At 39.6% G+C, this 144,179-nt stretch overlaps 5 protein-coding genes, 1 long non-coding RNA gene and 1 pseudogene across 6 annotated transcripts in view; 4 read left to right on the forward strand and 3 right to left on the reverse strand.

Moving 5' to 3' along the window:
* The window catches only part of LOC148876369 (receptor protein-tyrosine kinase CEPR1-like), a 3,365-nt gene extending 1,368 nt beyond the window's left edge, over positions 1-1,997 (forward strand). The window contains exons 1-2 of the mRNA XM_088951962.1: positions 1-1,257; positions 1,399-1,997. The exon at positions 1-1,257 is cut by the window's left edge and continues 1,368 nt beyond it. Of these exons, the coding sequence (XP_088808088.1) occupies positions 1-1,257; positions 1,399-1,772 (1,631 nt within the window). The 3' untranslated portion in view covers positions 1,773-1,997. The remainder of the gene's footprint in view (positions 1,258-1,398) is intronic.
* A 28,510-nt stretch (positions 1,998-30,507) lies between these two features.
* On the reverse strand, positions 30,508-34,490 carry LOC148876370 (uncharacterized). Its single transcript, XR_016101221.1, has 2 exons — positions 34,352-34,490; positions 30,508-30,946 (listed from the first exon to the last, which is right to left on the reverse strand). It is a non-coding gene; the product is annotated as an uncharacterized LOC148876370 (long non-coding RNA).
* On the forward strand, positions 30,974-34,913 carry HSL2 (HAESA-like 2). Its single transcript, XM_088951762.1, has 2 exons — positions 30,974-34,279; positions 34,394-34,913. The coding sequence occupies exons 1-2, from the start codon at positions 31,660-31,662 to the stop codon at positions 34,762-34,764; spliced, it is 2,991 nt and encodes a 996-aa protein (XP_088807888.1). The 5' UTR covers positions 30,974-31,659; the 3' UTR covers positions 34,765-34,913.
* Positions 34,914-59,445: 24,532 nt separating this feature from the next.
* Positions 59,446-68,357, forward strand: LOC148876372 (uncharacterized; annotated as a pseudogene).
* A 12,379-nt stretch (positions 68,358-80,736) lies between these two features.
* On the reverse strand, positions 80,737-83,405 carry LOC148876373 (thaumatin-like protein 1). Its single transcript, XM_088966690.1, has 3 exons — positions 82,972-83,405; positions 82,176-82,875; positions 80,737-81,502 (listed from the first exon to the last, which is right to left on the reverse strand). Exons 1-3 carry the CDS (start codon positions 83,030-83,032, stop codon positions 81,301-81,303), a joined length of 963 nt encoding a protein of 320 aa, XP_088822816.1. The 5' UTR covers positions 83,033-83,405; the 3' UTR covers positions 80,737-81,300.
* An 18,779-nt stretch (positions 83,406-102,184) lies between these two features.
* Positions 102,185-121,275, reverse strand: LOC148876374 (kinesin-like protein). Its single transcript, XM_088966691.1, has 6 exons — positions 120,773-121,275; positions 120,626-120,674; positions 120,428-120,479; positions 104,392-104,555; positions 103,942-104,055; positions 102,185-102,441 (listed from the first exon to the last, which is right to left on the reverse strand). The coding sequence occupies exons 1-6, from the start codon at positions 121,135-121,137 to the stop codon at positions 102,289-102,291; spliced, it is 897 nt and encodes a 298-aa protein (XP_088822817.1). The 5' UTR covers positions 121,138-121,275; the 3' UTR covers positions 102,185-102,288.
* Positions 121,276-136,637: 15,362 nt separating this feature from the next.
* Positions 136,638-140,840, forward strand: LOC148876375 (auxin transporter-like protein 2). Its single transcript, XM_088981828.1, has 7 exons — positions 136,638-137,093; positions 137,215-137,400; positions 137,506-137,618; positions 137,795-137,978; positions 138,080-138,177; positions 138,553-139,018; positions 140,172-140,840. Exons 1-7 carry the CDS (start codon positions 136,938-136,940, stop codon positions 140,457-140,459), a joined length of 1,491 nt encoding a protein of 496 aa, XP_088837954.1. The 5' UTR covers positions 136,638-136,937; the 3' UTR covers positions 140,460-140,840.
* The last annotated feature ends 3,339 nt before the right edge of the window (positions 140,841-144,179 follow it).

The following is a 144,179-nucleotide window of genomic DNA, read 5'->3' on the forward strand; positions in this document are numbered from 1 at the left end:
TTTCGATACTTGACCTGGGTTTTAATTGTTTCAGTGGTGCAATTGCGAAAACAATTGGAAATGCTAAGAACTTATCGGAGTTGTTCATACAGAATAACAGGATTTCAGGTGTCATCCCACCTCAAATCTCTCAAGCTAGTAACCTGGTAAAGATTGATCTTAGCAATAATCTCCTTTCTGGTGCCATCCCCCAAGAAATTGGCAACCTCTGGAAGTTGAACCTATTGCTCCTGCAAGGTAATAAACTCAGGTCATCCATTCCCAAATCACTTTCTTCTTTGAAATCTCTAAATCTTCTTGATCTGTCCAACAACCTCTTGACGGGGAGTATCCCAGAAAGCATCTGTGGATTGCTCCCCAATTCAATCAACTTTTCAAACAACCATCTCTCGGGTCCGGTTCCTCCCTCGTTGATAAAAGGAGGTTTGGTAGAAAGCCTTTCAGGAAACCCCGGACTTTGTCTCTCAGTATATCTTAATTCATCTGATTCGAAATTCCCTCTCTGTCCACAAATTTATACCCGAAAGAAGCTTAACTATTACTGGGTTATTGGGACGTCGGGGATAGTGGTAATTGTTGGGACAGTATTGTTCCTCAAACGTTTACTTAGCAAGGAGAGAGAATTGATGGAACAGGATGAGCTGTCGCGTTTGTCCTTCTCCCATGTCCAGAACTTCCATATAATCAGCTTTGACGAACGCGAGATCGTTGAATCCTTAGTTGACAAGAACATTGTGGGACACGGAGGATCGGGCACTGTGTACAGGATTGAGTTGAGCAGCGGAGAGACAGTTGCAGTGAAGAAACTATGGAGTCGAAAAACCAAGGATCCAACATCAGAGGATCAGTTGATCCAAGATAAGGAGCTTAAGACCGAAGTTGAGACACTTGGGAGTATCAGGCACAAGAACATCGTCAAATTGTACTGCTACTTGTCGAGCTCAAATTTAAATTTATTGGTCTATGAATACATGCCGAAAGGAAACCTGTGGGAAGCACTCCACAGAGGACGAAGCCTTTTGGATTGGCCCACTCGGCACCGGATAGCGCTCGAAGTCGCACAGGGACTGGCCTACCTCCACCATGATCTATTGCCGCCAATTGTTCACAGAGATATCAAGTCAACAAACATTCTACTAAACGCAGATTTCCAGCCTAAGGTAGCTGACTTCGGGGTTGCCAAGGTGCTGCAAGCAAGAGGAAGCAAGGATTCCTCAACCACTGTTATTGCAGGAACTTATGGGTACATGGCCCCAGGTAATAAATTTCTGAATCTACTCGATTTGATTTCAGTTACAGAGGATAACTCAAATATATAATCAGGTCAGGTGTCTTATTAATTTATAGTACTATTTAACCTATCAATCTGGATGCATGTTTGATTTTGATGGACGGCAGAGTATGCATATTCATCCAAGGCAACAGTCAAGTGTGATGTCTATAGCTTCGGTGTAGTACTCATGGAACTGGTAACTGGGAAGCAACCGATAGAAGCAGAGTTCGGAGAGAACAAGAACATCATTTACTGGGTGTCAAGCAAAGTGGAGACCAAGCAAGGAGCAGTGGAGGTCTTAGACAAGCGACTACTGGGGCTATTCAAGGAGGAGATGATACAAGTTCTTCGGATTGCCATCCGTTGTACCTGTAAGGCCCCGTCTCTCCGTCCCACCATGAACGAGGTTGTTCAATTGCTTGTTGAGGCAGATCCTTGCAGGTCATCAAACAAGATAAAACAATCATCATATCTCATTAAAATTAAGAACGATGCATGATAGGGTTTGAGTAATTAAAAGCGACGTCGCAAGATTTGTAGAACAGTATATATCCATCCCTTTTTCTTTATTGAATTATTGAGTCTCTCAGAAGAAAATGTAGTACGTACGTAAGACGGAGGTTTTGTGATTTGTATAATTGTATTCTCTTCTTTTTCTTTTCTGGGTTTATTTGTTTTGTTTTATATGAGGAGTCGATAGAATCGTAGAATTTCTGCATTATTATATCTACTTCAATTTATGGTGAGGCACAGGATCTACACAAGGAAAAAAAAAAAAAAAAAGGAAAAAGAAGAGAAGCCATTCTCTTGCTTTTTTTTTTTTTAGAAATTCCGGTTTTAACTTTTTATTTTCTCTTTATTTCATGAGAGTTATCCAAAAGAGACGCAAAAGAAGGGTTGAAACACTGTGGTCTGTGGAGGACGGGATGTGGGGAAAATTTAGATTTGCAATTGGTTCTTTTGCATCAAGTTGATTCTTTTACTTTTTTTTAATTAATTAAGATTAAGAAGTTAGGTAAGATTGGTTGTAGAGGGCCTACTGAAAATTAGCTATGATCCGTTGGTAGAGGTGGGAAGAGTTCTTGGGCAGGAGATTCGGAGTCATATTTCAGCAGGAGATCCCCTGTTCTCTGATCCCTTTAGGGGGTGTTAGACAACAACATGTTGATGTTGATGTGGCAATTGTGTTTGTTTTGGTTTTATTTTAATTTTTAAAAACTAAAACAGCAATTGTTGAACACCCCTCTTAAATTTGGAACGGGATCTGCTCCCCACTCTGGATTGCCTCACAGGCACATCCACCGTGCATTGAAAATATTTCCCATAAATAATAATTTATAAATACGGGAGATATTCTCGATGCATGATAAGATGTGCATGTGAGGAACAGACCCGGTCTGCTTAAATTCCTTAATATCATCCTACAGTCCTTAATTGATACACCTATCACTGTCATTGAGGACTGCGTTGTAATTTCACATTATTTGCGTAGATTGGGCTTTGCGTTTTTGAGCCTCCGACTAGGCCCAGAGAAAGTTAGGCCTGACTCCATATGGTGGTAAACCAACTTCACCACCATGATACAGTGGTAAAAAGTTTACCTCACTAACCAACCCAGGCTAGATCAATCTCCTCACAAGTCACACCTGAGCTGGCCAAAAAGGTTTTAGGTTTTAGCACAGCCTGTGTTTGCATATTGGCAGCACAGTAAGCTCCGGCTTTGCCTCAGGTTGGGCCAAGCCCGCAATTGAGGTGCCAAATTTTAAATAGCATAAGAAAATGGCTTGATGGTGGAAAATTAATACAAAGGTTATAAAAGTTTTCCTACTTTTCTCTTTCTTTCCTTACATTTTCCTTCCAACCAAACATAGCCTTAAGGTTAGAAATTTAGTATGAGAAATATTATAATGGATTGGAATTAATACTCTATAGAACTTATATAATAATTAGATTCGGGGTCAAATCGGTCAGGTAGTCAACTCTTACCCAAATCAATTAGTAAACTGGGCTCATGAATCCCAACCCAACCCAACCTGACATTTCTGGGTTGGTTATGTTATCCTGGCCCAAGTAGAACCCCTATGAAATAGTGGGAACATATATAGTGGTTCTAGGTTTTCAAAACGTTCATTACTAGTTTGTGATTTGTTAGCAATTCTAGTATCCATGGTAGCATCAGAGTAAGTATTTAGCGCTGTTGGAAGGGTTCGATTCTCTTTGCTTCTAGAGACAACTGAGGCTTTAATATGCTCTCAAGATTGGCTAACTGCACCAAAATCGCCAAGTGAGTTATATAATACTTTTCTTTAGATATTTGTTTTCTTATGTTTCATTTATACTAACATTAAATTTTACGTTGATATTGAATAATCAATGGGCAGTTTTGGTTGCTGGCCAGATTAGCTTGGATCAGTGGCTCTCTTTGGTTGGGTTGGGGTTAATGGCATTTCCTCCTAAAGTCATCTCAACCAATGTGATCCATATAAATACAGTTTTGGAAGGGTATATTAAGCTGAATATAGATGGTGCATCTAAGGGAAACCTGGGTCTCTCTGGTGGCAAGGGGATTATTAAATTAAAGATTGCCGGAATGGTTTCATTGGAGATAGACTTGATATGGTGAAACCTGTGGGCATTGGAAAGGTGATTGTTGAAATAGACTCTTTAATTCTTTAAGGGTCTAACATCTCTTCCTTGGAAACGGTATTGGCACAGGAAAGTAATAGATATTGATTTGCTTCTAATACATATTTATAGGGAGGCAAACCGTGTGATGGCAGTGTCATTACTTACTATAATAGCATGGATGATTTGCCACAACAAACAAAAATTTTATTACATGATGATGGATCAGGTAAGGGTGTCAACGGACCGGTTTTGGATTGGGCTCCATCTAATCCAAAATCAATTTGGATGGATTGTACGGACAATCAAGACATTGGATTGGACTAATCCGGTCCAAAATATTTATTAGATTAGAATGAATCTGGTCGGTTCGTAACAAATTTATATTGGATTGGGTTAGATTAAGCTAAGGTCCATTGATATAAGATAAGAATATATGTGTCAATGACTGGATTTAGATTGAAACCAATCTAAATCAAAATGAATTTGAACAAATTGGATGGTCCAGACATTGAATTGGACCAGTCCAAATTGATCCAAAACATTCATTGGATTGGATTAGACCTGGTCCATTTATAATAGACTCACATTGGGCTGGATAGGATTGGACCAAATTCACTCCAATTGACACCCCAAGAATCAGATATATATCCATTTCTGTGACCCTGATCCAGAAGGTAACGTATCTGGGTCTGAACTCTGAAACACATCTAAAGGGTGAGTGGGGACAGAGTCAGCTGTGTGAGTGAACTTTTGTCGGGCTACTTGTTACCCATTCTAACATGAAATTGAATCATCTGAGATTCTAGAAAAGGGTCGGGCTGTCGCTTTTAGGAGTTTGATTGGAGCTTGTGCATTTGGTGGGTCTTCTTGGCACAAGCACAAGCTGCACAACAATGCATGCTTCCTTGTTAGTGAGGATTTTCTTTCTCAATTATTATTTTTTTACTGTCATGTTTTAGACCAAAATTAATTGAACATATGTAGATCTGTTTACGGACTAGTCGGGGCCCACTAATATCTAGGCGCGAACCCGAGCCCAAAAATATGTTCAAGCCCGATAAAAGATAGGCCAAACCAGGCAAACCCACCGGGCAACCTGGCGGTGAACAAGTCTATATTGTAGGTATGTGTATATGTGTGCTCAGTAAACAAAGGGAGGGAGTGCCTCCAAAAACAAGTCTGGAGTTTTGACATTGAGATTATATGTGATAATCACGTAAGAAGCGTCCTTGATCGCCAAGAGGATTTATACTCACTTTGCATTCAAGGGAGTGTAATTTCTTTCATCTTGAGGAGCTCGGGAATACTAATTCGGTTTTCCTCCTCGAACTGGCTCATCCTTCTTTCTCTTGTTGTCCCCTCTAGTTGAGGTCTCACCTTCTCTTTTCCTCTTCTCTGGTGGATTCTCACTCTTCTGGTTCATATCTTCTTCTATTCTGATGAACTGGTCAGTGAGCTTGAGAAACTCTATGACATCTTTTGGTTTGTTAGCGACCACGTTCCATTTGAATTCTTTGTGGGCGATTCCTCTCTTTATAATTGTAAGTCTCACAGCGGGGCCTAGATCAGGAATCTGCAAGTACGCCTCGTTAAAATGCTTGATGTAACTCGGATGGATTCTCCCTCTTTTTGGACTATTCCAAGCAGGTTTTCCTGGGACCTCGAGCACCTCTTACTAGTAGTGAAATGTGAGGTGAAGATCTGTACGAACTGCACCCAACTCTTGATTGTCCCAGGTGCAAGGTTTCTATACCATGTGTGAGCTGCCCCCTTAAAAGTTGTGGAGAAAGCAACGCACATGCTAGATTCATCTACTCCGGCCAAGTGCATTTGAGATTGAAATGAATCTATATGGTCGTTTGGACCGAACGACCCATCATAGATGTCTAAGGGAGGTACCTTGAAATCCTTTGACACTGGGGTTGCCAAGAGTTTGGGAGATAGAGGAAAAGGCACAAACAGGAGTGGAGTGGTCTTCACAGTCCTCGAGCTCACCTCTTCTTTTCCCTTAGGCAGTTCGGGGGAGGTCTGGACTGCTGCTCGGCGAGCTCTACGGCGTTGCCTCTGTTGCCTCTTTACCGGTTTCGCGTTAGTGCTACTAGCCTCAGTATTGTCAGATTCCATTCTCACTAGAAATTGCTCGGACTACTGACGACGACTGCTGTGGACTAAAGGGCCTTGTCAGGAATCCGTGGCCAGAGCCCCAAACTGGTTCTCCATGAATGGGACGTCGAATTACGAAGGTTGAGGTGAAGCGGGCCTGGTGGGCCGGGTGTCTCCCGACATATCTACTTGTTGTGAGGTGGGAGGAGTAATCTGTCTCTCCCTCCTACCATGAGACGATGCTTGACTCCCCAGAAGATTCCGGATTTGGGAGGTCTCTCCCTGGTGAGGAGGGTGTTCGCTATGGTGGTGAGGCTTGGTTTGCTACGTAGCTGGATGCCGAGGTGGAACAGGTTGTTGAGTTTGCTGATTCTGTGGCAGTGGGGGAAACTACTGATGATAGACACGGTGGAGGACTTGTTGCTGGTACAACTGGAATTGCTGGACCTGCTACATTTGGACCTATATAGCCCGCATGCAGTGCACCAGGTCGTCAAGATGATTCTGTCCGACCACTGGGGGAATGACAAAGGGTTTTGCGAAGATCGTAACTACTACAGAAGGGAATGGTGCGTTCATCGGTGCAACGACTTGAGGCACGCCCAGTGTAGGGACCCCGTCTACAAAGAGGGGTACTGTGAATTATCCAATGCACACGGTTGGGAGTTGAAATTGGCCCCCAGAGATGTTTATGTCAGTGTTGCGTCCGATGTTACTGGAAGATGCCATGGAAACTGGGTACGAAATGCTTTGTGGAAAAGAGCTTTTTGAAGCGGTTCCCACAGACAGTGCCAATTGATGCTGCACAATCTGGCTGCTCCTAGTTGGTGGTGGCTTAGCTTCCAGTAGATGACAGATGTGGAGAATCTACACAGAAAGAATCAGAGAACCTGGGGTGCTTACTCGGCGAGGTCGCTCCGATGCTTAAGTCAATATGTGCGAGTTGAGAATAATTAGAAAGCAAGAGAGCTAGTAAGTAGTAAAATGTGCATACCTTGGGCCTTGGGAAGGAGGCCTTTATATAATGAAGTCCTCGCGAGCTTTACGGAGTAGTTACGAGATCTTTGCCATGATAGAACTTGTTTCCACGTTATCTATAGATAACGTCATCAGTTGATAAGGCTAATCCCTTTCGCCAGGATTGGACGGGGAGATAATGCTTAGCTGTTACGAGGCATGATTCCTTAGAATTTGGGGATCGTTGGAGTGACTTTCGGGATTGTATCGAGGGTATATCGGTATACTCGAGCTGGTTTCTATCTCGAACTGATGTTCTCGAGCTAAGGCTCGTACACCTCGAACTGAACTATGTACTGGTGTCGCGACCTGGTACCGAGGTGCCCTTAGCTTGGGGTGATCTTAGCTCGAAGAATTTTAGTTTGGGGTAGTGGAGTATGGCTATACTAAGCTATCACCTATGTCGAGTCACGTCCACGCATCCCCTTATTATGAGGTTGGGCCAAATCACCCTCCATTAGAATTAATTGTTTGGCTTTTGATCGGAATCTCGTTTTGTTGGATACCTTGTTTTTATCAACAATACCATAGTGCATTCAAACTTCACGGCCCTTGAGACCTTGAAGCAATAATAAAAGGGAGGAAAGTCAGGGTCTGTTTGGTTAATTAGTGAGAATAGCTGTCTGGAAATGGAATCAGAATATACCATTCTGATTTCAACTATTTGGTGGGACGAATTGGAATCTCATTCTCATTCTTAATGGAATGGCATTCTCTTATTTGAGTGAATGGTCATTCCCTCCACATCCCTTGGGAGTGAAATTCCACTCTAGTTGATTTTAATTACCAGTCTAATTCTTATATATGAACCAAACAGACTATAGGAATAGACCATTCTGATTCCAATTCTGAATATAAACAAAATAGACCCTAAATTAGCTTAAATTGTTAATCCATTAGTATCATAGATTTCAAAATAATCTAAAAAAATATATAGGGGAGGGGGCTGGGGAGAGCAATGGATGGGTGGGTAGTTATTGTTGGAAGAAGACCAGACAGGAACACTTTATTGGGCTCTCCGATTTCTGAGTTCAACTATTCTGAAAACTACTCATGCCAAGGGAGAATGGAGCCAAGCAGTGGGAATTCTGTTGGGAGAAAAGACAGGATGAGATATCATGTCAAACTAGTCATGATTAGGAGTGTCAATTGGACTAGATTTGATCCAATCCAATCAAATCCGATATTCGTCCATTTAAAAAATGGATTGAACCTAATCCAGTCCAAACCCAAACAAACCAAGTCCAATCCAGTCCAAATGAAATGCAAATGGATCGGATTGGGTCCAATCCAATCTAAATTGAATTAAACACCAAAATAGCATGAAAAATCTAAAAAAAAATATATAAAAAACTACTACACTTACTGCAATCCAATCCAATCCAATTAAAATGCAAATTGATTGGATTGGGTCCAATCTGATCCAAATTGAATCAAACATCAAAGTAATCTAGTCCAATTAAAATGCAAATGGATCAAATTTGGACCAATCTAGTCCAATTAAAATGCAAACAGATTGGATTGGGTCCAATCCAATCCAAAGTGAATGAATCACCAAAATTACATGAAAATTCCAAAAAATATATAAAAAGGTACAACACCTGCTGCAATCCAATCCAGTCCTAATAAAATGCAAATGGACCAGATTGGGTCCAATGCAATCCAAAGTGAATGAAATGCCAATGTAACATAAGAAATCTAGAAAATATATAAAAAAGTACAACATCTACTACAATCCAATCCAAACCAATTAACATGAAAATAAACCAAATTGGATCCAATCCAATCCAAAGTGAATGAAACATCCAAATTACATGAAAAAAAATCAGAAAATATTAAAAAAATACAAAACATCTACTATAATTCAATCCAATCCAACATAGGTCCATTTACAAATTGACTGGACCAAATCCAGTCAAAATCCATACAAACCAAATCCAACCTAGTCCAATTTAAATGCAACTTGACTAGATTGGACTCAATCCGATCCAAACTGAATGAAACTTCAAAAATACAAGAAAAGCCAAAAAAATAAATAAATTTGCAAAAATATATTATTAAAAAAGTTCAAAAAACATAAAAAAAATTTGTAGAAATAAAGGCTACATTAAAATTGTATCAAGAATTATACAATTGCTATATATGTGAGTATATTATACAGTTACATCAAGCACCAAAGCTTGCATCCTTTGACACCAACCAAACCACAACAATTTCATAAAGAAAATTGAGTTAGATGGGCAATGCTGAGCTAGCTGAACTGAATCAATTATTGAAGTATCAGACAAATCCCTGGCCCCTGTTTCATGAGTGGTGGCATCAATTGAGAATTTGAGATGTTCCCACTTTCATTTTGGGATTATAGAGAAGTTGCAGATTCACTAATGCTGAATTGAGTGTAATAATGTCCTGTTTGATAAATTGGAGATCTACTTCTGCTGAATTGGATCATCAAACACCATCGAATCATCAATGTTAAATCACACTATTAAAAAAATCAAATGCATTTTTTCACCAACAAATTGATATTAAGCATCCTTTCGATTTCACAAAAAGAAGTCAACTCCGCTTAAGTAGAACCTTGAGATATTCTGCAATAACCAGCACATGTAGCAAATAAAAAACTTTGCTCAATTTTAATAACAAATCCATAAGACAAACTTACCATCTTTTATGTCACCATTGCAACTGATCTTAAGGAGGCGTCTATTCTATCAATGAAATATGCCATCCTATCACACAGATTCAGGTTGAGCATGAGTAAATGGATTAGCTAAAAAAGAATTGAAGACACTCACTCAACACCCTGTGAAGAACCCATTCAACAGGTTTACATCTACCATTATATATTCAACATAGGCAATCAAACATAATGAAAGACAAGTACTAACCAACCAAGAATTCAAGCTACCTATGAGCATGAGGAAAACCACCTAACAGATTTTTAATTACATAAACTTCTTCATGACCCTAGTACTGAACGCAAATTCCCCAAGGTAACAAAAAAAGAATTGTCTTAGCATGGGGGCATTGATTCCCTAGGGTCATGATGACATTGATTAAAAAACTGTAAATCAATTAAAAAAACTGTTAACAATAGTAAACTCATGACATTGATTCCCAATGAATTAAAAAACTGTTAACAATTACAAATTTTTAACACAAAAAGTAAACTTTGTTAAATTAAAAAAACTCTTTTATAGAGTTACAAATCTCCAACAAACCTTCCACATAAAAAAATTATAGGGAAAAGTACGAACAGGCCCATTACAGAAACCTGAACAGCAGGCCAGCCCATACAGAATTTATAATAACAATCAAATTCAACTTTTGAAATTATATGACAGATTCCCACGCCAACTAAGCATCATACTTTTCCTTATGCTTTTCCTGTGAGGTGACAATTCAGCTTGGGTTCCATGTCATAATAACATTTATTTAAATTTTTATTTTGAAATTTAACCTTGAGTTGCAAAGACTAAAATGGCCCTGCTAGGGCCCACGGTCATTACTCTTACCCGCCCTCCCTCTTCTCTCTCTTTTGCTGTCTCTCACACTCTCAATTCTCTTCTCTTAAATTGTTTCTTCCTGCAACTTTTACCTTGACCTTTCGCTGAACTTCTTCCTTACTTTTCCCTTGATCTTTCCTACTCTCCCTCCTCTCTCACTCTCCTTTTTCATTCTGCCATTCTCAACTCCCTTCCTATGCAACTTTCTTCCTCCTAGAACTCATCTCTATCCTCATTCTCTCCTCCCTCCTCTCCACTCTCACTCCCTCTATCTCGCTTTCCCTCCCCCCTCCTTCAATGGTTTTACCCAATGCGTTGAAGACAATCCTTATTGAAGAAGCATACTAATAGGTATTTGACAATTTCTTTGTACGTAGTTCATTTTGTTTTAGTTTATGAAGATGTCCATTCAAATACATTTGTTTGTTGATTCTCCTTGCATGCCTGTTGTACTAAATGGATGGTTGTTTCTAATTCACTTTCTAACATTGGTTAGTTGGCATGGAATTCCCAAATCTGAAATGGGTCAAATTCCCAAATATAACATTTCCGTTAAGTTAAGTATGTGTGAGGATGCATGACAATGATATGAGCTAACCTATATCAGTACTCATTTAACAGTTTAGAGAAGTAGAAGATATTTACTCAATTTCTAACATTGGTCAAGGTTTGAATGCCCAAATTGCCAAGCAAGTAAATATTTACAAAGTTAGATATGAGATATTGGCAAGTCCATTTCACTCTCATTTTAATTTCTTTTTGTAACATGAACTTTGAGCGTCCAAAAACAGATCACTCTGCCACATGGGGTAGAAATAGAGTCGCCACCCATCAGATTAGGAAATAAAGATGATGGGATCCCCAAGAATGATATCAAAGTTGTTTTGGTTCAATAGTGACTACAGTAGCCCAAGGCATCGGTTAAACCAGTCTAGGTAAGTCTCGGATGGGAGAGGGAAGGAGTTAAAGCACCCCTCTCCCGAGTCTAATAGGTGGGGCCCACATGGTGATCCCAAGCAAGTACAAATACAAAAACTATTATATGGGCTAAAGGAATAATAAAAAAAGAGTAAGGAATAAAACATTATAAAAAGTTTCATAACAGGAACAACTTTCAATATCAAGAGATAATAAAGCCATAAAGAATAGACAGAACAAGAGATATTGCATAGGATGGTCTACCGGTATTCAACTAAGCATTTTTCCTATGTTTATGAGGTGTTAATCCAACCTGGATTCCATGTCGCATTTCCATACCAGCTAAATTAATTATGGAAACCTGGGGCAGATTCCTTGCATCCCTCTCTCTCTCTCTCTCTTTGCTTAAGAAAAGAAAGGGTCCATGTATCATTATTACCTACACATTTTTTTTCTCTTATCTTGTGGTACACACATGTATTGAATCAAGTGTTCTCTCATGTTCACTTCATTTCTCTCTTATTCTTGAACCAAGTGGGTGTAATATTTCTATCAATAAAGAAAAGTGGGTGCATTGAAGACTTGAAGAGGGTAAGGTAATGTTCTTTAAGATAACATTAAAATAATTTTTGTAATTTAAATAATCAAATTCAAGTAGGCATTTAAACCAAATTATATATTAAAGAAATGAAGGGAATGATGATAAGTTTTTTTCTTTTCCAATTTATAAATTATCTACCTTATAAATCATATTTGAAGAGAATGCAAATGCTGAAATGCAGAGTATGTGATATTTTTTTATGCAACTCTTTTTTTTATTAAATTATAGTTCAAGTATATATATATATATATATATAAGATCAATGATTCACATCTCTACAACCATAATCACGTTGTCTAATAGATGTTTGAGCATCATAATTAACACATTTTATAGTGTACTATGAAATATGTATAGAGGAGAAGGATGGGATAAAAGTGTTCTCTCATGTTCACTTCATTTCTCTCTTATTCTTGAACCAAGTGGGTGCAATATTTCTATCAATAAAGAAAAGTGAGTGCATTGAAGACTTGAAGAGGGTAAGGTAATGTTCTTTAAGATAACATTAAAAGCATTTTTTTAATTTAAATAAGCAAATTCAAGTAGGAATTTAAACCAAATTATGTATTAAATAAATGAAGGGAAGAATGATAAGGTTTTTTCTTTTCCAATTTATAAATTATCTACCTTATAAATCATATTTGAAGAGAATGCAAATGTTGAAATGCAGAGTATGTGATATTTTTTTATGCAACTCTTTTTTTTATTAAATTATAGTTCAAGTATATATATATATATAAAGGATCAATGATTCACATCTCTACAACCATAATCACATTGTCTAATAGATGTTTGATCATCATAATTAACACAATTTATAGTGTACTATGAAATATGTATAGAGGAAAAGGATGGGATAAAAGACCAATATGGATTGATAAAATTAGATCAATGAATTTTGATATTTATAATATCGCATAGCCTCTATATTCTAATTTATGACAAGGTTTTTATATTGTTTATTGTGTAGAAATGGCAACAACTCCACACAAGGTCTCATTATGTTATTGCACTTTTGTGGATACTATAGTTGGGGTTTATGTTAACAACCAAACAGATTTTAAAGAATTTGTTGATGAAGTGTGTGGTGGTTTGAAGGTTGATGCTAATAGTGTGAACTTAAATTATACAATACATCTCAACAAAACATGCTTCTTGCCACTAAATGGGCCACATGACCTTTCAAATCTATTAAAGTTTAATAATGAATGTGCAAAGGTGCATGTGTTTTGGAAGGGCATAGAGCAAATTAATGTTGAAACTCAATCAAGCCCTCATGCAAACTGTACACGATTCAGCAACATCTTCTAGACAACCAACAACTAAGCTTAACATCATCAATTATGCCAATTTATTACTAGTTTGCGAGAATGAGATAGTTTGAGTGGGGCAAACATTTGACAGTTGGAGTGTAGCATGAGATAGTTCGAAATGTATTAAATAAATTTTCTATTGCTGGAAGATTTGCATATAAGTTTCTAAAGAGTGATAGAGAATACATACAATGTAGATGTGTTGTCAACACTTGTGATGGGAAATCCAAGAAAGTGCAGTTAGTGGTGGACCAACATACAGGGTGTATAAATATAATCATGTACATACACATTCAGCTGGTGATGAATCAAGTTGTTAGTTTCGTATATCAAATAAATGCATATGTGTTGTTTTGTTGGAAAATCTTCATGATTCTCCTAAGTATCTTCTATCAAATATAACAAAGGATTTTAGTCATGATCATGCCATCTCATTGACTTATAAACAAGCATGGTGAGGGAAAGAGAGAGCTAAAGAGTTGCTTAATGGCTCTGCAAATGATTCGTATAAACTTATTCTTTGGTTATGCAAAAAATTGGTTGAGACTAATCTAGGAACAGTTGCTACTTTTACCATTGATGATTTAGGTAGATTTAATTAATTATTTGTTTTTTTCCACTCATCCTTACATGGCTTTTGAGTTGGCTGTCGGCCAATGATATTCATTGATGCAGCCCATTTAAAGGGTAACTATCAAGGACAATTATTAGCTACCAATGCATATGATGCAAATAATCAAATGTTTCCAGTTGTGTTTGTAATTGTTTCATCCAAGTCAATTCCATATTGGACTTGGTTTTAGAGAATTTGAAAATTGCATCGAATGATGATCGGAAGCTAGTAATTGTTTTTGACCGTAATACTAGCATTCGCCATGTAGTAGAAATTGTGTTTGACTTTGAATATCATGCTTTTTGTTCAAAACATTTGATGGAGAACCTTAAGGAAAACATGCACCGTCTATGCTTATTAAAGGCTGAAAAAGAGGTAATCGAGGATTATGTGAATCAATTAATTTATACAAGGGATACCGTGAAGTTTGATCTCTATCTCAATAAAATACATCATTAGAATTTAGATATCTATGATTGGATAATGGATAGTGATCTACCACATTGGGCAAATTATTTATTCAAGGGTAGACGTATGATAAGTTTACATCTAATCATGTAGAGTCATTTAATGCATGAGTGTTAGAAGCACGAGAACAACCTATCATGTCCTTAGTTAACACAATTCACTTAAAAATGATAGACTTGATATTTAGGAAGCAATGTGAAGCTAAGGGATAAACAACCAGTGGGCCCTAATATAGATGATTTTCTTAAGTTTAACATATCAGAGTTCATAAATTTAGGGTACACACAATGTGGGGCTAATGGATTTGAAATTCGCTATAACAGAAAATAGGAAATAGTGTACTTGATTTCTAGAATTTGTTCATGTAAGGCATGGCAAGTGGTTGGATTATCATGTGTGCATGCATGCCGTGCCATTGGTCTATTGGGCCTAAACATTTATGATTTTGTTGAATAATGCTATTTGAAAGAAACTCAACAAGCAATCTACTTAAAGCACATAGATTCGATGCCTAATTCAAATATGCTTGATTTCAATAATGAGACAATTTCTTTTATGAGCAGTGGTGTTAATCATAATGTTGTAAACTTTTTGCCACCAAAGCAAAAACATCAACCTAGTTGACCTAAGACTAAGAGAATTGAATAACAACCAATTAAAAGTAGGGAAGTGCATTGTAGTTGGTGTGGAGAAAGTGGTCATTAGCAATGCACTTATTGAGATGCAATCGATTAGTTTGATGCATTCTCAAGTATTATAAGAATAGGTATAGGTTTTTGTCTTGTCTTTTGGTAATGTTCATGTCTTACACTTTTGAATTTTTTGAGTAATAATTGTATTTTTTATAAGTAATGGTATAATATTTTGCAATTTGTGCCAAAAAATTTAGATACCTTGCTAATGACTGTATTTTCTAGCAATAGTAGTGTAATATTTTGCAAGATGTGCAAAATGTCTATTTTTCTGTAAGTAGTGGTGTACTATTTTGCAAGTTGTGCAAAAACATATTCTAATAATTTGGACAATGTCTATCTATGTACTTGTTTATGGGGAGATTAATGTTAGATGTTTGGTGTATACCTCTTAACTTAGTAATAGTTAGCATAAATATGTTCAAACAGTTAATGAGAATACCATATCACTTGTTGTAATAATTCTTTTGCTAATAAGAGGATATCCAAAATACAACACCACCATACTTAGTATATCTTTCTTTTGGGGCTTAATAGCTCAAGAAGCCACATGTTTCTTTATATGGATTGAGGAAGACCAAAAAAAAAGATAAATTTCAAATACAACCATTGTCAATATTAGCCTCATACTCCATATACCTATCCATATTTTCAACCAAACTTATCCTTATATTTCAAAGGCTATGCAACCTTTTCAAGTTTTTCCTCCCACATTCCCATTCACATCTACTTTCCTATCAATATTGTATTCAAGTTTTAGCTCTTTCCTTGTCTTATAACTGATTTCCCCTGGGTTTTAGAAATCTAATGTTTCCACAATAAATCATTAGTTGTAGTTTTTTAGTGTTGGTTTTGCTTCAATAAACAAACATCTATTGAAAAAGAACAAGCATTCAAATTAAGCTTATTCAATGAGATTTTGTTGGAACTGACACTTGTGGGTGCTAATTTCACATGGACAAATATTCAGGATTCTCCCATGTTCATTAGATTGAACAGATTTTTGGTTTCATATGATTGGGATTAGTTGTTTCCCTCTTTTAAGCAAGTTGCTCTTCTTAGATTTGTTTATGATCATAGCCCAATTCAATTAATCTATGGTTCATTTGAGAAGTTCAATATCATGTTCAAATTTGAAAATGTTTGGTTTGAGGAAGATGGTTTCCTGTCTTGGTTGGACAAAATCTTGGATGATCGTGAAGTGAATGGTTCTAGCTCCAATATTCTAGGTAAAAAGCTGGGGATAATAAAGATTAACCAGAATTTGGAATTTAGATAATAGTATGTCACTAGAAATTAAAAAAAAAAAGGGAATGTCTTAGTGTGATTGAAGAGGTGGATAAAGCTGAAGTTGGTCGAATTTCCCAATATCAAAGGCTTAAAAGGTATCAAGCCAATGTGACTTTTGATAAGCTATTGAAATTAGATGGATATACTTGCTTAAGGTGGGGAATAAGAATGGTGGCTTCTTTTATAAAATGGCCAATGCTCAAAGAGTTAAGGAGATCAACAAACTAGCGTTGGTGAATCGGTTGTTGGAATTAAATCCTTGGCTTCTTCTTTTTATAACAATTGCAGCAGGTCCAACAACTGGTCACACCCACTTCAATAGGCTCTCTGATGAGCATAAAGCTTATTTAGAAAGACATTTCACTGAGATGGAAGTTAAAGAATCAATTGATATGATGGACAAAAAGAAGTCCCCCGTGCCATATGGTTTGACAAATCTTTTCTATGTCAAGTGTTGGGAGTTCATCAAGCAAGATGTGCGGAATGTGTTCCAGCCTTTTCATAGTAGTGCTTCCTTGCAAAGAAGTGTAAATGCCACATTTATTTCCCTCATTCGCAAAGAGTTTGGGGATGTTAACATCAAGGACTTTAGACCTATTAACCGTCTCAAAAGTTTTTATAAAAGTTTGGCTAATGTTCTGGCTGGTGTGATATATAAAAAGGAAAGTACCTTTGTTCTCAGGAGACAGATATTGGACAGTGATTTGCAAATTGGACATTGAGAAAGCTTATGACCATGTGAACTGTAGATGTCTGGACTTTGTTCTTATAAGAATGAACTTTAGGCGAATATGGAGGAAATGGATGAAAGATTGTGTTACTTCCCCTAAGTTTTCTGTATTGGTCAATGGACAAGTCACAAGCTTCTTTTAGAGTTCAAGGGGTAATCAAGTTGATCCTCTCTCCCCCTTACTCTTTATATGTCATACGGAGGTGCTCTTTCAATTTAGTAAGGTGGGTGTTTTTGATGGTTAGTGGGAGGGTTTTGAGATCACTCTAGGGGGGAGAAGGTGCACATACTACAATTTTCATATGATACTTTGTGTTTTATTGATGCTTCTCAATATCAGTTGAAAAATATGCATGAGATCCTCTATTGGTTTGAAGTGGTTTCTAGGCTAAAGGTGAATTTTGGGAAGAGTGTTCTATTTATGGTGGGCCAAGTCAACTGTTTGGATGATTTGGTTGAGGTTCTCACCTGCAAAGTGGATAATCTCCTAGGGGAATACTTAATTTTCTCTATTGGAGCTAAATGCACCTCAAGTGTAATTTAGGAGCTAGTGGTAGAAAGGATGGAAAGAAAACTAGCCTCTTGGAAAGCAAAATATCTGTCCTCAGGGGGTAGTACTACTCTCTAAGAAAGTACTCTTTCAAACCTACCCACCTACTTCTTACCTCTCTTTCCCCATCCCTTCAAAAATACCAAAGAAGCATGGAGTCACTTCTAAGAAATTTTCTATGGAGAGGTTGGGATGGAGAAAGAAAAATCCACCTTGTTAAGTGGGATTAGTTTTACATTCGTGTGGAGGTTTGGTGTTGCGAGGAATGCTTAGTGGAGGACCCTAATTGCATCTAAGTATGGGGTGAACTGGGGTAATTGGAAATCTTTGAATCTTTTTCAGATCTGAGGGTGCTTCATTTTGAAAGGGATTATGAAAGCCTTTCTAGTCTTCTCTGATGCCTAATGTTTATAGATTGGTAGGGGAGACAAGGTAAAGTTTTGGAGGGACTATTGGTGTTTGGAAGTCTCCCTGGCCAAAGCTTTTCTTCTTCCCTTTCAATGTGCCCTTAGTCCTGAGGCTTCAGTTGTTGACTCTTATGAGGTGATTGGAGACTCAATCTCTTGATGCCCCCTCTTCAGATTAAATCTTTTTGTTTGAGAAATGGACCAGTTGTTGGACCTGCTACAGTAGTTATAGAGGCAACCTTTTTATGCTAATTTGAAGGATGAATGAAGGTGGAGAAGGAGTGGTGATGAAATTTTTACTGTTGAATCATTGGCCTCAAAACTGAGTATAACTATTTATGATTTCACAAATAAACATGTGTAGAATTCTGTTAGCCCATCTAAGTGCTTAAGGCTAACTTGACTAGGAGAGGGTTGACCACCTTGTCATTAATTGTGTGGAATTCTGTCATTTATGATTTCCCAGAGACAGTTGACCACCTTGTCATCCATTGTTTAAGAGTTTGGGAACACTTTTTGAAGGGGGCAGGGGTATGCTAGCTCATGTCCAAGCCTGTTAAGGACCTTTTGTTCCGCTGGAAATTACCTAGGCTAAAGAAAACAGGTAATATGCTTCAAAGAACAATTCTTTTGGTTGTTTTAGTACTATGTACTGAAAGACTCAACGTAATCCTCTACAACAAAGTGAGAAACCCGAATGACTTAATTCATACAGTTGTGTCTAAACTTGCTCCTTGTATGTCCATTACCTCTGAGTTTAAGTCTTAGAACCTATTCCAATTGCTTTATACTTAGTCTATTTGGAGTCTATAACAGATCCTATGTCTAATCTTGCTTCCTGGCTCTCTATGTATGAAGATGCCGTGTCATTTTGCAATCCCATCATTAAATTTTTTACCTTACAAGAAAAAAAATTGTAGGCCAGACTACCTTTTCCTCTTCTCTTTCAATGTGCCCTCAGTCCTAAGGCCTCAATTGTTGACTCCTATGAGGTGATTGGGGACTAAATCTCCCGATGCCCCCTCTTCAGATGAAATCTTTTTGTTTGAGAAATGGACCAGTTGTTGGACCTGCTACAGGTGTTACAGAGGTAACCTTTTTATGATAATTTGAAGGATGAATGAAGGTGGAGATGGAGTGGTGATGAAGATTTTATTATTGATCATTGGCCTCAAAACTGAGTATAACAACTATTTCTAAATTCCCAAATAAACATGTATGGAATGTTGTTAGCCCATCTAAGTGCTTAAGGCTAGACTAGGAGAGGGGTTCAGATATCAAACATTAACTATGGCCAGGCTGGAGAAAATGGGTAATTTGCTCTGGAGAACAATTCCTTAGGTTGTTTTAGTGACTATGTACTTAATTTAGACTGTTGTGTCTAAACTTAATCATCATTGTTGTAGCCATTTTGATTTGATGCATCATGTTTAATGACTCAACTATTGCCTGAGTTGTGGCAAACTAGCAATTGTCATGGACAGTTGATCTTACCCGTACATGTTTGTATCTCTTGTTGTTGTACTGTATGAATGATCAATAAACACTCAAATTTAGCAAACATGGTCCCTTTATGTAACATTTGTAGATTTCCTCAAGATCATTTGGCCACTCTTTATGGTATGTAGTTGTATAATCTAGAATTAGAATCCGATTTTTTCTCATTATATAACCAAGCATTTTGCACTCATAGATCAGCCTGAAAAGCTAGCAAGCTAAAGGAATTAATGAAAAAGATATTATTACTTAACAGCCAAAACTAACAACTCTTAGAGATGGTTGGGTTCTTTGTTATGGCATGTCAGGCTCTGTCGAGGTTTTACTATCAGTAATCACAATTCAGAAGGTGCATTCAATTTCCAACCAACGAAGCCGTTGCAACATGTGTAAAACTAAAATTGAAATCTAAAATCCTTTTCTACAAAAAATATGAAAGCTGAATGAGCAGGCTTGAGTTGATTCATAGAATGTTGGCTTTTTATTAACCTCAACAAGTAAAAGAATAAATAAATGGTAGGTTTCAACTGAAACCAATAGCAATTTTCAATGTGATGCATCAAAATAGACTATTGTGTCTAAACTTGCTTCTTGTATGTCCATTACCTCTGATTTTAAGTCCCATAACCTATTCCAATTGCTTTGTACTCAGTCTATTTGGAGTCTATAACAAATCCTATGTCTAATCTTGCTTCTTGGCTCTCTATGTATGAAGATGCCATGTCATTTTCCTTTCCCATCATTAATTTTTAAACCTTACAAGAAAAAAAAAATCGTAGGCCAGGCGACCTTTTCCTCTTCTTTTCCAATGTGCCCTCAGTCCCGAGGCTTCAATTGTTGACTCCTATGAGGTGATTGGGAACTCAATCTCCTAATGCCCCCTCTTTAGATGAAATCTTTTTATTTGAGAAATGGACTAGTTGTTGGACCTACCACAACTGTTACAGAGGCAACATTTTTATGCTAATTTGAAGGATAAATGAGGAGATGGAGATTTTACTATTGAACCATTGTCCTCAAAACTGAGAATAACAACTATTTTTTATTTCCCAAATAAACATGTGGAATGTTGTCAGCCCATCTAAGTGCTTAAGGCTAATTTGACTAGGAGAGTGGTTCAGATGTCAGACATTAACTGTGGCCTCGTGTCAAAGATAGTTGACCACCTTGTCATCCATTGTTTGATCTCTTCAAGAGTTTGAGAACACTTTCTTGAGGGAGCAAGGGTATGTTGGGTCATGTCTAGGTCTTTTAAGGACCTTTTATTCTGTTGGAAATTACCTAGGTTGGAGAAAATGGGTAATATGCTCGGGAGAACAATTCCTTTGGTTGTTTTAGTGACTATGTACTTAATTTAGACTGTTGAGTCTAAACTTACTTAATCATCATTGTTATAGTCATTTTGAGTTGATACATCAGGTTTAACAACTCAACTATTGCTTGAGTTGTGGCGAACTGGCGACTGTCATGGAAAGTTGTTCTTACCCATCTATGTTTGTTTCTCTTGTTGTTGTACTGCATGAATGATCAAAAGCACCCCAATTTAGCAGACAATGTCTCTTTATGTAACATTTGCAGATTTCCTCAAGATCATTTGGCCACTCTTTATGGTATGTAGCTATATAATCTAGAATTAGAATTCAATTCTTTCTCATTATATAAGCAAGCATTTTGCATTGATAGATCAACCTAAAAAGCTAGCAAGCTAAAGGAATTAATGAAAAAGATATGGTTACTTAACAACCAAAGCTAACATCTCTTAGAAATGGCTGGGTTCTTTGTTATGGCATGTCAGTCTCTACCGAGGTTTTACTATCAGTAATCACAATTTAGAAGGTGCATTCAATTTTCAACCAACTAAGTCGTTGCAAAATGTGTAGAATTGAATGCAATGACTGTAAGTTGTTACAAAAGCCCAAGTATCATTGTCCTATAAGGCCTAAATTTCCAAGTCTATTGCAGCTTTCCAATGCCCAATTATTGCAGCCTGTCGGTAAGACTTAAGGATATCTGTGGAAGATAAAGTAGTAGAAGGAAACTATGGATAGCAGAATATTCACAGCGGTCAGGAGGAAAAATAACTTTGGAAGAGCACCATAAAGGAGTGGGAGTAGGAGGTGAAGGATCACTTACATGAGAAGTAGATGTGGTTGGTATAGGGTCTGAGGATGTTAGAGGAGCAGGCACTGGGATCGATGAAGGAGGAGGCATAGGCATTGGTGCAGCTAGATACTTCCTTTAACAGACTTGAAGGGGCAAGATTGAATCACCTACAAGAGTAAAGTTATGTAGAATAGAGAATGATGGTGCTAGTAATTTAGCAACATACTCAAAAAAGGACAAATTCTAAAGAAATATAACATTTCGAGATATACGAAGACGACAAACTTTAGGATCATAATAGAGAAATCCTTTATGTTCTAAACTATACTCCATAAAGGCACACATTGATTGAGTAGTAAGCTTAGTGTGCTCATGGGGGGGGAAGATGTACAAGGCAAATGCAACCGAAAACATGAAGTGTAGATTAGTTTGGAGAATGATGAAAAAGACAACAGAAAGGTGATTGACTACCAAGAACTGAAGATGGAAAGATGTTTGTGAGATACACAATAATGCTAGATGCCTCTACTAAAAAGGTAATGGGAGTCAAGCAAAAGGGATCTCACCATACTCAAGATGTGTAGGTTCTTACGTTCAGCAACTCCATTTTTTTGAGGAGTTCCTAGACAAGATCTTTGGGATAGAATACCATGTTTCTTTAAATAGGTATGAAATTTTCCATTTTCCCCATCAAAATATTCTCCTCCTGAGTCAGAATGTAGAATATGAATGGCAGCATTGTGTTGGGTCATTATCATGGTGTGAAAGTTCTAAAAGGTGGGAAGTACTTCTAATTTCTTATAGAGGAAATAAATCCAAGTATATCTAGTGCAATCGTCAATAAAAAAAATATTTGTATCCAAGTCTAGATATAACAGGAGATGACTAAACATCACTATGTATTACTTGGAAAGGAATAGTGGCATGCACAGATGAAGATGGAAATGGTAAAATATGATTTTTACTAAGACCACAAGTTATGCAAGATTTATTAATTTTATTAGAAACAAAATTAACAGTAGTTAAACAAACAGAAGATAATAGATGATCCAAGTTCTTAGCATGTGTGTGGCCTAAATGTCTAAGCCATAAATTCCACACATTATTACAACGAGAATGTAACACATCACTAGTAGTAGAAAGAAAACAAGCTGAGGATGATAGTCTCTTCTCAAACTCAAGAGCAAATAACCTCCCAAGCCTACTCCCCTTCCCCTTCACCTCCCCAGTGTGCTAATCCTGTATGACACAACCATCATGAGAAAATAGAACCAAGTTACCATCATCAACAAGCTGACCGACAAAAATAAGATTTGTTGTTAACTAAGGAATAAATAAGGTTTTTGGGAGATGAAAGGAAGATGATTGAGAGGTGAAAAAAAATAAATCATCACAACCAACAATCTTTAATGACTCACCACTAGTAGTAATAATCTAGTCATTAAAGGGGTAGGGTTTAGGAGTCTGACCAAAGGATGCCCCAATCATATGATTTGAGGCTCCAGAATCTATAATCCACATGTCTAGGAGAGGAGTAGGTGGTAAAAGACTTACCAGATAGGGCGATAGCAGAGAAGGTAGATGAAATAGTTGAAGACACAAGTTGTCGTATTTTATCCTTAGTAGAGTACTAGAAGGCTCCCCCTTTGAGTTTGAGTTAAAGGACACAATAATATCATATGAAGGCTCTGTAACTATCTGAAGTGCCTTGTATTAACCCTTCTTGGGAGGTCGGGTAAGGCATTTAGTAATGATGTGACTCTGTTGTTTGTAGAAGGTATAGAAATTCCTCTTCTTACAGTGAGAGGCCACATGTCCAAACTCCTTGCACTCATAGCATTGCATATTGGAGAAGTCCTTTTTTCCCTTTGGCTTGGTAGCTAGTAAAACTGTATCATGTCCATATTCTTTCTTGATATCAAGGGAGGACTGAGTGTATAGTCTAGTCTCCTCCCTTAATAGTTCACCCAACATGGTGTTCAGGTCAGGCACATTTTCCCTATTGAGTAAACTAAATCTTATCAACTCATAGTCAAGTCTAAGGTGCATAAGAAAGTCTGTGATCTTCCTTTGATCGAAGTGCCTTTTCATAGTTGTCACACAATAACTAGTCATTGTGGCCCCAAGATGAACAAGTTCATATTTTGTCCATAGATTAACAGAACCAGTATAATATTCCAATATTCTTCTCTCCCCCTGGGTGTACGAGAATATGTCCATTTCAATTTGATATTGTTTGGACATATTTGACTACCGATACACCTTCTCAAGGTAGTCATACATCTCCTTAGCAGTTTTCAGGCCCCTCACAGGGATATCTACATCAACAGTGACTAAACTTAATATCCAGGAAACTATTTGGGTGTTTGCTGGAACACATCAGCCGAAGAAGAAGAAGAAGAAGAAGAAGAAGAAGTTTTGAGAAAGGTGGCATACTCACTTTAGTTGGCCCTACAATCTTATATAGATAATTATAAAATAATGTTACATGAATGGACTAGAATGCCCTTGATTAGTGATGGGACACCTAGACAAGTAAAACAAATAAAACATTAAACAAGTTTAGGCCCAATAACTAAGAACTTAAGACACAAATATGACCAACATAAACACTAAAAATAGTCAAACTAACACTCCCCCTCAAGCTAAGCATGGATGTCAGTCATGTTTAGCTTGCCAAGTAAGTCTGAGAACTTCGTTGAATTTAGTTCTTTAGTTAACACATCTACAATCTGCATCTCTGAAGGAGTATAAAGAATGCAGAGTTCTCTTGAAACAATTCTTTCTCTAACGAAGTGTCGGTCAATCTCAATGTGCTTCGTCCTATCATGTTGCACTAGATTATTTGCAATGTTGATGGCAGCCTTGTTGTCATAGTACAACCTGAGTAGACACTCGACCTTTACCCCAAGCTCAACAAGAAGGGTCCTAAGCCATAGTAGTTCAGTAACACCATGAGCCATAGCTCGATATTCAGCATCTACACTTGATCTAGCAATCACATTCTGCTTTTTACTTTGCCATGTAATCAGATTTCCTCCAACAAACATGCAATACCCAGAAGTAGACTTCTTGCCGCCAACAGAGCCAGCCCAATCTGCATCAGTATACGCTTCAATTTCAATTTTATTGTGTTTTTTAAACACAATTCATTTTCTTGGGCAAGTCTTCAAGTACCTAAGAATTCTTTCCACTACTCTCATATGAGGAATCTTTGGAGAGTGCATGAACTAACTGACAATGTGTACAGCATAAGCAATATCTGGTCATGTGAGAGACAGGTATATTAACTTTCATACCAGTTTTTGGTATCTTACTTTATCAAGGTAGTCCTCTGCAACTGCTGTAGACATTGGTTCTATTCTATTGGAGTATCTGCTGGTCTACACCCCATCATACCTATCTCCCCTAGAAGGTCAAGGACATACTTCCGCTAACATATATAGATGCCCTCTTGTGACCTAGCAACTTCAATTCCAAGGAAGTATCTCAAATGGCCCAAGTCTTTGATCTCAAACTCAGAAGCCAAAAACTCCTTTAATCTTTTTATCTCTTCCAGATCATTCCCCTTCCCCTGTAATCACCATATCATCCACATAGACGATGAGTACCATAAGTCGGCTATTCTGTTTCTTTATGAACAAAGTATGATCTGCACCACTTTGAGTGTATCCCACTCTCTTCATGGCCTCACAAAGTTTCTCAAACCAAGCCCGAGGAGATTGCTTAAGGCCATATAATGCTTTCCCCAGTTTACATACCTTCCCATCAAAGCCATAACCTAGTGGAAGATCCATGAATACCTCTTCATGTAGATCACCATTTAGAAAAGCATTATTCACATCCAATTGATGTAGCTCCCATGAGAAATTTGCAGCTAATGACAATAAGACCCGGATTGTGTTGAGCTTTGCGACTGGAGCAAATGTCTCTTTGTAGTCAATCCCTTCCTCTTGAGTAAACCCCTGTGCCACAAGTCTGGCCTTATATCTTTCAATGGACCCGTCCTCCCTATGCTTTATAGTGAACACCCACTTGCATCCCACAGTGCTCTTCCCTTTTGGTAGATCCACTAATTCCCAAGTCCTTGCTTTCATTAAGGCTTTCATTTCTTCATTCATAGCCTCTTTCCATCTTGGATCAGACACTGCCTCTGAGTACCTAGTAGGAACATACACGAAGGAGAAAGTAGATGTTAGACAGTGTATTCCCTTAGCTCCAATCAGATTGATGTACATTATGACATTTATTGTATATGAATAAAGTACATATTTGATTCATGTTATAGTGGTGTGTTTCTGTGTAATTCCCTTAAACTGGACACTTATGAAACTCATGTTAGTTTAGAATATTCACAGTCGTTGGATAAGTCTGGTGAGATTTATCCTACTAAGGCTGGCATTTAGGCCCAATAAATATTAAGTGCTCAACATGCTTCCAAACTACTGGCCAGTTGGGCTTCTTTGTATGGCGTGGGACCCAAGCATTGATCTACACATCAACCACATGGGTTCGGCCCAGCCTTTGTTACAAGGCCTAGCCGAATTCACTGGAGAGCCCAGTGAACCCCTCGAAACCATTACATGGACTCTATGGGCCCAACACTTACACTAAGTGGTCCCTGGGCCAAGACATCTTATAAAAGCCCAGGAACTGTGGGCAGATGCAAGATTAGCCCATCAAGTGTAACCCTAAATGGCCTTACACTTAACCTCTCAGCCCATAATGATCAAATACTGCCCGACAAAAGATGATCTCTCCCTCGGCTGCAAGGAACAGTGTTGCACTCTCTACACACATGGATCCTGGGATTTAAAACCATTTGCAAACATTTTGAATCCATGCATATCTATATATCTTATATATAAATTTTGCAAAACAAAATTCCAACGATTGAAATCAACTGCCAGCAGTTTGGTTTCCATCAGAGAGAATGCATACCCGATCATTACCTTTGTCCGACAAAGGGGCTGATCCTGTCACTATGATCACCCACTCAAATGAATTCTCAGACTGTCTCAACATACCCAAGTTTCGACCCCCGCTAAGGATCTCACTGATTGGCATATCAAAAATAGCCCAATCTGGCACCTAGTGCGGTATCATAATCGAGTCTAAGGGTCAGGTGTAACTTTCCAGTTTTGCCCATCAATCTCCAAGGTCCAGGGCAATACTGGAAATCTAGTCCGGTTCAAAGATTCAAGTAATCCTGCACTGTATGTGCTTTGGGTCTCACCCTAGCAACTGAGACAGGCCACCCCAACACTTGGCAGCACACCAGTGTCAGCCTTGGTAGGATAAATCTTCCCAGACTTATCCAACGGCTATGAACATTCTAAACTAACACGAGTCTCATTAAGTGTCCAGTTTAAGGGTTTTACATAGAAACATACCACACTACATGAATCAAACATGCACTTTCTTCATTTACACTAAATGTCAAAAGTACATCAAAACTAATTGGAGCTAAGGGCATACAAAACTGTCTAACAATTACAACTAGTTTTTTTGGGGTATTTTGGGCAATTGAATTATGTTCAATTTGGCAATTCTTATAAAGAGCCATATCCTCCACCATTCTCATCACACCAATTCAACAATCAACATTCAACAATTCTCTTATTAAGTTATTCTCTTAATCTCTTCAGTCATTCCTTCCTCAGTCTCTCATACATTCTCTACAATCTGAGTGAACTATGATCGTCTCATAGTTTGATTGGTTGATTGTTTGATTCTCCAAGTTAGCAATTTGGAAGGCTTGGAGCCTTGGACGTTGTCACGTTGAAAGGCTTTAATCGTTGAAGTCAAATTGGGATTCTGAACCAGTAATCCGGGGTAAGTCCAACTAAATTAATATTTTTTTAGAATTTGAAAAGAAAATGGCCAGTTCTTCCCAAAACCCTAAGTTTAGTAGCCTGATTTGGAGAATATTTAAAATAGAGGATGTTGAGGGAAAGGGGAAAGAGCAGTTTGCCAAAAATGTAGAAAAGTTTTTAGCTATTGTAGCAAGGGTGGTACTAGCCATTTGACCAGACATTTTCTCACACATGAGAAGGAAGAAGAAATAACCCACAATTTAAATGATTTTTTTTTTGAAATAATGGAAAATAAAATTTAAAAGTATTGGAAGAAGTTGGAGTCTCGAAGAACATTTCTCACTGCCAATATCGCCATGGCACGTGACATGATCTACTATAACCCTTTCGATGTCTACAGGCTATAGTTCCATTGTTGTCTTGTTTAGTTGTTTTAGTGCAGGACCTACAGGTACCACACTACCATTGTACCAGAGTTGGCTAGATGCAGTCATGAATCATGATGCAGAATATAGATTACAACTTTACAATTACAAGACAAAGGAGGGCATGATACTACTACATACACTGGATATTTCATTTTTCACCTGAAGCTAATGATGAAAGTGTGTAAATGCTTTCATCATAATGTACATGTAAATTTTAACAAATAGCTCACAATTTTTTATTTTTTCAAATTATTGTAAATTTTGTTTTAATTAATTTAATTTATTTTCTATTAACGTAATTTTGTATTTTCAATTTGTAACTATATAGTCTATATAGTCTATAATTCTATATTGTATTTTTATGATTTATTAATTTATTCTATTTTCATATTTCATTCATCCAAGTATGAAGTTTATGAAGTATCCAACCATTGTATATTTCATAATTTCAATATTTATATAATTGTATGCTTTGTAATTTGTATCATTGTTCATTCAAATTTAAATGAAATAAAATTCTTAAATTCTTATTTGAATTGTTATTATTTATACTTTTATTTATTTATTCTTTGGGTAATCATAAATTCGTTATTATTCGTATCCTGTCCTGATATCCATAATCCAGTCAATGAGTCTAGCCCGGTTCAGCTCAGGCCCAAGGCTCGCCTATGGCCCAACCCAACACAGCCCAAGCCCACGGCATGGCCTGCAGCCTGGTCTAGCCCAGGCCCACAACACAGCATGGCACGATACGACATGACCCACTTTACACGCTCAAACCTAGTCAAACTTTTGAATTTCTAGATCACGAATCTACCATATTTGCGTCATTAATGAGTTTCACGCCATATTTGGGAGTGCTTAATTAAAAATAAGTAATTAAAATAAGTGTTTATTTGAATAAATAATTATATGTATTTGATATTCAACTTTTTCAAATGTTTATTTTAAAAAATAAACACTTATTTTATATTAGGTATTTGGTAATCTTTAAAATCCTCTTCGGCATGGGTCCTCTCTTACTTATCACATATAATGGGTCTTTTGTAAGAAGCAATTTTGGAGACCTAGAAAAAGAGGGAAGCAGGAATTTGAATGGGGCCCAGCAAATTTCAGAGTTCAGACTAAAACCGTTGCCACATGGGAAAACAAGTCATGTTCAAAATAAATCAATGAGTAATTACTAATTTGCCCACTCTCATGCTAAGGTGCCTAACCCAGAAACGCTCTCAACAGTAATGGCTGTTGGTTCCCAACAGCCAAAGTTTTTAGGATATCTTTCATTGGTAAACGGCAACACAACATGAACCTAGATTTCCTACTCACTTTCACCACTGCAGCCGCACATTTCACAACACAGGGCGTTGTGTGGCTGCAATTCAAGGCGGGCTAGAGTGTGGGTAGAGAGAAGTGGGCAGGAAATCCAATTTGATACAACATGGTGTCATGTGCTGATGTGGACTATAACTGAATTTGGCCAGTCCAGAATATACCCTCTCTGGTAAATGGTTTAGACTCTCTCTCTCTCTCACACACACAATACACTCAGTTGGTTCTACATAAGGGTGTCAATGGACTGATTTTGGACCCCGTCCAGTCCAAAATCAATTTGGATGGATTGGATGGACCAACAAGACATATTGGATTGGACCAATCCATTCCAAAATATTTATTAGATTGGACTGGAGCTGGTCCATCCATAATAAGTTTATATTAGATTGGGTTGAAATCAATCTATTTGAAAAGATTGATTGGTCCGGACATTGAACTGGACCAATCTAAAATGGTCCAAAATATTCATTGGATTGGATTGGACCCAGTCCATTTGTAATGGACTCACATTGGACTGGATCAGATTGAAACAAATCCAGTCCAATTGACACCCCTAAAACTTCTATATGAAGGGTAAAAGTAAAACTGAATTGAATAATTTGTAGATCTGGACGTCATGTAAGTAAATGGATAAAAGGGCTGGGGATAAGTTCACATCTTCACCCGCAACACCCCACAGCACATCCCTGCCATGTATTTCGAACATCTCCCATGATGATATCATCAATTCTAGTATCATATCTCCCGATGTGCTGTGGGGCGTTGTAAAGCGGTCCCTTGTGGGGCGGAGATGTGATCTCGGCCGGGGACGGGGACTGACTAGGCCCTGACACGAATGCTCAAAATCAGAACGAGATATGATAATTGAGTGGGCCTAAAGGTGGTTTCATAATGTGGCTGACGGTATAGAATAGAATAGAAGCATCGCGGGCTGGGCCTTTATTTTTTCAAGCCAATCGTGGGCTGGGCCTTGATGTGTGTGCTAAGGAATTAATTAGAGGCTCCATGCTTGAAAAAGGGGAAAATGTTAATATTTACGTTATGGGTATTCAGTGTGAACGCCACTACCCATCTTATGGTTGGGATTGGAAACGTGAGTTTCAATAAATGGCCGAGGGAGAAAAGCTGTTTCTCGTGATACTCACTCCTTTTAAGTGATCTCCTTTGGGACTTGTTCGAAGCTTGAAATCTTTACCATAAGAGACAGAAAGAGAGAGAATGTTCAGAAAAGAAGGAAACTTATGCTAAGCATATCCAATTATCCATAGCCAAAAATACAAAGTTATGCGTTTTAATGACAAAAATATTTAAAGTTTATAACACATCAATGTATAGAGAGGAGCATGAGAGTACCCAAGCAGTTTGACTTGGATTTGCAGTGCAGTCAGATTCGGATCACGTTACACATAACACATCCATCCAGGTAGCATGCATGTTTTGTTGCTGTTTCCTCTGCCTCTGTAGTCTCTCTTCTCTGAATACTCAATATAAAAAATCAGCTTACTGTGACTTCACGCAACGTTGTTGCTGGTGCTTTTCCCTCAGGTGAATCCCTTGCGGCCCTGCGCCTCTCTCTTCGGTGACCCACAGCCCCAGCGACGAAACCCCCCCGACCCCCGATAACAGCTGGAGTGCTCGTGTCTCTTACCCACCTTGGCCTGAAAAAACAAAACAAACCGATTTTGTTCTTTTTTTAGTAATAATACCTTGTTATTCTACTAAAATCTGATTTTGTTCTTTTAAATTAAATATTAATTTTTATACAGCTTTGACGTAATTTGCTCCCACTGACCCCTGCCAAATATTCAAATAAATACTAATAAAAAAAAGGAAAATCAGAATTCAGAAACAAGGCAGATAGTTCTGACTTCTGCCCTATGAGCATAAATTCCTCCGTGATTCTCCCACCCTTTAACTGAAACCATTCTTTTCTCGTGCTTTTCTTTGTTCAGTGACTTCTGCTCTCATTCTCATTCACTCAGACCTTTTCTTTGTTCAGAGACAAAAACAGAGCATCCGCTTTCTACTCTTGTTACATTCCGAATACAAATAAGAACCTAACCCAATTACGGATGTATCAAATTATCAATTATCATGCACCTCTAATTCCTCATGTAATCCAAAATGGATTTTCTTCGAAATCCCCCACGCAACTATTCTCTTTTATCAAGCCCTCCCCCCTCCACCCAAAGCCTGACACTGCATTCCCACCCCAGTAGCATAAGCCGAAAGCCGGCTATTGTTTTATCATTAATTGCCCCTTTCGAAGATTTCCCGTTTCCTGAACCTATACGTCTCTCTCTCTCTCTCTCTTCCAGAAACTAAACCCATTTAAATTAAACCCCTTGAAGGATTTCTCTTCTCCTAAAAAATGACACATCATCGCACGATTCGCTCCCTGTTAGTTCTTTTCTCTGTTTTGCTCCTCTTCCTCCTCCCTTGTTTTCCGGCCACCTCTCTTACAGAAGACGCTATCTTCTTACACCGAGTTAAGAATTCTCATCTCGATGATCCCACCGGTAGCCTCAACGATTGGAATCTAACCCCGCAAGTCGCTAACATTACTCCCTGTAATTGGACTGGCATTGTCTGCGGTCCTCTTTCCCTCTCCATTATCTCTATCGACCTCTCAGGACTCCACATCTACGGCTATTTTCCTGCTGATTTCTGCCGCATTCCCACCCTTCAGAACCTCTCCCTCGCTGATAATTTCTTCAACGGTTCCCTTACTTCTGCTTCCATTTCTTCCTGCTCCCACCTTCACCATTTGAATCTCTCCCTCAACTTGTTCGTCGGTAACTTACTCGACATCACTCCCGATTTTGTCAACTTGCGCTCCTTGGATCTCTCGTTTAACAACTTCTCCGGCCACATCCCCCCGAGCTTCGGCCGTTTTCCCAACCTCACTATCCTCTGTCTACAAGAAAACCTGCTCAATGGTATCATCCCCGCCTTCCTTACCAATCTCACCCAGCTCACTAGATTAGAACTGGCTTACAACCCTTTCACCCCAGGTCCCTTGCCATTGCATATTGGAAACCTCACCATGCTAGAAAATCTATGGCTTCCTAAATGTAATCTCGTCGGAGAGATTCCAGAGTCTTTAGGAAATCTTGTTTCGCTCAGAAATCTCGATCTTTCCGACAACTATCTTTCCCACAAGATACCGGAAAGCATTGGAGGATTGAAGAGCGTACAGCAGATTGAGCTCTTCAATAATCTCTTCTACGGTGAATTGCCGGACAGTCTCGGGAATCTCACTGCGCTAAAATGGTTTGATGCATCTCAGAACAATCTTACAGGAAGATTGCCCGGTAAATTAGCTGGTCTACATTTGGTTTCCCTAGCTCTAAACGACAATAACTTGGAAGGCGAGATTCCGGAGATTTTATCTTCGAACCCTGGGCTTGTACAACTGAAGCTCTTCAACAACAGTTTTTCCGGCACTCTACCTTTGGATTTAGGCAGGAATTCAAATCTCGAAGACTTCGATGTTTCCAGTAACAGTCTCGTAGGAAAGCTGCCCCCATGTCTGTGCTACCGTGGGAAGCTTCAACGCCTGGTCGCTTTCAACAATCGGTTTTCTGGAGAACTCCCGGAACAATACAGTGACTGCAAAAGTCTCACGTACGTGAGGATCTTCGATAACGAACTTGAAGGAAAGGTACCGGATGGAATTTGGAGCCTTCCCAGGCTATATTTACTTGAAATGTCCAACAACGGTTTCGAAGGATCGGTTTCTCCTGCAATTTCCGGCGCTCAGAATCTCACGAAATTATTGATCTCTGGTAACAATTTCTCTGGCGAGATTCCAGCGGAGATTTGTGGTTTGCAAACGCTTCAAGTTATCGACGGAAGCAGAAATAGATTCTCCAGTGAGCTTCCGTCATGTATAACCGGAATTAGGCGATTAAATAAGTTGGACCTCCAAGAGAACTTGCTCTCGGGAGAGATTCCGGACAAATTAAGTTCTTGGAATGATTTAGTGGAGCTCAATCTATCGAACAACAAATTCTCTGGCAAAATTCCAAGCGAGCTTGGTATGTTACCGGTCCTAACGTACCTAGATCTATCTAGAAACCTACTTTCCGGGGCAATCCCGGCGGAACTAACCAAGCTGAACCTCAACAAATTCAATCTCTCGGACAACAAGCTGAGCGGCAAAATTCCTAGTGGTTTTGCTTACAATGTATACGCGGATAGCTTGGACGGGAATCCTAATCTCTGCAGTGTGGAATCAGTAAAACCATTCCCTCGGTGCCCGAAAGTAAAATCCGCCACCGCCTGGTTTCTAGTTGCAGTTTTCGCTACCTTGGCTTTGTTACTTGTGTTGGTTATTTTCTGGTTGTATAAGAGCAGGGTGGAGGAAATTGGCGGGGAAACAAAATCGCTATGGAAGCTGACATCATTCCACCGGCTGAGTTTCAAGGAGGAGGAGGTGTTTTCTTCACTAACAGAGGAAAACCTGATCGGAACGGGAGGATCAGGTCAGGTGTATAGGGCGAAGCTGAAATCCGGACAGATGGTGGCGGTGAAGAAGCTGTGGGAAGGTAGCGGGAGACCGGAGACAGACGGAGCGTTCCGGTCGGAGGTGGAGACGTTGGGGAGAATCAGGCACGGCAACATCGTGAAACTGTTGTTCAGTTGCACTAGCGAGGGCGACGACTGTAGGGTGTTGGTGTACGACTACATGGAAAAGGGGAGTTTGGGAGAGCTTCTGCATGGGGAAAAGGGTGGGATCCAGCTGGACTGGCCCAAGAGGTTCAAAATAGCGGTGGGGGCGGCACAGGCGTTGGCGTATCTCCACCACGACTGTGTGCCGGCCATCGTCCACCGGGATGTTAAGTCCAACAACATTTTATTGGACAATGAATTCAATCCCTATGTGGCTGATTTTGGGCTGGCGAGGACGTTGCAGCGGGAGGTCTGCGACGGCGATGGTGAACTCGTTACGTCTCGGGTAGCGGGTTCTTATGGCTACATTGCCTCGGGTGAGTAGACAGTTGAATTGGTTTCCCATTTATGATTTCTTATTCTTATTCTTCTGTTTTATGTTTGATTACCGTTAATGATTAATTGATGAAACGGGCTTCCTCAAAATGTAGAGTATGCGTACACTTTCAAGGTGACGGAGAAGAGCGACGTTTACAGCTTCGGAGTCGTGTTAATGGAGCTGGTGACGGGTAAGAGGCCGACAGACCCGTCGTTTGGGGAGAACAAGGACATGGTGAAGTGGGTAACGGAGGCTGCAGTCGCCGCCTGTAAGGAAGACACAGAATTATTGGTTAAGAAGGTTATAGATGCAAGGATGAATGTGGATAGTTGCGATTACCAGGAAATAAACAAGGTATTGAACGTGGCTCTTCTGTGTACTTCAACCTATCCTCTGAGCCGGCCTACCATGAGAAGGGTGGTTGAGTTGCTCAAGGATCACACATCTGTTGGTTATTCTGGCCTACCGCCTTGTATCAAATGATCATCTCTTTCTTTGATTTCTTGTCCTATCCTTTGTTTTTTTTTTGTCGATGCATGGAGCAAAAGCAATTCCTTTAGACGTGTACAGATATACAACTGTATCTTCCAGATACGAATACATAGAAATCAACAAGATCCCGTTAATGTCGATATATAAAGCCTGTTGTTTGCTATTTCATGAACTGGTTGTGTGCCATTTCATTCATTAAATCAACACCAGAGATGTGAGACCCGGGGGGGGGGGGGGTGGAATTGATTTCGGCATAACCCTTCTTTATCATATTTACCACTGACATTTGAAATCAAACTGACTTCTTCCAAACAACATCATCTGGAATGCAACTTACATCAATGAGATACAAAAACTGTGAGCCCTCACCCTCAGGATGCATAGCTGTCTGGGTCGAATGCAGGCATCAACTTGGGGAGAATCCCGGTTCGATGGCAGAGTTGCTGATCCATTTTAAGATGCAAATCTGTTGCAAAGTTATAGGGTGTCCCCAATCGCCAATCCCCATGGGTTCTCTCATCCTCCGTGCTTCCGTTTCCAAGAATTGCGTACAATGTCATCACACTAAAGTGACCCCAACAAATCCAAATGCCCAATGAGAAAATCACTAAATATGTTTCTAAAAGAGACATGATACAGATTTTCCACTTTGAATACAGTAGCTCCAAACTGAATTACATGGTAGGGAAGCAGAAGGGATCCTTATCCTAGATAAGAGGGCAGAGCATAGATTAAGGCAGAACACTCAAATCTAGGGGTATTTAATTTTAGCAGTCTAGGGGGTGGAAATTCTGGATTGAACGAACAATAAACCATTTAGCAAATTCTTGCCAGGTGTAATTCAAATTCTGAATGAATAATGCTCCATAGCGAAGGATCAGGATGGTAAGAGAGATGTCATTGTGAAAATGACTATACTGTAGCCCCAGTACCATATGTATGACTAACGCAGACCAGTAATTTGGCAGCATCTGCTTCATTTCATTTTTGCATTTTCGCAAAGCCAGACAGCCTCTCAAGTCTCAAGTCAAACTTTGGAAGACATGGAATGGAGGCACATGGCATGATGGCAAAGTTTGAATTCTGGCCTGGACTGAAGTACAATAATGCTCTCGTTCATACAGGTCAGGCCAAGCTACATAATGATGCCACTGCTCTGTGGAGATTTGAAGTTTATCGTAAGTTTTGAAGACTTTTCGGCACAATTTCTTTTGTTTTCTTTCCTCCTTTGTCCTAACATTAAATGATTTATCGGGTTAGGATTTGGAAGGCATCGATCATGTCACAGGCAAACGAAGGAAGTCAAATTCTCCAGAGACCTCCTAGCTTGTCCTCTTCACCTACCAAGAGTTCGTTAATTATTATTATTATTATTATTTTTTTCCTTCGTTTGGCGCCAAGTATGGAATGGAAGAGACCAAGGTTATTCCTTTCATTCGTAGTCCTGATCATAGACCATACACCTTCAAAGAAGAATAATTAACGGACACCCATTGATTTATAGCAGTAACAGTTAGAGCAAAACTAACAGGAAACTTAGAAGAGGTTATGCAGTGTTCACCATATCTCTTGATTAATTCCTCGGCTAAAAACATGAATCTCAATAATTCACCAGAAAAATAGGCTCGCCTTTTTTTTTGTCTTAGAAGTTAGAACTGTAATCCAAAGGGATATAGATTCTAAAAAAAACGATCGATCTTGACGTTCGTTTCGGATGAACCGGTGAATATTCGTAGCTAGTAGAATTCCATTGCTTTTACCTTTACTAACTGGATCAGTTATAAAAAGCAGTTAACTGCCGTAGATATCATCTGATTTTGTTCCCAGAAACTTGAACTTGTAGCAGGTGATGATGGTTCATAAGATATATAGCGTACAACAGAAACCTAATGGAAAGTGGAAACTCACCAGAGGAAACCGCCGGCGTATCTGACAAAGGAGAAGCTCGTGCGACTGGAAGATGTGGAAACTGGCGGAGGAGAGTTGCCGTAGAAAGCATTTTGTTTTAAAAGTTTAAAAGGTGGCATAGAGAAGAGAGGGAAGGGGCACTAGAAGTAGAAACTAAACTGAAGAGACTGATGGAGGGCAAGAGAGAGAGCGAGCGAGCGAGCGAGCGAGAGAGAGAGAGAGAGAGAGAGAGGGAGAGAGAGAGAGAGAGAGAATAGATCCTCACCTGACAGAGAGGTGAGGAGAGTTGCATGGAATCTTCTTATATAGGAGATGGGGGAGGGCACATTGTCCTTTTCCCTTCAGTTTAGCCATATCCTTTGTCAATTGTTATCTTCTCCGCGGATTGTCTTTTGATGGTGTGATTTCCTTGTGTAATCCACTTTTTCTCTTCTTCATTGGGCTGTATATCCATCACAGGATTCTTCGTTCTACTCTAACCGCAGATGAGGACCATTTTAACAACTGCTAAGGCTCCGTTTTGAAAGAATGCAAATACTCTTCTGTCAACTTCTAAGGACCTCTCTTCTTCATTGGAATGCCTCAATTATCTCGATATTCGGTGTCGACCGGCGGAACTCGAAAGAGTTAATCTCCGGTGGGTAACCGAAGGGGGTGTCAAGGGTTTGAAACGGCGTCAGGGGTTCTCACTCCGACGGGTTTTAGATCTGAGAATGTTAGAAAACGAATGAGAAAAAAAAAAAAAGAAATGAGAAAAACTTACAGAATACTTATCTCCTGTCGGTATGACCGTCGGCTTCGGCCGGCGGAACTCGAAAGGGTTAATCTCCGGTGGGTGGGTTACGAAAGGGGGCGCCAAGAATTTCAATTTGACAGTAGATGGGAGAAGAATACGCAGAAACCTTTTGGGCGGGAAGGAATTAACGGACGTGTTTAAAACGGCGTGAAATGGAGTCCGCACGCGTCAAGCCTAATGCGCGTGTGTCATGACACGCGTCGCGCTAGGTTTCGTGGAACGTTTTTGGGGGCAGATGCGAACCCTCTAAATACTGTCATCCTCTACCTCCTTTTAAGATTCCTTTTTTTCTTTGTATTTTTTCCTCAATCATTCTGGGGTGGTGTTGGCCAACATATATCATCTGACTCGTTTTCAACACAAAACCCAATTCCACATCAGCAAAATCAATATTATTTTGCTAATGTCGTGGCAGTTGTAACTTAATTAACCCTTTGAGGTAGCTCAGTGTGAATTTCATTTGCACTACCATGTAAATGCTACAAGGAATTGCAAATGGGTTGAGTTCGAATTTTGCGTTTTGTCATGTTTTGTTTGTGAGAGATAATGGTAACTAAGGTTGGACTATGACGCCGGAAAACGGGAAACCTTATAACCCATAAACCTGCATTCATATATAAAAGTGGTAATGAATCAGGTGGGTTTTCATCAAAATTCACTCGCGGTGTTTGATTAGTCAGATAAAATGCATATATGTGTCGAATAGAAGCACAACATTAGACAGAAAAAGAACGGTTATGGAATGCTTAGAGTTGTTTGGGCCACCAATAAATTCCATCTACTGCATATTCACACAATTCGGACCTCCAATCTAGCTAAACCTATCACAAGAGGGTTTTCCCCTCAAACATGTGGCTAAGCCTCATGTGAAAAAGGGTCAAAATAATGGAGACCCTATCTATATCTATATTCTAAAATGCAGTTATTCACGTCAAATTTCTCATAATGCTTCCAAACCTCTTTAGAATATTATGTTTTTTTTTTTTTAATTTTTAAAATAAAAAATAAATAAATATGGGGTTCTTTAAACTCACCGACAACCTATTCAGTTAAGAAATTGAATGTAACATGGGCTTCATCTTAATACCAATCCGTGCATGGCACAGATCTGTTTTAGTATAAAAGGTGCCAACCATTTGGTTGGTAAGGTCTCTTGTTGGTCGTAGCGGAGATTTGAATTGAATCCCGCTTGCACCTGGGTTGGGGGTTGGGGGATGGGGGATGAGTACTCCCGTTGTGTAGCGGTTCAAAAGATATCAAAAAAGAAAAAGAAAAAAAAAAGAAAAGATCTGTTCTAGTATTCGATTAAAAAAAATGCATTGTTAACTTTAGAAATGGAATTTAATTACCAAAAAATATCGAATCCAATATAGCTTCCTATGTCTAATTAAAAAACCAGCTCAAAGTTTAAACTGACCATGCCAATAATAGGCCCTTAATTTATGGGTGTTTGACAACATGCCAATAATACAGGACACCTGTAGTGTTCTGTATATGCATATTATCATGCACGGGGAGATGTTCCCCACAAGAACCCTACTCAATTTAGTCTCCTACCCACAAGAATCCTATCCATAGCTATCCACATGACACTACAGGTGTACATTGGGAACATCTCCCCATGAATGATAATATGCAAATACAACTTGTGGGTTGCAGATCCTGAGTTCTAGTTTACAAACTATTGTTGGGATAATCTTTTATGTCGTCATATTTGTATTCCATAGCCCATAGATATAGTCGGAAATCGGAATAAAGCTTACTTGAGTTTGGTTGGAAGGTTTGCCTTGTCGAGTTTGATCCGATTGGGTCCTAAGGCTTGCATCCCTGATTAGTAGATTGGGTGTTCTTCAACCCCTTTCCAACCCAACCCATAATTAGCCCGAGTAGCCCAAGTCCACCCATCGGTCACCGGTTCATCACATCAATATGTAGTTTTTGCATGTATTTCTTATTTTTATTTTTCTTATCTGGACAGCACAACCCAAAGAAAATACAGCAACGAAACAATGCAAGGAAAGCTCATCAAACTCTACTAACCTTTCCAGGCCCAAGTACGGCCCAAACTGTGGTTGGTTTTAATTCAGAATGGGCTTGGATTCACCCAAATTAAATTACATGAGCTTGGACTGAGCTCCACATTTGTGGTAAACTCAGAGTTCGCCCTTTTCTCCTCTTATTATGACGGACACCGCCCGTGATGCTAATGACTAAGCATTTCTGTTGGTTACATCAAGCTATTAGCTAAAGAGGACCTGTTTTATTAGAGTGAGCAACATTCTGGCTTCTATTGAATGATAATTTCATTTTTATGAAAGCCCTTTCATTTCAGTTTTATTTTCCCAAAATATATTCAGAAAATACCCAATTCTTTTGTGGAATGGTGGTACTACAACTTATAGAGCCCAGACCCAAGAATGTCCCAGCAAAAGCATGTAAGAGAGCATTGAAGCTTTAGCGCTGAACATGAAAATAGTTTGTGGGAACCTTAGAGTTTCTTTGGATAAATTCTTGGGCCCAGACCCAAACTGTTCCAATTCTTTTGCATAGCTTATCAACTTGTATTTTGCTCAAATTCACCATGGGATTCTTAATTTCTTACTGCTCATTATTTTAATCTTCCCAATTCGTCTAGGTATATGGGCCCACAGTACATGGGTCGTTCGAGCGGGCTTCAAACAATAGATCGACAGGACAACCTTGTATTTTTGGGCCTCCAACGGACTATATGGCCCTATTTGCCTCTGAAACTTGAATATTCAATTTGTGGACCTCCAACTGGACGTTCTAGCCGGGGCAAACCTAGTCCATTCTATTTTTGGGCCTCCAACTAGACATACATCATTGGTGAGTGCCGACTATTATCGAATTAGGTCGCCTCCCTATGCAGGGTAAAGAATGGGAATATCCGGCCTAGCCCAACTTACTATCGTTGGTCCATAAACACTTTGGATGTTGGACGGTTGGACCTGTAAAGATCGTTAGGTCCTCTTACAGATAGACCGGTGACTTGTTGCCACCTAAGCTTGGGTATTTATTTGGTCTAGTATTTTATTTTTATTGATTTTTTTATAGATCAAATCAATTAAGTTCTTTATTTTCTTCTAAATTGTTGGGTGACTATAAAACTAATATCAATTATATCATATGTTTCCTTTCTTCTAAATTGATCATTTGAATAATTTGACAATTTTGCGCGCTTTAAACCTTTGATAATCCCCAAAGCTTGTAGTTCATAAACTTCTATTTTATAGATATTTGTACGTTCTATCATTCTAAATTATTATGTTATATGTTATTTTTATTATTTATAAACTTTTAATTGATTTTTTCTTAACTTTTAAGCATTACAGTGCCTTGAGACTGACACCTCACCTTTTGAGGTAATCACACTTCAACTACACCATTGATCCATGACTCATTGCTCATTAGTTAAATTGAAAATGGCAAGCTCAACCAGAAAATCACAAGGCAAAGCAATTTGGATAGGTGAGGTGGGTTCTAAATCAAATTTTTGCATTGGCATGTTCAAGCGAGTGGAGCAAAATTCTTCAGCGGATTGCTCAGGATACAAGCAACTTGGTTGGGCCCAATTTATGATTTTGCAATATTTAGTTCGGAGCTGACGGAAAAAACTTTGGCTGTTGGCCCTCAACAGCCCAAGTTGTTGAGAATGTCACTGAATGAATTGGCGTTTCATGGGCCCAAAAGCGTACCCTAACAGCCAAAGTTTTTTTTTTTCAGTTGATGTATGAAATTGAAATTTTTATTAATGGAAAGAAATCTATGGTGCAAGAAGGACATGATAATGGAAAAGGATTTGACCAATCGAAAGCCCTTTGATGAAATCCACTATAATTGGTTTTATGATGCTGTAACCTTTTTTTTATTAATTAAGATGATCCTGATATATAGTGATTACAAGCATATTTATATGGAATAGAGATTCTCCTCTTCCAAATTGTCTTTCTCCAATTAGTTAACATATTGTTGAAAGATGATATCCTGGTTTGGTTTGGAGGCACAATTGGACGAAAGAAACGTACATTTCTAACACTCACTAAATATAATAGAGTTTTTTTTTTTTTTTTTTGTTTTATTTCAATAACTTTCAAGGTTGTAGAAGCAAACTTTAATCTTGTGAATGATTAGTGATTCAATAAAGATTGCATTTATCTGAGCCATTTTCAAATATGATATGTCTCGTTTCAATGACTGGACCGAAAGTAGCCTCCAAATGGATTCTTGACATTTTCACTTTTTGACCCCCTTTGCTCTCCAACCTTTATTTTTCTCTTGTTCCTGGCGACCTGTCCCTACTCGTACGTTTAGGAGGAAGGATTAGAAAGTCTGGCCTGAATAGAGGGAAGCACCCTTTGGCTAATAATCTAAAGCATTCATTCAATAACTGTCTCTCTAGCCACAACGTCCAAAACCATAATCAAGTAATGGAGTTTTTCTAATAGAAGCCATCTAAATTTCCAGTTTCTATGGCCTTGGTATCCGTTTGGTTTGCAGTTGCAATTGCAGTCAAAATCAAAATTCCTAGGAATTGGTAGCAGAACGGTCCATTCCCCCACCTGTAGTTATTTCATTAAAAATAGGAATGAAATTCTAATTCCGCTCAATCAATTAATTGGAACCGGAATAGTCTAATTCCAAACCCCTGTTATCCCTATTCAAGTTTCCATTCGCTCGGGCTGGGGTTTGGACTAGTCAACTCAGACTAGCTATATCACTGTAACTAAAGTGGATCTGGGCTTCTGGAGTTGGGTTTGCATTTTGGACCTAAATCCAACTGGCCGGACCACCCAAGATGCACCGTCCTAGCATGAACGATGCCAATCGAATAAATGATGATTGATGTCGTCTACTGGAGAACAATGATGACCAAGTATGAAGATATGACGGGTGTAGTATAAATACGTAGTTAATTGAGTGGAGACAAGGAGTTTGCCTGTTGCCACCCCACATTGTCTTTTTTTTTTTTTTTCTATCTAATTATTATTATTTTTTTCAATATATTAAATATTTTTGTTACATTACTAGCTGACGATGGAGCTTTAATTTTTGATGATGACGATGTTTTAGAAAAGTGTAGGTAGCAGAATATTTTTTCTGAAATAAAGATGAGAATTAGAGAGAATATATAGTGGGTGTGCGTTTGTATCCGGCGTGATGGATGACTGGATGTGACCTCATGTCATGTCTCACCATATCTACATATACATTGACAAGCATGGGGCATAGAAATAGTAATGGTTTTAATGGTTGAGTGACCGACCATTCACATAACCAGCAACAAACAACAAGTAAAAGGCCAAATTGCATAAAGTATGACATGATGCCACTCCATTGGGACCGGCGCTCTTTCAATGGAGTTCCTTTGTAATATTCTTTAGGATAAAATCTACTATTTAAAAATTATATTATAAATCAGAAATGTGAATGAGCGATCAAGTAAGAGTTATAAATGATATTATAGAGGCTGTGTACAAATTAAATATTATTTTAATATGATCTATAAATAAATATATATTGTAAAACATAGGCCTTAATGAAAAATAAATAAATATTATTTTGTAGGTCTTAATACAAAGCGAAGCTTCGTGTTAGATTTGAAAACCTGATGTTGGTTTCGACTATTATATGTCTCATTAGTTTTATATTTATGTCTGATTCTTAAATTTTTAAGGCATTTTCTTTTTGTGAATTATTAAGACATTCAGGCTGTGTTTGGTTTTAAGGTCCTTCCCCTACCTTTTCCTTCAAACCAAACATAGCCTCAAAATCATCAAATCACTATCCTCATCAAATTATTAAGGCTTTTTCTTTTTTGTCCGAGTAGCTCACACTTCATATAGGCTTTAAAATTCCTACATATATATATATATATATATATATATATATGGGTTTTAAAATATGTGCTTCTTGTGTATTTATACCTTATTTATAGTAATTAGATCATTAGATTTATTTAAGTAATTTATAATTTATACGAGTTTTTTCCAAAATATCAATGTGTATCTCATTTTTTCCACCTTATCTATATGTATTCAAAGTGTATTTCAATACATTTTTTAAAATTGTATTAGCAATACCTTTTGTGATATAAACAAAATACAAAATTCAAAACTAACCTAAAGGTTAGATTTTTTTTCCTATTTAGTGGTAGATCGATTCAACATTTCAAGTCAAATGTGTCAACTTGTGAAGTTATGACTAAATAATAAAATTTTAAAAAGATAAAAACGTAAATTATACAAAAAATATATAAATTATATAGAAAACATTTGGGTATATTTTTATATCAATGAACCATAATAAGTGTAACAAATAAGAGTAATTTCTATAGACATGGAAATATAAAAAGAATTGTAAAAAAAATTGGAAACATATTATATATTATCATCATCATCATCACGAAATTTGTTGCAAGCAAAGCACGTACACACATAGTTATACTAAAAATGACTTGATATTATATTATATAACCATACTACTATTAAAAGTCTAACTGAATTTAGTTCCTATCTAATTATGAGGATAGAACATATACTTTGAATTTCTACTCTTATCTTATTCAATTTCATCTCATTAAATATTATATTTGAGATATTAACATCCTTTCTCTCTTATTAAATCCTATATTTAAGGTTTTTTCTCATTAATAAATTCTATCAATTAGAAAACCAACCCATAAATAAAGCTATTCTTCTTTCTAGGTGGTGGGTAAAATTTTTTAAATATAAATAAATACAAAAAACTATACTATAGAAAAATTTGGACACATCTTGGATATTATATATTGACATATTAAATAAAAAATTAAAAAAAAAAATTAGAAATATTTACACATACAAAAAATATAAAAAGTTTTGAATACATTGTTACCACTATAATTTTCATTATCATCTAAAATGAGACATGAAAACACATTCACATTTTCTGGTAATAAATAATAAAACAAAAAAAAAAAATTTGAATCATGCGAAACATCTTTCCCATCTTAAGTTGCGTTGTAACTTTTATACTTATGATCTAATAACCAATCAAAGTGTCATTTAATTACGTTGTTATATTCCACACCAAGTCATTGTTTTGTCCGATACGTTTTCCCCTTCTTCCCACTGTTTAACAATCAGAGGATGATTTTTCAATTGTATGGTTCATGGTGGGTCCAATCCAAACTAACGAAATTTCTTAAACTGTCATACCAGGAAATGTTCTGCAATTAGGTTAGAGTAGCTGGTGCACCCAGCATATAATATTAATATTGGTCATATATAAGTTCAGTACGCCAGAATTAGGGATGAAAATGGATGAGAACAGAAATAGGGGGTAAAAAATCTCCGATAGATAAATAAAGCAAGTATAGCAAAATTAGGTTGGAAAATCATAACATGGGTACAGGTGATCAAGGAAAAAATATTTGAAAAATAAAAGTATATGGGAAGTCCAAATTGGAAAAAATAGCTCGAGGGCATTGAGAGGAATTCTTAAGCAAAGAGATTTGCTAAAGAAAGGTCTCAAGTGGTAATTGAAGAGAAACTCGATTCTAGAAAGACAAATGGGCTGGTGATCAGCCAATTGGTGACACTGTAACTCCCCCTCGAGGGGAAGAGGATTTGAGGGTAAATCATTATATTAATAAATCCAAACAAGTCAGGGATGAAGAAAGTATTGTTCAAAAAGCCCCAAGGGAATGGTGAAACATTATAAGAGCCATTCCGGTATCAACGAATATGGAAGAGGATTGATTTTTGGGAGCTAGAACGTAAAGGGAAAATTTTCCATTTAATCTACTTATAACAATCTAAGTGGGGAAGAAAGAGTTATACATCTAGTTGTTAGGCAATGTATGCCTTTAGGTTCAATCGGATTAATGTACAGATACATTTATTGTAAATAAATAATTGTACATTATTGTTTCATATTGACATTGGTATGTTTCTATGAAATTACCTCTTAAACTAGACACTTATAAGACTCGTGCTAGTTTAGAATGTTTTCAGCCATTGGATAGACTTGTGGAGTTTATCCTGCCAAGAATATCATTGATGTGCTACCAAAGAAGTTGGGGCAGCTTGTCTCAACTACTAGGATTAGACCCGAAGCACATGCAGTGTGTGTTTGGTTGAAACACTAAACACTAATCATTTTCCAGTTATGCCCTGGACCTTAAATATTGATGGGCAAAACTGAAAAGTTATACATAACCCTTAGACTTGATTATGATACTGCATTAGGTGTTGGATTGGGCTATCTTTGATCTGCTAATCAGTGAGATCCATTATGAGTCAAAACCTAAGTATGTTGGGGTAATCTGAGAATTCACTTTAGTGGATGATCATAGTGATAGGATCAGCTCTTTTGTCGAACAAAGTGAATAATCAATACTACACTCTCTCTGATGGAAATCAAAATTATCGACAGTGGATATCAATCGTGTTTGAGATTTGGTTTTGCAATATATATAATGTTAAAAAAAAATGTTTGCAAAATGTTTTAATTCCTGGGATCCATCCGAGTAGAGAGTGTGACATTGCACCTTGCAATCAGGGGAGATGTCCTTCCCTATCGGATAGTGTTTGATCATTGAGGACTGACAAATTAAGTGTAAGAGACCATTAAGGGCTAATTACCTAATGTGCTATATTTTACTTAAGTTCATTGTCATTGGGCATTCATAGGATAGTTAGATTCAATGATCATTTAACTATAAATGTTGGACCCATTTTGAGCTCATAGTGATGAGCTTAGGGGTTCATTGCATTTGGTAGTGAATTCGGCCAAGCCTTTTCACAAAGGTTGGGCTGAATCCATGTGTATGAAACACCCATTCTTTTAAGATGATAAAACCTATTTTATGATAGAGTCCATATCCAAATAAATATTTGGACAAAACCTCCTAATTCGATTAGGAGAACTGCTCCTTAAAGGTTAAAAGGAGAGATCGAACTGCTCCAGATAACTCTGATTTCAACTCTCTTTCTTCTCCTCTTGCCGCCCAAGAAACCCTAGTTCATTCTCAGCTTTTGGGACTGATCTTGATCAGTTCTCTCTCTGATTTTTGAAAGAAAAATGTAGAGAAAAATCATGTTCACCTCCCCAATTCGATCCAAGGTATTGGATTGTAGTTTTGCTTAAAACTACATTACTGAATTGGCTTCAACTTTAAGTTGTGCCATCTTCAATAGAAGCTAATTTTGGGATTTGATTTGGGCGTGAACTACCACCTTGAGAGCTACATTTGTGCAATACATATTAGGTATACATCTTCCTCTTGTTTGGTTTCAAATCTGATATAGTTTCAATGCAAGATCGATTATAGAAAAATGCAATTTTTCTAAAATTAGAAATACGATTCCTGGAAGGTTAAAAGAAATTTTTTGAAATTTCACCTAGGCATCTAGCATGGTTCAGCCACTCATATGATGGATTGTCTACTTTTGTGGTGAAATAAGAACCATTGACCATATTTTTTGTGTAGTGTACTATGGCAAAGCAATGTTGGAAATTATTGGAAAAAAACAATTCCCAATCCTAATAATGGAGAAAGAATTATTGATTGGTGGCAGAGATTGAGAAGGCAGAACAAGAAGGCCTGGAGTATGGTGCTATATATGGAATCATTGGAAAAATTGCAATAACAAATTCTTCAATAACAACTCCCCTCCCCATTTTCTAGTTGAGAAAGCAAGATGGTGTTGGGTTAGAGTTTCATCATGCAAGGAGGTCAAGCTATTCGACACAAACAAGAGAAGCGAGATTTGTGCAAGTCCAGTGGTGAATGCATATCATCAATCAAAATCAATTTCAACTCATACAAAAGTTCTAATGGCTATTGTACAATTGGTGTGGTCGCTCATGATTATAATGGAACTGTTCTTTACGTTGCATGTAGAAGTATAGGAAGTTGCTCCATCAACCTATCATCAATCTAAAAATTGCAACAAAATTTCATAATTAATTATCAAATCTATATATAATAGAAAGATAAGGAAAGAAGGGAGGTGAGAGTTCCTCTCACCGCAGAGTTTACACATGTGTATATTTACTTTTAAATTAAATTATTTAAATACAAGTCAAAATTAAAACCCTCATGCATCTTCATTGCTTTTGTATAAAATCTATATTTATTCTCTAATAAGATCATTATTAAATCTCCCTCTCCCTCTCTCTCTTTCTCCTCTCAATAGTCAATGTTTGTAACATCTCCCCTCCTCCATTATATCCATTTTTTCTCTTAAATCTCTCCTAATGTCTCTCTCTAATAAAGTAAGGGTATAAATTAAATGGATTGGGTGAGGTTAGGAGACATCTGGCCCAACTCTAAATTTGAACCCAAATTAATGCCAAAACCCAAAATTTCCTATCCAGTACATTGAAAGAGCCAATCTTCTTCTGTAAAAATCTAAAGAAATCATTGCTCCTTTTTATGGGTTATCAAGTTTTTCTCTTTTTTTTCTTATTAATTTAATGTAGATTTTGACATGAATTGTTTTGCTTCGATAATAAAATGCAATAAAAACATTAAACGTGAGCCTTTGGTTATCTTTTAAAATTTAGTTATTCATGTCATGGTAAGTACATTTTTTTGGCTTTATAGGACCACACTATGGGAGTAGCCCATCCCTCAACCCTGATGGTAGCAGGAGTTGATCCCAGGTCTTCCCTATACTACCAACTGAGCCACCATTGGTTGGTTATTATGTTTAGCTGTTGATTTCTATACTTATCCTCATAATATATAAATTATATAAGTAGGAAAAAGAAAATTATTTTTTTTTACTATTTTATATAAAATATATATATATATATATATAATGTTACTTTGTTTTTTTAAATACATTTTTTAAGAGCAGCACGGGGTCACCCCTAGTTAATATTGAAAATGACTCCGAACTCGTATTGGACAGATTACGTGGATGTAAATCCATTGTTGGGGAGTGCTTCAACATATGTAGGAACTTAAGTTGACAACCTCTTTTGCGTATGTGTATAGAGAAGCCAATTTTGCGGCAAATTGGTTACCTAACTTAGGGCACTCCACTGATGAGATCCAGAGTGATTTGCTCCAAGTGACTTTTTGCTTGTTTGCTTCCATGATGCATGGTGGTTTGGAAATATACTTATCCACTTCTGTTCTGTTGGTGATTTTAATTCATCCTGCTTTGGTTGCAAAAGTTCTTTCGATTCTTCTTCATCCATTTTTTATTTTGTTCTTCTTGAGATATTATCTTTGAATTTTATTTGACCTTGTTGGTATCTTTTTGAATCAATCTTTTGAATGAATGAAATATGTTTTATGCCCTAAGAAAAATATAATTTGTATTGTATCTCTTAAATCGACATCACATGCCCTATATCGGGCATATCGTATCGGTGACCTCGTTGAAATGGTTTTATAAAGGTATTTTAAGAAAATATTTTTTAATAATTAAAAAAAACATACATACTGCTAAAATTCTGAAAGAAAAAACTAAAAAAAAAAGAATAATGCACTAGGGTACAAAGTACCGATACACCCCTTCCAATCTATCAGGATGTATCAGTACTTCGAACCTTGGGCAAGAGTAACTTCTCCTTAAACCAAGTCTCTCAAAAAGGACAAATAAGAAAAAAAATCTGCTTAAAACAAACTGTCACCTAATGGCCATACCGGATATGGATTAAACTGTCTGACGATGTTCTAAACGTAGCTCATGTACTTATTTAATGGACGAACAAAGTGCCAAACCTCCTCGTCCATGTGAAATCTTGTAAAAATTCAGCCTGTTAAATTATGTTTGCATATAAACCATGCATTTCGGGAGTTGGTCAGAGAGTCGGTACAGGTTTGACTTAACCTGAATCCGACCGGATCCAACCCATTTATTGTACATTTATATTCAACTAAGGCTAGCTGTGTATACATAAGTGCTTCAACGCTTCAATGTCAAAGGAAAAAAGTAATAATAATGCCTCAATGTCAAACGATGAGGTTTTACACAGGTTAATTTACAGGCTGAATTAACAATCTGGATTTATTACTTGAGCAGATCCACTGACATCCGTATAGTTAGAGCTGAGATTTAAGAACCATAAAAATTCGAGGCCCATGACCCATTTGGGTCAAGTCTGGATATTATGGCCCCATTTCGATCGTTTGGTAGGTGGTCACTTGGTGACAGCACATAAGCTTGGTTGCTAATTAGTCCATGTCACTCTTAAGCATGAAATAGTGTCCAGCTTTTTCTTCAAGGAGCCGTCAACACATTTGATGCATAAATTGTCGACTCTTAAGCATGAAATAGTGTTCCACAACGACCTTCAACTTTGATTCTATTTTAAGAAGAAAAAGATTAATTTTATTTTCATTAGGAAAGAAAACTTTAAAAATATTTAATTCGATTTTTCAAATAATGTGTATTGAAGCATGTTTACAAATTCCTAAACCTGGCAAAAAGTCAGATCCAACCCCACCCCTCCCAAAAAAAAACGGATTAGGGTCCCTATGAAGAAGTCATACGGTGTTTTTAAAACGGATTGGATCGGACAGTCAGATCGAAAAAACGGGTAATCAATCAACTTAGATAATGGTTTTTGTACATTTATTTTTAATATTTTTTTATCAAAGTGGACTGTCCATTCGGATTGGACGATCAGACCGTTCGACCCAAATTTAGAAAACCTTAGTGACAAACCAGAAGTCAGCCTGACCTGACCCGACCCGATATAAAAGAATTTGGATTGGTTTGGAACGGGTCACCAGACTCACCACTGGTCCACCTATTTCCATACCAAAGTTTTCAAAACTGTTGTTGATTCAAACGGTAGAAGCATTTAAGCCATTTTCAACGAGATGACTAAACCTGCATTTTTTTTAATAAAATACTGCTAACTTGATCGAGTGTGAGTTTGAACCAAGGTTGAAAATATTGATATAGCCTGATATGTCAGATGAGACATATTGGTCTGTATTGAAGCTCATTTTTCCGTTTTTATTAGTTTTTTTTTTTTCTTTAAAACTTGTTTAGGGGGATCAGTTTAAGGCCCGCCTACCCCCTGAAATAGGTGGGACCCCGAAACACTTCATGTAGAGGCACAATGGAGGGGCCCTGATACAAATACGTATCAACCAATATGCCTCGATTTGACCCATGGATCAACACTAATATTTAAGGTGAAGGTTTAGCCTTTGTTGATTCAACTCTAAATTTGACTTGACCCAAAATGACCTGAAAATGTCTTGACCCAACCTCATTGTCGTCAAGGTTCAAAGTATTAGAATCACAATATGTATTGGAGAGACAATTTTAAGAGATGTATCAGGATACACTTTGGATACGGACGAAAAATCAAGATACACATAAATATGGTAAAAATTCAAATAAATCTTAAAAAATATATTACTAACTATATTTATAAATTTTATATCATTGTAAATAAAGTGTGAATGGGGACACAATTAGTAACCATTGAAAAAATTGTTAGAATAACTAAAATGTAAAAAAACAAAAAAAAAACTAAAATGTTAATGCCAATTTTCAAAAACCAATATAATTAATCTTAATATTTCTTAGTATGTAAATTTTAATAATTAATTCTAGCATTTATTAATAAAAAGTTAAAATCTTGTCACTCATTAAGAAAAGTGAAAATTTAATTAAAATTAAAAATACATATAACTATAACAAACAAATGGTGTGGCTCATTGGTGAACTTATGGTTGTTAAAAGTTAAAATCAAGTGACTAGGGTTTGAATCTTGCTATAGCTAAAATTTTAGGTTTTTACACTAACAAAACGAAATTAATGATAGGGGATCATTAATTAAAGGAATTAATGAGAGAATTTGAATTAGGCGCTAAAATTCAAATTTAAATTTGCCTTGGAGTAATTGGCTAATTAGTGATGGAGAAACTAGAGTTAAATAAACGACATTAATGAGAGATTCAGAATTAAATATGGATTAATGATACAGATCCAAACTGTATCGGACTATTTTGGGCCCGTATCGATCGATATAGATTTGAAACAGCTTGATATAGACTTGTATCGACCGATACATACGAAAAGAAACAAAATGAATGATTTATACACATTCCGTGTATTGGGTTCTTGTTGGAACGATATGTATAAGCCAACATAGACTGATACGTTGTGATATTTTGAATCTTGATTGCCATCTACAAATTCCTTCTATTTGGATTCTGATGGAAATAGAAATTGATGTAGGCACACATAGCAGGCCCAGTAACGCCTGGACACGTGGCATCCTCAGATGGCGAAATGCAACACAAGGTAGATTGCATCCTAGTCGTTTGCTTATAACTAACTCCAGGTAGGTTCAAGTATAAATAAGTGGCATCACTCCCTAGGTAAGCTATCTTGGAATTTACTACTCTTAGCTCTCTAACTTCCTGGTGACCTCGTCTGAGCTATCTTACTAAGGCCTAGTCTTACCTTACTTATTGCACCCTTGTAAACTTGACGGTCGGAGTCTCTGCCCCTAGGATAACACTCGGGGCCTCTGACATGCTTCTTCCTTCATAGGTCGGACTTATAGGCCCTCAGCTCTAGGAGCCTTTGGACTTATTTGTCAACCCTCATCTTAGAGGTGATTTAACATTGTTGCCCTCGGCCCATTCCAGGCAGCAACAATTGGCAGCGTCTATGGAAGGACTGCTAAGACTTCCCCCAATTAAAGTACTCACTTCAAAACTTAATCACTTAACTTCCAACGAAATGGTTGATAACCAAGATAAACAGAACGCTCAGAACCTCGTCACTATGAACCAATTCTGGATGGTCCTCGATTGGCTTGACAACATCACCCAACGCTTAGACGAGGTGACGCGATCGGTAGGAAGCCGCCCTGCTAGAAAACTAGGGCATCATAGCGAGCACATAGGATCCCATGGCAACAATCGATACGCCAGTCAGCCATCGAGAACCTCCCACTTCCCAAGCCGTAGGGGAGGAGATCTAGCAGGGTCCCGCGACTAGCACTGGGACCATGAATGCAACTATAGAGTGGAAAGCCCCTGAGACAAAGGCGGACACTTAGGCAACCACAGCCCCCCCCCCCTCGAGGGCTGGGGGTTGACGCATCAGAGTACTCTAAGAACTGGGCCGACCCATTCCACATTCGAGAGAACCAGGATGAGGCCCAGGACCCCATTGACTGGAGAATTGTCGACCTGGAGGCGTAGATAGGTGCCATGCAAGACGAACTTCAACAAGTTGAGGAGGGCCAAGGTGATGCCTCCACAAGCCAGAATTCCATGCCCAATAGAATGGGTGCCTTTACCAGCGCCATCACCTCAGACCCCTCCCATCGCATTTCAAAGGCCCTACTCTAGAGATGTATGATGGCACCTCCGACTCGGACGACCACCTGGAAAGATTTTGAGCACTCATGCGCCTTTATAGATATTCTGATGCTTGATGTGCTGAGCTTTCCAGGCGACCTCAAGGAGGCAGCCCACCAATGGTTCTCTAGACTCTCACCTCGCTCCATTAGTTCGTGGGTCAGTTCGCCAACTTTTTTTCTCTCCCATTTCATCAGTAGCCAGTGATGCCAGAAGAGTGTCATCTTGCTCTTGAACATTCGGTAGAAGTGTGGCAAGAGTCTGTTGTCTTACATCGGCCGTTTCAAGAAAGAAGAGCTCGAGGTCCAAGAGCTCGACCCTAAAGTCTCCATGCATGCAGCTATCGTTGGCTTCCTACCGAAATCGGCCCTCAAGTTCTTGGTAGCTAGGACCCCACCCAAAACCAAGGCAGAATTTTTTAAAGAAGGCCTAGAAGTACATTGCAGGCGAGGAGGCCTCGGCCTGCAATCACCCAGAAGGAGAGGTTAATCACAATCATGGAGGCTTGAAAAAGAAGGGGAAGAATGGGGATGGCCGCGACAACAACAACAACAACAATAACAAGGACAACAACAATAAGCCGACGGCCCTAACCTACAACTAGTACACGCCACTTAACTCCACTTGAACGCAAATCCTCATGCAAGTAGGGAAGGAGGAGTACATGAAGTGACGAGAGAAGCTGAAGAGGAACTCCAAAAAATATTGCAAGTACCACCGTGGCACCAACTACGATACCGAGGATTTATATGACCTCAAAAATGAGATCGAGTCCCTTATTTACCGCAGTCTTCTAAAAGAATATATGGAAGATGATGCTGACACCTCATCCTCACAATAGCAATAGTAGTTGCAGCAACTGGCCGGAGTCATTGACGTTATCGCTGGGGGCTCGGCCTCAGGTGGTGCGTCGGCTTTGGCCCGAAAGGCCTACTCCAGGCAATACAACATCCATGGATTGGCTCCCAAGAAGCCAAAGCAGAATGAGGCCCTCACCTTCATAGATGAGGACCTGAAGGGGGGGGGTGTTGGTCCCCATGATGATGCATTGGTGGTGTCGATGACCATCACCAACTAGCTTGTGAAGAGGATACTCGTCGATAACGACCCATCAGTAGACATCATCTTCTACAAAACCTTCTAGAAGATGAAGCTAGGGCCAGAACGCATTCAGTCGGCCAATGTGCCACTCTTTTGCTTTGATGAGGGCGGATTTGGCCCTCAAATGATATTATGACACATGGAGCCTCAGAACAACTAGGTGACACTCAAAACCACTTTGGCAACAACTTGCCTTAGCCAATTTGATGGTGTCCCACTTGGCGGCCTAGCCCTGGTGCGACCTAGTGGCCTGACCCTGGTGTGACCTAGTGGCCTGACCCTGGTGCGAGCTAGTAGCCTGGCACAGGCGTGACCTAGTGGCCTGACCCTGGCGCGAGCTGGTGGCCTGGCACAGGCGCGACCTGGCAGCCTGGCCCTGGCATGAACTGGCGGCCTAGCCCTAGCACCGACCTAGCGGCCTGGCACAGGCACCAACCTAGCGACTTGCGAGACGTTCTCGACAACAAATTCGGCATGCATATCCAAACACTCCCACGATCCTTGGAAGTTGGCCCACGTGTCGAACGATCCAAAGGGTGGTCAACGTGCATGGCGGTTACCTCAGGGAATCTCGAACCACTTAGACGACTTCACGAAAATCTCGGATATGGTGCGTGAAGCCCACACCAAACAATGCCTATATAAAGGCACCAACCCCAATGTTATAGGGGGAAGTAAGCATATTCTAGCTCTCATACTTTGTGATTTTTAGCTCGATGTCTACTATGAAAGTAATGATTTAAGCATCGGAGCGACCTCGCCAGGTTAGCCACCCCGGGTCCTCTGACATTGATTCTTTGCAGGTCCCTAAAGAACTATGAAGCTCAACAATCAATCCAGCTCACCACTAGGCAGCTCGACCCTCTGGTTAGCTCGACAACTAGTAGGCAGCTCGGCCCAATCAGTTCGGCACCTAACTAGCCCAGCTCAGACCAGTTCGGAACCTAACCTACCTAGTTCAGCCTGGTCAGCTCGGCATCCAGGTCCTCATCCAGCAACAATTCTCCACTTTGGCCTCTGAGTCATTGGCCACTTGGAAGCAGACTAAAAAATTGATACATCACCAAAAAATTGATTCATCAATTGGTGCCACCTGTTGGAAATGCTACAAAAAGCTAAGTTCTCATCCTCCGAAAGGCTAAGTCCTCTTCTTCTAGAAAGATAAGTTCTCACCTTTTAGAAACTAAAAGCTCTCACTTTCTAGTTTTCATTTTTTATGAACTCAAAGACTATGCAGGAAGTTGATGGCCAACAGACTAAGCAGCTCTACCAACTTTATTTCAACTCCGATAAACCCTCATCAGTCCTCTTCACGAGGTACCCTCCACATAGATGAGCTCTTTGTGGCTTTCACAGGAGTAGGCGGCCAACAGACTGCATGGACGCCCCTGCCGGTCGAGCCTTCCAAGGCTCCCATGCGAGCTGGTGACCTAAAGTCAGTAGCGCTGCCCCCCATAGGTCGAGCTCCTAATAGATTCTTGAAGGAGTGAGTAACCGATGTCACTAATGATGCTGATGTAGTGCAGCCGTAGCTCTTAGGCATCGACCTAGCGACCTGGCGGCCTGGCCCTGGTGCAACCTAGCCCTGGCGCTAACTGGCAACCTGGCACAAAGCGTTGGACTAGAGCATTGGAAAGCCATCAAAGAGGAAATTGACAAACTACTTGACAACGGCTTCATCCGAGAGGTACATTACCAAACCCGGTTGTCTAATGTGGTTATGGTGAAGAAGGCTAATGGGAAATGGCGGATCTGTATTGACTTCACAGACCTCAATCGAGCCTTCCCCAAGGACAACTTTCCTTTGCTGAGGATCGACCACCTCATCGACGCCACTACAGGGTACGAGCAACTCAGCTTCATGGATACCTTCTCTAGATACAATCAAATAAAGATGCACCTTGAGGATGAATAAAAGACCTCATTCATCACCGAGCATGGCACCTTCTATTACAAGGTCATGCTCTTCGGCCTCAAGAATGTCGGAACCACCTACCAATAGCTTGTAAACAAGGTTTTTAAGCATTAGACGGGGAGAAACATCGAAGCCTACGTAGATGACATGGTTGTTAAGAGCCTAAAGGCCAACCAACACACCTTGGACTTAGCCAAGACCTTTGCCACTCTACGAAAGTACAATATGAAGCTAAATCCTAGCAAGTGTGCCTTTGGCGTCACCACAAAAAAATTTCTAGGCTTCGTCTTCATGCAGTAGGGCATAGAAGCTAACCTAGAGAAGATTTAGACTATCCTTGACATGGCACCACCTCGATCAATCAAAGTAATCCAAAGACTTAGTAGCCGAGTGGTTGCCCTTAGCCATTTCATGTCAAAGTCGGCCCACCGCTACCTACCTTTCTTCCCAATCATCAGGAAATTGAAGGACTTCTAGTGGATAGAAGATTGCCAACATACCTTTGACGAGCTGAAGTCTTACCTTGCCTTACCCCCTTTGCTCACTCGGCATCTTCTAGGAGACATGCTATACCTATACCTCTCAGTTGGGGATGAGGTAGTTAGTTCGATGTTGGTGAGACAAGAAGATGGAGTATGGAGACCGATCTACTATGTCAGCAAGGTCCTCTGCGACACCATGACCCGTTACCTTAAGGTGGAGAAGTTAGATTTCAACTTGGTGGTCTCAGCTAGGAAACTCAGACCGTAGTTCTGACCAACTGGCCCTTCAAGTCAATTCTCACCAAACCTAAGACCTTGGGACGATTGACCAAATGGGCCATTTAACTGTTTGAGTTTGATCTACAGTACCAGTTGAGGCTACAATTAAAGCATAGGCCCTAACTGATTTCTTGATGGAGTGCACTTTTAGCAAACCTCTCGGTCAGGCTCCAATAGATGATGGACCTCGATCGACCTAGAAACTGTTCGTAGATGAATCTTCCAAAGCAAAAGGAAATTTGACTTGTCGGCCTCCAACAATGAAGTTGAGTACTAGGCCCTGGTCACTAGTCAATAGATTGCCAAAGATCTCGGCACCCAACACATCAAAGTCTTTAGCAAATCCCAACTGGTGGTGAACCAAGTGAACGACAAGTACGAGCCTAGAGAACCCAACATGGCCAAGTACTTGGCAAAGGTGCAGGAACTTGCTCGCCACTTCCAGTGCTTTGCTATGCTACAAGTTCCACAGGCCGAGAATATGAGGGTCAATGCCCTATCCAAACTGGCAAGCACTTCGGGTCCATCCCTTGGTCACACTGTCTGTGTTGAAAAGCTAGCGTGGCCCAGTATCGAAGAAGTCTAGGTGCTCTATATACAAGCCGAGCCCTATTGGATGGACCCCATCGTTGCCTATCTGTTGCATGAGCAGCTGCTCGCCGACATGAATGAAGCTAGATGAGTTCAACGGCAGGCAACCCATTACACCTTGCTTAAAGCAAAATTCTACAAAAGATCTTTCACCTTGCCATACCTCCGATGCCTTCGTCAAGAGGGCGAGTATGTGCTTTGAGAGATCCATGAAAACATCTACAATAACCACCTTGAAGGCAAAGCCTTGGCCCCAAAGGCACTAAAGTAGGGATGTTTTTGGCCGACAGTTCAAAAGGATGCAACCAAACTAGTATAGAAGTGTGACCGATGCTAGAGACACTCTAACATCTCCCATTAACTAGCCACAACTCTTTCAACTCTCAGTAGTCCATGGCCCTTTTCCAAGTGGGGTATGGATCTCCTCGGCCCCTTCCCTCAAGCCATTGGAAATAGAAAGTACTTCGTTGTCACCATTGATTACTTCACCAAGTGGGTCAAAGCTGAGCCCTTAGCCACCATCATGGCCAAGATGATCCAAAACTTCTTCTGGAAAAACATCATTTACCACTTTGAAATCCCCCACATGTTGGTTACTAACAATGGGAAGCAATTCAATGATGCAAGATTCAGAGAGTGGTGCGCCAGCCTCAACATCAAGCAACAGTACACCTCGGTAGGCTACCCACAATCCAATGACATGATCGAGGTCACCAATAGGACCATCTTGGATGGACTGAAGACCAAACTTGACAAAGCCAAAGGCCCCTAGGCCAACGAACTATACAGTGTCCTATGGGCCTATCGGACAACACCTCAGACCGCCACAGGAGAAAGTTTGTTCAACTTAACTTATGGCACTGAGGCCGTCATACTAGCAATGATCGGCCAACCACTGCTTAGAATCAAGGCATATAATGAAGCCGAGAATGATGAAGAGCTAAGAAACAACCTAGATCTATTGGAAGGAGTCCAAGAGTAGGCTCAACTTAGGGATGCAGCCTACCAGTAGAGGGTAGCCCGCTATTACAACTCTCGGGTGAAGGAAAGACATTAGAAAGAAAGAGACATCATCCTAAGAAAAGTCATGGTGTTAGAGCCCAGTGTTGGCAAGCTCGGCCCCAACTGGGAAGGTCCCTACAGAATCAAGAAGGTCATCAGCCCCGACACATTTCAACTCAAATATTTGAATGGAAGACCGGTCCCTTAGACTTGGAATTCAGAAAATCTTCAGATGTAGTACCAATGAATGTACTCTTTCAAGGCTGAACAATGAATAAAGTGCAATGTTCCACCCCCTCGGCTCCAATTTTAGTGTATAAATTCTTATTGTGCACAACCGCTAGTACCACTCAGCCATGCGACCTCTCGAAGCAAACAACCTTCTCCAAGGTTATACGCTTGGAATAGACAACGGTTAAGGCACATGGCTCACAAAGAGCCACTAGCCTACTTGACCTTCTCACTAGGGCAAGAAACGGTGTGGACCTCGGCTTGGCATCGACCAAAGACTTCGGCCTACCATTAACAAACACACTAAAAATAAACAAAGTACTTTGACAAAATAGGAAGCATATCGTGACCTCGGCTAGGCACATCCCCGCTGCCTCTGCTGCACAAAGGCTCATACCCCACTTCCCTAAGGAAAGCCAAGCCAGGCCAGCTAAGGCACACTCCTCGCCCTGACACCTCGGTGGAACAATGCAGCCTCAACTTAGCTACCTTAACAGGGATAGGGAATAGGCTGAAGTTAAGGCTTTCGCCTCCTTTCCCTTCTCGCTAAGGAAAGGGGCCCTGTACCCTTGGCAGCATAGTTCAACCTCGTCCAACCATTTTTTGATGGGGGTGGAGAATAAGCTAGGAGAGATAAGGCATTCGCCTCCCTTTCCTTCTGGCTAAGGAAAGGGGCCCCGAGCCTCTCAGTGGCATAACTTGGCCTTGACTAAACTCCCTTAACTTTGCTTCCTAAGCAAATGTCTAAGTAACGAGCCATGGTTAACCCCTTTGCTGCTTGTAACCTCTCGGAAGGGGCCATCAACCCTTGAGTAAAAAAATATGATGAATGGATGAATGATGCAAGTACATAAAGGCACAAGCGATGCAAAAAATATTTCATTTCATTGAGTGTATATGTTCAGCTTTACAAAATTGGCCTCACTCAAGGGAGGCTGAACCCCTTAAAAAATGTATAAACAAAAAGAAAAGACATGCAAAACAAGGAGAAGAAAGCACAACTCGTGAGATGATATCAATGTTCTTGGCGGGTTTAGGAGTCTTGGTAGCACTGGGACCTCAGCAGGGACCTCATCAGAAGGGGCCTCATCAAGGAGCCCTAGCTGGTCAACTAGGAAGTATGGCATCAACTGCAACACCTGCTTCTTGGTGTCATCAATGCTCTCATGGTACGAGGTCGTCCCATAGTCAATGGACACTTGGTTGTACTCATCTATGGTCTTCCAAATCTCCACGGCATCCCTAGCCTCCCTTCGAGCAGCCTCAAGATCCTCGTCAAGCTGAACCTAGCTGCAAGGTCCGTATCAAGGATCTTCTTCAAGTCCTCCTCGAGCACGATTGACGCCTTCGACTCTTGGTTGCTCTTTGCTTCAATAAATCGAACCTCGAGCCACTCGCTCTTTTTAGAGGCCTTCAACTAAGAAAGAAGCACCTTCGCCTTGTCACAAAGGCCGATGGCATAACGAGTCAACTACAACAAAACACCTTCATTAGTATTATAGAACCAAAGAGTAAAAATCCTGCTAAGGAACAAGGCAAGAAAAAGCAAAGTACCTCAGTCAGATGGTCCAAGAGCGCATCCCGTACGTCCTGCAGCCACGATCCCCCTGAGGGATCATCTTGGTCACCAAAGCACGACCGATCCCCCTCCAATTCATGGAGTCACCCTACTTCATGGAACTAGAACCATTATAATTGGATTGGATACATCAGATAAACCCGACCCATTAACAGCCCTATGATCAACAATTAACAACGCACTGTAATCCCAAATCGGAAGCCAGCACCTTGTCTGGTGCTGATCTACCATAGTGTGATAACTAACAAAAATCCCTAATACCACCATCAACCCTAAAAATCAGTCCTAGCCTAATAAGTATTTTATTGGGTAAAATACAAAAACCTCACTTGAAGTTTTTGACAATCATAAAAACCTCCCCTAGAGTTTCACTTTAGCAAAAACCTCCCCTCTATTTTTTAAAAATTCAACAAATACCTCCGTTCCGTCAATGACCAATACAGAAACGTTAAAGAGATTATCACTTTTTCAAAATACCTATTTTACCTTTTTATGAATTAATGTGCATCTATTAAAATATCCCTATCTCAGCAACTCCATAATCCACTTTGAACATTGTTCATCTTCTTCCTCACAATGCATAGCAATAGAATGACGGTACACTCCCCCTTCCAGAAGATTGCATAGATATACCTCTCCATCAAGGCACTTCGCTTACCTCCTCACAACAAGAAGAGATTCATCGAAATCCAAAATGGTCTCCCCTATTACCTTCTAAAAAGGACAATGCCGTCATTGGTTATCGAAGACCAAAATCTAGAGAAATCACTTCTAGGTACATGTCCCCTTCCCCTTCCACCTCTTCTATTTCCTCCTCTTCTTCTTCTAGACAATGCCCATCTCCTCTTGTTTTGAGGCCCACTACCTTGATAGCCGCTTCAACACCATTGCCATCTTTGATCAAACGGTCTCAGTCTGCTGAGTGGAGGCATCCAGTCACCCCTCAACCCACCACGCCATTGCCTGATTCAACGAGGATGAGCAATGATGCCAAAGTTTTTGTAGCTTCAAAAATGTTGTTCACTTCTATGCAGAGTTTGTCAGTTTCATTTCAAGTGGAATCATCCTCACTTCCGATTATTAAGATGAAGGCTGCTCCAACACCCAATTTGAGTAATATGAGAAAGGCTACACCGGAGCAGAGAAGGATGACACCATTGAGAGGGAAGACTGATGGTCCTAGAGGAGTAGATCAAATGGAGAACACAAAACCCATTGATCAACAATGTTGGCTAGGTAGAACCAGAATGGCAAATCCTTTAACAAGAAGTTTAGTTTACACTGTTGACAAGAAAAAAAACTCATTGCATCTAGAACCGTGGTTCACACATTGTAGCAATCAATGATTGATGAAGGTAGGAGGGCATCGTTTGATGGTAAATTACATCGGGATTCAATGGATGCCAATTCCACAAACGGATCATCAATTCCCTCCGATCTCACTGCATTTTATACTGAAAGTGTCTCCTTTGGTAGAACTTTTGGAGTACAAGAGTGCAATGGGGTTTCTTGAGCTCGGATCGGGCTTCGTGGAATCAATGTCCCTAGTAGGTTTTGGTAGGAGACAAATAGCCAGTTGCAGCATTTACAAGACCTGATTAGCCATTGTCAACGAACACTAGTTCAAGGACGACCACTTCACCGAACTTATTCCATCCAAAAAACCATTGAGTTTAAGCGATGGTCCCATATCATCTCATCGGACTATCTCCACTATTGGTAGTAGGACGTTGTCACATATTGGTGGGTTGCACCATCTTTCATGATGGGGAGGAACAGAGTGGCTAGTGTGGAAGCCCTAGATAGAGAAAAGAAGAAAAAGAGGGAGAGCAAGAGGAGGCTTAGAGATTTGATTGATGAAGATTGAAGAATGAGAGAGAGAGAAATGATGAATAGTGTTATTCCGTATTGGTGGGGAGAGAGAGAGGAAAATTAAAGAAGAGGGAAGGTTGAAGGGGGGAGTGCACCGCCATTCTATCATTGCATGTCTGAGGAAGAAGATGAACAGTGTTTGAGTAGATTATGGAGTTGCTGAAACAAGGCTGTTTTGGTAAAAACAGATGCACATTAATTAATGAAAGGGTAAAATAGGTATTTTGAAAAAATGATAATCTCTTTAACATTTTCCGTCTTGGTCATTGACGGAAGGGAGGTATTTGTTAAATTTTTCAAAAATAGAGAGGAGGTTTTTGCTAAAATGAAACTATAGGGGAGGTTTTTATGATTGTTAGAAACTTCAGGAGAGGTTTTTGTATTTTACACTATTTTATTTATTAAACTCTCCTTAGTTCTTATTACCCTCTTCTTCCTTTCATTCTTAACCATCTCCATCCAATGGTGTACCATCATTCACATTATTGAGTTTATCATTATGGATCTGGATGTAGTAGGCACACTAGGTAGGCACAATGAGTGAGTACGTAATAGTTATATAACATATGTCCCAATTAATGCGCCTTTCATTCAAATGTTTTTACTCTATTAAACACAAATTATTCATTATTTTATTATCTTTATCAAAATAATTAAAAATAAAAACAATAAAAAGCACAAAAATAATAAAATAATGAATAATTTATGTCTAAAGAAACAAAAACATTTGAATGAAAGACGCATTAACTATTACATCCGAATCCTATCATTATCTTTATCCTGTGCACACGAATGATACTCGTCAATTCCATTGATGATAAATGATAACCCAAAATAATTAATCTCTAGAAGCCGGACGGGGAGGAGGAGATGGTTTTATAATATCTACCAAGAAGCGAGAACATGTTGCCCAAGTTGTCCACCTCAACTCAACCCACTTATGTTTACTTACTATTTAGCCGCCGCTAGCAGATCCGGACTCAACCATACCACTGAATTATTGATTTAGACCAGTGAATTAGCTTTTCACTTTAGCCACCTCCCACGTCCCACCCTCCAATCTTAATGTCAAAATAATAATAGAACGAAACTGGGGCGGTGTTAGGTGAGGTCTTTCAATAGGGTTTTATTAAGTAAGATGTTCCTTCAAATCAAAGTTCATTAGGCCTGTGCTGAAACTTAAGTAATTTCAATGAAATGATCAAAATAGTGGCTTTGATACTATCTCAAAGAATCATTGAACTTAAAAGTTTAAACTGTTAAGTGAGATTCTTGAATAGGTTTTATTCTCTAACAGTCATGAATGTTGATTAATATCAATGCTCAACTCAGACACATTGCTTCAATGGGAGAACTGTCACAATCACAGCCAGTTCAACCACACTCTTCAGCCACTACCTTTTTTTTTTTAATTTTTTTTTTCAAGTATTTCACCAACCCATTCAACAGTTTTTGGGTGTTTTTTTAATTTTTTTTTAAGTTGGAACAGTCAAACTGTTGACTCTAAAACCGATGGCCAGAATGGTTTCAATTCCCAGATGATTTTTAAAACCTTGTTAACACATGCAAAACATGATTTTATGCAAACTATGTTTTTTTTTTTTTTGAAAACTCTCAAGTATTAAGCACATGTGGTATAAAGTTGTGAAGGTGCCTAGCATGGTTTGTTACTAGCAGATTGGACTGTTGAAAATCCCACGCTTATCAGGGAATCAATCACCTGACTAATTCATTTGGTTAGTCAGAGTTCTTAATTGAATTGATGAGTTGGCGTTTGGTTGATTTTTGATCGTGGAGTTGGTTTAGGTCGACATCGATCAGCTCTTCCCCTATTTTAATTGTGATTTCAACTGGAAGCAAAAAAACAAAAAATGTGATTTCAACAAAATGGGCCCTATATTTTATTTGGTTTAATTTTTTTCAGAGAAACAAAATCATAGAAAACAAAATTAAAATATTCTCGAACCTACCTATGATGTAAAAGACATTTATTCTTCTATGAGTTTTGATATTGTCGTTAAAATATATATTCTGATCAAATAGATAATGATTCACATTTCTTATTTCTTTTTCTTGTCATTGTTTTTTTTTCTGATATTATTAGTTATTTATCTAAACGATTTGTTTTCTCTTTAATCAGGGTATAATAAAAAAATGACAAAGAAAACAACATCAATCATCCTCTAAAAATAATGGTAGATGGCCAAGGAGGTGGGTGGGTGTTAACTGTTAAGGCAATATGACCTCATTATTGACAAAGTATCCACAACAAGGATAGAAAAAGACGTTTCTCCTACTTACTTGGTACTCCCACCAAAAAAAAAGTCTCTTTCCCATGTTGGGATTTTTTTTTAGGATCCCATGTTGGGATTAAATGTATCTTTCATTTCATATTCTCATAATCCAAGTTTTTATCATTTACTTTTGTCTCTTAATTAATATCCATCCCAGTAATAATGTGAATTATTAGGAATGATCTCATGTTTCTCATTTAGGACTTAAAACACCTTTCACTGGTGTTATGATTTAAAGCCCAACCCATATGAGAGAGATTCCACTATGTGGCCTTTGGGTCCACCTAAAAAACCCATAAATGTTTGATAAAAGTCCAAATGATCATCATTGGATTTGGTCTAGATCTGGTTTAATATGAAATCATTACAAATGCATCAGGTACAATCAAATCTATTGAATATTTTGGACAATTTTGGATTGTTCCAATTCAATGTGTGGATCGTCCAATTTGATAAAATCGATTTGATCCAACCCAACCGATATCAATCCATTATGGATGGATTAAGTTCAATTCAATCCAATAAATACTTTGGACCATTAAGTCTAGATTGGTCCAATTTAATATATCTTATTGGTTCGTCCAATAAGGGATGTCAACGGATTGGATTCGAATATGATCCAATCTGTTTACATTCCTAATTGGATGAACCAATAAGATATATTGAATTGGACTAGTCCAAACTCCGATCTGATACACTGTAGATCCGATTTGACGTGATTCGATCTCATCATATATACATCTTTTTAACAAAAAATAAATAATATAAAAACTTTACAGAAATTCATTATAAATAACTGATGTAGCGCGATCCGATCAATCCTAGATGGCACTCACATGGCTCCTGAGAAGTACCTAAGACGAGAGGAAAGAGGAAGAACTCTCGGGGCGTTTCCCGACGGGAACGCTCCGATGCTTAAGTCAGTATTGTGTGCAAGAAGCAAAGAGAAAACTAAGGCTAAGAGTACAGATTGCGCAAGTGATTCGAAGATACCTTGTTCCTTGAGAATAAGCCCCTTATAACTGAATTCCGTTGCTTCAGGCCCTCCGACTTCTGACAAGGCAGGTATAACCGCCATTGTCAGTCTGCCACAGCCGTTACAGGCAAGGCTAAGGTGGCATGCACGGGGCCATCGTTGTAGGGTACGTGCCTGGCAGGTGCGGGACACCTTTCTAAAGGTGACAGGCGTGGCGCTATCTGACGAGGGACATGTCTACTGTCCACAGGTTTGTCGGGTACGACGGTCGAGCAGGAAGCCCTCCTGTGGTATACCAAACTACCCTCCCGCGAATTACCCTGAGCCGGATTGTCCTTAGAGTGACGAGCTACCTGTAGCTAGTTATGCCAGGCTGGCTAACCCGAGGTGTCTAAGCCTCGGGGTGTCCGGAGATGGATCGGTGCGTTTCTGTCTAGGAGTGGCTTGAAGCCCATTGGGGGGAGCTCGGGCCTTAAGGGAGGTCAGGGTGCCCCAAACTCGGGGTCCCCCGAAGTGCCTTAACCCTGGGGAGGAGGTTCGGGTAAGGCTGCTTCCGGCGAGCAATTTACCCGTCGATTTTCCGAGCTGAACTCGGTGGGACTTTCCCTCCGAGTTGTGCTCACGCTCGTTGCGCTGTCATGCTGAGTCATTGTTTGAGAAAGGTCACGCCCACGTGTACCCGTGCTGCGAGGTCGGGCCAAATCACCCTCCATCAATTGCCCCCCACTCCCTGCACTAGCGGTGATGACCTAGCACAGGGAGGTCATGACAAGCCGGGTGGATTTGGCATTGGTATTCATGCCGCTTTGTTGCGCGCTCCATCCAGCTGGACCAGTTTAGCACCCGATTTGATCAAAAAGACTTGATCGCGTTTGGATTACATGCGGATCTCACGCGATTTGGACTTCGCCTCGAGGAACCCGCAGCTGTGGCTATAAATAGGGGGACCCTTGGCCATTTTCTTTGCCACAAAGCTCTCATCTTTAGCGTTTGAGCTCGTGTCGGATGTCCCTTAGATTGGGTCTTCCACTTCATCCTGTTCTCCCAGTCCGGTTGCGTTTCTTTGGTGAGTCCCCCCGAGCTTCTTTTCTCTTTTCAATTTGTTTCTTTCCCTCAGTTCACTATGTCGTCTAGTGTAGACAGTCTTATCGACGAACCTAAGGTGGGTACCTTGGCTTGGGGTGGCTCCTCTGCTACTCAGCCATCTGAAGTACAGATGGCTTCGGGTCATCTGGCATCCACTTCCCAGTGAGGTCGGGAGCCAGATCAGTTCGGCCCTTCTATAATGACTTCGGAGAGGCTTCAGGACCTCATACAGAGGTTCCACCTACCTAAGGAATACTCATATAGCCTTCCCACCGGCAACTTCCCATGGGATCACGGTCCTGACGAGATCATGATCTTCAGGGAGCAACTGATAGCCAGACTCTGACTTCCTCTTTACCCTTTGATCGTTGAGGTGTTGGTACACTTTAACATCACCCTGGACCAACTCCACCCAAACTCCACACGGAATGTGGTGGGGTCCGTCTCTCTTTGCTTTGATCATTCCCTCTCCATGGATTTAGATGTTCTCAGCACAATTTTGGCCATAAAGAAGAGCGCTTCAGGCGCTCTCCCCGGGCAGAGGTGATCCTACTACCTGTCCCCCCGCCCGGGTTTCAAACTCATGCACAAGCTCCCGAGCAGTACGGGGTGGCCCTTCCCCACCGATTGGAGGATAGCCATTCAAGACCCCGGTGTTATCCTAGACGGGAAGACCAAGAAGGTGCTCCAGTCGCTGGCTCAGCTCGGGTTGAATTATAAAAACTTCATTTCTGAGGAGAAGCTCGCCCAGGCGAGTTTGAGCCCGGGAAGGTTTTCCTTCACTTTGGCTTTCTGTTCATATGTTTACTTTGGGTTGCTGATGTCGTGTTTTGCTGCAGGTCCCATGGAGGCAGAAAGAATAGACAACCAAAAGCTCTTCCACCAGATGAAGAGAAAGAAACGCATAGCCAAGAAGGCGCGCACTGAGTCCCCACGAGCTTCAGCCGAGCCTCAACCTCCGCAGACCTCAGCCTCGGGGCCCAAGGTGGTGGCTGTGCCTGTCGTCGACCTGGAAGAAGGGACAGTGCCTAAGGGGCCCGAGGTGATATTGGAACTTGCCGATAGGCCCACCGAGCTTGCTGTCAAGCCCACCAGACCCGCTGATGAAAGCGTCGTCGAGGCCAATGCTGCTGTTGTCAGGGCTCATCTTGCCGAAGCTGCTGCCGAGGCCTCTGAGAGTTCCACTCGTGATGTGGAGATGACGGCTTCCATCTCGGAGGGTCAAGGGAGCCAAACCGTCCTGAACCCCAAGTGCAGCCTGAAGAAGAACAAGCTGGTTGCGTACCCGGGGGAGGTCAGCGAGTGGGCCGAACTCACTCCTGGTCAGCTTGGCGCCCGAGCTGCCACTCATACTATGGTGGTGAGTCTTTCCTTCTCCTTTTCTTTTTTTTTTTTGACCGGTTTCCCTTTTGTATGTGAACACCGCCATTTGCGCCTTGACCCTTCAATCAGATCGGCTTCTAAGGCGGGCTCCAGAGGCTGAGAAGTCATCTCGCGCAGCCCATACTGAGTTGAGGGCAGCTCACTGTCAGGTCCACCGCTTGGAGAGTGACGCCTCGGCTCAGAAGAGCTTCATCGAGGTGTTATTGGTAGAAAAGGGGGAGCTGGCCTGAGACAAAGACAAGCTGAGGGCCGAGGTGAACGGCCTCAAGGTCAGTCAGGAGGCCTTAGGGCTCGAGGTGAACAGCCTCAAGGCTGAGCGGGATGCCTTGAAGCTCGAGGTGCAAGGCCTCAAGGAGGCGAAGGGGAAGCTAGAACATGAAGTGGGGTACCTCCAAGAAGACATAAGAGAGAAGACTGCAATCTTCGAGGGTGCTCTCGAGGAGGCCAAGACTTAGGCTGTCATTGACTACATCAATTCTTCAAGGTTCGATGACGTGATGATGGAGGCCTACCATAAGGGCTTCAGGCTTAGTCGGTGGCTGATCAGGCACCTCTACCCCAACCTGGACACGAGCGCCATCACCACTTCACGGATCACTAACGACATCGTGCGTCAGTCAAAAGATGATCCAGATTCTGAAGACGAGGATGTCGAAGATGAAGCAGAGGATGCTGGCCCAGTTATTGCCCCCGAGGAGGTCCCTAACAGAGGCAACGAGCTTCCGAAGTAGTTTGCTCCCTGTATTTGTAAACTTAATCTCCCTTGTAATCAAGACGTTCTTAATGAAATTTGTGTACCAAACTTCCCGTAATGAAGAGATTTTTTCTTTCTTTTTGCCAAGAGTTTGTGAATTCTACCTTGTCGGAGTGGTCGTTCACCTCAAGCTGTTAATTTATCAAATTGAACTTCTGAGGTGGGAGTTCATTAACGGCCATCGCGGCCCCAAGCTGTTTAGTAGGGGTGGCCTTGTGTATGCCCGTGTGAGGGGCATAGTAGAGCTCATGCCCAACCTGTCTACATCCGAGGTAGTTTGTTGTCAGTTGTCCTTATGGGTTTAACTCTTCACATGCTAGGGCAGGCTATTTGTCGTAAGGTTCGTGCCCGAGCCACCTGCACCTCAGGTGCTGCAAGTACTTAGTTCATGCTGATGGGGCAACTTAGCTTTGTATGCTGCCGAGGTTTCTCCATTAGCTCGGTGTTTCAGCCCTTAGGCTGGAGGACTGGCTCATGGCCCACTCTCGGAGTTTTCCCATGCCATAGAGGCGACTGGGTCCTATTGTGCCGACATCATATCAGCTCGCTATTCTGTCCCTTAGGCTTTGGGAGTGGCTCGCGGCCTACTCAATTCTTACAGATAGTATTGCCTTAGGTTGACAATATTCCATGCCCGAGGTACTCGTTTCCCTTCGAGGGTCTCAAGCTCGTAAGTTCCCTCCCCGAGCACTCGCTTCACTTGGTAGGGACCTTCCCAGTTGGACCCGAGTTTGCCAGCGCTGGGCTTAGGCATCATAACTTTACGAAGGGTCAGGTCGCCAACACGGAGATTCTATCTCCTTACCCTGGCGTTATAATACCGAGCTACTCTTTGCTGGTAGGCTGTGGTCCTAATGTACGTGAGGTCCCTTACTTCATCGAGTAGATGGAGGTTGGTACATAGCTCATCTTCATTTGTCTGATCACTGTATGCTTCTAACCGTAGCGTGGGCACTTCGATCTCTGCGAGGATCACCGCTTCAGTGCTGTAGGTGAGATTAAAGGGTGTTTCTCCCATGGTGGTCTTCTCCGTGGTCCGGTAGGCCCAAAGAACACTGGGTAGTTCATCTGCCCATAATCCTTTAGCTTGGTCCAGTCGTGCTTTTAGTCCACGGAGGTTGGCTCTATTCGTGACTTCCGCCTGGCCATTTGCTTGAGGGTGTGCGACTGAAGTAAAATTCTGTCGGATTCCCATGTCCTGGCACCAGTCTTGGAATTTGATATCCTCGAACTACTTGTCATTGTCAAAAATCAATACCCGAGGTAATCCAAAGCGGCACAAGATGTTCTTCCAAAAGAAGTTTTGGACATTTTTGGCTGTGATCATTACAAGGGGTTCAACCTCTACCCACTTGGTAAAGTAGTCCACTGCCACTACTAAGAACTTCCTTCCACCTGTTGCTAGCGAGAATGGCCCGAGTAGATCGATGCCCCATTGTGCAAAGGGCCATGGGCTGGTGAGATACTTGAGGTCGGCAACAGGTTGATGGTGAATATTGGCATGTCTCTGGCATTTGTCACATTTTCTGATGAACTCAGTAGTGTTTGCTTTCATTGTTGGCCAATAATACCCCTGTCGAAGTGCTTTCTGGGCGAGGGCCCTGCCCCCCAAGTGCCCGCCACATAACCCCTCATGAGTGTCGTGGAGTATGATCTCGACTTCGATAGGCCGCAAGCAACACAGATAGGGGACCGTGTAGGATCTCATGTACAGTCGTTCATCTATCATGACGTATTTGGCTACCTAGTGCTGCACCGTTCTGGCTGCATTGCGATTTGCAAGAAGGATCCTGTGTAGCAGGAAGCTCGTGAGTGGGTCAATCCAACTCGGCTCTGCTTGAACGACGGGAGCGACCTCCTTTGCCCCCCTGAGAATGCTAGGCCGAAGCAAGTCCTCTATGTGCACAGTCTTCATGGTGATATCGCTGGTGCTGGCTAGTCTGGTCTGGATAGGGCGTCAGCCTCAGTGTTCTCTGACCTTGGTATCTGCTTGATGAAGTGTGACTGAAAGTTGAGCAGGGCCTCTCTAAATTTGGTCAAGTAGGCAATCATGATTGGCTCACGGGCTTCATACTCGCCGGTGACCTGGTTAACCACGAGCTGGGAGTCGCTGCAATAACAATGTGCTTTGCTTTTACTTCTCTGGCTAGCGCTAGTCCAGCTATCAACGCCGCGTACTCTGCTTCATTGTTAGATGCCACAGACTCAAAGCATAGCACGTACTCCAGTTTCGTGCCGCTTGGGCCGTGTAGGACTATCCCGGCTCTGCTGCCCTATTGATTCGAGGAGCCATCTACGTGAAGGATCCATGGCTCCTCATCCCAGCTCGCGGCTGGCCGAGCTAGGAGAGATGCTACACTGGCTGCTACCTCACGGGGTTTGGACTCAACTAGCCTGGGAGCTTCGGGCTCACCCGAGCTGGGAGCCTTGTGCTCAACCGACCTGGGGACTTCAGAGCTGAATGTGCATTTGGCTATGAAATCTGCTAAGCCTTGGGCCTTGATGGCAGTTCGCGGCTTGTACTGGAGGTCGTACTCACTGAGCTCAACAGCCCACTTCGTCAACCGACCAGAGACCTCAGGCTTAAGTAATACTTGCCTCAGAGGTTTGTCGGTGAGGATGATAACAGTATGAGCTTGGAAGTACGGGCAGAGCTTCCGAGCTGTAATTGCCAGTGCATATGCTAGCTTTTCTATCTCCGGGTATCTCATCTCTGCTCCCTGCAATACTTTACTAACGTAATAGATGGGTCGTTGAACCCGATCTACTTCCTTTATTAGCACCGAACTGACCACTTCGTCACTTGCCGAGAGGTACAGTTCTAAAACATCGCCCTCCTTGGTGCGGGTTAAGGTTGGCACACTAGCGAGGTATTTCTTAAGCTCGTCGAACGCGAGCTAGCAGTCTTGGGTCCATTCGATCCCTTTGCTCTTAATTGCCTTAAAGAATGGCAGACAGTGGTCCACCGATTTAGACATGAAGCGGCTTAGGGCGGCTACACGACTATTCAACCTCAGAACCTCCTTCAACTTCCGGGGTGGTCTCATATCTAAAATGACCTTAATCTTATCTGGGTTGGCCTCAATGCCACGCCGGTTAACAATGTATCCTAGGAAATTGCCTGAGGTCACACCGAACACACACTTGTTTTGGTTCAGTCTCATATTAAACTTACGCAAAATTTCAAAAACTGAATGCAAATCTTGTATTAATTTGTGTGAGAATTGAGTTTTGACGATCATATCATCTACATAGCATTCTACTTTTCTGTCAATTAATGGCTTAAACAACTTATTTACAAGTCTTTGAAAGGTAGCCCCTACGTTTTTCAACCCAAAAGGCATAACCTTGTAACAGTACAGACTGAACTCTATGATGAAGGCAGTCTTTTCTTCGTCCGTTGGGTCCATCTTGATTTGGTTATAGCTAAATAGGCATCTATGAAACTCAGCAACTCGTGCCCTGAAGTCGCATCCACCAAACGGTCAATTCTTGGGAGCGGGAAGTAGTCTTTCGGGCAAGCTCGATTTAGGTTGGTGTAGTCGACGCACATGCGCCACTTGCCATTAGTCGTCCTTACCAGAATGGGGTTGGCTACCCAGCTCGGATAATGGACTTCTCTTATGAAGTCAGTTGCGAGGAGCTTCTCGACCTCCTCGTCGACTACTTTCCACCACTCCGGGGGTAGGTTGCATTTCTTTTGTCTAATGGGCCTAAATACAGGATCAGTATTCATCTTGTGAGTTATGAGTTTGGGGTCTATACCGGGCATCTCTGCCGTGGACCATGCAAAAACATCTAAATTTTGAAGTAAGAAGCTTATCAGTTCGGATCGTAGAGGTTCCTAGACGGAAGCACCGATTTGAAGCATCCAAGCTGGGTCTGCCGTTGAGGTCGGGACTGCAATAGTTTCTTCTGTGGGCGCGGCTCGTTCTTCGCCTTGTTTCGTAGGTCGCTTCAGTTCGAGGTTGTCAACTACCTTGGTCTTTCCCTTCAGGGCGGCGACATAGCACTTGCGGGACTCGAGCTGGTCACCCCGCGCTACCCGCACACCGAAGTCTATAGGGAACTTCATAGCCAGATGGTAGGTGGAGACCACCGCCCGTAGGACATGGGTGATCGGTCGACCTATTATGGCATTGTAGGGGGGAGGGGGTCGCGACCACCAAGAAGTCATGTTTGAATCTGACCACACAAGGCTATGTGCTGATTTCCACAGGTACTGTTACTTTACCAAGGGGCCGGACTTCTTCTCCACTGAATCCCACCAAAGGAGTGTCTGTAGGCTTCAGGTCGTTTCTCTATGACTGAAGCTGGTCAAACATAGCTTTGAAGAGGATGTCGGCTGAGCTGCCTGAGTCGACGAGTACGCGCCTGACCTCGAAGTCATTGATTCTTAGCTTTATTACAAGTGTGTCATCATGGGGATAGTTTACCCCTCGCGCATCATCTTCTGTGAAGAAGATTGGCTCTTCTATCCTCAGCCGCTTTGGGGGGTTCTGCTCCTCCCGGGTGGCTTCACAAACTGACGTCCGAGATGCTGCTGACGTGCAACCCGCAACGATCGAACATTCCATTATCATGTGGATGGTCCCCCGAACTGGCCTCTCCTCCGGGGGCTGCCTCTACGGTTGTTCAGTCGGCCTGTTGTTGGACTCGGGAGCATCCTTACCGTGCTCCCCTTTCCGACCTATTTTATTACTACTGTTATTATTGTTTTGTACAAAGTTTCTCAAATATCTGTGATGGATGAGCTCCTCTATCTCGTCGCGGAGGTTTTTACAGCTCTCGGTACTGTGACCGTGATCTTTGTGGAAACTGCAATACAGATTCTTATTTCTTTCAATGGGATTCCCCCTCAGACGGGGTGACCACTTCACATACGAGGCATCCTTGATCGCCATCAGGATTTTGGCTTGCTTCGCATTCAGTGGGGTGTAGTAAGCTCGGTCAGCTATAGGAGCTCGAAACAATTGACCTGGCTTTGCCCCCCAAACTGTATCCTTTTTCTTTCGGTTGTTCCCTTGACTGGAAAGCCCTCCTTCCCTCTTTCCTTTTTCGGGCGTGCCCTCGCCCTTTTGGTTGATCTCCTCTTCGGTGGCTATGAACTTGTCCACAAGTTTTAGAAACTCGGTTATGGTCGCTGGTTGGTTGATGACCATGTGCCATTTGAACTCTTTGTGTGTCACGCCTTTCATGGCTGCTGCAAGATGTGCAACGGGGTCCAGGCACAGTATCTGCATACAAGCATCGTTGAACCGCTTGATATAGCCCCGGATGGACTCTCCCTCTCTTTGCACTATGCTGAGGAGGCTTTCTTCAGTTCACGGGCACCGTTTGCTGGTGACTTAGTAGGACGTGAAGGCTTGTGCAAATTGCGTCCAACTTTGTATCGACCCAGGTGCCAAGTTCTGGTACCATGTGCGGACTACTCCCCTAAAGGTAGTGGAGAAGGCCACGCACATGCATGCCTCACTGGCTCTCGCCAGGTGCATCTGTGACTGAAAGGCATCTACGTGATCATTTAGGTCAAACGACCCGTCATACTTGTCAAGAAGGGAGAGCTTGAAGTCTTTGGGCATTGGGACTGCCAGGAGTTCGGAAGACAGGGGGGATGGAACCAAGAGGAGGGGAGCTTTGACTTCGGTCGGGCTGACCTCTTCTTTGCCCATGAGCTCGGACAAATCGTGGGTGACAGATCGGCGAGCTCTGCGGTGGTGTCTCTGCTTCCTGGTGGGCTCGACGTTCGTGCTGCTCACCTATGCACTGTCCAGAATGGTTTGTGCAGGAAGTAGCCTGATCTGTTGGCGATGGCTGCGGACAGAGGGATCCTGCTTGGAGTCTGTTGCTAGGATCTCAAACCGATTCTCAAGGAGCAGGGTTTCAAACTTCGACTGCCGAGGTGATGTAGACCTGGCGAGCTGGAGTCCTCCCGACTTGTCCGCCCGCGGCAAGATCGGGGTAGCCGGTCTCTCCCATCTGTCGCAGGGGGAGGCCTAGTCTTTTGGGAGGTTTTGGGGGGCCTCTCCTTGGCTAGAGGGGTGTTCGTCTTGGCGGTGAGACTTAGCTTGCTGTGAGGCTAGGTGCCGAGGCGGGAACTATGGCTACTGAAGTTGAGGTTGAGGCAATTGGGAGAACTGCTGCTGGTACTGATACCGGGAGACCCGGTGCAGTACGTGTTGTTGATAGAGCTGAAGTTGTTGGAACTGTTGCATTTGGGCTGCATGGCCCGCATGCACTGATCAAGTCCTTCAGTTGGTTCGGGCTGGCCGCTGGAGGCACGACCGAAGGTTCGATGAACGTCGCTCCGACTATAGCAGGGAGTGGGGCAATGACAGGTGCCACTGTGAGAGGCACACTCAAGCTGGGGATTCCGTTCGCTGAGAGGGGGATGGTGAAGTGTCCGATACAGACAGTAGGAAGCTGGGGTTGTCCCCTAGAGTTATCCAATTTCGTGCTTCGTCCGACGTTGCTAGAAGAAGCCATGAGCATTGAATTGTTTCAAGGAAGAAAAGAACTACGAAAGTTTAGAGGGAAAGGCCTTTTGAAGTGCTTCCCACAGACGGCACCAAATGATGTAGCGCGATCCGGTCACTCCTAACTCGCACTCGCGTGGCTCTTGATAAGTATTTGAGACGAGAGGAAAGAGGAAGAACTCCTAGGGCATTTCCCGACGGGAACACTTCGATGCTTAAGTCATTATTGTGTGCAAGAAGCAAAGAGAAAACTAAGGCTAAGAGTGCGGGTTGCGCAGGTGATTCGAAGATACCTTGTTCCTTGAGAATAAGCCCCTTATAACTGAATTTCATTGCTTCAAGCCCTCTGACTTTCTGACAGGGCAAGTATAACCGCCACTATCAGCCTGCCACAGCCATTACTGGCAAGGCTGAGGTGGCACGTGCGGGGTCGTCGTTGCAGGGTACGTGCCTATCAGGTGTAGGACACCTTTCTAAAGGTGACAGACGCAGCGCTATCTGACGAGGGACATGTCTCCTGTCTAGAGGTTTGTCAGGTATGGAGGTCGAACAGGAAGCCCTCCTGTAGTATACCAAACTACCCTCCCGCGAATTACCCTAAGTCGGGCTGTCCTTTGAGTGACGAGGTGTCCAGAGATGGATCGGTGCGTTCCTGTCTAAGAGTGGCCTGAGGCCCATTGGGGGGAGCTCGGGCCTTAAGGGAGGTCAGGGTGCCCTGAACTCGAGGTCCCCCGAAGTACCTTAACCCCGGGGAGGAGGTTCGGGTAAGGCAGCTTCCGGCGAGCAGTTTACCCACCGAGTTGCCGAGCTGAACTCGGTGGGACTTTCCCTCCGAGTTGTGCTCACGCCCATTGCGCTATCATGGTGAGTCACTGTTTGAGCAAGGTCACGCCCACGTGTACCCGTGCTGCGAGATTGGGTCAAATCACCCTCCATCAATAACATATATACATATATATTATATACTAAATAAGTTAATAAATAACATATATATATATATAATATAAATAAATAAATAAATATCACGTATATATCAGATCGGATCACTTTGGATTGGATAGGGGTGATTCAAATCATCTGATTATCTAATCTGATCCAAAAGTCCAAAATAGGAATATTCGAATCCGATAATATAGGATTGGACTTCAGATCAAATCATAATCCAATACATTTGCACCCCACCCCCTCTACGTCCAATCCATCCAAATTGGTTGGTTTTAATTTGGGTGGGGTCCAACACAATACTGGTCCATTGATACCCTAACCATAAGGGTGTCAATGGATCGGTATTGGATAGGACCCCATCCAGTCTCAAATCAATTTGGGTGGATTGGACGGACCAATAAGACATTGGATTGGACCAATCTAATCCAAAATATTTATTTGATTGGATTGGACCTGGTCCTTCCGTAATAAATTTATATTGGATTGGGTTGGATTAAGCCAATATCTGATCCATTGATATAAGATAAGAATCTTGGTGTCAATGGACCGAATTTAAGTTGAAACCAATCTAAATCAAAACGAATTTGAACAGATTGAATGGTCCAGACATTAAATTAGACTGATCCAAAGGACTCAGATTGGACTGGATCGGATTGGACGAAACCCAGTCCAATTGACACCCATACTAACCATGCGTACAACCATTTAGCTGATTAACCTCTTTCGTTGCACTCTATTAATAAATGCAAAATCAACTATAACTATTGTGAGAATGCTTGCGTCATATCATTGATAGAATGAGTTTTTTTTTTTGTCATATAAAGCTAGTTTCTAGACGGGCCCTTGTTTGAATTACTTATATTGTTTGCATAATGAATCAATATTGGAATTTTATAGTTTCAATAGGTTTTTGTTGAACACTTAGGCCTCAATTATTTACACTAGTTAGATGAATTGATTGAACATATTTAGGACAAGGTCCAACGGTGCCTGTTTGTTGATGACAGTATCAATTAATGCAAAAGAAATAAATAAATAAAGGATTAAATTCAAATTTTTCTCTCAAATACCTAAAATATTTATAGGCTTTACGAAAAGTAAGATTAAAATAAAATATGTAAAATGTAACTTTGATAATAACAATAGGAATGCAATTAAAGCTCAGTTTGGAAAGAGTATACATACAAATATGTACAATGTAAATACATACAAAATAATACAAAATACAAGATTATACATTCTACATATTTGTATTTGTACTCCTTCCAAACTGAATATAAGGCTGTGTTTGGTTGTAATGCAAATAAATTTGCACTGATGCAAAGTCATGGCAGTGCAAATGATTTGAGTGTAAATTCTGACCTATTTTGTTTCAAATTTTAGCTTATTTTGTTTGATTTCAGTACAAATGAAATAAATTAAGACATAAAGCAAAATAAAATAAAATCCAAAACAAAATTAAACAAGAATTTGTATTTTTTATATTTGCACTCTCATACATTTGTAGTAGTGCCAATAAATTTGCACTGCAACCAAACACAGCCTAAGGTACATTTGGGATTTGAGACTAATAATCAACTCAGTGTGACCACTTCCACTAATACCTTGGTTCAATAATCCAAAACAAGAAAGATATCAAGAGAAATGTTGTCCATGGAATTAAAATGAGTTGAAAAAAATGGAGGAATTCATTTGAAATCTTATGTGATACTCCAAATATCACTTACACTGAAAGAAAGCAATTGTAAATCCAGTAGAAGTCATGAATGTAGCAAAGTATTGAACTGTAAAAGAAAATATATGTTAAAAAATGAATGTAGAAAAAATACAAATGTTGAGACGGATGAGCAAAAATCCATGTGCTTTGGTGTATACTCTGTGAGGACTAAAGTTTTACTAATGGATATATGTGACACTTCTTAGTACATAATGGAATAGTACTGAAATAGGATTTATATGTTGTCAATCTCATATAATTTGGACCGGACCTAGATAATGATGATGATTTAGTATTTTCTTGATCCATTATATATTAGAAGGTAGCACATCCGGCAAGTGCATCAGCGTACTTCTATTTTATGGATAGCATGGGCATCAACACAAGGATTAGTTATACATATTCACATTCACATTGTTAAACACAATAATCAACTCCCAGACCATCCGATTAGTTGACTTTAGGAATGTGATGGGGTATCTCCGTGAGGGAGAAAACTCAACCTCCATTCCCGATCCCAATAAAGACAAGTTCTTCTACTCTGATTTTTTTTTAATTAAAAACTTGCTTTGAGAAAAAAGATTTATTCAAAAAGAAAAGGAAACAAATTACTAATTTAAATTGGCTTAGAACTTAATTACATCATTAATCACCATAACAACATAAAAATTGAAATTTGTTCAATATATATAGTGGCGTTGTTGTAATTACCCAATAATGGTATGAGATCTTTCTCCATATGTAAATAGTTAATGGAGTGGAGCCAAGAGCTGGGATGTAAATGGTATGGTATCTGATCTTTCTTCAACTTCAAATCATATCTTTCTAAGCAGCCTGAATCCGGTACAATTGAATTGAATATGAATCAACGTTAAACCTTGGGAGGCCACCCCCATAATTAGTTGAGATTTCATCATCATCATCTAAGCTTTATCCCAATTATATGGGCTTGTCTGTACAAATCTTATTTCATTTCTTTTTTTAGTGCCATATCTATTGTTAAACTATAAGTGTTTAGATCAGTTTTTAGGGTCGATTTATAATTGGAATTGGAATTGAAATCCACCATAATTGAAATTGGAATGGTCTATTCCCATTGTCTATTTGGTTCAGACATGAATGAAAATGGGAATTGGAATCAACAGGAATGAGATTTCGTTCCCAATGAAAGTAAAGAATGGCCATTCCCTCAAACTATGAGAATGCCATTTCAACAGGAATAGCAATGGAATTCCAATTCCATCCAGCTGAATAGTTGAAATTGGAATAATCCATTTTGATTCTGATTCCAAACCCCTGTTCCCGCAAACCAAATGGGGCCTTAGTACTTTGACCCATGTCCGGATGTCCCATATAATGATTTCATTGTTATCTTTTTATTACTTATGATAGCCCACTAGAGAATGACCTTACACCAAGTATACAACAACTACACATACCCAGTCCTCAGTTCTTTACAAAAACACCCCCTCTCTTAGCTGGTCTTCATACCAGCTTCTCAAAATTTGCACTTCAGCCTAAAAAACTTCTCAATTTTCTACATAATTTGCACAAGAAAAAAAATGGTACACTTTGAATATTGTAAGGCTGAAAATACCCCTGAATTGATGCCCTTAAGGCATCAAAATGCAGGGTATCACGTGTCATCATGTCACTGGAGGGCCAAATCGGCCATCATTTGTGGGTATTAAGGGTAAGCAATAAGTTTATTCAATTAAAATCCAAATCAAATAAATCAAATTTTAAATGAAAAACACAATAAGACTAAAATTTTTTATTCCATTTTCGATTAAACTAAATTTTAGATTCAGTTTTCGATATTTTCAATTAACCGACTTCCAACCTAAAAATCAAAACCGAAACATAAATTTTGTTCAGTTTCTTTTTTTTTTTTTTTTTAATTTTAACAAAACAATGCTCACCCCTAATGTGAGCACAGCATGATTGTTTGATTGGAACATTAAAAATGATAACAGCAATCGACACAATTCAAAGACAAACATGTATGCACTTCAGTCCTGATCAACATCAACAAGCCAGGGTTTAACATAAGTAGCCTAATCGATCATACCAGCCGGTACTGGACCTGTAGCTAGCTGTAGGACGAAGGTATGATAGACCTGATACATCCAAACTCCACTGTTCACGTAACGTGCAAGGAGAAGCAACACATATGTGGTTTATGGATCAGATCAAACATGCATTTGTCAATGCTATTGTTCTCCTTCTATTGTGACTTCAGTCGGTTTAATGTTGTTTTACCGAATTTTCATTCTTAAATAGCTTCATCTCGTTATCATCCTTGTCACTAGTCTCAGGTTGATTGTGCCACCTTATACCCTAAAATAAGTCAACATCAAGCAGGGGGGGTGATAGACAGTAGTGGTGGTGGTCTCAACTCCCTACTCTCAACCGATGAAAGAAAGAAAGAAAGAAAGAAAGGCAACAGTGCGAAGTTCCATCCGATCCATCAGTCACCCTTTTCCCTTCAAATCATATTAAGACTCCATATAACATGCATTCATTAATATGTTAAATGAATGTTTCGTAAAATGTATTTATCATTAATAATTTAATAAAGTCAAAGATATCAATTATTATATATTATCTTATTACTATTATTGGTTCATATTGTTGTACGATACAATTGATGCACTATAATTGTAATAAATTTAATTATGTTGCTGCCCAGAATAAGTTAAATGTAAATTGTAAAGATGAAAGCCGATGTAACAGGGTATTTGGTTGGATTTGGAATCCAACTCCAACTGAATTGGCATAGTCCTGCACTGCACATGGCTCAGTCCACACAGTCCACGCAATTATGATTAGATAAGATGTCAAATTGAGGTGGATATGGGATGCCGACGCCACCATCACCACCATTCTTCACGTTCTAAGCAACCCATCGTTTATTATTATTATTATTTATTTTTTCTAAATCGACATTAATAATAATTAATTAATTAATAGACCAACTTTGAACTTCCCCCTTCTCCGTCCCCTCTCTCGTCACATAACTTGGTAATCTGCACATGTCATACCATCCATAGACATCCATCCAACATCCATCCCCTTAAAGTTGAAACGCAATGGAGTATTCCAGGAAAGTGTATTCAACTTTATTCATAACCTCGCCAAAATAATTGATTGATAGAATTATGTAACACACCAAACACCAAAGATCCCCACAAAACCAAAACCATAATAACTAGACATGCAATGCAAGTCACAACTTTGTGATATTCATTTTGCATTATATATATAAATAAATTTGGTAGGTACTCCCTCCCATTCTCCCAACTCCCAATTGCCCAAAACAAACAAATCACATCCCTTATTCTTCTAAATTGTTTTTCAATTAATGATTTTACTCTTCTCACCATCCCCCTGTTAATGGAGCCAATCTAACAGATGATACACACCTATTTTTTACTGTTTCAATTGCCCCCCAATTAATACAATAATGCATTACCTGAAGCAAAAAATAAAAATAAAAATACAACAATACAACAATACATTACAAAAATAAAAATAAACAAATTAAAAATGTAAATGTGAAGTGTAATTCTGAGCCTGTTGTAGTATTTTGTGAAGACGGTCGGCTAGCTAAGCTAAAAATTGTGTGGAGTTGAATTGAGTGTGAGAAGAGGGTTTGGCTCGAATCAGACTGTTGAAAGAGAGAAATGTGATGTAAAGTGTGAGATAACAAGCCATTCTCTTCTCCTCCCATTTCCCTTGGGTCTGGTGTTTGTTTTAACCTCTGCTCTGCATATAAAAAGTCAGAACAGTTGTCCCAGTAGCAACCTCCAACTCCAATAAGATACCATCAACACAGCCAACAACACCTGCTCTCGCTGCATCCTCATGTTGGTTTTGGGTGATGCCCCGCTCACGTACTCCCCTGCGCCCAAGAACACCATCGACCCCTTCAGCGGAGGTGCGTCAGCTGCCTCTGGATGTGTTCCTTCCGCCGATTTCTGGCTGCATTTACATCCAACATCATATGAATATATGATCATTGATCAAACCACCCGGCTTTTTATTTATTTTTTATTATTCTATCCAAATAAAATTTTCCATTTAAGATAGGCGACCATATTATATCGCCGAAGCCTTTTTCAATTTTCACAGCCAATACCAATAATAATGTAAATAAGTGGGTCGGTGTCGACTGTCGAGGTCCAAACAACGACAAGCCCATTAAATTGAATGTGGTCCCGATCTATTTCAGCGTGTCAGATTCGAATCTATTTTTTACGGGACCGTCTCTGATGCTCTCTCTAGCTGAGACGCCATAAATACCGCAAATTCACCACATAACGGAAACCCTTTTGTTGGTAAGCACAAAGGCTGCGACGCTTGTCTTGTACTTTAGTTGGACTGCACATCCAACGTTCGTTTTGACAGGCCCGTCCGTTATTAAAAAGATTCTCGACCCAAGGGCAAGGGGTGCTCTACTACCCCTACTCACATGGAAATTGTGACCGTTAGATTGGAAATTGGTGGATCCCTCTCAACCCCTACATCATCATGCGTTCTGGCGCACCAGTATTCCAATCCGATGGTTCTTATTATGGATGATCGAATGCCATGCTGGCCTCATCTAATGGTTAATTTTAGTTTGTTACTATGATGATTTATTTACTTAATTTACCTGGTTGATAAAGAAGGGCAGAAAGTGATAACGTAATTCGCGGAAGCACAAGTGAAGGTGCTAGTCCCATCATCGTAGGCGTAGCTATAGGCACGAGGGCACGATCGTTTGAAGAGCTGAGAGTAAGAAGTTGGCTTGCACGTATTGGGATTCCCGTACGCACCACTGCAGCAGTACTGAGGCTGTCCAAAGGCCTCACATGCGCTCTTACACGCCACGCTCTCGCTCCTCTCCACGCTCGATGATACCACCTTCAGCTCCGACGGGCACGCTGCGTTCACGTCCGCCAAACACCCAGTGGAGCTGCAGTTCCCTGCCGACCCCCCCTGCGGTACTATCAGCATCGGAAGGTTATATCCATCCACCAAGCTCACATCGTAGAAATCTAGGCCGCCAGCGCCGTTTAATGTGAACTCGGCCAGAGTTGCAGGAGGTGCAGCCCCGCCCCCGACGCATTCTACCTTCCCGGAGCCACAATCGCCCGTTACGCAAGAGAACTTCCCACTAGAATCTTCCTTACAAAGGCTGCGACCCCAGAGCCGACCTGACCAAGAGGCCGGAGCGGAGATTGTCTTAGACTCACCCTTCTGCAGAACGAAACCAGTCGTCGATAGCTGTGCTGTTCCGGCGCCTGATAGCACTCCCGGCCATACTGTGTAGCCGCAGTTGTTGGTTATTGTGAATGTAGCCGAAAACACCCCTGCAGAACCCGAAAAACAAGACAAGACAGAGAATATGAAGGAACATCAAGAAAACAGAGAAGAGGGACAGAAAAAACAGGGATTGTTAATTCTACCTGAAGTGAACAAAAGGATAAGAACCCAAAGTAGGGAAACAGAGATAGAAGCTGGAGCCATTAAAAGAACAAGAGGAGTAGTATGATGGGAGGGTGTGAAGGAGAAGAACCTAGGTTATTGTTGAGATGAGCACCACTCCCCCCTCCCAAATCCTTTCTCCCTCTTGAGATAAACTAAGAAACCCCAAAGAGGGGAAGGTGAGAATTTTGAGGGTGGGTTGGGCTGGGTTGGGTATATATTGAGTGGGAGATTGGGACTTTGGGAGTTCAAGAGGAACTGGCCCAGTCGCCCGAGGTTAATGTCGGTAGCTAATGGCCGTTCGCTCCTCTGTCTCTCTCTTTCTGTCTTATAGGGATAATTAAAAAGGGCAGATATGGAAAGCGAGCTGGAGGAGTCAAGGAGAGGACACGAGAGATGTATTTGGTACAACCCCCTCTAATGCTAAAAAAAATGAGAAAGGAAAATTATATTTCACGTAAAAAAAAATAAAACAGCATACTGTGTGGTATTGAGGAATGGAGAGGGATTCTAATAACCTGAGTTCAAATCAGCCCGCCAGAAGACTGCCCCTCACAACGTCCCACACCACATCGCCGCGGTGTATGAGAACATCTCCCGATAATGATAATTGCAGAAATGATGATGTCATCGGGAGATATTCCCAATACAGGGTAAGAATGTAGTGTGGGACGTTGTGGGGGCATTCTTGTGGGGTTGATTCGGTCTCAACTAACCTTCTTTTGAGACGGGATCAGAGCACTCCCCACAGCCCATCCCATTCCCACGGGTGATGTTCCCAGTGCAAGACTGCAAGGAGGGGATGGGCTGTGAGCACGCTCTATTGTCACGGGTGACTCCTTCATCGCGCCATCAAGCACCTACAGTGAGCCATCCGAGTGCCAGCCACGTGCTTTCATGGTGCCAACATGTGTGTCATGGGTGGGTTTTGCTTGTATTTTGTAAGGGGGACCGCCAATGGCGTAATTGTAATTACTTAGTATGCTTTTCCATTATTTTGATGTTTCATATTGTCATTCCCCCAAAAGCTTAACGTACTCTTGGAGGGGAGGTAGGTAGTCGAGTGAGCTCATAAGCGTGTAAAGGTTAAGCACGTGCTTGTGCTTACCACTGATTAATGCAATACAAGTAGCCTTTTGCTAATTAGTGTGCCTTCTTGTTGCCTTTCTGTGTGTGTTTGCTTTGTTTCGTAGGCTTACTCGCCCATTTCGAGTGCCGCACGGGGCCCCAAAGATTACCCCCGTGACAGTTGGTATCAGAGCAGGTGCTCCTACAAATACTCTGGACCATCTGCGTCCCTACATCAACCCAATGAAGAGCAATCGGGGCGTTTCCGATGACACACCACATGGACGGATTCAAGGCCACGACACTGACGAAGCGCCACTTGACGAACCTACCAAGACACAAGCCCCAAAGGGGCGTACAACCAAAGCTAGCAAGCGCGACAAATCAATCGACCAACTAGCTACCGTGGACATGCGCCTCCTACGTTGCGAGGTGACAGTGGGAGAAACCCGAGATCGGGTTGATGAACTCCACCTCAGCCTAGAGACGGTTGAGAATGCAGTGGTGGAACTAGAAGGACGCTTCAATGGCGCCTTCAGAGACATGCACACCACCATACAGAATTCGGGAGCTGGGCCTTCCCAAAGCAACCTACAGGGCGTGCTAGACAGATTCCAAGCGCAATTGGATGAGATGAGAGATGAGATGACTCTCCTAAAGAGGGCAGTGGCCAACACACCAAGCACTCCCTCCACCCTAGCTTCCATGAACATCAAGATCCGAGAGCCAACACCTTACTCGGGTGCTCGGGATGCTAGGGAGCTTGACAACTTCTTGTGGCAATTGGAGCAATATTTCTCTGCCACTGGCATCATTGACAACCAAACTCAGGTACGTACAGCTGCTATGTATTTGACTGATATCGCGATGTTATGGTGGCGTAGGTGTTGCCAAGACATTGAACGTGGAATCCGTACCATCGACACTTGGGATGGATTCAAGCGTGAGATCAAGCGGCAGTTCTACCCAGAAAATGTGGAGTACTTGGCGCGCCGAAGAATGAAGAATCTCAGACATCAAGAATCACTACATGACTATGGCAAGGAGTTTTCGGCCTTGACGCTGGAGATCACTGACATGTCAGACAAGGATCTTCTGTTCAATTTTATGGACGGTCTCATACCATGGGCTGAGCTCGAACTCCAGCGACGTGGGGTTGAGGACCTTGCCACCGCCATGGCCATAGCTGAACAGCTTGTTGATCTGAGAACACCTAAGGAAGATGGGCAAAGACCATCCAGCCCAGGTACCAGGAGTTTGAGTGAGGGTGATCCACAATCAACCCCTACAAAGGAGAAGCCAGTGCCCATGGACAAGCCCTACAATTACCAGCAAGGGAAGAAACCACAAGGAGGCCCAAGCTACCAGGGCCACCAATCCTCTAGGAGACCTCCTCCTGCGCCGTGTTACCTTTGCAACGGGAAGCATTGGACGAGTGACTGTCCAAGTCGAAAGAAAATAACTGCCCTCATCGCCAAACTCAGTGATAGTGAAGAGAGCGATGAGGAGAAACCCACACCGGCGCCCAGAGTAGGTGCCCTCCAACTCATCAATGCCATGGTCAAGAAAGAGACCACATCAAAGCGGTCCACCAAAGCCCACAAGGGACTGAGTTATGTAGACATCACCCTCGGCGGGAGGCCGACACAAGCCTTGGTGGACACTGGGGCCACCCATAACTTCATTTCGCTTGCGGAGGCAAAGCGACTCGGCTTGACCACCACCAAACAAACTGGGTGGGTCAAGGCTGTCAACTCCGGGGCCAAGGCAGTAGAGGGCACGGCCCGTGGAGTAGAACTCCGAGTGGGACCATGGAAAGGACCCATCAATCTATCTGTGGTTCCCTTGGATGATTTTCAGGTGGTTCTTGGAGTGGAGTTCCTCAAGCAGGCGGAAGCAGCACTTATGCCACACATCAACAGTTTGCTTATTCTGGATGAACACTCCCCTTGCATGGTTCCTGTCTCATCAGCCTTGCAGATACTTGGGAAGCAGCTTTCAGCTTTGCAGTTGTACCAAGAAACTATCAACCATGAAGACAGCTCGGCGTCAACAAGGAAGAACCCCTGTCAAGTACCTCACATCGACACTGGAACCGGTTGGGAAGTCGTCACCAGGAAGAAGGCACCCCCAAGACAAATCCATTTTCAGCGCCAACACCGGTGTCAGCGCCCAAGTCAACACCAACAACAACATCAGCTTCAACGCCAACCACATCAGCAGAAGCCGCAAGTGCCCGCAACTGGTGGGCCCAACAGAAGAAGACCCAAGGCCGTGTCAAACCTTGCCCACGTCTACTACCACAACCACCGGGGAGAGCGAGTGCCACTCAAGCCATCTAGGGACCACATTCACATCATCCCTAAGGCTAGTTCCCGTAGCAGCCCTGTGAGATACCCTTGGGGAAAAATATATGGGAATCCACACCTTAATAATCCAAAACACCATTTTGATCCTTACCTGGCCCAAACCTACCCCTTAGCCAAACAGGACCAGCCACTAACATACCTTGAGGCTGCCAGGAAAGGACTTAACCATAAGAAACCCCAACAGAATGAGCCAACCCGACCATGCCACCAAAATCTACACCTCGGCCTTGGACAACAGTAGGTTTGGGGAGCAGCAGAAGAACCCTCCTTCCGCAACAGTGACTATAAGCGACCAGCCGAAGCCGATCTCCGAGGACGTAGATCGAATTGAGTGGGGGAGAATGTCACGGGTGACTCCTTCATCGCGCCATCAAGCACCTACAGTGAGCCATCCGAGTGCCAGCCACGTGCTTTCATGGTGCCAACATGTGTGTCATGGGTGGGCTTTGCTTGTATTTTGTAAGGGGGACCGCCAATGGCGTAATTGTAATTACTTAGTATGCTTTTCCATTATTTTGATGTTTCATATTGTCACTCCCCCAAAAGCTTAACGTACTCTTGGAGGGGAGGTAGGTAGTCGAGTGAGCTCATAAGCGTGTAAAGGTTAAGCACGAGATCCCCTCGACACTGTACTGTGTGCTTGTGCTTACCACTGATTAATGCAATACAAGTAGCCTTTTGCTAATTAGTGTGCCTTCTTGTTGCCTTTCTGTGTGTGTTTGCTTTGTTTCGTAGGCTTACTCGCCCATTTCGAGTGCCGCACGGGGCCCCAAAGATTACCCCCGTGACACTATGGCACCACATCGGATCACTTTCTGTAAATTGCAGATAGGGGTACCAATAGTTTGGGCATAGGGGCTGAACTTTTAAATGTGTCACTTTAATACCTAAATTTCTAGATTTATACATTAAAATCTACGGAGTATGTGCTTGATATAACTTCCCTTTATTTATTAAACATTTGTATTTGATTTTTTGCAAAATGGAGAAAAGCAATAATAAAACCGTTTATTAATAATTAGGTATCATTAGGCACTTCATCAACAAAATAGTAAATAAATGCTTACTCATGAGGGAAGCACTAAAACAAACTTCCCCTAATGATAGACACGCACATAAATCAAGACATACTTTTACAAGTCTCTATGTATATAGATTAGCATGATGAGCACAATGATGAAGTGGTGCGTATGTGTTAACGTTTATTGAATAAACACCAATGGTTTCAAACACTGCCTTTTATTAAAATGTTCACATTTTGATTCTCTTTTTTCAATATTCATCTTTTCTTCTTTGGACGTTGAATACAAACCAGTGGCAAAAAGGAAGTTCATCACATTTTGTTCATTGAGGCCTTAGGGGTTATTTCACTTTTGGATGCTTACTTTTCCACCGTTCATGATATGCATTGAAAGTCCAAAGGTAGAATAAAGATGAAAGGTGAAAAAAAATCATTACATAGGCATTTTCATAATTTTACTCCATTTTATCATTACTTTGACAAACTAGTAAGCTTGCATGTTGTAATTCTAGATGATAATAGTGATAGTAATAATGTATCCAAAGATTTTTATAAATATGTATTTATTTCACTTTTGGATGTTTTTTGCTTTTTATTATTAATTTAATGCATATTACAAAATGCAAATCTGATCATATAAACACCTCATCTACTCGCTTGGCTAAAAATTCTTCATTTCATAATATTTTATCTTTTTAGTGTTTTTGTTATGTTCATTTATCAAAAAAATATAAGATTTAAATAGAGGGAATTGAATGAGGTGAAAAGTAGTAGTTTAATTTACAATTTAAACCTCACAATTAAATAGGGACTAAATTAAAAAATGAGTATTTTAGTTAAAAGAAAGATCCACAATCTTATTTATATTTTTAATAGTAGTGTAAATATAGAATTATAGATGTGTTCAATTTTTTCTATAATTTTATTATATTTCTATGTAAAAATAATTCTGATATGTCACACTTACTTTTTGCTTAATATGATAATTAATAAATATTATACATGTGCCTCAAATTTTTTTGCAACATTTATGTGTTTTTCATTTTTATATTTTTATATTTATTAATTTTTATTATTTATTTATGACATTAAATGTTAGCACATTTAACCACCCAAAAGTTGAACTATTGATCTTTGCCAAATAGTAAAATAATTTTATTTTTATTCAGTTCTAAAGTATGTATTTCATTTTCATTATTAATAAAAATAATTCTTTTTATTACACTTATTTTTTTTAATTTGATTAATAAAAATATCATATGTGTTTATTTTTTCTACATTTTTGTAATTTTCTATGTTTATTTCTATTTTAAAAATTTTATTACCTAACTATGACTTCATAGGTTTACCAATTTGATTCGACTGGTTGAATTGCTTATCCACCACTTAGATAAAGAATGGTTTTGATTTTTAGCCAGTTTTAAAATATATGGGTTTATATTGTTAAAAATATTGACTTAACTTAAATAACTTATTGGTGAAAATTAACTTAAATATAAGATTTAATAAGGGAAAATGAGAGTTAATACCTTTAATTATAAGGGGATTAAATGAGGTGGAAAGTAATAATCGAAGTCATATTTTCAACCCTTATACTTAGAGATGTAATAAATAGATGAATATGGGCATTTTAGTAGTCATCAAAAGTTTGCATTAAACCTGTAATAAAATGACTTTGAAACAAAGAAATAGAGGGTAATTTTAGTCCAAAAAATCTATTTTGCATCTGCACTTTTATATATAATATAGACTTTTTTTTCTTTTATTCATTTATAAAAAAAATATAAGGTTTAAATAGAGGAAATTGAATTAAGTGAAAATTAGTAGTTCAATTGGTAATTTAAAACTTACAATTAAATAGGAACTAAATTCAAAAATGATTATTTTAGTCAATGTTTTAAAAATTGGACTAAATCGGACAATCGAACCATTTGGCTTAGGAACTGGTCAAGTCATTGGTTTCGTTTTGGCCCTAAACTACTGTTTTACAAAAAAAAATCATTGAAATGGTCAAGGAACTACTGATCCGAATGGTTTAACCATTAAAGCGTTCAACCTAGTTAATGGTTCTTGGGTTGCTTTCAAACTAATTCCAAGTTTTTTATTTGTTTTAAAAATATAAATTAGAAAATAAAAAATGATAAAAGAAACTTTCATATCTCAAAATCTTGTTCGATTATTCCCAATGGCCAAAATTAGTTAGGGTTTATAGTTATTCCATTTTGATTTTAACTTCTTTCATTTTTGTGATTCTTTTTAAGTAGTAACAATAAAAATTGTAACTCCAATGAAGAAATTGAAAAATCAATGCAAGAGATGAGAGATTAAATATCGATCTTTATATTAAAATCTAAGATAAACCAAATGATCTGGGATTTTAGAGAGATGTAAGAAGAGGGCAAGCAGTGTTGTAGTGGCATGATGATGAACAAGGAGGTAGCCACTGCCTACAATTCCTTCTTCTTCTTCTTCTTCTTAGGGAAAACAGTCTTGCAAAATTGCTCAATGAACATGGAGACAACCATCTCTGGTGACGCTTCCTTCTCTCTTTCTTCTTCTTCCTCTTCTTCTTCTCAACTATAACCAGCCGCCTCCTTCTTAAGTTTAACTCACATTCCCCCCTCATAATAATGCATATATATGGTGGACTTTAATCTAATCCTACCCTAGGGTTCAAAATAAAAAGTTACATTATATTTTATATCTTACCAATTTGACCTACTCAAACTGGAAGATTGAACCATTGACTTAGAAAACAAAAGTCAAAGTGGTTCCATTTTTGGGTCAATTTTTAAAACTTTGATTTTAGTAAAAAGAAAGTTCCACAATCTTATTTATATTTTAATAGTAGTGTAAATATAGTATTATATATGTGTTAAAAAAATTCTATAATTTTTTTTGTATTTTTGTGTGTAAAAATAATTCTATTATGCCACGTTTACTTTTTGTTCCATATAATAAATACATGATATTATACATGTGCTTCAATATTCTTTTTTGCAAAATTTATGTATTTTTATATTTTATTAATTTTTATTATTTATTTATGACATTAAAGGTTAACACATGTAACCCACAAGTTGAACTATTTATTATTAATTTTTATGTTTCATTTTTGGTTAGTTATAAATTATGTACTTTGTTTTCATTATCAATAAAAATAAGTCTTATTTATTACACTTTTTTAATTTAATTAATAAAAATATCATTAATGTGTTTAATTTTTCTACATTTTTTGTAATTTTCAATATTTATTTTCTATTTTAAAAATTTTATTACCTAACTATGACTTCATAAGTTGACCAATTTGATTCAGATGGTTGAATTGCTTAGCCACCACTTGAATAAATAATTATATTGTTTTTGAGTCAGTTTTAAAATATATGGGTATATATTGTTAAAAATATTGGCATAAATTAATTAGTAGCACTTATTAATGAAAAATAACTTAAAATATAGGATTTAATAAGATAAAATGAGATTTAATACCTTAAGTATAAGATTTAATGAGAGGGGATTTAATGAGGTGCAAAGTAATAATTGAAGTTACATTTTCAACCCTTACAATTAAAGATGGATTAAATACACAAATATGGCCATTATAGTAGCCATTAAAGTTGACATTAAAGTTATAATGAAATGACTTTTATACCATTTTTCAAACAAAAAAATATAAGGTAAGTTTAGTCCAAAAAAAAAACGATTCACACTACATTTACACTTTTATATATAGTATAGATTTGGTCCTAAATATAGGTAGTGGCGGAGCCAAGAATTTTCTTTTGGGGGGGCCAAGTTAAACAAGAAAATGAAAGAGTGAGTTTGGGTTTCAAGAGAAATGGGGCAGGTAGGTTTGGTCTATTATGGATTTTTTTAAGGAAAAATAAACAAAAAAATAATTTTGGAAGTTGCAAGAGTGTCAAAGGAGGATTGACTTTACTTTGTTTTTAACCCACCCTCCACTTACTAGCTATATAAATAATGGTTTTAACAAAAAGTTAGGGGTTCAATATACTTGACTCCGCCCTTGAATATATGGTTTTGAAAGTTCAAGCATTAAAGTGGCACATTTGAAACTTCAGGTTCTAAAGTGAGACTACCTACAAAGTATCAATATACTTATCTGCAATTTACCCAATTTTGGATTTTGTCATCACAAAATATAACCATACACTGTCTTTATCATAGGCCTTGCAATCATGCATTGGGAACATCTCTATACTTAGGGGTGTCAATGGTATTCGAAAATCTGATTTCGAATTCAAGATTCAAAATAATCGAATTGAATTCGAATATTACCTCATTCGATTCACTAAATATTTGAATCTGATTGATTATTTAATTCTTATATATAAGATATTTATATATAATAATAATTAAATTATATAAATAACTTTTATATTTATACTTTATATAAATAAAATATTTTATTTTATATATTTATTAATTATCAAAAATAATTAATCAGTTAATTCGAATAGAATTGAATATTCTAATATCTAATCAAATTTGAATTTGAACATTTATTTTCAATATCCGTCAAATATCAAATTAAATTCAGATATCAAATCTTTTAATCGGATTCAAATCTAGATATTACTTGATTTAATTTGAATTCGATCCATTTACACCTCTATATGTACTTGTACATTTCTATTTATAGGAATATTTCCCATGTACGACTGTAAGGGTTGTGAGTACAGTGTGAAAATGAAATTTGTAAGGATGAAATTCTAATTCAATTTACCCATTAAATTTTAGAAGCCAAAAGCACCCCAAAAGCTAGAAAAAAGCATTTGATGAAAAAAGAGCAAAAAACACTTTTTCAGGCAGAAAATCACATTTAAAAAGAACAAAAAAGTGACTTTCATCTTCTCGCGTTTTGGAGAAGCCCTCTTATAAAGAAAAACCCATATAGAAAGGTCATACCCAACTCTCAGAAAAAGTACTGATTTATTCAAAAAGTGCTTATTTAAAAGTCAGTTTAGGAAGGAAAAACCTCACCAAATATATTCTCATTAATAAAAAAAAAAAAAAGAGCAGTGCTGTAGTTAGATTGATGATAAGGGCAAAGTCACAATTTCAATGTCTTCGTTACACGATCTACCTAAATATTGTCTCTATTACAGTGTTTTTTTTTTTTTATTATTATTTGTGTCAAGCGTTTCTGGTAAGGGATGTTTTCACTTTTCAGTGTTTGTATTCTTATTTGAAAGTAGAGAGGTTTATCATTAATGCCTAGGCAAACCTCCCTAATCCCTTCCCATAATTCCATAAATAAAAACAGACCAAACCCGGATAGGTCATATCCAATCGATGATCTGTCTGTAATTTTAATGGTTAGTTTAGCTTCGTCAGAGTAAAGCCCATAAGAGCAGTTTTTACAGTCTTACATTCAAAATACCTCTGCCATATTTACGTGCTTTATTTTATGGGAAGATTTTCCTAAATACTTATATGTTTTATTTCACTGGGAGATATTTCTAATGCAAGGTTGTAAATGGTTGTTAGAACAGTATCTCCTTAATTGTTGGTAAGCTATTCTAGATTCCAAGTATCCATCATCTAGTTCTAATTCCACATGGAGAAGAATTAGATATATCTAGTGCAAATCAAATCAAAAGTGGAAGTCCTACCTTGTGAGTTCAAATCAGCCCCCCCACAAAACTGCACCCCACAACGTCCCACAATACATTTGGGAACATTTCTAGATGATGACACTATCATTTTTTATACTATTATAGGGAAATGTTCCTAATACATGGTGGAGATGTACTGTGGGACGTTATTGAGTGCAGTCTTGTGGGGGGCTGATTTGATCTCCCTACTTGTTGGTGGAAGGTTGTAGTTTTACATTTCCTTTGAATTTGTTAAATAGATATGTCAAAATGTTATATGTTAATTGGATGTACATTTAGCAAAGGGGTTGATTTAGAAATATAAAAGGGGATGATTTTTAGTACTGCTATGCCTTTACTCATATATAGGGGCTATCGATACTTGAATCAAGGTTTTTAAAATTTGATAGGAAATGGAACCGTTTGGATTCCATTTTTCAGTAAAATGGTTCAATCGTCATGTTTGAATGGATGATCCATTTTAATTTAAATAATATATAAATAAATGGTACAAAAATTATTGTCCAAATCGATGATTTAACTGCCCAGATCAACAGGTTGCTGACCAAATCAACAGTTTTAGCTAAAAAAGCAACTTTAGGATGAAATATAACCGGTTACCTAATCGGTTCTCGAGTTTTCCAATCCAATCCAGTTTTAAAACCATGCTTAGAAGTTAGAATCCTAGTTCCACGTAACTGTCTACAACAGACCTAGTTTACACCCACATGTACAACCCACATTTGCTACAACATTGTTGTAGCCCTATGCCGAAACAATTAAACCAAAGCCTTCGATTTTGGTGGGGCCATTGCAGTATATCTAAGGCCATGATTTTCTATTTTAGCCCTGCGCTATGCAATATCATATCAAAAGTGAACTCATTTGATAAAAAAAAGTTGAATTCTGAATCTAATTTGAAATCTGATCTTTGATTGAATCCAAATCCTATCAGATTTGGATTTTATCTAAGTCTTCTTTATATTTCTTTAAAATAAGGAAAGAAACTAAATAATTAAAAAAAATTAATTACCTTTTAACTTATATTAGAAATTTATATAAAAATGAAATATTGAATATATTTGTATACATTTTATATAAAATTTATTATTATATATTATAATATACTAGTATGTGCACATGCTAGCATGCATGTGTGCAAGTAAATGATAAGAATATATAAGTTGATATTGTACATTGAATTTAATTTTTGTGACGTAAAAAAATCAAGACAGATATCCATTTTATAATAGTAAAGATAAAATATAATTATATACTATATAATAAAATAATAAGATTTAAATTCTAATTAGGTTGGATGGAATTAAATCTGCATCCAAACCAATTATTAATTGAATACAAATTAATTAATTAGATCAATTAAAAAATATGGAAAGAGAACTTTTGGATTCCATTAACAACCCTGACGGTGATGCCACTTGCCGCATTTATTTATTTATGGCAAAATAAAACATTTCCATAACTATAATTCAATTCACACTTTTGTGTCTACGCCAAAAAAGATAAAGAGTCCTACAGCCAATATGGTTGGATCTTATTGAATTCCATATTTTCTTTCCTCTTGATTTTCATGCTAGTGGATCAAATACATGCTCATTTGGGAGGCTTTCACCTATTGGATTTTGGCTTTGCAAGGTGGGCTTCACGTGGAAAACCTAAAAGATATGTTTGATGAAAACCCTAGAAAACTGACAATACGTGTTGATGTAGGCGCTTATAACCGGGGTCAGTGGCACGCCCACACGTGGTAGTAGGCGGCACGCCAAGCAGACCAAAGGGAGCATTGCCTAATGCAGAGGCTGACATGTGATGTAGGACCAATGGCGCAATTGCACGTGGCAGTCTCGGATGACCGCGCAATAAGGCCGGACTGCATTTTGGCCATTCGTGCCCACCTACCTCTAGGCGGTCTCAAGTATAAATAGGGGGTGACACCCGCGCCCCCCCGAGGTGAGTATCTAGGCTCTTCATTATTGAAAACTTCATTGTCTCCCTTATGGCCTCGTTTGAGCATTCCAAATTCAGGCCTCGTATACCTCTTGTCACACTCTCAATCCTCACTAACTTGATTGTTGAAGTCCTCGCCTTGGATTAGCACCCGAGGCCTCTGATGTCTTCTCTCTCTTCACAAGACTGACCTACAAACCCTCGGCCATAGCGGACCTTGGACTCATCAATCAGCCCTCAACTTAGAAGCAAATTTACTTTATTGCCCTTGATCCATCTAAAACAGCAACATGTGTTATTTCAAAGAAGAAATAAGCTTTCCATTGAAATCAATTTTAGAGTCTATTGTTTTGATTGTAGTCTATTGATTAAATTGATTTGAAGAAGCAACTAAAACTAGTTTCACATGAAAGTCAAATTATCAGCTGAATTTTAGTGTTTTTCGGACATTTCCGGTTTTCATTAAATATAAATTCTAGGCTTTTTAAGCGCGGGGACCAACTTAGGGGTGTAAGGGCAGATCCAATTTAAGCCTTAGATCAATCCAATCCACAATTTTAAATAGGCTGGACTTGGATTTTGGATCTTCGAATTGGCCCTGGGCCCAAAAGTTAGGGTTTTTAAAATTTTTGAGCTAGGGTTGAACAAAAAGGCTTTCACCAATCAAAATCCCTTATATATTTTAATAAAAATCCACCTTTTATGATGCCAGTTAATTAGTTATAAGTAGGGTATCATGCCAATTGATTGGATAGTTCAAACTTTACCTAAATTAATTCTAGGCTTGGGTAGAGTTGAAACCCGGCGCAACCCGTCCGATTTGCACCCCCTAATGGCCTAAACCAACCTTACAAAACTGGCTCAGTCAATGTAGCTAAATCAAAGCGGGTCAGTCTAGATCAATCAAAGCTGAAGCAGCCAAACGGGCTTCTGCTAGCCGCCTCTGTTTGGTTGAGCAGTGAGGATGTTGAACTTTGTAAGTCCCGTTAGGCTGCTTTCTCATAAATCACCAAACACGTGTTCATTTACTGTTTTTACGGAGGATATGGATTAACATATTAATCTAACGGTTATTCTACTGATTGCATAAAATTGCACTCTACTTTGTCCAGAAGTGTCACTTACATTATTCACGTTTAACAATTAACATTAAAAATAAATGAAAGAAAAAAAACTATTTGGTGGAAGTGGAACAAACTTGACTAAAAAAAAAGAACTCCACAATTTGTGTTTGATTTTTTTCCAAGGGCCGTTGGAAAATTGTTTTTTATTTTTTGAATTTCAGAGGTATTTCCCACTCTCGAGTCTCGATGGTACAATAATAAAATGTCTTGTTTCATGTTTGCTACCAAAATGTCATACACACCCGCAGTCTCTCTGGCATGAAACCCCATCTGTCTTTGAATAGCTTCATATCATATTTGAATCATTGAATGTTAAAGACACATGTAGTTGCAAAAAGCTGGTAGTATTGGACCCTGTACAGCCAACGGTTCCTCTCGATCCCCATTTGGAGTCAATATTTAGTTATTCCCCAATAACTTACCACGTGGCACTTACTACGAGACAAGATGGACCCACACCTTAATAGAATTTCTTTATCTCTGCCCCAAGTATTTGGTTCAAAAACGCATTTGAATTGGAATTTGGAAAGGAAACAAACAAAAATCTCATTTTGATGGAAGCACTTTAACAAATAATACTCATTACATGGCCAGACCAGAGTAGTAATTATGTTCTAATGGGTTCGAGGGATGGATCCCAAATTCCCAACTCTAAGACAATGTAGAACGCCACCCCTTGGCCTTGAGTTGAGGGTGGCAAATAACTAAAGTAAGAATAACAGATGGGTATATAAAAACATCGCAATCAATTGATGCTGACATCACATCCACAGGATGCAGCAGCATGTGAACACAATGCCTAATCCCTAATGTAGCGAAACCGAGGCCATTGGTTGGTCCCATTTACAAAGCTCGACTCGACATATAAGATGGGCTTAGCACATGTTCCATGGGCCCAAGCGCATGTGTAGCGTGCGGTGCTGTCAACCTGAAGAGAATAGAGAAATAGAGAGGAGTGAAGGTGATTCATCATCACTGACTCGACGACACCTCGCCCATAACCACTGGGAACGCCATCTTTCCACGCCCGCACCAGTCAGCAACCCCCTCACGTAAATGCAATTAATTATTATTTTTCTTTTTGCTTCTTTTTACTGATCAGATAAATGTGTCAAATCAACTTTACTTTCTAACACAGGAGATGGATATTCCCACCGCCCCAGGCGTGAAACAGACCTACAACATGTGTCCTGATGATGCCGATTCCTTGGGTGGGGGTACCCTAATTAATGTCGTCTTCCAAAATCCAAAAGAGGAGGTCGAAGCGATAAGTATTTTGGATGAGAATGTGAAAGAATATAAGCCCTTTCTAATTGAGTTCATGGCATTCAGTGGGAATGGTAATTTTAAGCCTACCCTACTGCCTACGTATCTAAAATCAATCTCCCTTTTGCTTGGACTTTCAATCGAACATATGGAGTGTGTGTGAGAGAGAGTCTCTCTTTAGAACTGACACGTGGATGGTTTTTCGTAGGGGGGGCAAGGGCCAAGCAGGGTGGGGATGACAAAGCTGGACAAATAAAGGAGCAAGCGAGCGATGAAAAGGTAAAAGTTAATGGCTTTTTAAATTTTAATTGACTTCAAAAAGAAAGAATCAATGACAATGCTCAGCTCACTTCTGATTTCTGAAGAATAAGAAAAGCGTCCTCATCTCCTTGGCCTTGGTTTTTCAAGCATTGGGTCACAGGACATGTGGAGAATCTGGAGATGGAGCCTGGAGGGAGGGATAGATCACAGCCAAAAATTAAAGAAAAAGCCGTCCTCCATCCTAACCCCATCCATGGTGGAAAAGGAGAGAACTTGACAAAGTAAAAATATGTTACTTTACGCAAACCAACCTGCTGGGTGGCCATATTAGTTCAACATGGGTAACTGCCTCTGCCTCAATCAGAATACCAGTCCTTCAGCGTCATCTTGAGGACGGCGACCACGGACCACCCAACCTAGCCTCTTTCCCCGGATCCTCGGTATCATTCTTTTCTTGGGCGAGCAGTACAAGCAACGATGAACAAAAGTTTGAGAGTTTCATTGGGGGGATTCATTTTACCTGAAATACCCGCGGCTCGCTCTCATTCTCTAACATCAATTCGTAACATTAATTGGTTAAGTAAAACCATACGTCAATGATCAATCACCAACATATAAAGTCAACTTTTCTTGCTATCATCTCAACTTTGTGTGCGTACTTACGCCAAAATGATGTGTTCAGTTCGACTGGGTTCCATTGATTCTTTCTCTCCATCTATTTAAGAAATTAGAAAGAAACGAATTGGATTCAGTTCTGTTCGTAGATGCGCATTGTAAAAGCAGGCTAGCTATGGAACGAAATGATTGATCCCACAGCTATCAGATTCATCTAATCCCAACTCCTTTAAATCTAGCTATCTTGTTGCTGTTTGTACTTACAATTTGCCTGCCATTGTCATCCCCGCAACAGAGACAATGTTGTCTCCACCAACTTCATGGGGATCTCCACTCGCTGTAATTTTTTTAGAATGTTATATTCTTTTTATTTTTTTTTATTTAAAAATAAATAAAAATAGCTACAATTTACGGTACTACTAAAATAGGTCCAAAGACATTCAACCATATTCTCATCCCCGCTCCATCGCTGTCAAAGGGGATGAAAATTTCCCCATCCCCATCCCTGAAGAGAAATCATCCCTATTGGGGCAAATCCCCATGGGTGCCACCCATCTTCTTCAACCACAACTCTGCAGTCTGCGATCCATGTAAATGTGGTTGCTTCCATGTTGACGATCCTTTGTTGCAGCAAATATTTCATTTGTCCAATGATGATAAACAATGTAGACAAGGTTTTCAAAAAGGTTCATTCATATTAGATTCCTATACTTCGCTACTATGAGATTGGGCCTAAGGCCCAAACCTACACTGAGCCCAAGGTGAAGCCTGATCTGTACCGTCTGAACTAAAGCTTGACATAATTGAATTTAGAGTGCAAATGGACCATATCATTATCCAATTTGAATTCGAATATAATCATATTTTGTCAGATTTGAATATCCCCCTGTCAGATTTTTTAATTGGATTGAATTAAAAAATAGGATTCAATATATTTTTTCTTTGTACAGATTGTTTTATTTTTTCCTGTTAATAATTTGTTAAATTTTAGAAACTATAAACAAATCATATTCAAATATTTGACATCCTTGATGGATTCAAATTCGAATTATCTTTGTGAGATCCATCGGATCATCAGATTGAATAGGATATAGTACTGACATTATTAGAGTGGATTTAGATATACCCCAATGTTTTCAACCCATTGTTAACTCGACCGGTTGAACCGTTTGAACCGCTTGAACCATCACTTGATCAAGATTTCAAGTCTGATTTAAGTAAACCCAAAGAAAAGTCAAAACCCATTGACTTGGTCAAAAACCATTGGACCCAGATGGTTGGACCGTTGACCTAGTTGACCCGATGACCAGGTCACAGGTTGCATACTAACTGTGTATGTAAATTTCGAGAGGCCATAACTTTGCACTCTGATATTCGATTGAGGTGATTTTTTTTGTTTTGATTTTAGGTAACTTTTTGAGATCTATGCATCATTGGCCCATTTTTTTCGTGAAAAAATACCCTATTGGCCTCAAATAGAAATTTTTAATATCTTTATATATAAAAAATAAAAAACTGAATTAAAAATATAATTAAATATAAAATAGTACATATATAATATCTAAAATATAAGTAATATGTAACACACACACACACACACATATATATATATATATATAAACACCGACATGGTCTGACCCATCCAACCTAGACAGTCGAACTGATGACCCAGGACCTAGAGGCAAAAACAGCTCGGCCTTCGAATCAATTTTTAAGCACTGGATATACCCCTATCCAAATTCAATCCAATCAATTCCTTTGTGTTGGTCAATTGGGGTTAGGTAGACTTATTAGGCCTTATGTATTAAAGTGTTGCATGAACCTATTTTATATCAATATTTAAGGATTCAACTACTATGATAACAGAAAGACATGACATCATGAAAACTTTAAACTTGCAAACAATCAACCAGAAAGTAGTAAACTAGTAACCGTGGTATTTATCAAAATATATGGGAGGTTTTGATTCAAAATAGATCACCTTAATAGGATCAAATTTGGACAATCAAATACCATTTGCAACTCTAAAACTTGTAACCAATTAACCAGAAACATGAAAGTGGTAACTAATGCGGTGGTATTTATCAAAATCCTAAGAGACTTTTGATTGGTCAAAAGCTCTTTCAGTAACATATCTTTCCCGCAGTATAGATTTTTTCATATTTTAAACCTTTAAATTGGAATTTTACATATTTTGCATGAATGCATACATTTAAACATGTGTAGTTGAGTCAGACTGGGAATGGGCTAAGTTCAGGTTACTTAAGAACTACGCCTGAGCCAAAACACCCCTAACTACTCCCAGTTTTTGAAAAGGTTTCTCTTAAATCCCAACATCAACAGTGGAAAATGGATTATGATGTAAACCTGTTCGTAATAAGGATCAAGGTTTTTAAAATTGAATTAGATAATGAACTGTTCAGGGATCCAGTTCCCAGGTTGAGTGATCCGACCATTCAACTGAATGGACAGTCTATTCTGACAAAATAAAAATAAATAAAAAAAAAATCAAAACCATTGAATGGTTCGAATGGTTTAAACACCTAGGTCAGCAGTTTGATCTGCTGACCAAATCAATGGTTTTTGGCCAAAATAACGGTTCTGAGATAAAACGGAACCGGTCAAATAACCATTCCCAGTTTTTCCAGTCCAATCATCCAGTCCAGTCCAATTTTGAAAACCATGGTAAGGATTGATGTTCAGGCGATGGCATTTCTTAAACGACAGAATTTATCCATGAGCGGATCATGTAACACAACTTTGTAAAGCACAAAAGATGGCACAATTAGCGCAAAAATTTCCTTTCAAGTTGTAGCCATTGATATACCTAGGTTTTGGTTGCTACAAGCCTAGCGCCGAACGGACGAAGCAAAACTAGACTCTGAAGTTCATGTTTTAAGCAGTCCAATCAGAATTGCAAATTGAGGTAGCATATATGAGCAGAACTCAAATTTTTATTTATAGGTGGGTTTATCATCCAAAGATGTCAATCTTGTTAAACCAACACAACATTCAAGTCAAGGTTGAAAATATTGATACGCCTGATATGTCGGTAGTGGCATATCGGACAGTATCAATAGCTTTATTTTTTATTTTTTTTTATTTTTTCAAATCTAGTTCAGAGGGGCCGGTTTAAAGTCCATCCACCCTCTGAACCAGTCAACCCCAAAACACCCCCTGTAAGGACATATCGAAAAACCCCCGATATGATACACATCAGACAGATATGTATCAATACTTTGAACCTTGATTCAAACTGGTGGTCTACTTCCGGCTCAGCTGTACTACGATATAAAATCTGATTCACATTTTGAAAATTGAGAACACTCGCCCATTATCAATGAGAAAGCCATACTCCTGAAAATTTCAAGATGACCAAGGCATCTAAAAGAGACAAGGGCGTAGTGTTATTCAACAATCTGTCTCCTACGATATGGACCAATCCATCAAGTCTTTGTTACTCTTCATAGTGTGCCGTTCAATGGCCCTTTCCTGCGCTGCCATCTCTGATAATTTCAATTGATGCACAACCTATCAACTACTAAGGACCCGTTTGGTTTGTGGGAATAAAGGTGTGGAATCAGAATGGAAATGACCCAATGTTTGGTTGAGTAGAATCAGAATCCCATTTCCATTTGCGATAGAATGGCATTACCCCATTTGTGGGAATGACGACTCCCTCTTCCTCAGGAATGAAATCCCATTCCAACTTATTCCAATTCATTTTCCGTTTCCTGTCTGGACCTAACAGATTATGCAAATAGATCATTCCGATTCCAATTCTGATTCCGAGGGATTTTAATTCCAATTCCGACTGCAAACCAAACAGACTCTAAGCGTAGAACAATCAAATCTATAGATCATACACCGCAGAGCATCATGACTAGGGGATCAATTACTGCTGCTCTATCTGATAAATATCAATTGGTTGTGATTCGTCCAATTTACCTATTGAAGTTATGGTACAAGACAAAAACATGTTTAGAATTTACTCCACTGGCATTTGCTTTGCAATGGCACTAAGGAAACGAAGGAGCTTCTTGTTTGCAACTGCCAGTGCTGGGTTAGCTTCTCCCTCTTTCTCCTCAATGAGTTGATGCTCTTGCAAAGAATGTACCCTTCGGACAAGTTTACGCAATTCCTGTTACAAGATACCATTCATAAGAAATAATGACAGCATAGCACCAATCAATAAAGAAAAGAAAATGTCATGTTTTAACTTGTAAAGAATTCAAAAGCACTAATTCCGATCTTCACCAAGGTATAGCATGATCTAAAAGATGCCCTTATCCTCCTAGTTTTTCGGAATCTGAGGCAAACTTCTAAAGCATTGTAATGCTAATAACATTCTTGCAACAGTAATCAAAATTTAAATAAAACTAATGATTTGTACCATCAAGCTTACTTGTGTCAATCAAGTATTTACAGTATAACCGCACATGCATTTCCTGACTTAAATTTAAGGTTTTAAATATTATATGAATTGGCTAGTAAGTGGCAGTGGATGGATACTGGGCTACTGGAAGTGAATCTATATCATCTCATTGTATAGATCATTCATCATCATCATCATCCAGTGGGTGAATGAAGAAGCACCATCTTCAAAACAACAGAAAGCAAACATACTTTCATCAGTAAAAAGCCCAATCCAAGGGAACCAATGCACTTGATATTTAAATTGCCATCCCTCAACAAAATCTCTGCAACATACAGGATTACAGGTATTACTTGGCCTGGTCGAACTGAATCCAGCCAAAACCTCAAAATTTACTCCTTTGCCAAATCCTCTGACAAAGAACAGAAACTAATATTATAGGGACTTGGTGCATGCACTCATAGGATCAGCATCGTTACAAGGTATTACTTGGCCTGGTCGAACTGAATCCAGCCAAAACCTCAAAATTTACTCCTTTGCCAAATCCTCTGACAAAGAACAGAAACTAATATTATAGGGACTTGGTGCATGCACTCATAGGATCAGCATCGTTACAAGGTCTTGTAAGTAGCAGTGCTGTTGTAACGATATAGGTATACACATATTGCTGGTAAAAAAATATGGGCAATACATGTAATGCTATAAACATATACTTATTAGTAGAGTTTTTCTTTTGTTGGCACAAAATGGCCACTCTTAGAGTCAAACCCGTCTCATGCTTGTCAGACCATGATTTTACCACTTCATCGAGCAATGGCCTACATCCAAATGCAATCTAAATGTCTTAAATATTTAATCAGATCAAACTTAGGTCTACGCTTATCTGATCTGAATCCAACCCATCAACAACCCTAACTGAATCTAATGAAAAAAAAAGAACTAATATAATACACTTAAATCCTAACAAAGTATTGCTATCAAAGTAAAGTTAAATATTGATCTAAAAGTTAGGTTGTCAAAACATCAAAGACAAACAAACAACAACCAGCACTTGAGAAACGGAATTGTATAAAAGTAACATAAACAAGAAAAGGGAAAACAAGATATACCTCCTCACTTTTCCTATCCATTCATATGCTTAGCAAAATATGATGAAAAAATAGAAACTCTGGTTAATGTCCTAAAATATCTTGGCCCAACATGTTCAACCATGAAGTTGCATGTTTAGCTTAATCAGAAAAGAACATGAAAGTTGCATTAGCTTACCTGACGGTCAAAATCAACATTGTGAACTGAATAAACTTCATTAGTAATATCCACATCCTTGTGAATCAGGCCATCAAACCATCTCATTGCCATATCCATGTCATTATGGCACCCCTGGAAGCATATAATAACAGTGAATAGGAACTCAGACTTCTCAGTGATGAATAGCCCCAACTTATGCATGAATAAGCAAGTTCCTCAATTTCTTTTTTCTTCATTTACGAGTACAGGATGGGAAAAGGTATGTCTGAATGTATGTTCAGATAGATCAGAGTACCCTACTGATTGTATTTCAATATTCAACTGAATTACAAGTCAGTAAAATGGGCCTTATTATGGGGTAATCAATTTTTGGTACAATTTCAGACAAGCTTCAATATTTAAAACAATTATAATTGTATCACTACATTTTCTGTAAAAAAGAAAAAAGATATACCCGTTGTAGTTTACCTCCTCATTTTCCTCATATTCAGTTTCTTCCTCCTCTTCATCATCCTCTTCAATAAGCCAAGTTTCTGTACCAGCTAAAGCCTGGAACTTAATCTGGTCACCATCTTTCGAGGCCTGGATTAAAGCTTCCATCAACTCAGGTTGCACATTTCGTAACAGTCTTCCTAACATGCATTGTGATGAAATATCAGGACCAAATGCATAAGAAATGGAAATAGAAAGCTTATAAAACCTTTGAACAATTAAGATCTCTTCACATGCTAACTCTCTCTGACTACTTAAGAAAATAAAAGAAAGATCACTGCACATCAATCAAATTGACAGGACTAACAATCATGTGATATGATATTCAAACAAAAGGCAACAAGAGGCAATTAGGTTGTCTTGATTTCTCAAGAGAAGTTTTGCCCATCCTATTTAGTAGTAGATTTGTTGATTCACCTCAATATCTTTCCCTTTAAAGTTACATGAAATATGCTTTATTCATTAGTGTAATAATTGAATTCTCCTCATAAGTTCGTTTTACAATTTTTTTCCTCAAAAAACATCACATTTCATTCCATTATATGTAATGCTTTCTCATCTCTCTTTTCTTCAAATTCTGAACCCCATCTTACTACACCTCTTAAATTGGATAACTATGATTTAGAGTATAAATTTGAAAGAAAAATTACAAGGCCCTTGCACAGGGACAACTTTTGATTTAACTGGTTCCATAGGTGATATTCCCACCCCCAACACAAACATGCATACAGGAGGATGATAGGTGGGTGAGACTGTAGGTGCGTTTATGGATTCAAACCTTAGTCTGTGTCTCTCTCCTTATACACATATGCATGTACACACACACACACACACACACACACACAGGCTTCCTGCAAAAGGTTGAAAGGCACAATTTGAAGTGTGGATCTACAAGATTGTTTTCTATCCTATACTCAAGGTTACAGTGGCAAAGTTTTTAATTCAAAGAATAACTCTGGTGGGCACCTATACAAAGCTTTCAGCCATAAGTTTGGGGAAAAAAAAGGAATACCAAAGAGAGGGAATGAGAAGGAGTCTAAGTACTTTTTTCTATAAGTGGGAGTCTAAGTACATTTGTACCTACTAGTTTCCAGTTCAGAGAGAGAGAGAAGGGGGGGGGGGGGGGGGTCTAAGTACATTTCCACCTACTAAATTGTTTTCTATGCTACAATCAAGGTTGCAGTTGCAAAGTCTTTGATCAAAGAACAACTCACCTAAACTAGCTTTTTAGCCATCAAATCACCTTTTCCATGGAAGAAAGAACAAATGTTAATAAGTTTGGGGAAGAAAGGAGTACCAAAGAGAGGGAATGAGAGGAAGACTTGGTATATTTCTACCTACTAGTTTCCAGTTCAGAGACAGTGATTATGGATGTACGTTACACATGACCCATCCAAGTTCTAATACATTTTTAGATGAATGATACTAAATTTATTAATTCAGAAGCTGATTTAGAGTGAATTCATACAACATCCCAGGGAGAGGCGTGAGCTGCAGCCCCTCCTTGAATCTTACAAGCAAACTAGGAAAGAAAAACAGGAATCACAGCTGAGCCCAAAACAATTCTTCCCTATTTACCCCTTGCTTGGCTAACACATCTAACAAAGTATTTGTTGATCTCTCCACCCACTATACAGTGACCAACATATTCCTTGTCAACCAACTGAATTTCTTCATTTCATTCTTGTAAACGCCACATAGCCTCTTCAGGATTTTTCAACCAACCCACCCACCACTTTGGAATGCCCTTCGATTATTAGGTGTTGTACCCCCAGCTGGTTTGCAAATTGCACCCCTTGTACAGCAGCGAATAGATCTGCCTTGATGGAGTCCCCAATTCCTAAGGGACCTAAGTAGAGCAACAAAATCTCCCTTCTCATTTCTCAAAACACCCCCTATTCCGGATAATCCTGGATTACCCATGCTAGTGAGCCTTCGGGTGGAGGAGACCAACTTGTAATTGATTTGTCCTTTAGGGGTGAACACCTCGCTACTACTGAAAAATTCTAGCATTCCTTTCTTCCCAAAGAGTCCAAATCAAGGCAACGCGAGCACATCTCCACATAATTCTCCCTATTTTTGTAGTCCAATAAAAGGTAGAATGGTTGAAGAGCATGCGAACTTCTGCTGGTAGAATCCAACTACTCCAAAACAACGAAAGTAGTCAAGCCCAAAGGTCTGCAGAAAAGGAACAAGATATTAATAGGTGGTAACAATCCTCACTGTGAGCTCTATAGAGGATACACCAATTAGGAGAAATATAGAGGAAATGTCTTCTCTTTTGTAGCTTATCTAGAGTGTTTACTTTCCCATGGAATACTTCCTAACAAAACACCATAATTTTTTGGGGGAACTGGCCTGCACAAAATTTCTTTTGACGGAAAGGGTTGTTGAGTAGAAAGTAGAGAGATGGACTTGAAGAAAGAAGCACAAGTGAAGGTTCCATACATTGTCAAACTACTAGTACCAGAATGCCTATACTCTTTTCGTGTTGCTTTGATCATGAATCAAGATGACCTCTCTCATAGTGTCTAGATTTCTAACTGAAACAAAGGGTTTGGGAGAAGAAACAAAGGCTTTGCTGGTTGCTTTAGAGAGCAGACACCTAACTGAAAAAGGTAAACAAAATAGGAGCCAGACAAAGGAACTTCTGCAACTGGCTTGGAGGTTGAATGAGGGGGCTGGCAGCATGGGAAGGAAAAGTGAATCAGCTCATCGTTAATCATGGAAAGTATCATAGCAAAGACTTCAGGCCAATCAGTTTAATAGGGAATGTGTATAAAATCATAGCAAACCTTTTGGCATCAAGGCTACGGTGGGTGATGGGCTCAAGATATTTATATCACAGGAGCTTTTATCATAATAAACACATTAAAGATAGTGTCCTAATAGCTAACAAGTTAATTGATTCCATAAGAAGTGGTAAGAAGGGCCTAGTGTGCGAATTGATCTAGAGAAAGCCTACAAGAATGTGAATTGGGCTTTCTTGGACTACATGATGTGTTCGATACACTTTGGGCAAAAATGGAAAAATTGGATGAAGGTTTGTATTTCCACAACCAGGTTCTCAATCCTCAAATGGTCCTGCAAAAGGCAATTTCAAAAGATCTAAGGGTCTCAAGCAAATTGGCCCTCTCTCCCCACTCTTGTTTGTCATAATTATGGAGGGTTTAAGCAAGATGACTGCTAGAGACATTGAGGGTGGATGTTTAGAAGGCTTTGTGAATGGAACTTGGAAGTAATGATGAAGGAATCCCTCTACTCCAATTTGTAAATTATACACCCTTTCTTGTGATGCCAAAGCAGCATATTATGTTGATTTGGGGTGGCTTCATGTTTGAAGGTCAACCTTGCAAAAAGTGAAATGATGGCTGTTGGGGAAGTGGAAAATTTGCATGTATAGGTAGATCTCTTGGGCTGCAAGAATGGTGCCTTACCCTCTAAATATTTGGGTTTTCCATTAGGAGCCAAGTGTATATCAAAAAGCATTAAGGCTCCGGTGGTGGAGAAGGTGGCTAATAAACTAGCCTCCTGGAAAGAAAGATATTTGTCAAAAGAAGGTAAGCTGACTTTAATAAAATGTGTATTGGCCAGCATTCCTGTTTATTATATGTCTTTCTTTCCAATTCCCCCAGAGATTAGCTTTGAAGATCGAGAAATTTTTGAGAAATTTTTCTATGGATTGGATGGAAGACTCCCATGTTTACCACTTCGTTAGCTGGGATCAGATATGCAAACCGAGTATGGTGGCTTTGGAATCAGAAAATTAAAGACTTTCAATTTGGCCCTCATGGGTAAATGGTTCTGGAGGTTCTTCAATAAACCCAATGACTTTTGGAGAAGAATCATTACTCAAAAATACGGCTTTCAGAATAATGGCTGAGATGCAGCTGAATCTAATCTCCTATATGGCTGCAGAGTGTGAAATGGATCTACAAAGCTTATCCTCAATTTTTGAAAGGAATTAGATATAAGGTAGGGTCTGGCAAATGGCAACAGGCTGAAATTCTGGAAAAGATAACTGGTAAGCTGATATCTCCCTGAAGGATGTTTATCCAGATCTATTTCTGTTGGCATATGATAAAGAGGCTTTTTTAGCTGATTCACATGTTAGTTCTGGAGACACTTTGGTCGAGACTCCTTCATTTAGAAGAGATCTCAACAATTGGGAGATTCCACAGGTATCAGATTTGCTGTCCAGGCTGCAATGCATACGAATAAATCCACAGATTCCAGATCAATGATACTGGATATGGTCCAAATCTGAATCCGATTCAGTAAAATCTTTTACAAAGGTGTGCTGATAATTTAAAAAACAAAAAAAAAAAAACTTTTTACAATGGAATGGAGCCCGCTTAACTTTGCTCCTTCTCTAGTAAAGCTGTTTGGGGTAGGATTGCTCCTTCAAAATGAAGTTTTTCGCCTGGGTAGCTGCTGAAGAGAAGTGTCTCATGAAAGAAGTTCTATCAAGGAAAAGAATGGACCTGCCTGATACCCTTTGTGCCTTGTGTAGTAAGTAAATAGAGACATCTAATCACTTGTTTATCCACTGTGGGTTCTCTGTTAAAATCTGGTCAAATCTTCTGAAGGCTATTTCTTACCATTGCTGAATGCTCAATTCAATTAAATCCCTGTTAGAAATCTGGTAAATTAGATACTTAACAAAAAAAAGCTGGTAAATTAGAGGAATGTGCAAGAAGGGGTGGTTTTTATGGTCCACCATCCCGCTGGCTTTATTGTGGGCTATTTGGGGTGAAAGAAACAGGAGAGTTTTTTTTATCAAAAACAATTCCAGGAAGAAAATCTGATAAATCTAATTGTAGAAGAGATTAGAGGATGGTTGAATACCAACATGCTTTTCAAATAAGACCTATCTTCATCTGTCTTGGCTGTTGATTTTTTTGGGGGCTCTTAAGGGTGTTCATATGTACAGAAGCTCTTACACAGTGAACTCATATACTTGTAGGAGGAATCTGCTGAATTAAAAAAATATATATATGAAAGAAAGTAGTTTCTTGAAGAGAGAAGGAAGAGAGAAGGAAAAGAAGAGAAGTTGAAAGAAAAAAGAGCAATAATCTAGTCGCCCCCTTCACTTATTACTTATACTAAAATAATAGAACAGTACAAAGACAACTACGCCCTTATAGGGCAGCAAAACATAAAACAGCATATATAACACTCAATAAACATAATAAATTTGGACTCACATAACTACTGTGGTACCTACCTCCTATCTAACAACTAACATAAAACATCTACTCAGAAAAACATCATAAAACTAATTAATCTTCAACACTCCCCCTCAAGTTGGGAGTAAATGTCACACATTCCCAACTTGTGTAGATCATGTTCAAGCTTGTTCCTTACCACCCCGTTAGTGAGAACATCAGCCAGCTGCAACTCTTAAGAGACATAAGGCAAACAAACTTCTTTGGTTGTTACCTTTTCTCTTATAAAGTGTCTATCAACTTCAATGTGTTTTGTCCTATCATGCTGAATTGGATTGTGGGAAATATTGATTGCAGCCTGATTGTCACAGTATGACATCATGGGTTCCTCTTCTTTCACCCCAATCTCACTCAAAAGATATCTAACCCAAAGAAGTTCTGAGACACCATGAGCCATGGATCTATACTCAGCCTCTGCACTTGACCTTGCCACAACCGCTTGCTTCTTACTCTTCCAGGAGATCAAGTTTCCACCTACAAAGGTATACACTCCTGATGTAGACCTCTTGTCATCTAAGCATCCTGCCCAGTCTACATTTGTATAGGATTCTAGCTTCAAATTCTCATGATTTGAGAAAAAAAATGCCTCTGCCAGGGTGCTTTTTTAGATATGCAAGTATTCTCTCAATAGCTTCCCAGTGTTGAACCCAAGGTGCATGCATGTACTGACTCACAACACTAACATCATAAGAAATATCTGGTTGTGTCATACACAAATACAGCAGTCGGCCCACCATTCTTTGATATCTCCCCACATCCTTTACCAATTCACCATCCACACCATTAATTCTATGATTTAGATCAATAGGAGTGTCTGTTGGTTTGGTCCCCAGCTTCCCAGTCTCTCACAGTAGGTCAAGTACATACTTTCTCTGTGAAATGAAAATCCCATGCTTGGATCTTGCAACTTCAATCCCTAAGAAGTATTTGATCTCACCAAGATCTTTGATTTCAAGTTCTTGCTGCAATGATTTTTTGAGATCATCAATCTCCTCCAGATCATTTCCTGTTACCACTATATCATCCACATACACAATCAGAATTGACACCAAAGCATCTCTCCTCTTCACAAAGAGGGTGTGATCAGGCTGTGTCTGTGTATCCAAAACGGATGAGTGCCCCTCTGAACCTGTCAAACCAAGCCCTAGGTGACTGTTTCAATCCTATTAGTGTAGGGTATTTCTGTCTTTATACTTATGTTGATGTTGCTAATCTGTAATATTATATTAGAACTAGTGTCCCTCACTTAAATAAGGGCACATGTGTCTTTTCCATTATATTAATAATATAAAAACATGTTTGGCCGAATGGGAGAGTTACTTTTTTCCCTAATTCGAACCAGACTTTTCTTCTCTCCTTTTCTCCTCCTTTCTCTCTTTCTTTCTTCCCTCTTTCTTCTTGGTTGTTATCAGACTAACAGAACTCAAAGGTAGGCCGAATTATAACATGGTATCAGAGCACAACTAAGCAACTCGGATCTGCCCAGATTTTTGTTCTCTACACACTCAATCTAGGGTTTTCCCTTGATTTCTCTGCCATCGATTGGAGATAAGGGAAAGGGCTGAAAAGGAATGGTCGCCCTCTTCCCTTGGAGGTTTCTATGCCTCCAGTTGTGTCTTGTGTGGTCGGTTGCTATGGTTTCTAAGAAGCCCTCCCCTAATTGATGAAGATAAGAGGGTTGATTCTTGTGGTGCAGTGGGTGTCTTGTGTGGACTGATTTTCTTCTCGTGTGGTTTGTCTTTCAAGTGATGAGGTAAGAGATTTCTATGCATATTTTCTGTTATGAATCAAATAGGAATTATGTTTCAGATCGTATGATGGGATTTCAGATTGTAGTGTGCTAGGGTTTATGCTGTTTTTTTTGTGTGATTCAAAGGAGGAGTGGTGCTCATATAGTGGTGAGATTTCAGGTAGTCGTAGGGTAGGGTTTGTGGTGTAAAGAGTGCAATCTTGAGAAATAACAAGTGTTGAAACCAGTGTGATCAAACAGTGTGCAATGTGTCGAATTCAGTGATAACAAAATTCAGCAATGGGAGATAACAGTGATAGCAAATCTAATGTGATGATACCTACTGACTACCTGAATGTTCAAATGACCTCCATTAAACTGAATGGAGAGAACTATGTACCTTGGGCTAAATCTATAGAAGTTTTTTGAAAGCAAAGAAGAAGGTGAAACACATAAGGGAGGAGAAACCCTCCACTGATTCTCATGAGTATGAAGACTAGGAACAAGAGGATGCACAGATTATTATGTGGTTATGGAATAGTATGGAACCCAAGATTAGTGTAAATTTCATGTTTTTTGACACTGCCAAAGATGTGTGGGATCATGCTAAGAAGTTGTATTCTGGTCAAGACAATACAACCAGAGTATATCAGTTGTATCAGGAATACTTTAATATGCAACAGGGCAATCATAGTCTTGAGGAGTACTATGCTAGTATGAGAAACATCCGTAATGAGTTGAATGTTTATCACCTCCTCACTTCTGATGTCAAAATTCAGCAACAACAGAGAGAACAACTTGACGTGAATCGATTTTTGGTGGGGCTGAAATCTGAGTATGAACCAATACGGGCTCAGATACTAGGAGGGTCAGCTCTCCCTTCTTTAGAAGAGGTGTTTGCTCGATTTCGGAGGACTTCTATTGGATCTACTAAGAACTCTAATGTCTCAAATAGATCAGCCTTTGTAGTGTCAAGGGGCCGTGGTGTTAAAGGTGGAGCTCGAGGAGCTCTGTCTGGCTATGGTGGTAGCAGTGGTCCAGTATATGGCCGAAGTGGTGGTGATGGACCTACATATAACCGTGGTGGTGGTTGTACTGGAGGTAGAGATTCAGGGGGAGCCCGTGGTAGAGGACGTGGCTCGGGTCTGCGGAGGTGTACTGATTGTGGTATGGATGGACATACCATTAATTATTGTTATGACTTGCATGGTCCACCCTCAACCTGGGCCAATCATGCCATGACTAGTGACACCAGTTCCAGTTTCAGACAGGAGAATCGTTCAGCTGATCAGATGCCTCCTACATCCACAGATGGTCCCAAGAAGGAGATGGTGAGTGTTCCCCGTGATGAGTATGAGAGGTTTGTCCAATCCACATCTCAGTAGAACATAGCTACTTTCGCACACTTAAGTATGGCTTGTTTGGCATCCACACCCAATCCCTGGATTATTGACTCTGGAGCCTCCGATCACATGACTAGAACTCCAGGTGTGTTTTCTTCCCACTCTCATTGCTCAACATCACAATCTGTTACCCTTGCTAATGGTTCCACATCCTCCATTTGTGGTGTTGGTAATGTTGACCTGGATCCTGTATCCCTATCCTCAGTTTTGTATGTCCCTAAATTTTCGTTTAACCTTATGTCTGTTAATAAGCTGACCAAGTCACTTAATTGTTCCATTACCTTTTACCCTTCTATGTGTGTTTTTCAGGATCTCAAGACAGGGATGAAGATTGGTGGAGGGCATGAAGCTGGTGGATTGCATTATCTTGATGATGGTGGAAGAACATCAACAGCTCTCCAGTCATCTCTCTCTCCTCTCCAGTGGCACTGTCAATTTGGTCATCCTTCGCTGAAAGTTTTGAAATCTTTGGTTCCTTCGTTGAGTCAACTTTCTGTTTTAGATTGTGAGTCATGTCAGTTTGAGAAACACCATCGTGTTCCCTTTAGTTCTAGGGTTGATAACCGTGTGTCGAATCCTTTTTCTTTGATTCACTCGAATGTTTGGGGTCCTTATAAAGTGATGTCATACAATGGATATAGATATTTTGTCATTTTTGTTGATGATTTTTCAAGGATGACGTGGCTCTATTTAATGAAAGAAAGAAGTGAATTGTTTACCATCTTCCAGAAATTTTATGCTGAGATTCGCAATCAATTTGGTGTTCACGTTAAAATTTTTCGTTCTGATAATGGCCGTGAATCTTCATCATTTCAAGAATACTTAGACCAACATGGCATTATACATCAGACCTCGTGTACCTACACCCCACAACAAAATGGGGTGGCTGAGAGAAAGAATCGTCATCTCTTGGAAATAGCATGATCCCTCATGCATCACATGAATGTTCCCAAACCCTTTTGGAGTGATGCAGTGCTTACTTCTTCTTGATTAATCGGATGCCCACGTCTATCCTTGATGGTCATTCCCCATTTACTACCTTGTTTCCCACCTTGTCTCTATTTCCTCTTTCTCCTCAGGTATTTGGGTGTGTCTGCTTCGTCCATAATCTGGGCCCCGGGAACAACAAGTTAGATGCACGATCCCTTAAGTGCATCTTCCTTGGCTATTCTCGGACCTAGAAAGGGTATAAGTGTTACCATCCTAGTTCTCGACTTTCCTTTGTATGTGCTAACGTTACCTTCTTTGAGTCTACTCCGTTTTTCCTGGGGTCCGGTGATGCTTCTTCCTCCTCATCACCTCCCCTTCTTCCACTTCCAGTTGCCGATTCCGTTCCCCTTGTTCCAGTCGTGACCAAGTCCTTGCCTCCAGTGCCACCACCTGTTGAATGCCCACCTATCCATCAAGTGTATACACATCGCCCACGTGTACCGGCTCCATCACCATCAACAGATCCGGCAATTGTCACCACACCAGCCCCGAATCCAGTATCTGATCTTGATCTTCCCGTTGCCTTGCGGAAAGGTAAACGCACTTGCACCCTTCATCCTATTTCTAATCATGTTTCACTCACTCACCTTTCCGCCTCCCACCGCCAGTTTATCTCTTTGTTATCCTCAGTTGTTCCTAAGGATGTCCAAGAAGCCCTTGCCTCTCCAGGGTGGTGCCGTGCAATGGAAGAAGAGCTCTCAGCTCTACTTCATAATCATACTTGGGACCTCACTGCTCTTCCTCCTAGGAAGCAGGCTGTTGGTTGTAAGTGGGTTTATACTATTAAATATTTGTCTGATGGCAGTGTTGAGCGCCTGAAAGCTCGATTGGTTGCAAAAGGGTACTCCCAAACCTATGGTGTTGACTACACAGAGACCTCCCCAGTTACTAAGATCGGGTCGGTTCGTGTTGTGATCTCTCTTGCAGCTATGTATGATTGGCCCCTATATCAGCTTGATATCAAGAATGCCTTTTTGCATGGTGATTTGCTCGAGGAGGTCTACATGGAGCAACCACTAGGGTTTGTTGCTCAGGGGGAGGATGGTAAGGTATGCAGACTAAAGAAGGCTATATATGGGCTTAAACAGTCTCCTGGAGCATGGTTTGGTAGGTTTAGTGAGGTGGTAAAGAAGTTTGGTATGAAACAGTGCCAAGTTGATCATTCCGTCTTCAGTCATGACTCTCCGACGGGAAAAATACTATTGGTGGTGTATGTAGATGATATTGTTATTATCGGGAATGATAAAATGGGTATTGACAAGTTGAAGACTTTTCTACAAGAACATTTTCAAACAAATGACCTTGGTAAATTGAAATATTTCTTGGGGAGAGATGTAACAAGGTCTAAGCACGGCATTAATTTGTGTCAGAGGAAATATGTGCTTGATTTGCTGAAGGAAACAGGTTTGTTAGGTGCTAAACTAACTGAAACACCTACTGAAACACCTATGGAAACAAATACTAAGTTGAGTAGTGATATGAGTGAAGTATTTGAAGACCCTGGCAAATACCGACGACTTGTAGGTAAACTGAACTACCTAACCATTACTCGGCCAAATATTTCATTTGCGGTTAGTGTGGTAAGTCAGTTCATGCAGAAACCTCTGGTTCCTCATTGGAATGTGGTTCTAAGAATTGTGAGGTATTTAAAAGGAACCCCTGGTCGTGGTTTGATATACAAAAGTGGTGGAACACTTGAAATAGAAGGGTATACTGATGCTGACTGGGCTGGTTCTATGTCTGATAGGCGGTCTACCACAGGTTATTGCACTTTTCTGGGGGGTAATATGGTGACATGGAAAAGTAAGAAGCAAACAGTCGTGGCAAGAAGTAGTGCAAAGGTAGAATATAGAGCTATGGAACATACTGCTTGTGAATTAGTGTGGCTAAGGAACCTTCTACAGGAAATAGGATACAACATTAATACTCCAATGAAGCTCTATTGTGACAATCAGGCTGCAGTTCATATTTCTTCTAATCCGGTGTTTCATGAAAGAACCAAGCACATAGAGGTTGACTGTCACTTTGTGAGAGAGAAGGTGTTGAATGGAGTGATAGACACTGCATACGTTAATACAGGAAACCAGTGGGCAGACTTATTTACAAAAGGGTTGAGTCGGAGAAGAGTGGACTACATATGTAACAAGTTGGGATTATATGATATATACTCACCAGCTTGAGGGGGAGTGTTAGTGTAGGGGTATTTATGTCTTTATACTTATGTTGATGTGTAATATTATATTAGAACTATTGTCCATCATTTAAATAAGGGCACATGTGTCTTTTCCATTATATTAATAATATAAAAACATGTCTGGCCGAATGAGAGAGTTACTTTTTTCCCTAATTCGAACTAGACTTTTCTTCTCTCCTTTTCTCCTCCTTTCTCTCTATCTTTCTTCCCTCTTTCTTTCTCTTTCTTCTTGGCCGAATTATAACAAGTCCATACAGAGATTTTCTAAAACTGCACACCTTTCCTTTACCAACATTTTTATAAAAGCCTGTTGAAATGTCCATATATACTTCCTCTTGTAAGTCACCATTGAGGAAAGCATTTTTGACATCAAGCTAGAACAAGGGCCATGAATAAGTGGCTACTAGAGATAAAAAGATACGAACTAAACTCATCTTAGCTATTGGTGCAAAGGTTTCCAAATAATCAACACCATAGGTCTGAGTATACCCTTTTGCTACCAACCTTGCCTTGTACCTCTCTATCTTGCCATCGGCCTTATATTTCACTGTGAATACCCATCGACATCCAATTGTCTCCTTGTCTGGGGGGAGATCAACTATTTCCCAAGTTTGATTTTTTACCAAAGCATCCGTCTCATCTTGCATGGTTGTTTTCCACTCAAGTTTGGAGAGAGCCTCAGTAACATTCCTAGGTATAGACACAGAATCCAAGGAAGAAAGAAAAGCACAGTAGGAGGGTGATAAGGCACTGTAGGAAAGATGGTGTGAAATGCAGTGGGCTGTACATTTTCTCTTCCCCTTACGAAGTGCAATGGGAAGATCAAGGTCAGTGGGATCAACTGCAACAATGGTGTTAAGGACAGAAACATTATCATCAGAAAACATAACAGGCTCAGGCTCAAGAGGAATACTTAGAACTGTATCTGCCGAATTTGGAGTTTCAGAAGGTCTGATAAAGAGTGGTGTGGGTCGAGCATGTATGGAGTCAACCATCATCTGCCAGCGCTGATATTGCTGTGAGGCCACCCATAGTGGCTCAGTTAATGAAACTGGAGGTGCAGGTGTTGTCTGAACTAATAGTGCAGGTGGTGGCTGAACTGATGTAGATGCCGGCTAAACTGATGGAGGCACCACAGAAACAGGAAGAGGAACAGATCGTGAGTTCTCCCCAAAACTCTCCCCCTGAGAACCACTCGAGAACAAGAATGCAGATTCAAAAAAGGTAACATCCATAATGACAAATCTACTCCTCGACACTGGGTCATAACAGCAATACCCCTTTTGGTTCTGAACATTCCCAAGAAAAACAAATTTCTTGGCCTTAGGATCCAATTTCTTGCGATGAGGGCCGAGAATATGGACAAAAGAAACACAACCAAAACCCCTCAGAAGTATATGAAATATCTCTCCATCTGGAAAAAGAAGACTAAATGGCACCTTAAACCTCAAAGTCCATGAAAGAACACGGTTAATCACACGTTCGGCTGTAAGAACTGCATCTCCCCAGAACTGCGCAGGAACTGAAGCACATACCATAAGACTCCTTGCCACCTCCACAATGTGTCTATTTTTCCTCTCAGCAACTCCATTCTATTGCGGTGTATATGCACAATTGCTCTGATGAACTACACCATGTTCTAAGAGATATGTGGTTAGGTCCTTCTCAAATTACTCTCTGGCATTATCTGATCTAAAAGCCTTAGTTCTCACTCCAAATTGTGTGAAAACCATCTGGTGGAATTGTCGTACTAAGTTAGGAACCTCATCACATATCTCATCAAATATATCCAAGAATATCGTGTATAATCATCCACAAATAAGAGAAAGTAACGAAATCCTCCCATGGAAGGGATTTGATATGGCCCCCATGCATCAGTGTGAACAATATTAAAAGCAGAAGTATTTCTTTTATTACTTGGTCTAAAAGACTGTCTACAATGCTTTCCTAACTGACAACTCTCACACTCCAAAATAGATAATTGAACAGACTCAAACAACTTTGGGAAAAGACATTTCAAAGAACTAAAAGAAAGATGTCCCAGGCGATTGTGCCAAATCATAATCTGGTTCTCTGACTCTGACCCACTACTACTGTTGTCGCTAACATGATGGCCCTGATGTCTCGAAATCTCATCCAAAAGGTAGACTCCATTCACCTCACGACCACTCCCAATCATCTTCTTTGACTATAGATCCTGCAAAACACAATTACTAGAAAGAAAGGTCATAGAACAATTCAAATTTTTTGTCAAAGAACTAACAGACAGTAGGTTGGTATGAAGTGTAGGGACATATAAAATAGAAGACAAAGTTATATCATTGGTCACTCTAACTGTCCCCTTCCCAGCAATGGGCATATGTGAACCATCTACTGTAGAGACTGTCTCTACCAGAGTACAACTGATAGGAACTGAAAATGGTAGGGGCATTAATCATATGTTCAAATGCTCCTGAATCTATAATCCAGGGAGGTCCTTCCTTACCTGAAGTGGATGCAAGATTCGCAGTTGCATATGAACTACCTGTATGTGCAAAAGAAGTGGTGTAGTTGGCTCTTGCATTCTACTAATCCATTTAGAAGGCTAGAGCTGGGTGAATCTTTTTTACTTGTAAGTTGTCCAAACCTCTCCAATTCTGTTCCCACTGTTGCTACTGCAATGGATTCCCAATCAGTTTAGGAGAGAGGGGCTAAAGAGTCTCCTATAGTGGTTACATTTGCATTCCCCTTCTTGTTTCTTATCCGAGCAGGCATAAGATTTGGATGAAACTTCCAACTAGTGTCTCTGGTATTCTTAGGCTTCTTGCAATAATCACACACCAAGTCCTTCTTATCTTCCCTTCTAGTCTCACTACTCCCCCTGTCTCCATTCGGCTTAGGTTTTGTTATACCAACCATAGCCGACTAGTCAATCCCAGGCTGTCTCAACATTACATTCCTCCTACTCTCCTCTCTAGAGACAAAAGCATAGACCTAAGAAAGTGTCACACCCTCCCTAGAAAGAATATGTAGCCTAGCAATGTCAAATTCAGGGTTCAGCCCTTACAAGAACTCAAAAACCCTATTCCTCTCAAACCGTTTGTGACAAGTTGTTGCATCATTTACACTTCCCATACCACAGTTTCTAGGTGATCTATTTCCTACCATAGGGAGAAGGAAGAGAGAAGGAGAAGAAGAAGAAAAGAAGAAGAGAAGTTTAAAGAAAAGAGAGCAATAATCTGGCCACCCCCTTTACTTATTATTTATACTAAAATAATAGAACAGTACAAAGACAACTATGCCCTTATAGGGTGGCAAAACATAAAACAACATATATAACACTCAAAAAACATAATAAGATTTGGACTCACATAACTACTGTGCTCCCCACCTCCTATCTAACAACTAACATAAAACATCTACTCAGAAAAACATCATAAAACTAATTAATCTTCAACACTTGTATACTTGTCTTTTTGATTAATACAATTTTACCTTACCTCTTCAAAAAAAAAAAGAAAGAAGAAGAAATTAGCATATTATGGGACCTTCATGAAAATCTAGGGCACTAGGAGAAACAGGCTTAAAAGTTTGTAAAAAGTTAGTCATTGATTGCCTTAAGGATTTGGATCAATCTTTGTGGAATATTAGAACCATCATTGAGAAGTGTACTGATCTGTATCAACAATTTGCCTTAAACATCCAGTACTCTCACACTTATAGAGAGGCCAACATGGTTGCAGATTGGCTATCTATTCATGGCAATGATGAGCTTTGTATGGGTTCTATTGCTGTTAATAATGCTTTTAAGCCTTTGTGTTTTGATGATAGCTGGGGAAGGGCTACCCCCAGGATTGTGTAGCCTTTGATTTCTCCTTCATTACCAAAAAAAAAAATGTTTCTGAAAGCTTTTTTTCATAGATTTCTATCATATTTACCTCAGATTCCTCTATGATAACTCTGATATTCCCTACTTGGGCAAAAACAATTCAAATTCAATTCCTTAAAAAAAGGGAAAAAATCGACTATCTACTTTTTCACGTCAAAATTAGCAGTCTCAAACTCCCAATACCTGATGCATGCAACTTATTCTAAAAATTAGCATAAAAATTTGATTTTATTGTAAAAGTCTGTCTTGTTAAACATGCATTTGATCCATCTCACTTGAACTGTTGAAGTCTTAAAATATGCATCAAATCCTCTTAAAACTGAGCTTATTTTGTTTGTGCAAACTGAAATACATACTTCACACCCGTAAAAATATGATAGTCCTTGAAAAATCTGACCTTGACAATGTAACACATAAAATAAATCGATTATGGAATTGACCGATGGAAAAGCATAAATTGATAATTTATTTTAGCACATTTACAATTTTTATGGTTCGTTCCTTAGCAGGCCCATGTTTTACCTTTTCATTTGGTGAAACAAAGATTCACAAGCATTCATGGCGTAGAAACATAATCAGTATATTCTGACAATAACTTACCTATATAATTGAACTGTCTCCGTTTTCCCTCTCGAACATCAGGCCCTAATCTCTGTTGGGAAGAAGGAAAGGAGCAAGATCGAGATAAGCAAACCAAACCAACAATAACAGCCAGAATACTCTGAAATCTTAAATGTATGTTGTCATCATGGTATTTGTTTGTGTAAAGAAAACCAGAAGAATTGAAGTGTATGGCACCTTAACTAACATCAGAGCGTCAAAAACCTCTCTCTCCAGCGAAGCCACTCTGCAATCCCCAAATGGAGGAAGAAAAACTATTAACTTTTAGCCAATGCCATACTCGCTGAAGGGGTTCAAATACATTAAAAGTTACTGAATGGGAACCTAAGAATTTGCTTTATCTGAGAGTTAGAGAAGGTGGCAAGATCCATTCCCCATCGGACGGCGCGGCGAGCCTCTCGCTTCTTTTCGTTCCGGCTCTTCTTCTCAGGGTAGTCCGAGTCGCTATTGTTTTCTCGAGCATCAAGTGCTACTGAGGCTTCGGGCAACTTGAGGCCGTGAGATCGAAAATCAATGTTCCGATAAGAAGAAGGAAGCGTGGCGAATGAAAGCTGCTGAGAATTGGTTTTAATGGTGAAAAGGGACGGGAGAGCGAGACGAAGGAATGTTTGGCGGGAGCAGCACAGCCACAGTTGCCGCTTCTGTGCTCTCGGCAAATGTCTCAGAGGCCCTGTGACCTGAGCCATCATTTGCTCCTCCGATAAATCTCCTCTTTCTCTTGAGAATTGAGATAGTTAAATGGGAGGGATGGATGGAGGGAGCGGGGAGAGTTTTGATTTTTTCCGAACACGGTGAAGCCGAACGTAAGGCTGAGGGTGTCCACTCTCAAAAGCCACGTATCTTATTGGGTAAAATACAAAAACCTCTCCTCAAGTTTTTGACAATCATAAAAACCTCCCTTAAAGAGATGACTATTTTTTCAAAATACCTATTTTATCCTTTTCACGAACATTGTTCATCTTCTTCTTCACATGCACAACAGCAGAATGGCGGTGCACTCCCCCCTCCAACCTTCCTTCTTTAATTCCCTCTGATTTTCTCTCTCTCCCCAACAATGGTAGAATGGCAGTCCTTTGTTCATCTCTACATCTCCTCTTGCTCTCCCTTTCTTTTTCTTTTCTCTGTTTGAGACTTCCACACCAAACACTTTTTTCCTCTCCATCACGAAAGATGGTGAAACCCACCAATATGTGACAACGTCCTATTGCTGGTAGTAGAGATAGCCCGAGGAGATGATATGGGACTATTGATGTACCTAAATCCTTTGTTGTTCAAAGTGCCATTGTCTCCCTCTCTGATATGTTTCTTGTAGGGAATATCTACATCCGATGGGATTTGCTTCACCGTTGCAATGTTGTTCGTTTTCCTAGTTTTCTTCTTTCTGCATAGAAGGAACAAAATGAGAAGAATCAATATGTTCCTTGTAGGGAATCTTTACATCCAACGGGAGCTGCTTCACTATTGCAATGTCGATCGTTTTCCTAGTTTTCTTCTTTTAGAAGGAACAAAAGGAGAAGAATCAATAGGAATGCAAACACTTACCCGATTGCAATTCCTACAATAGCTCCTCCAGACAACTTCTTCTTCTTCCCACCATTGTCACTGTTGTTGGCACCACCATTGTTTTCTGTGTTTGTCGATGGTGTTGGTTCGCCAGGACAAGGGCTAAGCGGTGAACCATACAACGAATTGCTTAGAAAGGAACTAGTCGTAAACTTCTGGAATTCCTTTGGAATCAAACCGTTCAATTGATTGAACGAAACATTGAACTGTACAAGATTCATAAGGTTCAGCTCATACCGGGGGGTACAGGATTGCAATAGGGTTTCTCAAGCTAGATTTTGGCAGGAGGCAAGTAGCTGGTTGCAACGTTTACAAGACCTTGGTTCACCATTATTGTCGACAAAAACTGGTTCAAGAACGAACACCGGCAGCAAGACGTTGTCACATATTGGTGGGTTGCACCATCTTTCTGTTAGACAGTTTTGTATGCCCTTAGCTTCAATCAAAATGATGTACTTTATGAGTTTATTATAAATGAATAAAAGTGCATATTTGATTCATGTTCCCTTGGTATGTTTCTGTGTGATACCCTTAAACTGGACACTTAATGAGACTCGTGTTAGTTTAGAATGTTCACAGCCAGTGGGTCGGTCTAGGGAGACCTATCCTGACAAGGCTGACACTGTGGTGCCACCAAGTCGGTTGGAGTGGCTTGTCTCAGCTACCAGGGTGAGACCCAAGGCACATACAACGTGGGATTAATTGAATCTTTGAATTGGACCAGATTTCCAGTAATGCCCTGGACCTTGGAGATTGATGGGCAAAACTAGAAAGTTACACCCGACCCCTATACTCAATTATGATACTGCACTAGGTGTCAGATTGGGCTGTCTTTGATGTACCAATCAGTGAGATCCTTAGCGGGGGTCAAAACCTGGGTATGTTGGGACAGTCTGAGAATTCATCTGAGTGGGTGATCATAGTGACAGGATTAGCCCCTTTGTCGGACAAAGGTAATGATCAAGGATGCACTCTCACTAATGGAAACCAAGACTGCCAGCAGCCGATTTCAATTGTTGAAATTTGTTTTGCAAAATATATTTTATATGAGATATAAAAGTATATATATTATGGTTTTGAAATGATTTGCAAAAGGTTTTAATTCCCGTGATTAATATTTGAGAGAGTGCAACACTGTTCCTTGCAGCAGAGGGAGAGGTCCTCTCTTGTCGGGCAGTGTATGATCATTATGGGCTGAGAGGTTAAGTGTAAGGCCATTGAGGATAATACCTGATGGGCTAATCTTGCATCTGCCCACAGTCCCTAGGTGTTACAAGGTGGCTTGGCCCAGGGACCACTTAGGGTAAGTGTTGGGCCTATAGAGCCCATCTGATGGGTTTCAGGGGGTGCACTATCCATAACAGTGTATTCGGCCAGGCCTTGTAACAAAGGCTGGGCTGAACCCATGTGGCTGATGTGTAGATCAATGTTTGGGTCCCACGCCATACAAGGAAGCCCAACTGGGCAGCAATTTGGAAGACTTAATGAATACATAACCCTAAATGGGCCTTAAGCCCATTTCGAACTGGGCTAATTTGATTGGTCTTTAAGGGGCGAATTCTAAGATAAGATCAGCTGATAGGATTGGGCCCACACCCTATCCACTCAGAGAGTCCAAGATCTAAATGAGATTTAGATTTGGAAACTTCCTAATTTGATTAGGAACTGACTGATCTAATTTGCAGATAAGATAAGGATTATCCCTTATCTTAAAGGGACTTCTAATCCAGATCTGATTTGGGTTAGCGACTCCTAATGGGATTAGGAGCTGATCCCTTTAAGTCTATAAAAGGATGAGGGGGTGGCAACCTTTAGACACAACATCCAACAGACTCACTAACAACAGTCTTGTCTTCAGAGCTGAGATCACAGAAGAGAGAATTCTACACCTTGCAATTACTCTCTAGCCGCCTCCTTCCTGCAGCTGCCGCCTATAGTAGTTCGATCTCCATTGCTTGGGAGAAATCAAGATTGGATCTTGATTCCAATCTTTTGGAGAAAAGATTGATAGGTGTTGTATTTACAAGCCATCCAGGTGATTCTTGGGAAGGATCAAGTTCTTGGGAAGAACACTGCTGATTCTGCTCCACCCTGCACTGTGTCATCTTCAATGGGAGCAGATTTTGGATCCTACCTTGGGCGTGAACACCTCCATTGAGAGATATTGTTTCTCTGTATCAGGTATTATCTCTCTCTCCTCCTTTTGGTTCAGATCTGGTTCAGTTTATGGTTCAAGAATGATCATTGAAAATGTGATTTTCTAAATAGGGAATTCGATTCCCAGTTGAAGGGAGAGAAAAATTTTTGAAATTCGCCCCCTTTATTCTGCAATCTTGGGTGTCCATGTGATGAATTTCCTATCCCTTCACTTTCATGATGGGGAGGAAAAGAGTGGCTCGTGTGGAAGCCTCAGATAGAGAAAAGAAGAAGAAAGGACTGACCTTCTAACATGTCTCCGGAATTCAACTTGGAAGAGTAGTAAATTTAATCTAACCAACCCAAGGCCTCCTTCCTTCTCACCAAAATAGAATCCGAAATAAATCAGCTAAGAATAGAAGCCCTAACGCTCGAGCTACTCCCCCAAATCCAAAAACCACCGATTCGAATAGGAAAAATGCAACCTTTCAAGCAGAATGAGGCCAAAGAGCCCTAATTATACATAGATTTGGCAATATCAAAACAACCCAGAAAATGCCAATTAAAAGAAAAAGGAGAATGGAAAGAAAGTAATATTCAAACAATAAAAAGGAGATTTAATGTTTTTCGTCTATGTCATTGACTGAGGGGAGATATTTATTAATTTTGTCAAAAATAAAAAGGAGGTTTTTGCTAAAATGGAACTATAAGAAAGGTTTTTATGATTGTCAGAAACTTTTTGAGGGGTTTTTATATTGACCCTATCTTATTTGATCAGTGATGCTGCGTTTGGTTTGATAAAAAAATAAAAAACAAAATTATGATTAAGAGTTTTCCCTCAACGTTCTATTTCAGTGTTTCTCTCCTATTTTCTATAAACCAAACATAACCTAAAAGCTTGATTGATCAAAGTCCGCATTGCCGTTTTTGGGCCTAAGTAGAAGTTTTCTTCCGGCCCGCCCTGGGCCAAGGCTTGAACAGCCCAGCCTTCAAAGAGATGGTGCTGGTGATCTGTGTCTATGAGACTATGACGACTAGTGACCTCTAAAGTCCAGGGCAATAACCTGTTGAACAGCTTAAGCTTTAAAGAAGACAATCAGTTGGTGAACTTATACCCCAAGCCCCAAGGTGTGACATGCTAACTGTGCTTTATGAATGGAAGCAATGTGGATGTGACTGTGAGTGAATATAGAATGGAGGCCGATGAATACAGAGAAAATCCGATGAAGGTGGTGAAATATGAAAGAGAAAAGTGTATGTTTTAAGGTTTTTTCTTTAATAACAAAAAGATTTAATTAAAGATATTTTTTTAAGAAATTATAGCTGATAAGGGCAACTTTTGAGTCCTAATATCAATAAAAATAATCCTTTTAATAAGGGCAAAAACATTGTTCATCTTCTTTCTCCTCCAAACCGCTAAACAAATCTCTCTCAAGATTAATAAATATTAATCATAGATCTCTACTTTTTTGTTCTTCACTTTAAGTTTTTTTTTTTTTTTGAAAATATTTCCTAAGCCCTAACCCTTATTTTGATATGCAAATAGGATTTCAATGGGTTAAACACTATTTTGAAGAAGAAACCCATCAACTGAATTGCAAACCTTCTCATTCGATCGATGAAGGCCACCGTGAACCAGTACCCTGGAACAATACTACATGGAGTGATGAGAGCCTATGCCCTTGCAATTCTAAAGACCCCAATTGTGTTGAAGATGTCCTCAACTTGCAAGACCTTGGACATGCTAGATGCATCCTACTTCATATTCTTGGCGACAAGGGTTGTGTACCGAACAGTCTTGGGCATTTTCTTACACCAGTAGTAAGTTAGAGTAGCAAGCAATGCACCAAACATCAAAACAAGGCGCCATATGTAATCGGTCTGTGAGACAGTTGAGGCACTGACATCAATTTCGTAAGTTGGAGAGTTCCTGGCCTTAATTGCAACAAATGATGATTGAAACCATTCCACCAGCTAAGATCCCAAATCCTTGCATGGTAAAGACGGCAGCAATGAAGGCACCACGAGTCTTCTTATTGGCATGCTCGAAAATAATCGTGGCAAAAAGTGGGTAGTGACCACCAATGCCAAATCCGTGCCAGAAGCGGAAAAAAGAGAGGGTCGCCATTATGTCTTTTGGAGCACTTCCAAAAGAAAGCCTTGAAGCAAAAGAACGACGTTGAGAAGAAGAATCGTTTTTGATTTGTTCTTTTGGTTCAAAATGCTAACATGGTCCATTCTTATTGGTGGGTTCACGCATCTCGTGAACCCATAGATTCACAGGATGCGAACTCAGGAATGAGAAAGAGACCGGAGACTGGAGGTGGGGACATTTGTTTGGTGGTCTAAAGGAGGAAAGAGATGAACAATGTTTCTACCATTTTTTGATATTTAAAAAAAAGTTAATCTATTCTAAAAATTATGCTAAAAAAGTTATTTTTATTGATAATAAAATCCAAAAGTTGCCTCTATCAACTATAATCCCTCAACTTGGCTAAGATAGCATAAGGGCAGCCATAACTTGGGCCAAATTGATTCTTCTTCTTCTTTTATTATTATTATTTTTATATCTTTTGAAGGGCGACAGAAGAGGGGTAGCTCATCCCCCAATCCAGGTGCAGGTGGGATTGATCCCAAGTCTCCCTTATAACCATCAAGTGGTCTTATCAACCAGCTGGTTAGCACCTTGCTCTGATTCAGCCTCTTGGAAATTTGAACACAAGACAAACTCATCTTCCGGAATAGTCAAACAGGTACAAGATAAAGAAAGAGAAGGGTCAACCTAACCCAACCCAAAATTAAAATGGGTTTATGGGTTCATAAAATCCCAAGCCTAAGTCAATTTTTGATTGGGTTTGGGTTATCCCGGCCCAAATTGCCCCCACTACTAATTAGTGGAGACTTTAGACAATGTTTGAACAGAGTTGGGATCTCCTCCCAAGAAAAAGTGTCCCAACATGATCTGTATCCATATATCTTACGATAAGACTGAAACCCACCATATATGAGATGTATGAGCACAAATCATGTTGGAACTTTTTTCTTTTCTTGTTAGAAGAGATCCAGACTCGCTTAGACAACAGTGTAATGTGATTTTTTTAAGTAAACACGGCAGAACTAGAATTGAGAATGTGGATTAGGATGAGCTAAGGTTCAGTTTGGAAGGCGTATAAATACAAATATCTAGAATAAAAAACCTTGTATTTTATATTATTTTATATGTATTTATACTCTTTTTAAACTGAGCCTAATTTTCAAATGGAATTAAAAATAACTACATTGTTCTAAAAAAAAATTCAAAAATAACTTCGTTCACATAGATTAAAATGATATGGAGGGTATGTCCTTTGCAGAACTGAAATAAGAAATAAATTTGATAAAAATGGAGCACACAAAAGTCAAATCCAACATTAACCCACCCAGTACGCACATCCATAATTTACACATTTGGATCATTGAAAATTATCCATATTTCATAGTGAAGTTGTAAATATAGACAAGTAGACAAGATTTGGGACAGCATTGGATGTTACCATATATTCGGATCTGTCCTAAATGTACGAATAAACTTTATATACGTACCTCTATAGGCATAAAATGGGCCAGCTTTAGAGAAATCCATCCAAATTTAGGTCCACATCTGAATATGGAGGGATAGAGTTTTGGATGAGTGATAATGGTCAGAAATTAGATAATTAACTTGAAAACGATTTCTCCTTAATTTGCAATCTAGAAGCGCAAACTAACAACATCCACATAATAAGAATGATATCTGTCTGTTTGTAGTACAGTTCCGTTTGCATTAATGTAATGCATGAGAGTACAAATGACAAAAATGGAAATTCTGGCCTACTTTTATTTACTTCAGGTTTAATTTTACTTTACCTCATCTGTGATAAAATTCACACTCAAATCATTTGCACTCTTATGCATTTATTGCACCAGTGCAAATGAAATTGCACTGCAAATAAGCCAAGCCAAACAACAAAGAATTCAGATTAGCTTAACGTTTTAACTGTTCAGCAGGCTGTGAAACCAATGATGAGATTCTATGCTGGTAATAAATTGATATGCAGAATGGAATGATAAACAAAACCTCCCAGCAGAATTGATATGCAGTTTGGTAAGCTATTGCCGAATTGGTTGAAATGAATAATGAACAACGCTCTAATAAGGAATGACACTAACTTATTCTCGAATAATTGTTTAACCTAAAAGCTTAAGTTATTAAGTGAGGTCCTGATAGGTTTTTATTCTTTAAAATGCCTCCGCCCACCCATACCTTGTACTGCAATTTAATTAATTATAATGGAGACAACAAAGATCAAACACTACACCACTTGGTCAAACATGCTCAGGATACTATCTCAGGGAACCATTCTACCTAAAACAGTTGCTTGACATGCAAGGTCCCTGAATAGGTTTTTACTCTCTAACACTTCTATCTAGGGTAACAAAAGACTCAAGAAAAACAACAGGGTGATAATAACCTTTGTTTGGTTGATGATCTTTACACTATTTCTATTTGCTTTCCGAGCACTGTCTTTTGTTTGTCCTTAGACTTGCAATTTTTTTTTTTTTGTTTTTTCTATTGTCACCCATTCCGAGAACGATTATGTGATTACTTCACCCCTAAACATTTTGCTATATAATTTAACGTATCCATTAAAAGCAAGTCAATTCGTCCAATTCAGCAGTTACCAAAAGACCCCAAGAAGGGCTTGAGAAGGAATGAGAATACTATGATGTTGATATGTCTGCAACATGATTATAATGTGTAAATAAACATGGACAACCGAGTTGTGCTGCCTTAACCATCATTGGGTTGACTAGAACCGAAAGAAGGTGGTCCAACATCTAATCGCATCTTAATTCCTATCAGGGCTAGCTCCAAAGTGAGCAACCCTAATTCCGAATCCCTTGTCTACTTTTTCCTCTGTCCAAAGTGGAAGCAAATAAAGGCCCAATTAAGTTCATTATGATTAGGAAAAGATGTATCAAGTGGAGAACTTTAATCATTTAGTCCCATGGATAGAATCACACATCAACCTTCTTGGTCTAAATCTTTGACTAATTTGGATGCAAACGATATATTGAGAAGGAATGATCACAGAAAATGGATCAATTGATCATTTAATCTAGAATGGGTTGTTCAATTTGCATTCTTACATCATTGATTGTGGATGCAAACAATTCACAATTGGCATGCTTTAATTAAATAAAGATTTTCTAACCGCGCGTAGGCATCCAAATCTAGATATACATAATTCCTTTCTTTAAGATAATAATAATAATAATAATAATAATAATAATAATAATAATAATAATGTGTTACAGTTAAAATTAACAGCAGAGAGAACCCATAATTAAATGCGTGGTGTTGGGTCTTGACAACAAGAGGAAAGGGAAAGTATATATCATAGTTTTCCTTAATTGTCCTTGGTGAGAGAAAAATATAAGATGCAACAAAGGGGGCATGAATGTAATTACAGGACTGAGTCAGAAAAAGTGGGTTCCTTCACTATCACAACCATGAGGGTGAGGGTGAGGGTGTAATTCGGGTTAGGAGAAGTCCTGTCGAGAATCCATATGCCCATGGAATATAATTAATGACAAGTCCAATGCAATGATTCAACAACCAAACCAAATGAGATTTCAGAAGTTAGAACAGTGTCAACAACTGCCAATTGGGAATATCCCATGATTCATGATGGAGTACAAAACCTGTCATTCAAGATTTGATTTCTCATCGTTTGGAAGATCCTCATGAAAGGGAATTGACAAGCCAAAGCACTTGTACTGACCTGAATTGAGATACATCATGCAAGTCAACAGTTTTGCACTCAGCTCAGTTGCACCACAGGCCAATCGACGGCGACAAGAGCTAAGAGCCACGCTCACTGTTACCATTAAGATCCAAAACACCCAAGAGCAGCTAAGAGAAGTTGCATCTTCTTCTTCATTAAGCATTTATAAGTAATAATTCATTATGGTTGGCCTAGACATGATGGATTATTATAAATAAGAATTCAATCTTTTCGAGTGTTTTATTTATTTATTTATTCAAAAAAGGATCAGAAGAAGAGGAAAAGAGTATGGATTATCGAAGGGAGGAGGAGACTTTGGGATAAGGGGAATGATGAAACAAGAAAAACAGAACAGGAGAGAAAGAAAAATGCAATGTAAACAATGAGAGAGGGCGTTTCCCAAATCCCAATAACAATAATGAAAAGCTTGGTAGGAGGACTGAGGGCATATGCCCAAGTATATGTATGTGCATGTGAATGCCTTGGCCCCTTGGGGCTTGGGCCGATTCTCCAGCAAACAAAGCCCATGTGATAAAGCCACTTTTCTTCTTCTTATAAACTGACCATACCCGTTTGGATGCAATCATGCGGTTTCTACTAATAATTTCCCTCCCCTCCTTCCCCCTTTCTTTGTTTTTTATTACATTATTCTCCAAAACTTATTGCTTTATTTTATTATTTCTTCAACTGTTATTTTATTTAAACTCATCAAATAACTTGTTAAGTATCCTCCCCTTCTTATTGGTTTTTTAGCTACTCACTTACCTTCTTGCTACCCCCACCCCCTTCCGTACGTTTTCTGTCAAAATTGGAAATCGCTCTATATAAGAATTTCTCTGTAATTAAATGCAAATATGTACGGTTGTTTCACCAGAGAAGGGAAGGGAACCGGCAGCCCATATCTTCTGAAAGCAAAAATTGTACAAACACCTTGAGAGTAAGACATCCATGTTAAAATCATCATGTGCGGTTGGCTGTCATGCTCTCAAAGTTTTATACTAGGGTTGCACCGTAAGGGGGTGCTCGCCATTAAATCTCTATCTCGACCTCCAGCTCCTCCAAGAGAGATAAAGCAGGTGATCGATCAATTCAGAAATGTATTATGTATGCAGACACGGCGAAGTGTTTGACTGTGACTGAAAATTCGATATAAATTGCTCTTTTTATAATTTTCCCACTAAGTTGTTGGTTTCTTGAAAACTCAAAATAGAAAAAAAGAAAGGCAAAAGGAAGAATCAACAATGTAATCCTAACACTGATTCATCGCTCACAACAATTGCAACCCTACAAACAGCCCTGGCCTTCACATGGTGCGTTAGGAAATGTAGAAACCTTTGCCTGTCATTCTTATTCTCAACTCAATCTGTAGGGTCAGTTCGAGCTAGAACTCATTATTAATGTCATTGGCAGAAGTGAGTCTCTTGTTTGTTGATGCAGTCGACGAAGAACATAGTGGACATGTACTGGGTATGGCCAGCGTCGATCCTACTGGTGGGGCCGAACATGAGAGCTATTGAATTGGGTGAAGACAAAGTCCTACTTTGACTCGCAAGGAGATAAAGGATATAGAAGATAAAACTTAACAGATTTAGTTTATCTACAAGACTAGTTTTTGTATTGATCTATATAACTCTAATACTCTATTGATTGTATCCTAATAGATCTATACCTCTCTTGTAAATTATAAATAAGCAGAGAACCCTAATAAGATGATCGACCGATTCAGGCCTCTTGTTATCCTCTTCTCCCTCTAATTTTGTTCATTATCTTCTCTGTTAATTTAGTACTATCCGAAATCTTTCATGGTATTAGAGCCATAACATGGCCGATAGTAGCACATCTTCTTCTTCTCCTTCACCACCTACAACCTCCAATTCCTTGACCGCCCTTTCTTCTATCATTAATGTCTCCAACATAACAAACTTTCTTCCCATTAAATTTAATGGCGACAATTATGTCGCTTGGAAATCCCAATTTTTACCCATCTTTAGAATCCATGAGATTTATGGAATCATAGATGATTCTCTACCATGTCCGCCTAAAGAGGTCATCAGTGGACAACAAGTGCCGAACCCAGAGTATTCAACATGGGCTCGACTTAATCAATTCATAATGAGTTGGATCATCTCCTCTCTCACCAAAAGCATCATTGGCCATGTGGTTGGGCTAAGAACCTCATGTGAAGTTTGGAAATCCTTGGAAGAAGCCTATACTTCTCCCTCACTGGCCCGACTACTTCAATTACGCATGCAACTCATGTCACTAAAAAAGGGAAGTTCGAACATCGCTGAGTACATATAGAAAGTGAAGACTATATAGAGCAACTGACAACTGCTTCTGAACCTGTGCACAACAGAGACCTCCTTCTTAATATTCTTAGTACTTTAGGTTCAGATTATGATTCTTTTATCACTTCTTTTACTACTAAATCCAATTTTTCCACTATTACATTGTCTAATTTATATGGCTAACTGTTGAATCCTAAGTTGTGGCTTTCACAAAGGCATTCTATAACGGATTTGTCCAATTCAAGTGTTAATGTGGCTAACAAGCAGCAACAGGTCAATAATAAACCTCAGAGCCCGTCCCCAGATGGCTTTCCTCCGAGAAATAACTATCAACCCAATTTTCAAGGTAGAGGCTGAGGAAGGGGACGTGGTGGTGGTGGTGGCCATCCATATAAATAGAATGGCCAGCAGAACCCAGCAGTCCGATGTTAGTTGCGCAACAAGGCCAATAATATTGCCTTATCTTGTTATAGGCGGTTTGATATTTCATTCACCAGAGACCAGCCCCCTCTAGCACAGTCCAACGCCTATCATGCTAGCATTACACAATCGTAGATTGAACCCAATTGGTACCCAAAGTCTGGTGCCTCTCATCACTTGACTCCAAATGTAAACAACTTACAAGCTCAACCTGAATATTCTAGGACCAATCAAATTTGTATTGCTAATGGAATAGGTCTGGATATTTCTCATGTTGGCCATTCTTCTTTTCATCTAAACAATCACCTCCTTCATCTCTATAATATTCTTCATGTTCCTCATATTGCTAAAAAACCTTCTTTAGCTCATTTTGCAAGGTTTCAATAAGGACTCTATCAACTTTCACCTATGGATGCACCATGCCATCTCCTTATCTTTTGTTACCAATGCTTCTATTGAGTCTTGGCATCTTTGTTTGGGCCATCCAACATTGAAGATTTTAAAGCAAGTTCTTAGTTCTATCGATCTTCCTTCTGTTAATGATAATTTTCACTTTTATCATCACTATCAAGTAGCTAAGAGTCATTGTCTTCTATGCACCAGTAATCATCATCGTTCATCAGCACCATTAGAGTTAATTTATTCAAATGTTTGGGGACCCTCCCAACCCTCCCATGTTAGTTCACATAATGGGTTACTATATTTTGTTCATTGATGATTTTAGTCATATTTGTTGGGTATTTCTTTTGACTAGTAAATCTGATACATTATCTACTTTTTTCAAGTTCAAGAATCGGGTAGAAAATCTCTTTTATACAAAAATCAAATATTATCAGTTCTACTGGGAGGTGAATATTGTACTATTGCTATTTATCTTGAAAAAACTGGGATATTTCATCGTATTTCTTGCCCTCATGCTCACTCTCAAAATGGTGCTCCAGAACAAAAACATAGGCATATTACTGAGACTACACTTGCATTACTTTCTCATGCCTCTTTACCTCTTTCTTTTTAGGATGAAGTTGTTCTTACTGCCACATTTTTGATAAATCACACGTCCACTTCTCTCTCTTTATAGGAAATTATTTGCTAAATCCCCTGACTATAGCATTCTCAAAGTTTTTGGGTGTGCTTGTTATCCCTTCTTGAGGCCCTTTAATTAGCATAAAATGGATTTTTGTTCTTCACTTCATATTTTCTTGGGCTACAACACTTCACACAAAGGCTATCGTTGCTTGAGTCTTGTTTCTAGGAAAATTATCATCAGTCGTGATGTTGTTTTTAATGAGGTGCTTTTCCCTTACATTACCATTATAGCTTCACCCCCTTCCCCATCCTCGAGATCTAGCACTTCTATTACAGTTTCATCACTCACTAATTCTTTCTTTTCGGTTGATGCACCACCATCATCCTTACCAAGTTCACCCCCATCCCATCATTCACGAGTTTTCCCCACCTCATCATCTTCTTCATCACCACCCAAGATGAGAAGTATCGAGTCCATTATGAGATTGACTACTCATGTACCTAATACAGTTCAATCTCAACCCATGGTGACTGGGTTCCAAACACAAGGCTTATCTTTTCTAGCTACTAAACATCCACTTACGGAAGCATTGATCTCTTAGTATTCCCATATCTTGTCTGAACTATCTTGTTATTCACAGGCTAAGAAACATGCTAAATGGTGTAAAGCCATGTGTGATGAATTTGATGTTCTCAAATTCTCATGAAAAATGGCACATGGACATTGGTTCCCTACACTAGGGATATGAATGTTATTGGCCGCAAACGATATATAAAATTAAACAAAATGCAAACAACAGTCTTCAATGTTACAAAGCCCATCTTGAAGCTCAGGGCTTTACTCAACAACCCGGTATTGATGTTGGTGTGACTTTTAGCCCAATTGTTAAACCTTCTACTATAAGGACTATCCTTAGTGTTGTTGTCTCTCATAAATGGCTCATTCTCTAGTTGGATGTGAATAATGCTTTCTTGCATGGTTAACTATTTGAAAATGTGCATATGAGACAACATCAGGGTTTTGGGGACCCCCAATTCCCTAACTATGTCTGCAAACTCAATAAGGCATTGTACGGTTTCAAATATGCCCCTCAGGCTTGTTTCTCAAAACTAAGTTCATGTCTTCACAACATAGGCTTTAAGGCTGCAAACTCTAATTCTTCCTTGTTCATTTATCATACTAACAACATCATCTTGTATGCTCTTATCCATGTGGATGACTTGCTAGTTACAAGGATCTTGGTACCCTTCACTACTTTTTGGGCATTAAAGCTAAGTTCACCTCTACAGGACTTCAGCTTTCCCAAGAAAAGTATATTCTAGATGTTCTCTGTCATTGTAAGATGGAAGGTTGTAATCCGGTCTCAACTCCCATACCGTTAAATTGCTCTCTCGAAGTATGTTGACACTCCTCTTGAAGATCCAATTGAATATCGTAGCATTGTTGGTTCTCTCCAATATGCTACCATTACCAGACCGGGCATTGCCTTTAGTGTCAACAAGGCCTGCCAATTTCTCCAAAATCCAATTGATGGACATTGAGATTTGTCAAACTCATATTCAGGTACTTGAAGGGTACAATTAATGATTCTTTGATTTTTTGTGCTGATTCTTCTCCCTCTATCAATGATTACTGTGATGCCAGCCGGGTGGGGTGCCAAGATGATTGGCGCTCAACTAGGGGTATTGTTGTTTCTACTCGGCTCTAATCTAGTTTCTTGGAGAGCTCACAAGCAGCCCACTGGTACCATTGCTCACTCAAGTACGGAAGCTGAGTTTCGAGCTCTTGCTAATCTCATTGCCAAAGTCATTTGGTTTCAGTCTCTTCTCAGGGAATTACACATTCACATACCCTCTCCCCCAGTCTTATGGTGTGATAATATTGGGGCGACATGCCTGGCTGCCAATTCGGTCTACTATGCTCACACCAAACATATTGAAGTAGATTATCACTTCATACGAGATCGAGTTACAAATGGATCTCTGCTAGTTCAGCATATTTCCTCCTGTGATCAACTAGCTTATTTCTTCACTAGAGGACTGCCTTGACCTAGATTTCTCTCCCTCAAGGCCAAACTCAATGTTGTTAACCGATGGATGAGTTTGAGGGGGCGTATTGGCAATAAGGATTCTATCGAGAGTCCGACTTTAAATAAGTAGAGAACTCTAATAAGATAATCGACCGATTCAGGCCTCTTGTTATCTTCTTCTAGCGTTCTTCTTCTCTCTCCAGTTCTATTCATTATCTTCTTTGTTAGTTCAGTATTATTTGAAATCTTTCAATGACAACGTGGATAGGGTTTTTGACAAAGATGTACTGTGAGAAAGTAAAGTTGACGGTGCTATTGGAGGTGGAGAAGGTGGGGAGCTGGATGCTGTTGACGGCGAGTTTTGGATTCCTGGACTTAAAGAAGGAGAAGAAAACTACACATGTTTAAGTGACTATCATAGGCACAGTCAGGTAGTTCTGGTTATGATTTTACTTCGTTGGCGATTTCCTATCTTTACCGGTAAAGTGCTTTTAATCAGGGTTATTTTGGTTATTTATTTTTTTATTTTAATAATTTAAAAATAATATCTGCATTTCGGTAATTTCACCATATACTCAAGTTCTGCAATTAAAAGTTTAGGTTACACGGTACCTATCTTTAATTTACCCTAACGAATATCTTCATTAGTGTTGAGAGAGTTTCATGGTTGCTCAATCGTCCTTCTTCCCCTATGTATTAATACAATAATGTCTTGTTTTCTATTTTTATGAAATTAGTAGTGTTTTTAGTAATCTAAATTTATCATTGGTAACCTAAATTCATTTTCAGTAATGTATTTATTTTAATCAAATGGTAATCAGGTTTGTCATTGATCATTTTCTATTCATTGAATTATAGTTTTTAGAAGATAGGAGAGGTCAGTATTTTTTTGGGGGAGGAGAGGGGGGGGGGGTGGGACGGGGTAAAAATGCATGTAAGGGTGGCTAGTGAAATTTCGAAAAGGCAAAAACATCTGGTTTGATTACTAACCTCCGCCTCAAAAGCGGTCTATCTTATATATCTCTCAAGCCAGCCTTTCCCAGCCTTTCGGCCCTTTCCCACTCTTCAAGAAGTCGTAAAGTCGTTCTATCTTACTATAAATTAAACACCACACAGGGACCTCTTCATTTCCAAACACAAGCTCTCAAAGAATAACGGTGAAGCAGCAGCAGCCGCAGCAGAACAGGACTGAAGAATACTAAGGTGGAAGCAATCATCAATGGCGTCAGACAAGGTGGTAGAGACGGTTGTTGTTGGAAACTATGTGGAGATGGAGAGTGAAGGGAAGCCCAAGGACATCAAAACCAGATTATCAAAGATATTTTGGCATGGTGGTTCAGTTTATGATGCTTGGTTCAGCTGTGCTTCTAATCAGGTTTCCTTGAAAAAAAAATCAATCATAACGGCTTCCCTCTTTGTTTTTCGCCTGGTTTCTGTTTAGAGTAATTGACTCGTATATTCATACATCTTCATGGGTTTTGCTTTTCTGTTTTCAGGTGGCTCAGGTTCTGCTCACTTTGCCGTACTCATTTTCTCAGCTGGGAATGCTATCTGGGATACTATTCCAGTTGTTCTACGGCTTGATGGGTAGTTGGACGGCCTACCTCATTAGCATTCTATATGTAGAGTACAGAACCAGAAAAGAAAGAGAGAAAGTGGACTTCAGGAACCATGTCATTCAGGTTCTGACTCACCAATATATACACGACTATGTTCAATGTTTCTTAATATTTAGGTGTGATCCATTTCCTTACATGTCTTTTTTCTCTATGTTTCCTCCATTGAAGTGGTTTGAAGTTTTGGATGGGCTCCTCGGGAAACACTGGAGGAATGTAGGCCTGGCATTCAACTGCACATTTCTTCTGTTTGGATCTGTCATTCAACTCATTGCCTGTGCAAGGTATATCTAGTTTAATTTAATTATTGCTGTAGGTTGAAGCTAGTAGCTAGCTCCTTTAATTCTTTTATTAGTTAATTCCTTGTTATATTTCTATATATATATATGAGAGAGAGAAGAGAAGAGGAGAGAGGGAAAGATAGCAATGTTTATTGAAACATGGGTTCCTCTGAACGCAGCAATATCTATTACATAAACGATAATCTAGACAAGAGGACCTGGACGTACATCTTCGGAGCTTGTTGTGCAACTACGGTCTTCATTCCCTCTTTTCACAACTACAGAATCTGGTCTTTCCTGGGCTTGATAATGACCACTTATACAGCTTGGTATCTCACCATTGCCTCTCTCCTTCACGGACAGGTAATATGATTTTTGTTAATTATGAATAATTTTTAAAATGAAGTTCAAACAAAAGAATCTGAATATTTGTAGGACTTAATTATCAATTTTGTTTAATGCAGGTAGAAGGAATTAAGCATTCAGGTCCAGCCAAGCTAGTTCTCTATTTCACAGGAGCAACAAACATTCTCTACACTTTTGGGGGGCATGCCGTTACAGTGTAAGACAAATTATGTCCAGATAATAAGGGATTAACCCTCCCTCCATCACTATCTTATTTAATTATTTACAGAATTAATCCTCCATTTTCTTATTAATAAATTAAAGGCATCATCATTCATGCATGGGGATTGAAAATATTCCTTTTGAAGATTATAATTCGATCAACTACTAATTATGATGCATCTGCTTATTAATAATGATGAAAAAGGAAACACTTTTCGGTCCCCAGGCAGAAACCAGAATAGCGCAATAGCCCTCCCCTCCCCTTTTCAAAGATTCGCGTGGGAGGCAAACCTCTGATTTCTTGGGAACCCGTATTTGTTTGTTGTGTGTTTATTAATTAATTAGAGCTGAAATACAAATGGACACGCAGAGAGATCATGCACGCAATGTGGAAGCCTCAGAAGTTCAAGGCGATATATCTTTACGCGACGCTGTACGTGCTGACACTGACGCTCCCGTCGGCCATCGCCGTGTACTGGGCATTCGGGGATTTGCTTCTGAATCACTCCAACGCCTTTGCTCTGCTTCCGAGATCACCCTTCAGGGACATGGCCGTGGTATTGATGCTCATCCATCAGTTTATAACCTTCGGCTTCGCATGCACCCCTCTCTATTTCGTGTGGGAGAAGGCCATCGGGATGCACGAATGCAAGAGCTTGTGCAAGCGCGCGGCTGCCAGGCTACCGGTCGTCATCCCCATCTGGTTCCTCGCCATCATCTTCCCTTTCTTCGGCCCCATCAACTCCACCGTTGGATCGCTTCTCGTTAGCTTCACCGTTTACATCATCCCTGCTCTTGTCCACATCTTCACCTTCCGATCCGCAGCTTCTCGAGAGGTATGTCAAATTGTCAATGCAATGCTCTATTCCCTGTTTTTCCTATTTAACGATTTGCCACGTGGCAATTGGAGGATGGGGGGACCTTCAGACTTCAGCGCTTTTTTTGGTCAACCTACTATTTCGTTGTGCTTTGACTGGACTGATTACTTATACGCTTTTTAGAAGAGAAACTGAAAAAGAGTGTAGCGTGTAGTGATTGGTGAGAGTGAGTACTGAGTAGGGGGCGAGAGCGGTCCGGTCCAGCGGACAGCGGAGCGGAGCAGTCGAGCAGAGCAGAGCAGCACTCTTCCTTTCTCCGACACTAATCTTATTTTCTGCCGTATCTTGTAATATTTTATTTATGTAAATAAAAACTAAGAAAAGTAAAACGAACATAAGAAATAAAATAAGAAAAAAAAAACAAAATAGTTTTGCAGAAGCGTGCGTTGCTTGCTAATGCAGAATACACTTTAGTCAGAAGAGGGGTATCGAATCACTGATCAGTCTCAGTACGTGATTCCCCCCAAGCCTTAAGATTTGCCCTTGGATTGAGGACACCCAAACACGTGGCATGATTGTAACCAATCATGAGTACTACTGGATTGGCGGGGTCCACACCAATGTTACGTATGATCCTACCTTGAGTGGTAGGAGGTATCAAATGGATGAGTGGGGGCGTTCTGTGCTTGTAATTTTATTTTTGGGGTCCGTTTGGTTGTAGTCGGGAATTAGAATTCTTTAGAATGGCAATGGTCTATTCCCTAATCTGTTTTGGTTCAAATGGGAATTAAAATTGGAATCAATTGGAATGAAATCTCATTCTCAAAAGAGGGGAAGACAATGGCCATTCCCACAAGTGAGAATGATTTTCCACCAGAAATGAAGATAAAATTATGATTCAGTTCAATCAAACAATGCCAATTCTAAACCTCTATTCCTGTAATTCAAATGAATCCTTAGGCTATGTTTGGTTTGAAGGAAAAGGAATGAAGAGGTATGGTATATATATATATATATATAAGATTTATAAAGATTTTTCAACTTTTTCTTGCAAATCAAACACAGCCTTAAATTTTTTTGCTGTTGCAACTTACAAATGTAGAAATGTAGGTAGGATGATGTGATATATATACAAATTAATTCTTGTTTGTTGTGTTGGTGTTGCATGCAGAACGCAGTGGAGCAACCGCCGAAGTTGCTAGGGAGATGGGCGGGAATATATTCGATAAACGTATTTGTAGTGGTGTGGGTACTGGTAGTTGGGTTTGGATTCGGTGGGTGGGCGAGCATGACCAACTTCATCCACCAGATCGACACCTTTGGACTCTTCACCAAGTGTTACCAATGTCTTCCCCCTCTACCAACCTCAACCTCGCCTCACCCTCCTTTTAACACCACCACTGCTCCCCCTCCCACTCCTCACCACCTTCATCACAACCAACATCTACACAGCCCATGATCCATCTTCCTCAATCAATCAATCAATTATAGGCTAGCTTTTGATGTCTGCACAGATACTCTTCATCTTTTATCATATTACATCAAAAAGCCATGAAAAAAAAAACAGAGAAAGAGCATCGCTCAAGTCCTACTCGATCGATCGTTCACCCTTGAAACAGTGGGTGCATCACCAAAGTTAAAAAGAACTTGTCCTTGGCTCGTGGCTTTCCTTCTCCTGAACTCTTAGAAGACAAAACCATCTCTTCCTTTCTCTCTTTATCTATTATTGTTAGACTTGTTAGAGTTTGTTTAGCTTATCAGTAGTTATCAGTGCCTTTGTTATTATGTAGTTTGGGAATGAAATGCTATAAGAAATTCATATGCTAGATTGCAAAGTAAATGGTCATGTTCTGCTTGCTTGAATGAATAAAGAATAGTTGTAAGCATCTTTTGCTCTCTATGAAGAGAAGGATGACGTACAAAAGCCATAGAAAGACAGAAAAAGAAGAGAGCAAGAGAAGAAGAATGCACAGGTGAATTGGGTTTAGTGTAGGGTAAGAAGCTGGGAACAACATATAAAGTTGTGTCGAATCCATCAAAGGCTCCAGCCCTTTTCTCAGGAACCAAATCCCTTTACAAACGCATGCGAGACCATGAAAAGAAAGCACCGTCTCTTTCCAGTAAAGGGTTGAAGGCCCGTCCAATCACCCATCTATTTGCTATACAGCAACAGAAAAAGATTGAGTTGTCTGTGTAATGTATCAGATAACTGGACAACAAAACAACAGAATGATTTCTGCATGCCTTAACAACCAAATCTGAACTGTTAAGGTCTTCTTCATGCTCAACACATACACACACACACTAGTTTCTCGGCTCAGATATGAAGCCTGGTCGGACTAGAATGGGTTAATTTGGATAGGTCCATCATCAGTCCGCCAAGCCCAAAACCCCGAATCAACGTATTAACACAATCATCCCCTTGGGGAATCCAGGAATGATAACATTAGAATATGGAGATGTGATGTTACCTATAAAGCAACATATTGGATTGGAGGCACCAAGACAACCACATGACATGACCAAAATTCAACTTCTTTCCTGGCCTCCTTTTGTTTTGTGCTTATCAATTTACATAGAACAGTAACCTGCCATGTGAGCAGAGCTGTCTGCACTCTGCAGTGAGGTTTGGGTTGTCTATTGTGAGTGTAGGATGAGTAAAATTTTAAGCCGAGTCTGCTCTTTGGTATGTATGCTAACTGGCTTTAATTTGGAGTAGGGATAGGGAGCCCGTTCTTGTTTTTTATGGATTTTGAGAGGGGGAGAAAGTTGGTCAATGGAAACCAAAATTTCATTGACCAAGGCATCCATGTTGTGTAATTTTTAAATGATTACAGTGGTTTTGGAGGTAAATTTTTTATGCCTATGCCTATGCGCTAAATTCCCTGTGAGGATTAATGAAATTTTATTTTTCTGGATATCAATTCCTAAGTGGATAAATAACTTTCTTAGATACTTTAATGAAATAAAAATACCCTTTTTAATAATAAATTTTTATGGATAAAAAGATAACTACCTTATTTATTTGAAAAATTAAAAAATATGCATGAATAAATACAATATCCCAGGAACAGTTACCCTAATAAGTGCATTTATTTTAATAAATAATTAATTAACGAAAAAAAATAAAACAGGACCTTAATAATAATTCATCGTTGCATCCTTAACTGAGAGCCTATGCTGAAATTAGATTCTTTTGTCTGCTCTTCAGAAGTGAGGTGGGGCTTTGAAAAGCCAGATTCCAGAAAAAAAATTTACGGGCCACACTACCACTAGCTGTTTCATTTCACCCTTAATTACGTTTAGAGACAACTGCAAAATCATAGTTTCGTCATTTAAAGTCATTGTGTACGAATGTTTTGTCTCTGGTAAACCGCAAAATAAAAAATGGGATTTTAATGCAACTGTAAAATACATATTGCATACGATTTACAGTGGGGCTCCCTGAACAAGTTAAAGAAAAATCTACTCTTGTTTTTCTTTTTCATTTTCTTTATGAATTGGCTAATTTTCCTTGTTTCTTTTTTATGCGAGAAAGGCAATAGCCTTTAGTTAGTTCAAATGCTCAAGTTACAATCTGAAAACACAGGATGAGCAAGGAGATTAGTGACATATATAATACATCAGAGCAAATAAACACTCTATAAATAGTGAGAGCTTTGTTTGCAAGGAAATGAGCCATTTGGTTGCTAGATGTCTCACAAAATGAGCAGAGAGCAATCGGCCACGATTGTTCATATGCGCCAAAGGAGAAGAAGGAGATATAATTCTCCAACAGGTACATTATAACTTTTATAGTGCATGTCCCTCAAATATCACATGATAATGGTTATTATCCTTGCATGAAGAGATCAATCTTATCCAGCTATAACTCAGCAGTTGTGTTCTATAATTCTATCTGTTGTATATATCTTTATCTTGACAAGTGTTGTGTTGTAACTCAAACTCTTTATTTATAAATAAATACAAGGTTGATGGGCTTCATCCATCAAACTATTTACGTAAGTCTTTCCATCTATTAGTTTCTCTATCTTGGTATCCGTAAAACCAGAGTTTTTTTGGTTTGTTTTTCTTGTGTATTATTCAGAAAATTCAAATATATATACATGAATGCACAGCCACTAAACTCCTAAGCTTATGGAAATTAGAACTCCTAAGCTTACACGGACTCAATCTTTCCTATCCTATTTGAACAATTCATGATAAGAAAAGAAGGAAAGAAGATATACACAAAGAGGGTATATACATGAACGGACTCCTAATCCTAACACACCCCTCATGTTGGAGCATGCAGATTGTGAATGCCCCAACTTGTGGATAAAGTATTCAAATTCTCTGCGACCCAGTGCCTTTGTAAAAATGTCAGCCAGCTGAATGGTAGTCAACACATAAGCAGGACGAATGCAACCATTTTGAATCTCATCACGTACAAAATGGCAATCAACTTCAATATGTTTCATACGCTCATGAAACATTGGGTTTGCCGCAATATGCAAGGCTGCCTGACTATCACAATATAATCGCATTGAGTTTGAATGTGTAACTCCAAGAGCCAATAACAATCCCTTCAGCCATTTTAATTCACACGTGGCCGTGGCCATAGAACGATACTCTGCTTCTACTGAAGAACGAGCCACAATGTGTTGTTTCTTAGTTTTCCAGGAGATCGACGATTTTCCAAGAAGAATAAACCATCCAGACAAAGAACGTCGGGACAGAGGACAACTTGCCCAGTCTGAATCACACCATGCATATAATTGCAAGTCACAATCTGAACGCAAGAGAATTCCTTGACCACTCGCAATGCAACTTCCCAATGTCTTTCTTGCAGTTGCTGCATAAATTGGGACAGAACATGCACGCAATAAAACAACTCAGGACAAGTTGCTGAGAGATAAATAAGCCTGCCCACCAAGTGCCTGTATCGCTCAGGATCAGATAAGAGAGGCCTACTTGTCAAGGCGAGACTGTGATTCTGCTCCATAGGAAAAAAGGAGCAGGTTTTACACTAAGTAATTCAACTTCAAAGATAATATCCAAAGCATACTTTCGTTGAGTTTGGGGAACTTCAATGCCCAAAAAATATTTCAATGGTCCCAAGTCTTTCATATGGAAGCAATCACTCAAATATTTCTTGTAGACTTGAATTGTCATACGATCATTACCTGACACGATAATG

The sequence above is a fragment of the Nelumbo lutea genome, chromosome 1 (genome assembly GCF_056320005.1).
Source record: "Nelumbo lutea isolate HS-2025 chromosome 1, American lotus-T2T, whole genome shotgun sequence".
Taxonomy (NCBI): domain Eukaryota; kingdom Viridiplantae; phylum Streptophyta; class Magnoliopsida; order Proteales; family Nelumbonaceae; genus Nelumbo; species Nelumbo lutea.

What these genes read in the sequence shown, in the direction of transcription:
- LOC148876375 (XM_088981828.1), top strand. Translation starts at nt 136,938, where the DNA reads ATGGCGTCAGACAAGGTGGTAGAGACGGTTGTTGTTGGAAACTATGTG. An exon ending in TCAGCTGTGCTTCTAATCAG is followed by an intron (nt 137,094 to 137,214) that starts GTTTCCTTGAAA and finishes TTCTGTTTTCAG; the next exon opens with GTGGCTCAGGTTCTGCTCAC. An exon ending in CAACTCATTGCCTGTGCAAG is followed by an intron (nt 137,619 to 137,794) that starts GTATATCTAGTT and finishes CTCTGAACGCAG; the next exon opens with CAATATCTATTACATAAACG.
- HSL2 (XM_088951762.1), top strand. Translation starts at nt 31,660, where the DNA reads ATGACACATCATCGCACGATTCGCTCCCTGTTAGTTCTTTTCTCTGTT. An exon ending in TTATGGCTACATTGCCTCGG is followed by an intron (nt 34,280 to 34,393) that starts GTGAGTAGACAG and finishes CTCAAAATGTAG; the next exon opens with AGTATGCGTACACTTTCAAG.
- LOC148876374 (XM_088966691.1), bottom strand. Translation starts at nt 121,137, where the DNA reads ATGATGGCTCAGGTCACAGGGCCTCTGAGACATTTGCCGAGAGCACAG. An exon ending in CAGATAAAGCAAATTCTTAG is followed by an intron (nt 120,675 to 120,772) that starts GTTCCCATTCAG and finishes TGGGGATTGCAG; the next exon opens with AGTGGCTTCGCTGGAGAGAG. An exon ending in GAGACAGTTCAATTATATAG is followed by an intron (nt 104,556 to 120,427) that starts GTAAGTTATTGT and finishes AATGCATGTTAG; the next exon opens with GAAGACTGTTACGAAATGTG.
- LOC148876373 (XM_088966690.1), bottom strand. Translation starts at nt 83,032, where the DNA reads ATGGCTCCAGCTTCTATCTCTGTTTCCCTACTTTGGGTTCTTATCCTT. An exon ending in TATCCTTTTGTTCACTTCAG is followed by an intron (nt 82,876 to 82,971) that starts GTAGAATTAACA and finishes CGGGTTCTGCAG; the next exon opens with GGGTGTTTTCGGCTACATTC. An exon ending in TGCCCTTCTTTATCAACCAG is followed by an intron (nt 81,503 to 82,175) that starts GTAAATTAAGTA and finishes ATGTAAATGCAG; the next exon opens with CCAGAAATCGGCGGAAGGAA.